Source organism: Liolophura sinensis, chromosome 9, assembly GCF_032854445.1.
Source record: "Liolophura sinensis isolate JHLJ2023 chromosome 9, CUHK_Ljap_v2, whole genome shotgun sequence".
In the NCBI taxonomy this organism is placed as follows: domain Eukaryota; kingdom Metazoa; phylum Mollusca; class Polyplacophora; order Chitonida; family Chitonidae; genus Liolophura; species Liolophura sinensis.
In genome coordinates this window covers 19,689,429-19,805,671 of record NC_088303.1, presented here as the reverse complement: position 1 = coordinate 19,805,671, position 116,243 = coordinate 19,689,429, and the positions used below count along the sequence as shown (strand labels likewise).

Here is a 116,243-nt window from a genome sequence, read left to right as displayed (position 1 = left end):
ATAACTTGAATCAACCAACAAACCAGAATGCTCTGACAAGAATCCAACTTCATCAAAATAGCATGGATATTTTTTGGTATGTTCTGTAATATATCATATGAACTGTCTGACATGAATCTTGATTGTCTTTGAGATGTTCAATTGATATGACTAGATGTAATTGAATGCACATCCTTCCTAAATGTGGAGGCTGCTCAGAGTTAAGGTCTGAAGTCATTAAAATGTAAGTGTAGAAAGCTTTGAGTAAAACGGTCAGGCCAAATAAAGTAGAAGCTGTGTTAGAAGTTCTCTTGTGCCCAGCAACTACATATGTATGTACAACTTTAGTATAAATAATAATGAGTTAAATGGCAGATACTGGATCATGCAGGCAGTTATCGTTCAGTATCTGATATGACAGTTTCTTGTAGTCTTCTACTTGTACTTGTTGAAAGACCTGAAATGAGGCTTTAATTTTGATGTACATGTACACATGTAGGTGTAAGCATATAGTGCATTGCCATTTTGCGTGTATGAACGTGAGACTATAGAGTAGCATGGTTGCACGAGCTGAAAACACAACTTCTTATGAATTGGTATTGAATAATTGCCCCATCTTCATTATCAAAGTCCATTATCATCATTGGACTATTTTTGCTATGTGTACTGCTTGCAGTTTTCAATGAACTCCTTCTTTTACATACAACTGTACATGTTTTTATCAGATCTGCCCTATAGAGTAATGAAAAGCACTTTCCAGTACATATTTTTTAAGCTGAAGCAGGAAGTGAGTTTGACCCCTCACTTTTGAGGGGATGATGAGTAGGGTTTCGGCAGCTGTACACATACCGAGTCGGTGATGCCGTAGCATTCCTTATCATGATCCACTTTTTTGTACAACTGTTAAGAACCTGAAGTGTGGGTGGAAGCATGCATCCCTGGGGGGGAGGGGGTGTTGGTAAGGTGTACTACCAAGTCTTAGCTCTCTTTTTCATCCCGTGCCATACTTCTGCAGATTTGTTTGGGGAAACGTGGTGACATTTTGCTGGCTTGTCTTTGATGCGCTGTGAGGAAGCATGAAGGGCAATGCACTTCCTGTGGATGTTAATCTAACCTGTGTGATATGAAGACAGTCTGTCTGTCCAGCACAACTGATCTCTGCCATCCAAAACTCAATATGTGATATGAAGACAGTCTGTCTGTCCAGCACAACTGATCTCTGCCATCCAAAACTCAGTATGTGATATGAAGACAGTGTGTCTGTCCAGCACAGCTCATCTCTACCATCCAAAACCCAACATGGTGTGATATGAAGACAGTCTGTCTGTCCAGCACAACTCATCTCTACCATCCAAAACTCAATATGTGATTATATGAAGACATCCTGCCTGTCCAGAACAGCTCATCTCTGCCATCCAACACTCAATATGTGATATGAAGACATCCTGCCTGTCCAGCACAGCTCATCTCTACCATCCAAAACCCAACATGGTGTGATATGAAGACAGTCTGTCTGTCCAGAACAGCTCATCTCTACCATCCAAAACCCAACATGGTGTGATATGAAGACAGCCTGTCTGTCCAGCACAACTAATCTCTGCCATCCAAAACCCAACATGGTGTGATATGAAGACAGTCTGTCTGTCCAGCTCAACTCATCTCTACCATCCAAAACTCAATATGTGATTATATGAAGACATCCTGCCTGTCCAGAACAGCTCATCTCTGCCATCCAACACTCAATATGTGATATGAAGACATCCTGCCTGTCCAGCACAGCTCATCTCTACCATCCAAAACCCAACATGGTGTGATATGAAGACAGTCTGTCTGTCCAGAACAGCTCATCTCTACCATCCAACACTCAATAATGTGATATGAAGACAGCCTGTCTGTCCAGCACAGCTCATCTCTACCATCCAAAACCCAACATGGTGTGATATGAAGACAGTCTGTCTGTCCAGAACAGCTCATCTCTACCATCCAACACTCAATAATGTGATATGAAGACAGTCTGTCTGTCCAGAACAGCTCATCTCCACCATCCAACACTCAATAATGTGATATGAAGATATCCTGTCTGTCCAGAACAGCTCATCTCTACCATCCAAAACCCAACATGGTGTGATATGAAGACAGTCTGTCTGTCCAGCACAGCTCATCTCTACCATCCAAAACCCAACATGGTGTGATATGAAGACAGTCTGTCTGTCCAGCACAGCTCATCTCCACCATCCAACACTCAATATGTGATATGAAGACAACCTGCCTGTCCAGAACAGCTCATCTCTACCATCCAAAACCCAACATGGTGTGATATGAAGACAGTCTGTCTGTCCAGCACAGCTCATCTCCACCATCCAACACTGAATATGTGATATGAAGACATCCTGCCTGTCCAGAACAGCTCATCTCTACCATCCAAAACCCAACATGGTGTGATATGAAGACAGTCTGTCTGTCCAGCACAGCTCATCTCTACCATCCAACACTCAATATGTGATATGAAGACAACCTGCCTGTCCAGCACAACTCATCTCCACCATCCAACACTCAATATGTGATATGAAGACAACCTGTCTGTCCAGCACAGCTCATCTCCACCATCCAACACTCAATATGTGATATGAAGACATCCTGCCTGTCCAGAACAGCTCATCTCTACCATCCAAAACCCAACATGGTGTGATATGAAGACAGTCTGTCTGTCCAGAACAGTTCATCTCTACCATCCAACACTCAATAATGTGATATGAAGACAGCCTGTCTGTCCAGCACAGCTCATCTCCACCATCCAACACTCAATATGTGATATGAAGACAACCTGCCTGTCCAGAACAGCTCATCTCTACCATCCAAAACCCAACATGGTGCGATATGAAGACAGTCTGTCTGTCCAGCACAGCTCATCTCTACCATCCAACACTCAATATGTGATATGAAGACAACCTGCCTGTCCAGCACAGCTCATCTCCACCATCCAACACTCAATATGTGATATGAAGACAACCTGCCTGTCCAGCACAGCTCATCTCCACCATCCAACACTCAATAATGTGATATGAAGACAGTCTGTCTGTCCAGCACAACTCATCTCTACCATCCAACACTCAATAATGTGATATGAAGACAGTCTGTCTGTCCAGCACAGCTCATCTCCACCATCCAACACTCAATAATGTGATATGAAGACAACCTGTCTGTCCAGCACAGCTCATCTCCACCATCCAACACTCAATAATGTGATATGAAGACAGCCTGTCTGTCCAGCACAGCTCATCTCCACCATCCAACACTCAATATGTGATATGAAGACAACCTGCCTGTCCAGAACAGCTCATCTCTACCATCCAAAACCCAACATGGTGTGATATGAAGACATCCTGTCTGTCCAGCACAGCTCATCTCCACCATCCAACACTCAATATGTGATATGAAGACAGTCTGTCTGTCCAGCACAGCTCATCTCCACCATCCAAAACTTAATATGTGATATGAAGACAGTTTGCCTGTCCAGAACAGCTCATCTCCACCATCCAAAACCCAACATGGTGTGATATGAAGACAGTCTGTCTGTCCAGCACAACTCATCTCTACCATCCAAAACTCAATATGTGATTATATGAAGACATCCTGCCTGTCCAGAACAGCTCATCTCTGCCATCCAACACTCAATATGTGATATGAAGACATCCTGCCTGTCCAGCACAGCTCATCTCTACCATCCAAAACCCAACATGGTGTGATATGAAGACAGTCTGTCTGTCCAGAACAGCTCATCTCTACCATCCAAAACCCAACATGGTGTGATATGAAGACAGCCTGTCTGTCCAGCACAACTAATCTCTGCCATCCAAAACCCAACATGGTGTGATATGAAGACAGTCTGTCTGTCCAGCTCAACTCATCTCTACCATCCAAAACTCAATATGTGATTATATGAAGACATCCTGCCTGTCCAGAACAGCTCATCTCTGCCATCCAACACTCAATATGTGATATGAAGACATCCTGCCTGTCCAGCACAGCTCATCTCTACCATCCAAAACCCAACATGGTGTGATATGAAGACAGTCTGTCTGTCCAGAACAGCTCATCTCTACCATCCAAAACCCAACATGGTGTGATATGAAGACAGCCTGTCTGTCCAGCACAACTAATCTCTGCCATCCAAAACCCAACATGGTGTGATATGAAGACAGTCTGTCTGTCCAGCTCAACTCATCTCTACCATCCAAAACTCAATATGTGATTATATGAAGACATCCTGCCTGTCCAGAACAGCTCATCTCTGCCATCCAACACTCAATATGTGATATGAAGACATCCTGCCTGTCCAGCACAGCTCATCTCTACCATCCAAAACCCAACATGGTGTGATATGAAGACAGTCTGTCTGTCCAGAACAGCTCATCTCTACCATCCAACACTCAATAATGTGATATGAAGACAGCCTGTCTGTCCAGCACAGCTCATCTCTACCATCCAAAACCCAACATGGTGTGATATGAAGACAGTCTGTCTGTCCAGAACAGCTCATCTCTACCATCCAACACTCAATAATGTGATATGAAGACAGTCTGTCTGTCCAGAACAGCTCATCTCCACCATCCAACACTCAATAATGTGATATGAAGATATCCTGTCTGTCCAGAACAGCTCATCTCTACCATCCAAAACCCAACATGGTGTGATATGAAGACAGTCTGTCTGTCCAGCACAGCTCATCTCTACCATCCAAAACCCAACATGGTGTGATATGAAGACAGTCTGTCTGTCCAGCACAGCTCATCTCCACCATCCAACACTCAATATGTGATATGAAGACAACCTGCCTGTCCAGAACAGCTCATCTCTACCATCCAAAACCCAACATGGTGTGATATGAAGACAGTCTGTCTGTCCAGCACAGCTCATCTCCACCATCCAACACTGAATATGTGATATGAAGACATCCTGCCTGTCCAGAACAGCTCATCTCTACCATCCAAAACCCAACATGGTGTGATATGAAGACAGTCTGTCTGTCCAGCACAGCTCATCTCTACCATCCAACACTCAATATGTGATATGAAGACAACCTGCCTGTCCAGCACAACTCATCTCCACCATCCAACACTCAATATGTGATATGAAGACAACCTGTCTGTCCAGCACAGCTCATCTCCACCATCCAACACTCAATATGTGATATGAAGACATCCTGCCTGTCCAGAACAGCTCATCTCTACCATCCAAAACCCAACATGGTGTGATATGAAGACAGTCTGTCTGTCCAGAACAGTTCATCTCTACCATCCAACACTCAATAATGTGATATGAAGACAGCCTGTCTGACCAGCACAGCTCATCTCCACCATCCAACACTCAATATGTGATATGAAGACAACCTGCCTGTCCAGAACAGCTCATCTCTACCATCCAAAACCCAACATGGTGTGATATGAAGACAGTCTGTCTGTCCAGCACAGCTCATCTCTACCATCCAACACTCAATATGTGATATGAAGACAACCTGCCTGTCCAGCACAGCTCATCTCCACCATCCAACACTCAATATGTGATATGAAGACAACCTGCCTGTCCAGCACAGCTCATCTCCACCATCCAACACTCAATAATGTGATATGAAGACAGTCTGTCTGTCCAGCACAACTCATCTCTACCATCCAACACTCAATAATGTGATATGAAGACAGTCTGTCTGTCCAGCACAGCTCATCTCCACCATCCAACACTCAATAATGTGATATGAAGACAACCTGTCTGTCCAGCACAGCTCATCTCCACCATCCAACACTCAATAATGTGATATGAAGACAGCCTGTCTGTCCAGCACAGCTCATCTCCACCATCCAACACTCAATATGTGATATGAAGACAACCTGCCTGTCCAGAACAGCTCATCTCTACCATCCAAAACCCAACATGGTGTGATATGAAGACATCCTGTCTGTCCAGCACAGCTCATCTCCACCATCCAACACTCAATATGTGATATGAAGACAGTCTGTCTGTCCAGCACAGCTCATCTCCACCATCCAAAACTTAATATGTGATATGAAGACAATTTGCCTGTCCAGAACAGCTCATCTCCACCATCCAAAACCCAACATGGTGTGATATGAAGACATCCTGCCTGTCCAGAGCAGCTCATCTCTACCATCCAAAACCCAACATGGTGTGATATGAAGACAGTCTGTCTGTCCAGAACAACTCATCTCTACCATCCAACACTCAATATGTGATATGAAGACATCCTGCCTGTCCAGAACAGCTCATCTGTACCATCCAACACTCAATATGTGATATGAAGACATCCTGCCTGTCCAGAACAGCTCATCTCTACCATCCAAAACCCAACATGGTGTGATATGAAGACAGTCTGTCTGTCCAGAACAGCTCATCTCTACCATGCAACACGCAATAATGTGACATGAAGACAGTCTGTCTGTCCAGCACAACTCATCTCTACCATCCAACATGCAATAATGTGACATGAAGACAGTCTGTCTGTCCAGAACAACTCATCTCTACCATCCAACACTCAATAATGTGACATAAAGACAGTCTGTCTGTCCAGCTCAACTCATCTCTACCATCCAACACTCAATAATGTGACATAAAGACAGTCTGTCTGTCCAGCTCAACTCATCTCCACCATCCAACACTCAATAATGTGACATAAAGACAGTCTGTCTGTCCAGCTCAACTCATCTCTACCATCCAACACTCAATAATGTGACATAAAGACAGTCTGTCTGTCCAGCTCAACTCATCTCTACCATCCAACACTCGATAATGTGACATGAAGACAGTCTGCCTGTCCAGAACAACTCATCTCTACCATCCAACACTCAATAATGTGACATAAAGACAGTCTGTCTGTCCAGCTCAACTCATCTCTACCATCCAACACCCAATATGTGATATGAAGACAGTCTGTCTGTCCAGCACAGCTCATCTCTGCCAGCCCACACCCAGTAATATGATATGAAGACAGTCTGTCTGTCCAGCGCAGCTAATCTCTACCCGCCCACACCCAATAATGTGATATAAGGACAATCTGTCAGTCCAGCACAACTTTTCTCTACCATCTCTACCCGTAGATGGACTGGCCAAATATTTTGGTGCTCTAGTTTACCTTATTGGTAAACATGATATGACAATGTTTTAAAAGAACTGAGACATAAGCAGATCAAAGTCATACATTTTCATTCATAGACCATTGATTATGTGTGCTGCATTTTTATGCAGTTTCAGGCACCGTACTTGTCCAGTTAACAGACAGAAGTGATGATCTAGCCAATAGCAGTAATTCAGATTTAGCTATAGAAATCTTCACTGTTGCTGAATTCCGAGACATGAAGAGTCAGTAACCAAGCGCCTCCGTCCCTAGACAAGTCTCTCATGATGGTATCAAACGCGTGACAAGCCTCTGATTTCATCACTGACACCTCTATTGTGTAACCTTTGCGTTTGTCCACAAACAAATTAGCCAGGGAGGAATGCGGAAGACTGGGGAGTCTGGCTTCACTGTCTAAACGCATGGAAGGGCAAAGGGTTGGGAGGAGGTAGTGGGGGGTATCAACAGAAGGCTTTAGGCATGTTTTTGATGGGGAATAAAAAAGATGTATGCCCCAGAGGCAACTTAACAAAGACCTTCAAAATACATGCCTCTTATATCCAGAAAAAGCTTGATGTCCTGTGGGAAAGCAAGTGTGTGCTTTGATTAGTAGTATTTAGCATTTTACACTTGCCTTTCCATTCTTCGTGGTTTCTTGCATTGATTTTTTGCATTTCTTGCAACATCTAAGATAAAAAGGCTGTGAAAGCATAGCCTATTTTTTTCATTAATTTCCTGAGGGTATATTGCCATTTTCAGTTTTGTACATGCAGTTTGAAAAAAAAAATAACAAGATTTACTGCTCAGTTTGATATTTCAGCAGCCAGCAGGAAAGATATAATGACATCTGGCTTAATATCTGGATTTGCATGATGTTAAAAATAGTACTTAATTGCCATTTTTGAAAAGAGGCAAGAAATGATAGTTTCATTATAATTCTTTGCATGTTTATAACTTCATTGCTATTCTCATTTTCCCAATATTTATATTGTTACAGTTATGTGTACCATACAAGTAAGGGGTTATATCAAACATGACGTAGAGCAGTGGCTTATTTCCTACCCCGGAAATGCCCCTATGTGTATCATGATGTATCAGGTTGAGGACAAATATGGCACTTTTGCAGATCTGGTGGAGAAAACCACTAAAACAAGTCACCTGCAGTAATATATAACATACAGGCTCATGCGTTAGTGGATGCAAGGTTATCTGGGTCTGGCCATGGGCATTCATCCAGGTATAAATCCATTTGAAGTACTTTGATGTTTAGTGATCCTGATCACAGTGATCATCACCTGAGCACTTGAGGTGATAGAGGAGGGTGTAGGCCTTAACCCTTGTAATCTTGTGGTGGATACAATTAGCTGGGCTATAATCAGCTTACCTGTGCTCTTAGCCATACAGGTGTTCTGCACATCAAAGCCATACTCACCTGTGACAGGTATAACAGCTTGTGGAATTTCCTCAGGAAGTCCAATGATTTAGGCTCTGGAATTTCCTGAGATATAAAAACTCTTGGCGTTTTATTTGCCACTTTAATATTGATGGATGACTTATGTATTTATGGTTCAAATGACTTACTAAGGTTTAATTGTGTGGGCTGCAGCTTAAATTTCAGTGTTTCTATCTCAGGATCTTAGTGTATGGTTTGAGATGCTGTTGACGGGTTATGCGGTTACGAATGGAGTGATCTGCATTGTTGTATTTCAGATAAAGTTTGGCCACAAAAATGCACTTTCTGAAACACAAAAAGGCCTCAAAGTAATTGTTTTGATGCCAACACTTTGTTTTTGTGATAAGAAATGAATCAAATTTCACAACATAAACTCTTAAGTGGCACATAAGGTGCATGAATCAATCAGAATCAAGAAAAATGTGTCACTTAAAAAAAGTTATGAAAACTTCAGGTGAAATTTATTTTTACTATTGCACTGAAATCAAACCATCATTCATGTACCTGTAGTTACCTGTTATCTATGGTAGGGTTTCTCGGGGTTTTGATCTTAATTTAGTCAATTAGATGAAGCTTTCAATTTGATCTAACAATCTAACAACTCATAAAGTGGTGTACAGTGCTGATTATTGGATTATGCGCAGTGAACACAAATATTCTTTGCACTAAAAAAATCCTATGAATATGCCAGTTTCTGATACTTTGTGGATACATAGGCCCAGCTTCACAGTTTTAATTGTGAATACAAACCTAGCAAGCCCACCACCAATATCCTGTGAATACATGCTGCGCCTGTATTCACAACCAGTACCAAAGCTTTGTGAATACAGGCCCAACACCAAACCTGTGTGAATACAGGCCCAGCCCCAAGACTTTATGAATACAGAACCAGCACCACAGCTTTGTGAATACAGGCCCAACACCAAACCTGTGTGAATACAGGCCCAGTCCCAAGACTTTTTGAATACAGAACCAGCACCAAGCCTGTGTGAACACAGGCCCAGCCCCAATGCTTTATGAATACAGAACCAACACCAAAGCTTTGCGAATACAGGCCCAGCACCAAAGCTTTGTGAACACAGGCCCAGCACCAAAGCTGTGTGAATACTGGCCCAACCCCAAGGCTTTATCAGTACAGGCCCAACACCAAGCTGTGTGAATACAGGCCCAGCTTTTATGTTCTGTGAATACAGGCCGATCACAAGAAGCTTTGTGAATACAGGCCTAGCACCAAAGTTTTGGGAATACAGGCCCAGCACCAAAGTTTTGTGAACACAGGCCCAGCTCTGAAGCTGTGTGAAAACAGGCCTAGCTCTGAAGCTCTCTGATTCTAAGGCCCTGTGAATACAGGCTCTGAGTTCTGGGCCTATGAATAGAGACCATTTTCCAAAGTTTTGTGCATGTATACTGCGCGTTCTAAAGTTTCGTGAATACTGGCCTATTTCCAAAGTTTCGTGAATACACGCTCTTAGTTCCAAAGTTTCTTTTACAGCCCCTTTTTAAAATTTTTGTGAATATAGGCCCTGCTCTGACATTTTCTGAATACAGGTCTAGCTTTGGTTCTGTGAATACAAGCCCTGCTGCAAACCCCCGACCCAGGTCTAGGGCCCATTGAATGCAGACCCAGTATGAGCTCAGTACTTTTAAAATGCCTGTATTTCTTCCCTGACTCTTGTAAGAAAATACAAATTACCTTTCCCTCTGCCAAACCAGTGTGTATTGTTAATTCTGTATCAGGGTTTGGAGGAGGGTTTGGAGAAGGGGGTGGCGCAGCATGTTGTATAGTCTGGGCTGTCTCGTTTCTCATCCCTTCATGACCTAGACAGACTGCCACAGGTGGGGGTCGGGATTTACTACCTCAGGTGTGATGATGGTTAGGCAATTGCTGCAGTCATAGGTGATTAGGGTAGTCACAGATCTGAGAAAGGGTAAACTCTGACTATAATGAAGTTGTAAACGCAGGCTGATGAGTGTATTACTGGCAGCTACAAGTGGCCTTGTGTTCCGGTGTCCCTGCTGCAGGTTGGTAGGTGGCTGGTCATAAACAAACGCAATGAAAATTCCCACCCGTCTGTAGCGCTGCAGTGCAACCAACCTATGTTTATGCAGCGCTTCTGAACATCAGCGTTTCACACAGTCCACAGGTATACCTTTGCTCTTTACAGAAGCGTTTCTTATCAGCCTAAACCTGACCTCAGTTATATAAATGAAAATTTCTTGAGGTGTGCTTTAAACATCAATCAAGTAACTCAGTGAAATCTTACAGGTGCTTATTAAACCTTCTATGGAGATTTGAGCCAGTGTGTAATTGTCAGCACATCTCAGGCAATTTTGTACTGCATAGGTTTAAAACCATTCTTTAAGTACACAGTATGTATAGTGTATGCGTATGTTCATGCATGTGGTAAAACTATACCTTAAAACTGTTCAAAATTAAGTATTTAGTACTATAATTTGATTTTATGCAAGGCTTGCAGGATTGATCACAGTGCGGTTTACTTTCTCCTGCTTAGTCTTTCAGTTTATTACTCCGGCAGCTTCATACTTTTTGTGTGTTTTTTGGAAGAATTGGCAAAGTGATATACATGTGGTGTGTTGTATTATACAGTAGAAGGTGTTGACACATGCTCTAATTGGCCTGTCATGTCTCTATGTCAGGAATGATGTGTAGCGAAGAATTCTTGAATGTTACCGGGCCACAGGATCTGTGTTCTTACAGACCTAACACAAACATTTGTCTGCAGAATGCCAGCTACCTTGGGGGCCATCTTGGATTCCAAGATCGTAAAGTGTTAACTCTGATACAGACAGGCAGTTGTGAGCGATGCTCGTGGGCGCATCATTCCGGGAGCAACTGCGGCAGACTTCGCATACCAAAAAACCATCTTCACGAAACTTTATCTGGCTAATGCAGTCATGATGTTCGGAATGGCCGAAGGCTACAAGTTTCTTCCAGATCTCCTTGTCTAAAATTGTGCAACCCATTTCCTGAGGGACAGCGACCTGGTCCTGATAGTTTGTTTTCTGTGTACCCAAATAATCATCTTGTGTCTGAAGTTTTTGGGGAAGAGTTAAGAGTAGAAGTTAGGCCTTAAGATCAACAACACCAGACAGTAAGAGGCACACATGGGTATACCGCTTGCCCCCATGGAGACCCATTCTCTGTCATATACCAAAGGTTAGGGAGAGTTAATATAATGTGGCTGTTATGCAACCTTGTATGAACAGATAGGTCATGCTGGAGGGTAAGCCTGAATCCCAGAGCTCTGTGGGAATGGTCTGGCCCAGCCTCACTCATGACATAACCCTCATATCAGGTGGTATTCATATCCCTAAATTAACAAGCTGACTCAATGTTCCCCCACCTTTGTGGGAAGTTTCGTAGACTAATAAAATATAACGTGTTAGCTGGCCAATAACAACCATTGTTTTGGTGTAACTTTTTTTTTTTTTGTTCTCTTGACATTTTGTTCTGTGTTATTAAACAGTCTCTGTACTTTAAATATTTTTGTGCATAATTATCTTTTTTTCTCACATTTTTTTTATATTGTTTAAGAGTTAATTTATATTAACAATAATCCTCTACAGGAAAACCTATACATACATGTGTATTTGCAACATGCTGTCACCATAATAACTGGCTAAATGTATTGGCCAGAATGAATTAAACTGGCCAATGTGCATTCTTTTATCAAGTCTGTTGCCTTTTTTGTGTGTGGGGGGTGGGGGTTGGGGGAATATTATTAGTATCCAGTTTTTCATGAAAAGGACTACTAACAAAAGATGCTGTGTGTATTATGATCTGGGAAAGGTCCAGAAATCCATGTCTTCACAAGTGGTGATTGATTCAGGACACCTTACCAACTGCTATAGCCTTCACTTGCTCATTTTGGCCTAAAGTCGGCCCTTGAGACTGGCAACAACTGGGTATTTGGCAACTGGAAGCAACTGGGAGCATACAATTGGACACTAATTTTAGCTGACCTGTGCATGCTTGAGATCACCGACAACTGCTGACTCTGCTGACTTGCTCAGAGTTGAACATGTTATATTTTCTGCGACTTAAAGTGTCCAGTTGTACCGTTGATCTATGTGTACTTACATCCAGTTGATCACAGTTGCAAGCAGAGACGCATCACGCATGAGTTACACAATCAAAATGGCGACCACCGAGTGGACCAATGACGTAGAAAATAAGCTCATCGTTTTGTGGAGGCTTAGCCTGTTCTTGTATGATACCTCTTGCAAGGAACAGACAAAACATATGATGCACATGGGGAGTGTAATGGGGGAGTGGGCTGTGATCAGAACAGGTTATTAAATTTATCAATCCTTTCACTGAATGTTAGTGAAATTTAGTCCGAATAAAAGAACAAGAAAATTTTCCAAGAAACCAGCTTAAATTTTTAAATAAAAACCTAAAATTATATTAGACATGATATCATTTATGTCCACTCATCATGTACAATACCTGGCAATCATGAGCAGGCCCCATTGTCATCATGAAAGGCCACCATAGAATAAAATATTCAAATGCATTTTACTAGGTTAAACAAATTGTAAATAATATAAATCAGAATTCTTTCCTGAACAGTTTTTAATGTTCTTTCATCTGGTACATACTTCATTTTAGAGTGGTCGTTACCTTTAAGTCTGGATATTTGCCAGGTTACCTGGCTAAGTATGGTGGTTTATTCCAGGTGCTCCTGTTTCGTTGACCCATCATAACCTAACATGCGTCATAACAGAAAAAACATTTTGTGTACAATGTTAAAGACCAATCAGATTACTGAATGTAAAAATTTATCAATTTCCAAAAGTCTGATGATCTCTCTTCTCAAAGCAACTTGTATACTACAACTGTGTGTAACTTATATGTGTTGGTTGACTTCATGGTGTTCTCAGCTTGTGTCAGATGTAGGTATCAAGGTCTTCTGACCTCTAAATCACCAGAATTTTATGACTGAGGAAACCCAGCTCATTTAAATGTCTTGTCATGACTCCCTGTGTACTTTGTATGATTGTTCTCAGACAGGTGTCATTTTGAAGATTACAAGGGTACAGCCACAGAGGCTACTATGTAAATTATAGGTGTTAAAACCAAGACATTTATTTTGCCAGGATGTTGTAAATGATGGGTGAAATATGGTGAAGATGACGTCCATAAATTTGGAGGCTGTGTCCTGCATTTGACCTGGTAGTTATACGCAGATGACAAGAGTGAGGGGTGACATGTAGGTGACAGAACTCACAGTGACACTTAACCGATAATCTTTTGTCAGAGTTGGTGGATGTCTGTGTGACCACCAAAGTGGTTTTAAAACACTTTTTTCTTCCGATTTTGAATTTGAATTATTTTTGTTATAACTACAAAAAACACAGGAAACCTCCATGTTTGATTTGTTTAGGTCATTGCTTTTTAGCGCCGAACTCATGAATTTTTTAATTATTTGATGTACTGTAAATCATCATATTTTGATACCACTGAAGAACTTTTTTCAGTAAAATTTATATGTACAATTATTATGAAAATGACCCTAAAAATGATACATTTGCATCACTGAATATGCAAGCTGCTTAAAACTGTGCAATTTATTTCTCTACACTCCATAGTTCTCTCAGAATGTTTCAAAATATTGGTCACAGATGTGGTTGAAAAGAATTAAGGTAGGTTATTTTTATGAGAGGGGGTAATCCGAGACTGAACCACTGACATTTGGGGAATTAATCGGCCAATTCTCCCACAGGTCAGATGTCATATTGGTGGAAAGCAAGTAGTATCAAGAGAACTTCATGCAAGAACACACAAGGGAGCACTAGCTCTTAACTACATAATTTGCCACCAAGGCCCTTAATTGGCGTGCTTAGTGAATGGGAGAATCCAGAAAAATGCCTGTCTGAGACTGAAACCAAAACTTGGTACCTCTCATGTCCTATGAATTGTCAATTTTCTGTTAGATTATTGGATCTTATGTAAAATGGTTATAGTATCAGTTACTTCATTATTATTATACCCTAAAAGTGCAATCCCATAGATTGACAATGTCCATTGTCCCTACATCAACTGTGATTCTTTATTGCCATTAACTGATTATTTGATTACAAAATATCGACATAAACTTGTCGAAGATGTAGGTCACGCCCACACAGGGTACATACCCAGTCACATTTATAGTGTGTGCATCTGAAATTTCCATATATCCTTTTCGCTTTGTGTCATTGGTTAAATTAGGCAATCTTGAAAAGTTAGGGACTGTGTGTTAATGAAGGGTAGACCATACAGCTGGGTGGTCCTTGGCCACACCTATAGGTTAAGGATGCATGCATGCTAGAGTTGGGTTGGGGGAGGATTGCAGACTAATTCGCTTATACTTGTTAACATATTTCGTATGCATATCTGGTTGATAGCGTGAGATACAGGAAATTACCTGTACAGGCAGCTGGTATGTCTGAATTGACAAGCACCGGGTGATGTTGAAGGTGGTAACATTTTTCAAAAGAACAATGTGCAAGAAGGCTGAAGGTAGAAGGTTTGGAGGTAGAGAAAACTAGAAAGTAGTGTAAATTTAGCCTTAAATTGCTGGATTAAACCACAGTGCTTTCAGAACTGGCTGTCATATTGTATAGTCATCATACGTGTATGTACTGTGAACTTGCTAGATCCATGATCAATCCTGGGTCAAGTCACACATTAGACTTTTAAAGAGGAAGTTGTGACTTTCTCGCTTGGTGTTCAGCATGAAGGGGATAGTGCAATGACTGGTTGACTGGTAGAATATAATGTATAATGGCTCGGGCGATGTGGCTTACTTGCCTTCGGTAAGTCGTCTCATTGAAGCATCACTAGATAAAAGAGGGGTGGAAATCCGTCCTGCAACAAGGAGGCACATTAGGTACACCCCAAGGATTCCTTGGTCGTCATATGACTGTAAAATTGTTGAGTACGACATTAAACCCCAAGCACTCACTCACTGACTCACTCTGAATTCCCCATGAGGTGGTTAAAAAGGGAGAAGAAAACACCACTTGATTTATTTATGTATGTGATTGGTGTTTTACACCATACTCAGGAGTATTTCACTTATACAAGATGGCATAAAGGTGGGGAGAAATGGAGCAGAGCACAGGGAAAACAGGTTGCCAGCAGACCTGTCCACGACCAGATGGAGTGCACCAATAGATTTATGGGCTTTAGATTGGTTTGCATAGTTTTGATGTCTTCTATGCATTCTATGTAGCTTTAAATCCATTATCTCTAGCACTTTATTTCTTCGGAATACAAGATGTGGGCAAATAAGGTTAAATGAGCAAACCTTTCATGGTAGCCATCCAGTTCTGTGTATATATATATATATATATATATATATATATATATATATATATAGATTGGTTTGCATAGTTTTGATGTTTACTATGTATATATATATATATATATATATATATATATATATATATATATATACATTTATTTATACAATTCTTTCTCTCCGGTCATACATGGAAAGGTCTTGCGCAACCTGCTCATGGTCGTGAGATTCCCCCGGGCTCAGCGCAGTTTCCTCCCACTATAATGCTGGCTGCAGTCGTATAAGTGAAATATTCTTGAGCATGGCATAAAACACCAATCAGATAAATAAATAAATTTTTATAATTGATTAATGTAATGCAGTGGTAGTTAGTTTTATGGCAGGGTATAGGAAACCAAAATGACAGTTTTAATACTGATAAACTTTGTTGTGTATAAACAATGAAGACATTTGAAATGGCGCCCACAACCACTGTTGACCATTTATGGTCACCAAGTTTCCATGAGCAGGGAGAGCCAGGAATCTACAAATTTTCTGTCTGTGGCTGGGAGTAACGCATCGCGACTTTGATTGAAAGATTCATCCTGGCGATTCAAAGGACAAATACTGTATGCTCCCCACAGATAGGTCAATGTTGCCTTTATTTTATTGACAGATAAATACTGTATGCTCCCCACAGATAGGTCAATTTTGCCATGATTTTATTGACAGACAAATATTGTATGCTCCCAACGGATAGGTCAGTGTTGCCATGATTTTATTGAAAGACAAATACTGTATGCTCCCCACGGATAGATCAATGTTGCCATGATTTTATTGACAGACAGATACTGTATGCTCCCCACGGATAAGTCAATGTTGCCATAATTTTATTGACAGACAAATACTGTATGCCCCCCATGGACAGGTCAATGTTGCCATGGTTTTATTGATGACAAATGTTCCTTTCCCAACTCATCATGATGATGTCACACTAAAGACGCTACAACAGTACAAATAGAAGTGTAGCAGACGTACTACAATCCATTTTTGAAGCAACAATTACTAAAGGTCCTGCTTTACACTAGCATCCTATCACAGGATTTTTAAAAAATGCGACCTCTCAAATTATATGTACTTGTAATTGAATAATACTTTATTTATTATTTATTTATTTGATTGGTGTTTTACGCCGTACTCAAGCATATTACTTGAATAATACACTGAAATGGGACTAAAATCAGTTTGACAGTGTTGAGAAGGGAGTTGTGGTATGCAAATAAAACCATCTTTGTTTGCTGGTTGATAATAAAACTCCTCGTTTTGTGATACAGTCTTGCCTCATGGTTTATACAGCAGTGATTTAGCACCTTAAATCATTAAAACTGATTGTATTTGGAATGAAAATATTGTTATAACGGATTGTTGCGATCATTCTTGTACAACAGTGTATCTATCATATGCCAGCTAACACCACACGCTTAAGAACTTATGGTAAGCCGAAAATGACTGTAAGCTAAACTCGACTGTTCAGCCTCCCTACCTGCATATCTGATGTTGACATTGGAGCAGCATTTCTTTCTTTGATGAAAGAAGAAATCAAGGTAAACTGCTGCCAATTGCACCCCTGAAGTAGGTAACATCTGGAACAGGAAAACAGCATATCCTGTAAAGCTGAATTCATCACGTACTTGTTCAGCCAGCCCTAAAATTGGTCTGGACATGTGCTGCCTACTTTCGCTCAGTTTTCACTGCTATAAATTGTAATGTTCCATTCACTAACGGGTACAAATGTTGTGCAAGTGTGTCTTTCTCCGGATAAGGTCATGCTTGTGAAGGGAATTTTTTCATAGACACTGTGTAAGTGGATATGTCAGAGACATTTGTATTAATTGTGATAATATGTTCATTATGGATGGTCCCACTACCATTTTTCGGGACAATGTCACTTTTCATACCATTTCCAGTATGAGACATCTGGTTGAACTACTTGCATCAACATTGCAATGATTGGTCAAATGCTTGTTGTCGACTGACAGTTTTGGAAGGTCTATTATTCATGCTTGATAAGGTGAAATGAAGTCAAAATTACTGCAAGGACAACAGGAGTTCCAGGTTATAATGAAGATAGAGTACAATTCTGTAATTCTAAAAGTCAAGGTTTTACCTTTTATACTGACCATGACAAACAGTTGTATTCCCTTCTGGAGAAAGAAGCTTACAAGCTTCTGATAGAAGGAGTGAATTCCATAAAGTAATTTCTAACTTAAATCAAGATTTAAAACATGAACTGCCTCATTCGTTACATTTACATTTAGGTAGTGGAAGTTGAAATTTTTACAGATTTGTTGTAAGATAGCGTTTTTCACTTGCCATTACAAAGTCAGGGAACGTATTGTGTGAGAGAGGAAAAGTGTTGAATTTTTTAAAGAAATTATCAGGTTTTTGACTTGGCCAATTTAATATCAGATGTTGTAGGCTGTAGATAAATAAAGTCATCATGAAGTGAGGTTTTATGTTTGGGTCAACTAGTCTCTCAGTTTTTACAACTGGAAAACTTAATGGATAGAGGAATATGCTTTAAAGATGTAATTCTGAGATCTTCTATGATTTTTTCCAAAAAATTGCCAGGTTTTTGACAATTTCTGATCAGACTCTAGCTATAGGTAAAGCATTGCCAGCTAGACTAAGGTATAATGTTTGAGTGAACTAGTCTCTCACGTCATCTTAAGGTTAAATATAAACCTTCTTTGAACATGGGCACATTGTAAATCTAAAATAATATATGAATTTGGGTGAAAAATTTCAGGTTTTGGTGTTTCTGCCATCATCTGTTTGAATCAGGTGTCTCATCAACTTATGCTGCCGTTTAAACTAAAGCATTAATGGAAAAGCTGCCAGATTTCTTATATCCCTTGTTTGAAGAGATTAAAACTCCAGTGGCCCAAAAATAAGTTATGAAATCATGTTTCAAGGATTGTAAGGGTTTTGTGGAATCAACCTGAGAGAATGGGTAGCCCAGACAGCTATAAAATGGTCTCTGTTTAGTAAATACCTGAGTAAGGACACAAGTTAAGACTAAGTTCATTCCACATTTACAAAGGCTTTGTGATCCCCTTGACCTGATGCATTAACCTGTCTCAAACAATGGCTTAATTATCTTACCTGATCAGGTGAAGCTTTGATGAGCCTCTTCTCTTGCAGGTTAATTGCTGTTCTATCTTGTTTGATGTGTGTTTGAAGTGCAAATTGATCAGCCTTGGATGAGACCCTAATAATGCAGTAGACATCAGTTTGCGAGGTATCGGGTAAACATGGGTTGTTTATCGAATATCAGGTGGTGTCCATACAAGGGTTTCAGTTTTGACTTACCTGTGGGTAACTGTGATACCATATCGTTAATCTCAGGTGTGAGGCAGGAGCAGCTTACCTGTAGAGCTGTGTCAGGAAATTATAAGGCTGTGTACCTATGCTGGTGTGGTCTTGTCTATCAACAAGTTGTTTGTAGTCTGATACCAGTGACTTCCCCTGTCATTATGCCCCTCTTCAGTGACAATGCCCTCTCCCTTTTTTTAAACGTACCTTTCACCGCTTGGTTTATTGGGCACAGTTTAACATCAAAGAAAAGGTAGTAAGCTGCCACTTGCACCTTCTCAAATAACTATTAGCTCCTCAACACAGGACATGTCAAATGTCCTCGTTTATTGAATGGGCTAGACTGTGAAAGGTGAGAATGTGTTTCTTTGATTATGAGTGCACAGTTGTAAGACATCCCTGCTGTTGTTGTCAGGTGGTTAGGTTTCATGCAATCATTATATTTGGCTTGTTTGGAAAAACGCATTGGTCTCAACACAATAGATCGGCCCCTGACCAATGAGGTGGCTGGCTTGAACGATATATACCTTCACTGCTCTGGCTCTGGCAGTAGCTTTGTGAAGTATCAGTCGAGGGGCAATGGTTTACTCCTGTTTAATTCCTATATTCCGAAACCTGAGCTCCTAATTCCTATAGATCAGTGAAACAATTCTTAAGAAGCATGTTAAAAAAACAGTCAAATGTATATATAAACAAATCAGTAAATTTATTTTGGCATGCCTTGCGTAGAAATTAACATTCTACATAAATAATCTTAACCTGATTGTGGGAAAAATGTCTTCTTCAAGCTTATTGTGAACATTTGAATTATGCTCAGGCATGTCCAAGTGTATGCTTTTGTAAATATTTGCACAGGAAATGACTCCATTGCATGATTATGACCTTAATTACCACTCGGTAATTTTAGATCTGTTTGAAAATACTCTTTATTGGGCATTGATGGAGTAGTCAGGTGTTACAAGCAAACTGGCTAGACCAAGTGTATTTTGGCAGGAAGTTTGAACCTCACAGAATCAGAGCCCATTTTATGAGAAATCAACCGCAGTTATGTGTGGGGTGTTTTCTTGGAAACATATGGTTTGATGATATCACTTGTCTTGTTCAATATTTACAATGAATTCTGGCTGTTGGCTTGAAATATTAAATCGGAAGAGAAGCTGCCATATTTTATTAGTTGTAACAAGCATGAAAATTTCTGTTCAGATTGTCACAGTGAGACCTTTGTGTTGTCACTGTATGCTTTAGTTTTACTCTCTATGCTCTAAGTCTTTCATTCTTTTGTGATATATATGTTCATGCTGACTCTACCTTGCAAGACAGTGGCATCCTAATGTGGCATTTCTTTCCAAATAATTTTGTGCAATATGCCTGAAGTGGATTCCATTGGTCACAAACGGAGGATTTGAGCCCTCTGTTTTGAGTATCCTCATTTCTCCTTAATTAATATCACCCTGTTTTGTTATTACCTTGTTATATGGAATGTAATTTTGAAAAAAAAAAAACAAAGAAAAACATTCATTTTTTTTTGAGAGTGTGAAGTTTTGCACTATTGAGATTGTGAACTTTTGAAGGTTTATGATAGCAGCTCCTGGTATTATATACTCATGTTAGAGGCACCACTTTTCAAAGGTGTTTGCAGGGTCTATGAAGAGTTCAACTGATAATGATGGAAATTTAAGAAGATGTTTCCCCACAGGAGAGCTGTGAAATCCCTTAACCTCAGATTGATGGGCCTGATTCTGGCCAAGTGTTTATGATCCCTCCAAGTGGACTGTTAAAACTTATCTGTCCAATCTGACAGAGGGTTTATTGACATCACATAGGGTCATCAGGTCACTCCCGGTCAGTTTGCTGGCTTGACCCCTAGAGTTAAGCCAAAGTCAGTCAACTTGAGGATAATTGGCCATTCTGGGTAAAGTGTCTTACCAGCACAAAGAACCATTTTCAAACAGGTCAGAACATTCTAAAGTGGTTCTTAAGATGCACTTTATGAAAACTGAATCCCAGCAACAGACAGTCTTATCAGCTCTTCCATAAACATGCTATTAACACCCTGAAGATCACAGAGCAGTAGGGAAATGGCAAACCATTCACTTCATGGGAAGATATTTTTTGCTTTTTGGGGTTAAAAAATGTAAACTTAAATTTGCATCAAGATGAAGATAACAAAGCCTGTATGGGTATTTATACCTTCGGACTCTACTTTTACCATGCGAATTTGGAAGTCAAAAAAAAAATGAAGTTTTTGGTTAGAAAGATTGAACCATATCCGTCCTGTGCAAGAAATAAAAGGAGAAAAGCAATGTATATCAAAAGTTAATAAAACGTTTAATTTTGCATGTGTAATAATGCAATCCATAGTGACATCTTATTCAAACTTATTCAAAGATATAACCATATCCAGGTATTAAGGTTTTCAGATGTGTTTCTTGTTTATCTGTTGTATCATTACAAACATCAGACAAGTGCATATCCCTTCCCCACTCTCTGTCCTTCTCTCCATGACTAGTTTGCTTAAGGTGCAGCCTACCAGCTGTTCACCTGTCTTCCCTACCTAGAGTTACCCTTATGATACTATCTGACCAGAGCCTAATTACACCAGGGGTGATAGAAGTCACAGAGGCTACTATAGCTGTCCTTAGGGACCAAACTTTTCCCTCTGCTGTTCTGATAGGTAACAGATGATAGCTAAGAAGCTGTTAACTATCTTGCGGTTAGATTGACTGCTTTCTAACCAGTGAGTGCATGTGGTAGACAGGGGACAGAATTAAGGGTGAGGCTCATCTGTAAATACTTACCCAAAGTCCTCAACAAATTAAAGCACATAGTGCATGTTTAAGGCATATTTGTGGAAGCTAGGTCACCTGATCTGGTCAGGTTGTTTTACAATTTTATGGACTTTCCATAAGTTCATATATGTTCCTACCTGAAGCATGCATGTTATTGTGTTCCTATCTCACGTTATAGTCTTCCTGTCTCATGTTTTAGCCTTCCTATGTCATGTTATTGCCTTCCTATCTCATGTTACATTCTTCCTATCTCATGTTATAGTCTTCCCTTCTCATGTTATTTTCTTCCTATCTCATGTTATAGTCCTCTTGTCTCATGTTATAGTCTTCCTATCTCATGTTATAGTCTTCCTATCTCATGTTACAGTTTTCCTATTTCATGTTATTGTCTTCCTATCTCATGTTATAGTCTTCCTATCTCATATTATTGTCTTCCTATCTCATATTATAGTCATCCTATCTCACATTATAGTCTTCCTATCTCATGTTACAGTCTTCCTATCTCATGTTATTGTCTTCCTATCTCATGTTACAGTCTTCCTATCTCATATTATTGTCTTCCTATCTCACATTATAGTCTTCCTATCTCACATTATAGTCTTCCTATCTCATGTTACAGTCTTCCTATCTCATGTTATTGTCTTCCTGTCTCATGTTATAGTCATCCTATCTCATATTATTGTCTTCCTATCGCACGGATAATGTTTCTGACTTGCATCTGAGGTCATACTGTACTGGTTGAATTTGTTGAGGATTTAGGGAAAGTGTTAGCTAAGGTGAATTTCAGCAATTGCAGATAGTTATAATATGCCATACCTTAGAGCAATAATTATTATGATGTAATGTAATGATGTTCATATAGGGCTCAGACAAATCCAGGTCTGTGAGACTGAAGAGTATTGTGACAGTGATGTAATCTGTAACAGAAAAATCTGGAAAATTCATTTATTTACATTAGTAAAATTTAGGGGAAGTTATCTTGTAAGTATAGGAATAGTGGCAGAGTATTGTTTCCTTCAACCAGAAACATGACCAGTGTCGTATACATGTGCATTTGGAATTCTTGAGTATGGTGCTCAAAAGCCAGCACGTCAGAAGAATTTTGAAAGAGGTTTGGCCATCGGTCGACCCTCGCAGCAAGAAAGGTGAGGGTCCACGGGCCTCTTAGGTGCAGGAATCATTGGGTTTCTAGATGGCTGGAGATGTATTCTTCACATAGGTCCATTGAAGTCCATTTTTGTGCTTAACAGTTTACAGTGCACATTCAGTTTGTTTATCACCATTAAATTTTTCTTTTCCATTAAACTTCGCTTTTGAAAATATTTCATTTATTTATTTTCTTTAGGGTTTTTTTTTTTTTTTTGATGAAAAGTGGTGCGGACATTGCTGTACTGCTTCTGACACCACTGAAAAGCCTATATGATACTAAAAATTGCTGAACAATATATGACCAAAACCTTGCCATTTTGAAAGAATATTTCACCTCATTTTCTAATATTTCCTTTGCATAAGCATTGGAAGGTATTTTATGTAGAATACCATGTGCAGTCAAAAGTACCATGCATGAACAGATGGATATGACAATGAAAATTCTTGACTTGATCACCGATTGAACAAAGTACAGGCCTAAATGGCCATGGCTGTCGGACAATTCACCATTGCTGTAAATCAGCTTTTAGTGTGGGATTCTTACAGAAATAAGTTGTACCTGGCTCGCTAAATATGATAACATGGCAGATTTTCTGAATGTGCACTGTTTTGCATACTGATACTTTAAACTGCAACATCTCAGTGATATGTAACATCACAAAAATTTTAAAAAAAAGTTGTGCTTTTTAAACATTATATTGGATACATTATGTATCGATATATATATATATATATATATATATATATATATATATATATGTACATTTGGTCTAGTGTAGTCCTTTTTTCTTTTCTCAAAGTAAAGGATGAAAGTGTTATCTGAAAAAGTACAGCATTTAGTGCATGTATGAGGCCTAAGTTTTTGCTTATATGGTATGCACAGTAATGACACGAGTGATGAGTTGAGTAATATTATGTATTTTGCTCAGTCATTTAATTGCCAGTATGTGGTCCTCGTCTGCTGACTTGGTTAAGTATCTTTCGCATCGCACCTGATTGACCTTTGACCAAAGAGGTTACAGGTTCAAATCCAGTTCAGGCTGTGCTTATCCACAACATTACATTACACTGTATATCAGTTGGTTTGTGAGGTGCCTGATGAAGGGTATTAATCCCACCCTTGCAACCTCCAGCAACCCACCCTCCCAAGTTCTGCTAGTCTCACTCCCTCTTCCATTATACTTAATCGGTCTCACATACATACAGGTGAAATATTCTGAAAATCCTAGTGAATTAAATAAGCAAATTGCCCGTGTGTTGTTGTCATTCAGCTGAAGAGTCATGGTGAGTGAGAATCCAGTGTTAATGACATAAAACAGAGGCTCAGACTTTCTTCTATACTGCGTCCAGCTTAACTTCAAAGAAGAGTAAACAATTAAACCCATGGTAATTAGTGTCTTGAGTACCCTTTGATGTAGAAATTATGGTGAGAGACAATTAGAAATGAAGCGACATCAAAGTCTGGTGAGGTAAGTCAAACTGGGTGTTCTCTCCCTTGGGCATAATAACTTTGGGTAAATTTTGAAGCGATGTCATACAATGTCTGGACAATGCCGATGTGTTTTTTTCAGATTATAATTATACTGACATATTGGTATGCTGTGTAATATATCAGTACACCCCATTTGTTCCCAACCATCATAACCATAAACTAGTGTACATCAAATATTGGTATGATACGAAATGTCATCGTGTGATTACCCACGTTCATATCTGTGTATAATATCTAATCATAATAGGTTAATTAAAAGGTGATTATTTGTTTGTATTTGCAGGGTTCTCACTCGCGATCTTTGAAAATATTTGAATTCCAGGGTAAAAAAATTTTCAAGATCTTGAAAATGAAAACATTTTGAAAGGTATTTATTTGAGATGTGTCGTACAAAATATTTTATTTCTCAGTTTTAAATATCACATTTTATTACTTTTTTAAAAGGGAATTGTCAAGATTTCCTTCATTGATAAAACTGATATCTCACACAGTTGTGTGCATCAAAAAAGACTCGAATACCAGCCGTCAGCCAATATGGACTTTTCAGGCCATTAAACTCAAAACCATTTCCCAAAATAACATCTAACATAAACCAAAAAAGACCTAGAAAAGTATACAAAGTACGAAATTAGGAGGGAATCATTTTTCTCTTTTCGGATGTCAGTTTTGTTATTACTTTCGTTATTACATTTTTATATTTCATATTCCGATGCTATGCCATTGAAAAAGAAACATTTTGTTTCATGACATTCCTGTTTGAGCTCAGTGGGAGGATGTCTCAATACAGCTTCAGTCAATTTTTTACATTCCTTAGTTACGTGAAGCAATAATGAGACATGAGGTCACACAAAACATCAGGTCCATCATGCTGTATATGTATAATAAACCATATTGTTTAACCATAAAACAAACATAAATGAATAGAATATGAAAGGTGGAAAAAATGTTATGGTGCTTCAAATAGGCAGCAGTAAGAATTTGTCACCATAGCACTGGCCTGCCCTACATCTATATGCCTTTGACTGAGGTTAGTCCTTCAAGTCCAAGGCACAGAGGAGCCAGCTGCATAGTGCTTCAATCAGGCAGAGAGGAGCTGGCTGCACAGTGCTTCAATCAGGTAGAGAGGAGCCGGCTGTATAGTGCTTCAATCAGGTAGAGAGGAGCCGGCTGTATAGTGCTTCAATGAGGTAGAGAGGAGCTGGCTGCACAGTGCTTCAATCAGGCAGTGAGGAGCTGGCTGTACAGTGCTTCAATCAGGCAGTGAGGAGCTGGCTGCACAGTGCTTCAGTCAGGCAGAGAGGAGCTGGCTGCATAGTGCTTCAATCAGGCAGAGAGGAGCTGGCTGCATAGTGCTTCAAACAGGCAGCACTTTACATACATAGAGGATTTGTAATGAGTGACCCAAACATATCAAATTTATAAAATAAGTTTATCAAATTTATTAAAACAATCTTTATTGTAAATTTATAGAGGAAAAAATCATTACGATGTAAACTTTTCGGAAACTGCGCAGATGTCTAACCACGTAGCGATATTACATATGTAGGTCAAGTGAAGGGTATCAGTAAGGGACAAGTACGTGCCGGAGTATGATATAGTAAAGACAAATTTTATTTACATAACGACTATTTTATACCGTAGACATGTCAAAAGTTTGCTTTATACAATATATCATGCAGTGCGATATAATTTATAACAAGAATGATGTTAAGAAAAATAATGTCAAAATTAGTGAAGCACAAAGTTTTCGGCCTATAGAATAATGTTAAGCAAAATAATGGCCTACCCGATGTGTCCGTTCTGGTGATTTTACGTAGCCTTAGTGGCAATATCTCTAGGTCATGGCAAATGCCGAGGATTTCCACATTGATTTAATTATCTTGTCACATTTATAACTCTGGCACGTCCTTTTTTGTCAATTTTTGTGATATCTCAATGTCGAATGTTGGCCATGTTGACATTTGCAGACGACAAGAAAAAGTTGTAAAAAGTAGTGCCTGTACAGCCGAGTTGTAACTTTTGATTGGTCTATTTGATGAATGAAAAGATACACGGATACTTCATTACGTGGAAAAATGAACATTTATGGGATAAATCACTGTAGCACTGGTCAGCCTTTCCTCTGTATATGGTGTCTAAGGCTGGGGCTGGCTGCATAGTGCTTCAATCATGCAGTGAGGAGCTGGCTGCATAGTGCTTCAATCTGACAGTGAGGAGCTGGCTGCATAGTGCTTCAATCTGGCAGAGAGTATTTGGTTACATAGTACTTCAGTCAGACAGAGAGTACTCGGCTGCACAGTGCTTCAATCAGGCAGAGAGTATGCAGCTGCACAGTGCTTCAGTCAGGCAGAGAGGAGCTGGCTACATAGTGCTTCAGTCAGGCAGAGAGGAGCCAGCTGCTTAGTGCTTCAGTCAGGCAGAGAGGAGCTCGCTGCATAGTGCTGCAGTCAGGCAGAGAGGAGCCAGCTGCACAGTACTTCAGTCAGGCAGAGATGAGCCAGAAGCAGAGCGTTTCAGTAAAGTCAAGATGTTGTTGCTTTTGTATTTAAGTTTTGAGTAAAACTGAAACCTTCATAGTTTGACATTTAGTAACTTATTAACTTAGTCACAATATGATCTGTATTTTTAATCTATTTTAAGCAAGTTTCCTATGTTTCTTCTGCATATTTGGAAAAATTATCATATTTTGCCGTGATTTTGCCCATAAACACATTTGCGTGTATGTATATGTGTTTGATTGTAGGTCACGATGTTCCAATGTTTTGTCATAACAGGCACCAGCCATCAGCAAGGTTCAGTTACTGTATATACATATATCCTAATTGTTTTAATTTTTCGTACACCTGATCTTCTCTTTTTAGCCAATATACACATAATTGTAACAAGAATATTTAGTTTCTTTGTTTTCTTATTGTTAGTCGATCTAATGAACAACATGTTTATTTCATTAATTTTCAAAAAAAAAAAAAAAACAGGGAGAGAAATGTAATTGTTTGCTTTCACCACTATTAATACCTGTCCTAAAATTTAGAAGAATTAGGGTATGTAAATGTTTGATATTACGCAAGCGTTATTGATGATTTATGAGTAAAACAGACTACGTATAGGCGCCTTTAGTAAGATATGATGTCTCTGATATAGACAGGAGTAAGCTGGATTATCTTGTTGGGTAATCTTATGACATGAGTTCATACCAATGCACCACTAGCTTTAATAATGAGATTGTTATTGTTAGCTGTTTATCTAACATTGATCTGATATCACTTATTTCCATTATTACCACATATATGTTTATCTGGATTTATTATTTCATTTTATTTAATGGATCAGATTATATCTGCTTGAGGTTTCTATTTTTTTTTATTTGGTACAGGTATTTGCAAATGACTGCTTTATTGTAAAAGTATTTAGTTATGAGGATTCAGGGACCAGGCAGAAGTTTCTTTGTGACATTTATATTAATGAGGCACAGGTCCCATTATTTTGAGAAAAAAAACCCCCAAAAACATGAAAGGAAGCCGGGGAAAGTATGTTGTGGTCATCTTAGAAGTAAAGAACCTGTCACATCTTCAGGTGTTGTGCCAGAGTGATTAAAGTAGGTGAAAATAGTCCAAGTGAGACTGATGACGAACTTGTCATTAAGTACATTCACTGTGGTCTTACTACAATGGAAGTCAAATGATTTGGAGAGATGGTGGGAGAGGGAATGTATCAAGCCTTATAAACATCCACTGCCAAAGCACTTACAAGACATGCATAAATCAAAAGATTACAAGAGGAACTTGATTTGCCTGGAGCGAGAACAGGACAGAGCTGCCAGTGTGGAATCGTAGAGTGGTAGAAAACTGTTTATCACAGCCCCATAACAAGTAAAAACTTCTTTACTATACAGTTGATTCAGTTACACAGTGAGAGACTTAGGGCTGACACTTTACAGCCTAAGGCTGTTGCTGACACCAAAGGGTGGTAGGCAAGGACACTCACTTTATCCACTGTTATTTCTCCAAAAATTTATCATTTTTCAATGTCTTTGTCAGCTGGGAATGCAATATGAAGATACACATACATGTACATTTAACACAAACTTGTACATTCTCTTCTCCTTTGTCATTGGGTTCCTGACAGGTTGATGGGACTTTTGATCTCTGATAAACTGTGTCGTTAGCAGAGTTTAGTGGAAACTTTCATTTTTTATAATTTTTTAAAAAAATTTTTCCTTAGCCACAAAAACAGTTCTTTGTTAACATTTGCTGAGCTGGACACCAGCCTCTTAGGGAAACAATGACCCTTTACGAAGACAATAATCCTGACAGTTTTATGCCCGTTTGATTTAATATATAGATTCGAAATTAGATTCTGAATCTCAATGTTGAATTTCTCAATGAGAAAGCTTGGTGTTCTACAAGTTTGTTTTGAAATGTCAAAGCCTGTATTCTTCTTACTTAAAGACATGGAAGCAGACTGACAGTCCTTTTCTCTAGAGCTATGAGTTTGTATCTATGTTGATCTGGTTAGAGTACCTGTTCATTGATAAAAAGAGAGATGAGTTGAGTCACTGCTCCATTCAAAGGTTGTATCCCTTGACCTGTGTTTGTTGTTGAGGGCTCATTCACCCAGAGTAAACACTGTTCTGCCTCTTCAATAGATAGTTATGGCTTTCATGCATCCTTGGAAAGACAAGTTCTTCACACTAGCTCAAGCTGGTTTCACACACAGTCTTTACCTTCTTCCTGAAGCTGACAGTGACAAGCTGAGTGACGAGGGAAGGGGGTGGGTGTGTAGAGGTGAGGGTGGGGATGAGGGCCGAGAATCAGTTTCAGGGATCAAGCTAGTAATCCCTGTGTGACACCTGTAGTGACCTTACCTGAACCCTCACCCACAGGGGTAGCCTTGTGCCCATAGGCTCTGACTACACACCTGACATAAGCCGTGTCTACCTGAGTAGCAGGTGATAAGGGTTGTGTTCTCAGTATACCATAGCCTCTGTCTGTGGCTTGTCACAAGGGATTTACCTGTCTGACAACAATAGATAATGACCCTTTGATATCTACCAACCTTGTACTCCTTTTGGAGATCTAATCTGTGTTAGTAAGGAGAGATTCAAACCCAGGGACAAGATAGTCTTGTCTTTTTGTCCAGGTTTAGTTACTATAGTTTCTTTAATACATCAAGATAAGAATTTAGTTTGTATGTCTAGATAAGTTAGTACCAAAGATCATACCTTTTGACGCAGAGCTGTTATTGTAGAGGATAGAGCTTTTTGGAAAGACTGACTGGGATTATTTGCCTGTATTTTTGTCAGAAACCGTGACTATTTCTTCAGTCATGTTTCTTAAAAAAAAAACAAAAATTTAATTCCAGAGAGTATCATACTTTTAGTAAGTTGTTGGCAGTTGAACCACTGAGCCACCAAAGGTGTTAATGTATAGTTCAGTAAAGAGTAATTTAGATAATTTAATTCTGTGAGAAAAAACACCATAGCTATCACTTAACAATTTCATGGGAGCTTCTGTGGCGGAGTGGTTAGTGTGCCAGCATGGCGCAGTAACTCGGAAGCCTCTCACCAATATGGTTGCTGTGAGTTCATGTCCAGCTCATGCTGGCTTCCTCTCCGGTTGTTTGTGGGAAGGCCTTCCAGCAGCTTACGAATGGCCGTGGCTTTCCCCCAGCATCCTTGGGTTTCCTCCCATAATAATGATATATGAACTCTTATTTGATTAGTGTCTTATGCCATTCTCAAGAATATTTTACGTGTATGACAGCAGTAGACAAGTAGATTGTTTATGTAAAGTAAAAAGCTTTACAAAAAAAGCAAAAGAAAGTTCTCCTTTGGAAGGCTTTCATAATGCCTTATTTTACACTCTTATATCATAATTCTGCAGCCCAGAGTGAGGATGGTAATTTAACCTCTCATATTACTAACTGTTGTGTTTAAGAGATTGTTGATTAACACTGAGATTTAAAGATAAACATGTCTTGATAAACTGCATTTTTGTCTTTGCCCTAGGGTCAACCATAAAGCAAATAATATTTTAATATTTACCTGTAATAAAGAGATGAAAGAAGTTTAGAGTGCTGTTGTCAGAATGCAGTGATGGAGTATCAGGGATGAATCAGTGCATGCTCTAGTGGAGGCATTAAGACTGCCCTGTGCTGCTTGTCTTAATTGCTCAGGCGTGTCACCATAACCAGAAAATTAACATGCATTGCAGCTTTTGACGGGTCTTTTACATTGTTGCGAACCTAATGAGTCAAATCAACCTTATGCAATCTTTTGTGGTATGATTGTAGGAAGTCTTTATTGCCTGGGTAGATTATATGCGCCATATTGACTGGAAAGGCCGGTATCAATGTTCTCTATAGACATCTGGAAAAGCTTTTAAAAATCATGAAATCTAAGTAGAAATGGGAACAATGTGAAGAAAGGTACTCAGTGTACTGGACTACTGCTTGAAGGTGAGAGTGTATGAATGAGTGAGTGGCAGTTTGTCGTCACTCATTGTCATTCCTGTACCAGCTCTTTACTTCTGTCTGACTGATCCCATTTTACCTGGTGGAAAATTCTGACACCTGCCTGTGAGAAACGTTACCTGCTCTGTGCAGGTGCGAAGCAGGTAGCGCTGACAGATTATTGCTTGCGAATTCCAGGTCTTTACTTAGGATACCTGGTACCAAGTATAAATGCTGCCCAGTGTTTGCATGCAGTTCGGGACATGCATTGTACAAATATCTCTAACATTATGAATTTCATCTGCCTTAAATCTGAGGCAAGCTAATTATTTTTTGTTGCGTATGTAAATTGCCTACAAAGTGTCACATAAAAGCGTATAATTTGGAAATATGTACGACAGGTACCAACTCATAAACTTAGAGAGCAGAGTCCTTACGCACACTGATTTCAATGTTCTCTTCATTTTTATCCCCCCCTCCCCCCCACTGTTCAAGAAAAGTAGTTGAAATTTGCTTTAGAAGGAATTGTCAGTTTTGTTATGTTAACACTCACTACAGCAAACAGGGCCACACATTGAGGATTCATAGCACAAGAATACACAGTTAGGGGCCACACAGCAGCAACCAAACCTCTCTCAATGAAACTGTAAATGAAGTGGTTAAGGCCAGATGAATGGGTTACAGCCTTTTGTGGGTTGGCCCATATAAGAGGTTTGTGCTGGTAGGGCTGTATATGAATGGCTGCAGGTCTACAGGGTTGTAACATTGTCTGCTACTTTAAGTCCCTATACATATCCCTTTATCAGTTTCTCTGTGAGGAACTCACAGAAAGGATATTTGCCAAGAGTGTTACATAGACGGGTGGGTTGTTGACATCTTTGTGTACTTGTATCCAGTGTCAAATTTTTTTTCTTGACTTCTCAGCAATATTTTTTGTATTTGAATTCCCATTAGCATTCAGATGGTGTGGTGGTTGCCATTAGCATCCTCATAGTGTGGTGGTTGCCATTGGCATCCTCATAGTGTGGTGTTGCCATTAGCATTCAGATAGTGTGGAGGTTGCCATTAGCATCCTCATAGTGTGGTGGTTGCCATTAGCATCCTCATAGTGTGGTGGTTGCCATTAGCATCCTCATAGTGTGGTGCTGCCATTAGCATCCTCATAGTGTGGTGGTTGTCATTAGCATCCTCATAGTGTGGTGGTTCAGTTATCACCCTCATAGTGTGGTGGTTGCCATTATCATCCTCATAGTATGGTGGTTGCCATTAGCATCCTCATAGTGTGGTGTTGCCATTAGCATCCTCATAGTGTGGTGGTTGCCATTAGCATCCTCATAGTGTGGTGTTGCCATTAGCATCCTCATACTGTGGTGGTTGCCATTAGCATCCTCATAGTGTGGTGGTTGCCATTATCACCCTCATAGTGTGGTGGTTCAGTTATCACCCTCATAGTGTGGTGGTTGCCATTATCATCCTCATAGTATGGTGTTGCCATTAGCATCCTCATAGTGTGGTGTTGCCATTAGCATCCTCATAGTGTGGTGGTTGCCATTAGCATCCTCATAGTGTGGTGTTGCCATTAGCATCCTCATAGTGTGGTGGTTGCCATTAGCATCCTCATAGTGTGGTGTTGACATTAACATCCTCATAGTGTTGTGTTGACATTAACATCCTCATAGTGTGGTGTTGCCATTAGCATCCTCATAGTGTGGTGTTGCCATTAGCATCCTCATAGTGTGGTGGTTGCCATTAGCATCCTCATAGTGTGGTGGTTGCCATTAGCATCCTCATAGTGTGGTGTTGGCATTAGCATCCTCATAGTGTGGTGTGGCCATTAGCATTGTCATAGTGTGGTGGTTGCCATTAGCATCCTCATAGTGTGGTGGTTGCCATTAGCATCCTCATAGTGTGGTGTTGCCATTATCATCCTCATAGTGTGGTGGTTGCCATTAGCATCCTCATAGTGTGGTGGTTGCCATTAGCATCTTCATAGTGTGGTGTTGACATTAACATCCTCATAGTGTGGTGTTGCCATTAGCATCCTCATAGTGTGGTGGTTGCCATTATCATCCTCATAGTGTGGTGGTTGCCATTAGCATCCTCATAGTGTGATGGTTCCCATTTGCCACTATTAGCATTGATGTTTTGATGGGCATCCCCATACTGTGATGGTTCTCATTACCATCCTCATAGTGTGATGGTTCCCATTTGCAACTGTTAGCATTGATATCCTGATGGTGCGGTGGTATCTGTTGGCATTCCCATACTGTGGTGGTACCTATTAGCACCTTTATAGCGTGGTGGTTCCCATTAGTATCCTCATAGTGTGGTGGTTGCCATTAGCATCCTCATAGTGTGGTGTTGGCATTAGCATCCTCATAGTGTGGTGTTGCCATTAGCATTGTCATAGTGTGGTGTTGCCATTAGCATTGTCATAGTGTGGTGGTTGCCATTAGCATCCTCATAGTGTGGTGGTTGCCATTAGCATCCTCATAGTGTGGTGTTGCCATTAGCATCCTCATAGTGTGGTGTTGCCATTAGCATCCTCATAGTGTGGTGTTGCCATTAGCATCCTCATAGTGTGGTGTTGCCATTAGCATCGTCATAGTGTGGTGTTGCCATTAGCATCCTCATAGTGTGATGGTTCACATTTGCCACTGTTAGCATTGATATCCTGATGGTGCGGTGGTATCTGTTGGCATTCCCATACTGTGGTGGTACCTATTAGCACCTTCATAGCGTGGTGGTTCCCATTTGCCACTGTTAGCATTGATGTTTTGATGGGCATCCCCATACTGTGATGGTTCTCATTACCATCCTCATAGTGTGATGGTTCCCATTTGCAACTGTTAGCAGTGATATCCTGATGGTGCGGTGGTATCTGTTGGCATTCCCATACTGTGGTGGTACCTGTTAGCACCTTTATAGCGTGGTGGTTCCCATTAGTATCCTCATAGTGTGGTGGTTGCCATTAGCATCCTCATAGTGTGGTGTTGGCATTAGCATTGTCATAGTGTGGTGGTTGCCATTAGCATCCTCATAGTATGGTGGTTGCCATTAGCATCCTCATAGTGTGGTGGTTGCCATTATCACCCTCATACTGTGGTGGTTCAGTTATCACCCTCATAGTGTGGTGGTTGCCATTATCATCCTCATAGTATGGTGGTTGCCATTAGCATCCTCATAATGTGGTGTTGCCATTAGCATCCTCATAGTGTGGTGGTTGCCATTAGCATCCTCATAGTGTGGTGTTGCCATTAGCATCCTCATAGTGTGGTGTTGCCATTAGCATCCTCATAGTGTGGTGGTTGCCATTAGCATCCTCATAGTGTGGTGGTTGCCATTAGCATCCTCATAGTGTGGTGTTGCCATTAGCATCCTCATAGTGTGGTGTTGCCATTAGCATCCTCATAGTGTGGTGTTGCCATTAGCATCCTCATAGTGTGGTGTTGCCATTAGCATCCTCATAGTGTGGTGGTTCCCATTAGCATTCCCATAGTGTGATGGTTCACATTTGCCACTGTTAGCATTGATATCCTGATGGTGCGGTGGTATCTGTTGGCATTCCCATACTGTGGTGGTACCTATTAGCACCTTCATAGCGTGGTGGTTCCCATTAGCATCCTCATAGTGTTGTGGTTGCCATTAGCATCCTCACAGTGTGGTGGTTGCCATTATCATCCTCATAGTGTGGTGGTTGCCATTATCACCCTCATAGTGTGGTGGTTCAGTTATCACCCTCATAGTGTGGTGGTTGCCATTATCATCCTCATAGTGTGGTGGTTCTTTTAACATCCTCATACTGTGGTGTTGCCATTAGCATCCTCATAGTGTGGTGGTTGCCATTATCATCCTCATAGTATGGTGGTTCTTTTAACATCCTCATAATGTGGTGTTGCCATTAGCATCCTCATAGTGTGGTGGTTGCCATTAGCATCCTCATAGTGTGGTGGTTCCCATTAGCATCCTCATAGTGTGGTGTTGACATTAACATCCTCATAGTGTGGTGTTGCCATTAGCATCCTCATAGTGTGGTGGTTGCCATTATCATCCTCATAGTGTTGTGGTTGCCATTAGCATCCTCATAGTGTGATGGTTCCCATTTGCCACTGTTAGCATTGATGTTTTGATGGGCATCCCCATACTGTGATGGTTCTCATTACCTTCCTCATAGTGTGATGGTTCCCATTAGCATCCTCATAGTGTGATGGTTTCCATTTGCAACTGTTAGCATTGATATCCTGATGGTGCGGTGGTATCTGTTGGCATTCCCATACTGTGGTGGTACCTATTAGCACCTTCATAGCGTGGTGGTTCCCATTAGCATCCTCATAGTGTGGTGGTTCCCATTAGCATTCCCATAGTGTGATGGTTAACATTTGCCACTGTTAGCATTGATATCCTGATGGTGCGGTGGTATCTATTGGCATCCCCATACTGTGGTGGTTCCTATTAGCATCTCCATAGCATGGTGGTTCCCATTAGCATCCTCATAGTGTGGTGGTTCCCATTAGCATTCTCATAGTTGATGGTTCACATTTGCCACTGTTAGCATTGATATCCTGATGGTGCGGTGGTATCTATTGGCATCCCCATACTGTGGTGGTTCCTATTAGCATTTCCATAGCATGGTGGTTCCCATTAGCATCGTCATAGTGTGGAGGTTCCCATTAGCATTCCCATAGTGTGATGGTTCACATTTGCCACTGTTAGCATTGATATCCTGATGGTGTGGTGGTTCGCATTACCATCCCCATAGTGTGATGGTTCCCATTATCCATTGGCATCCCCATACTGTGGTGGTTCCTAATAGCATCTCTATAGTGTGGTGGTCCCTATTAGCATCTCCATACTGTGGTGGTTCCTAATAGCATCCCCATACTGTGGTGGTTCCTAATAGCATCTGCATACTGTGGTGGTCCCTATTAGCACCTCCATAGTCTGTTGGTTCCCATAAGTATCTCCATAATGTGGTGGTTTCCATTAGCATCTCCATAGTCTGTTGGTTCCCATAAGTAACCCCATAATGTGGTGGTTTCCATTAGCATCTCCATAGCCTGGTTGTTCCCATTAGCATCCTCATGGTGTGGTGGTTCCCATTAGAATCCCCATAGTGTGGTGGCTCCCATTAGAATCCCCAGTGTGGTGGTTCCCATAAGCATCCCCACAGTGTGGTGAGTTCCATTATCATCCTCATATTGTGGTGGTTCCCATTAGTGTTCCCATAGTGTGGTGGTTCCCATAAGCATCCCCACAGTGGGGGCATTCCCATTAGCATTCTCATAGTGTGGTGGTTCTCATTATTATTCCCATAGTGTGGTGGTTCCCATTAGCATTCCCATGAAGTGGTGGTTCCCATTATCATCCTCATAGTGTGGTGGTTGGCATAAGCATCCCCATAGTGCGGGCATTCCCATTAGCATTCTCAGTGTGTGGTGGTTCCCATTAGCATCCCCATAGTGTGGTGGTTTCCATTATCAACCTCATATTAGTATCCCCATAGTGAGGTGGTTCCCATTATCATCCTCAGTGTGTGGTGGTTCCCATTAGAATCCCCACAGTGTGGTGGTTCCCATTAGCATTCCCATGAAGTGGTGGTTCCCATTATCATCCTCATAGTGTGGTGGTTAGCATTATCAACCTCATATCAGTATCCCCATAGTGAGGTGGTTGCCATTATCATCCTCAGTGTGTGGTGGTTCCCATTAGCATTCCCACAGTGTGGTGGTTCAGCATTGATATCCTGATGGTGTGGTGGTATACATGTAAGGGAATATTCTTAAGTAAGGCCTACAGTACCAATAAATGAAAATGGTAACTATTAGATATTACATATGCAACTATCAAATTCATTTTAATGTAGGATCATTAAATGATTGAAGAGGATATTATTATTGTTCACTTTATGCTCAGGTTCATGTAAAAGTCAGTTCTTCATTATTTGGGAAATGAGTATTGCAGATTCAGTAGTGTATTAAAGTGAAATAAAGTGAGAAATTCAAGGCTTTGACTGTGCTTAAAGTGTTTTCTATTCTCTTGCTGCTTTTGATTATTCTGTCACAAATTTCATTAGCAAATCAAATAAGTGAAGCGTAACATCTTCATTAAAGACAGCCATATTCAACAAGGTAATCACAAGTTATTATGTCTGTGTAGATGGCGTGAGGCCGGTAAATTATGGACCTTGTTAACTCTTATCCACGCTCTGCATACAACGGAGCAATGAATGAAACAGAAGCCGTCTGATTTTTTTATGCACTCCCATAGTTTTCAGCTTAATGTAATAACATCAACTAAATAATGAAAACTGAAGGAAGCAAGAAAAAGAAGTGTGTATATGTATGGCTCTATTTGTTGTAAGCCGGCTTGTTCCCTCTTAAAAGAGTCATAATCATTATAACGATAAAAAAAGAAAAGAAAAGGCTGCAGACAGATTATTTGTGTATAATGATGTAGTAATTTGAGGTAGCTTTCTCGCTCGTAATGATCACCGTGTGTTTTTGTACTTTCTCATGTATGTACTGTAAAATAACAGTGTGATACCTGGCACTGCTGTAATGTTAATCCAGCCTTGAGCCATTTGGCCTGTGCTGTCTGTTTTCATCACAAGTGGTACAGATTACCTTGGTAGATCTAGCCCTGCTTGTGGCTTTAGCCTTCTGTCAGACCCTTATCAGATTGAACTAGCTGAGCATTGTGCTCTCTTTCATACACCTGGCCCAGGCTAGGCTGTAGACGACCCCTTTAATAGCAGACAGTAGTCCCTAAACTGTCCTCTGATTGGTCAATGGAGCCACTAAGGTAAACCGGCCAGTTAGATTGAGTGGAGGGCTGTTCTTTAGACTGCACTCTGCCAGCCCATGAGCAGACATCTCTCTTAATCTTTGAGGGCATTACAATCTCTATTTATCAACTCAGCTCCATTTTGAATTCAAGAAAAAAAAAGTTAAAAAAAAAAAAAAAAATCCTGGGCTGTATATATATGTTAGATATACAGTGGAGCAGAGGACTTGTGTCAATGTGCAGCCTAGGCTGTGGCTGTAGGAGGCTAGGGTGCAGTGTAGAGTCTAGCTGGGTCTGATCGCGTGCACTCTTGTGGGGCTTTACCATGAACAGTCACTCCCAGCCAGAGACTGGAGGGTGGGGCTTCGGGACAGCCCTGTGAGCCATGGTGCACGCTAGAGGGGGGACCGGCCCTGGAAATGAGGCAAGTTACTGGAACATGGAGGGAGCTGCTCCAACCCTGTTATCTGCTAGTCAATTGCATTTTGTGGACAGGGATGTCTTCTTTCAAAAGTGGCATGGTATGTTAATTCTTTTTCCTACCCCCTCCCCAATTCTTTTTCCTACCCCCCTCTCCTTCTTTTTTATATTCTCTTTGTCCTATGGATACTTTGTGTTGGATATTTATTATTTCAATTTTACATTGTAATCAGGTGTAGCCATTTGGGTGCAAACTGTCATTGCATCTGGTATTAACTACAGGCTGTAACATTTGTAGCTATTTTTTATTTATTTTGTTTTTCGGCATTGTAAATGATGATTAATTGGCTTTACAAAGTTGCTTCACTGGGCATTTTGGGCCGTGCCCAACATGGGGTTAATTGAGTGCCACTTTCATCAAGCTTGTATTTGATAATGTATCACTTTCAGTTGGCCCATAAATGTTGACCTTTTCTGATACATGCATGAGTACCTGAATGATTTAAGGCGTCATCATTTGTTACCTTAACAGCTTTGACACTTTTGATCTTAAAAATTCAGTCAAAGAAAGGGAAAAAAAGTTGATTGGGCTTACAGTTTGAGTGGTTTGATTACATTGAGACAAGACGTAAAGGAAGGATACATAATGTATGTCTGGGAATTTGATAGTTTGACAGCCCATGCTTACTCTGGCGTTATACATACATTGTAACCAAGTTCCTACGTAAACTGTTACATTTAAACTTCAATCAATCAGTGATTAATTTCTCTTTATTGCTTAAGAGACCTGCATAAACCACAATGATTGGACCGTCTCTACAAACACTGCTGTCCATATTTCACTCATTTGTCACCAGCCATTACAACATGTTGTATGAGAGCAGGCCAGATGGTGTCTGCTTCAATGATCGGCCAGGCTGATGGACTGGTGAGATTGAACATGGAAGTGCCCAGCGTGGAGGGAGTTGTTATATATAGTGGGATTAGCCAGTGACATTGACGTGTAGGTAAAGTCAGCTCTGGCTGACCTGCAGTCAGATTTAACCTCACCTGTCCAACCCCTCAGTAATCTCTTTTCACAGAGCATTGATGTTGATTGAATTCAAGGTAAGTTTACTTTGTTGAGCAGACGTTTTTTCTGTGGTCTTTTTTTTTTTTTGCCTCAAACTTGGCAACATGGCATGTTTGTATTTGTGTTGAGTGTAACATCCTCTCTCTCTTTCTCCTCTCGCAGGCATCCCCGAGCAAGCTCTCTCCAATACGATTGGACGGACGATTCGTTATTAAAGGTAAGTCTCAAGAGTAGAAATATTGGAGGAGAAAATGCCAAAATTAATTGTGTTGTAGATTATTACCTTTGATTAGAAAATTGAAGAGGATTACCTAAGCTGACAGATTTTTGGAAATTATTACGAAAAGTGATGCTTGATGGACACAAGCTGGAGGAAATCATGTGCCTAAAATGGTGCCACTGATATCTGAGTAATAGGTAGGTGATGTCAGTGGTGGATTTATTTATTTATTTGATTGTTTTTTTTACGCCGTACTCAAGAATATTTCACTTATACGACGATGACCAGCATTATGGTGGCAGGAAACTGGACAGAGCCCGGTGAAAACCCACGACCCTCAGTGGTTGATGATGGTGGCTTATTAGTATTGTTGTGAATTATTAATCATTTGATGAAGGATTCTTTGATTATGGACAAATTTTGTTAGTTCACCTACGGCAATGATGAGTTATTACAGGTAAGAAACATAGATATCATTTACACATGGTAAATCTGGGTTAAAATGTGGAAAGCAACATTTGAGTGTGTATTGTAAATATAAACTGTACCAGTAACTGTATTGTAAGGTATTGGAATAAAGAGCTCTGTGTGGCATGTAATTTAACAGTACACACAAGCTGTGTAATAATTCATTAAAGGTCCAGATGGCGCTGATATTTCACTGACAGTAGCACACACACAGCACGTTATCTGTGATCATGTACACAAACCACAGCACAAGTGAAGTGTTGCATGGAGGTTTGTAGCTGAATGATTGTGAACCATGGGTTTGTAATGCGTCTGGTGAACACTGTGTCACTAGGCTTCTGATTTAAATAGGTCAATTGTAAATCTCCCCTGAATGGACAGGTATTACTGTGGGAGGCCTGTGAAAAGTAAGACCTTTATGAGCAGTGAGCATGGCAAAACTGAAGGAGTCCAAAGTTGAGTTAGCAGTTTACCTGTTAAGTGTTTGCTGCTGTTTGTAATGAGACTACAGGAGTGTTAAGTTCCCCATGAGTGCATGCAGAATCCCAATGTATTAAAGACAAACCACTACTAAAAAAAGACCTTAATCTTTTAAATTTATTGTCTTTTTTTTTTTTTTTTTTTTGCATTGTTGTTTCGTTCTATATAGGAGTTCAAAGCAAGGTGTATTCAATTTGTATTGTTCAAAATGTGGAAGATAATATCCACTTTATAGTAATAAATATGTTTGGTCATTGGCACACCTAATTAATCATGTCCAGTCTGATGGACGAATCTTGGTTTTGAGCTGTTGTTCTGCACAAAAAGATGAAGAAAACTAAATGGATATGATATATAATTCTGCAAATGTGCAGTCAGTAATAAAAGGAGTTGATTTTTAGTTGAGCCCTTCAAGTGGATAATTCTAAGTCTTCCATGTACGTTAACGGTGTATGTATGATTTACCTGTCCAGTATCAGTCTGGTAACGAACACTGGTTGTAAAAACCCAGGTGTCATTTAGCCTGAGGATCAGCAGGAATCTGATATTTTGATTGCTTCATCTTATTTCTGTGATGTGGGTCAGTATGTCTTTATGAACTAATTAAGTTAATTATTTATCAGTTGTACCGATTGTTTTCTGGCTGCTGTTTGGTTTCAGCTGATTTGTCCCCAGGGATTTAAGAGCTGAGGTGAATCCATCATCCCCTCAAGCATTATTTACCCAAATCCTCTCCACCCCCTCCGCAGAAGATATTATTAACCATCCTGTGATGTTTTTCATGGGGACATCAAACGTGACTGGCTGGGCCACCCAGAGATATCTGTAACTTAGAGCCCAGACTTCTGGAAAATGACAGCCTCACTGATGTGTTGTACACAAACCTGTATAAGCATGATGTGTGTGGTGACACCTAGCTGTTGTAGAGATGGACAGGGACAGCCCAGGGTTACATGTACTGCATTGGTGCTTATTGTTCTAGAGTTGCTGATAGAAGTAAGGTGTATAGAGGATTAGATTGTCAGCCATGTTGGGTCAGTATTAAACATGGATTGATAGTATGTAGGAGTATAGCTCCAGTATGGCTGCCAAAAGTGGCAGCTGGGCCCTCTGTATCATCACCTGCTGGGAGGGACAGAAAGCAGTTAGGTGTTCAGATGGTCAGTCTCTCTGAATTCCAGTCTGAAGATCTAGAAAAATGAAGGTGTTTTCAGAATCAAATGACATCTAATCCGTGCCAGTTAAAACTTGATCTGTACCTGGTTAGTATTTGGGTTTGACACACATTTACATACATGTAGCCAATCCAGACAAATACTCTTAGTTTCTCCAGTGCTTTGCTTGCAGCTTTAGAGATAAACAAATAAAATAAACATTTGAATGTTTTTCTTGAATGGTTGTTACAAGTGAGGCATAGATGGATGATAAATGATCATATCTTGTACTGGAAAAGCAGGCGTATTGAAAACGATGATTCTGATTGAAGTTGATTAGTCGAAAAACCTGTATCTGGCACATGCATGCCATATAGCAGCTTTAATGCCACAGGAATAAATGGGTTCGTTGTTTAAATGTGGAGATTTATAAGGATGGTGAAATCTTACAGAAGGAGAGTTCATCTTGAGGAGAGTCCCGAAGGCTGAGCATAACTCTGGATTGCACCATGGAGCCACATCTGGTCTGTGATAATATCTACGCCATGACACCAGAGTGATAACGATTGGCATCTCACGTAATTATTTCACGCTTTAAGGTTGAAGTTGAGTGAGACCAATTAAGCAAGACATAAAAAAACATTTGTGGGGAAAAAGGAAAAAAAATGGTAAGGAACACGCATAACAAACAATGAATGTGTTAGGCTCAGTGAAGGTTCACAATCTATTGCGTCACTATACTGGGTATGTCTATCTCCACACTTGTGCTAAACGTTGTCTGGTGGTTATTTTCTGTTTTGGGAACACAGCCTGTTTTCATTTTTTGCCTGTCATATATGAGTTAGACTGTACCCTGGGTTGTCTGACCCATATCACACTGTTCTCTATAAACCTGCTTTATGTTCTGGTTGCTTACCTGCCTTGTATTCTGGTTGCTTTCCTGCCCTGTATTCTGGATGTCTACTTGCCTTGTATTCTGGGTGCCTACCTACCTTGTATTCTGGGTGCCTACCTGCCTTGTATTCTGGGTGCCTACCTACCTTGTATACTGGGTACCTACCTGCCTTGTATTCTGGTGTCTTACCTGCCTTGTATTCTAGGCGCCTACCTGCCTTGTATTCTGGGTGCCTACCTGCCTTGTATACTGGGTACCTACCTGCCTTGTATTCTGGTGTCTTACCTGCCTTGTATTCTAGGCGCCTACCTACCTTGTATTCTGGGTGCCTACCTGCCTTGTATACTGGGTACCTACCTGCCTTGTATTCTGGGTGCCTACCTGCCTTGTATTCTGGGTGCCTACCTACCTTGTATACTGGGTACCTACCTGCCTTGTATTCTGGTGTCTTACCTGCCTTGTATTCTAGGCGCCTACCTGCCTTGTATTCTGGGTGCCTACCTGCCTTGTATTCTGGGTGGCTACCTACCTTGTATACTGGGTACCTACCTGCCTTGTATTCTGGTGTCTTACCTGCCTTGTATTCTAGGCGCCTACCTGCCTTGTATTCTGGGTGCCTACCTGCCTTGTATTCTGGGTGCCTACCTACCTTGTATACTGGGTACCTACCTGCCTTGTATTCTGGTGTCTTACCTGCCTTGTATTCTTGGCGCCTACCTGCCTTGTATTCTGGGTGCCTACCTGCCTTGTATTCTGGGTGGCTACCTACCTTGTATACTGGGTACCTACCTGCCTTGTATTCTGGTGTCTTACCTGCCTTGTATTCTAGGCGCCTACCTGCCTTGTATTCTGGGTGGCTACCTACCTTGTATACTGGGTACCTACCTGCCTTGTATTCTGGTGTCTTACCTGCCTTGTATTCTAGGTGCCTACCTGCCTTGTATTCTGGGTGCCTATCTGCCTTGTATTCCAGTTGCTTACCTGCCTTGTATTCTGGTTGCCTACGTGCTTTGTATTCTGGGTACATACCTGCCTTGTATTCTGGATGCTTACCTGCCTTGTATTCTGGGGTGCCTACCTGCCTTGTATTCTGGTTGCCTACCTGCCTTGTATTCTGGTTGCTTACCTGCCTTTTATTCTGGTTGCTTACCTGCCTTGTATTCTGGGCGCCTACCTGCCTTATATTCTGGTTGCTTACTTGCCTTATACTCTGGTTGCTTACTTGCCTTGTATTCTGCTTGCTTGCCTGCCTTATATTCTGCTTGCTTACCTGCCTTGTATTCTGGTTGCCTACCTGCCTTGTATTCTGGGTGCCTACCTAAATTGTATTCTGGTTGCTTACCTGCCTTGTATTCCAGTTGCCTACCTACCTTGTATTCTGGTTGCCTACCTACCTTGTATTCTGGGTGCCTACCTACCTTGTATTCTGGGTACCTACCTGCCTTGTATTCTGGGTGCCTACCTGCCTTGTATTCTGGGTGCCTACCTACCTTGTATACTGGGTACTTACCTGCCTTGTATTCTGGTTGCCTACCTACCTTGTATTCTGGTTGCCTACCTACCTTGTATTCTGGTTGCCTACCTACCTTGTATTCTGGGTACCTACCTGCCTTGTATTCTGGTGTCTTACCTGCCTTGTATTCTGGGTGCCTACCTACCTTGTATTCTGGGTGCCTACCTGCCTTGTATTCTGGTTGCCTACCTACCTTGTATTCTGGTTGCCTACCTACCTTGTATACTGGGTACCTACCTGCCTTGTATTCTGGTGTCTTACCTGCCTTGTATTCTGGGTGCCTACCTACCTTGTATTCTGGGTGCCTACCTGCCTTGTATTCTGGTTGCCTACCTACCTTGTATTCTGGTTGCCTACCTACCTTGTATTCTGGGTACCTACCTGCCTTGTATTCTGGGTACCTACCTGCCTTGTATTCTGGTTGCCTTCCTGTTTGTATGCTGGCTGCCTACCTGCCTTATATTCTGCTTGCTTACCTGCCTTGTATTCTGGGTACCTGCCTGCCTTGTATTCTGGTTGCTTACCTGCCTTGTATTCTGGGTGCCTACCTGCCTTGTATACTGGGTACCTACCTGCCTTGTATTCTGGGTGCCTACCTGCCTTGTATTCTGGGTGCCTACCTACCTTGTATTCTGGGTGCCTACCTACCTTGTATACTGGGTACCTACCTGCCTTGTATTCTGGGTGCCTACCTGCCTTGTATTCTGGGTGCCTACCTGCCTTGTATTCTGGGTACCTACCTGCCTTGTATTCTGGTTGCTTACCTGCCTTGTATTCTGGGTGCCTATCTGCCTTGTATTCTGGTTGCCTACCTGCCTTATATTCTGCTTGCTTACCTGCCTTGTATTCGTCTTGCGTAGCTACCTTGTATTCTTGCTGCTTTAACCTGCCTTGTATTCTGGTTGCTTACCTGCCTTGTAGGCTGGTTGCTTACCTGCCTTGCATTCTAATTGTTTACCTGCCTTGTATTCTGCTTGCTTACCTGCCTTGTAGTCTGCTTGCTTGCCTGCCTTGCATTCTGGTTGTTTACCTGCCTTGTATTCTGGTTGCTTACCTGCCTGGTATTATGGTTGTTTATCTGCCTTGTGTTCTGGTTGTTTACCTGCCTTGTGTTCTGGTTGTTTACCTGCCTTATATTCTGGTTGCTTAACTGCCTTGTATTCTGGGTGCCTACCTGCCTTGTATTCTGGCTGCTTGCCTGTCTTGTATTCTGGTTGCCTATTTGCTCCTGTACCAGTACATAAAGTCTTTGTTTACTGTGTTAGGTTATTGTTGCTTGGATCCACCTTATTTTTAGTGTACATGTCGAAAAACGGAATGTCTTTTGATATGAATTGTGGATGGCCATTTTTGCTGTTCCTGAACAGTTCTTATTTGTGTCACATATCCTCTCCTGCATCACATATCCTCCCCTGTGTCACATGGCCTTTCCTGCGTCACATAGCGTTTCCTGCATGACATATCCTCTCTTGTGTCACATAGCTTTTCCTGCATCACATATCCTCTCCTGTGTCACATGGCCTTTCTTGAGTCACATATCCTCTCCTGTGTCGCATAGCCTTTCCTGCGTCACATATCCTCTCCTGTGTCACATAGCCTTTTCTGTATCACATATCCTCTCCTGTGTCACAGGATGTCTGCAGAAATCATAGCTTCATCTGTTGACTTTAAACTTTTCATCTGTAGAATTCATTTTCTAATTGGCAGACTTCAAACTGTTCATATGCCGACGTCATTTTGTCATCTGACTTCATAATTTTCATCTGCTGACTTCACTTTCTCATTTGCTGGCTTCATAGTTCTCCTGTGCTGAATTCATTTTCTCATCTTCTGACTTCATTGTTTTCATCTGTCAACTTTACGTTATAATCTGCTCGCTTCATAATTTTTCCTCTGTTGAAGTCACTTTGTCCTCCTCTTTTTACCAGTTTTTTGTTTACCCACAGTACTTTCCAATGTGAGTACCATATTGTGTCATAGTGGCTTCCCTTATATTTCACTCACATAGTCAGCAAAGTGTGATATTGAACAGCTTAGTGTATGTGCACTGGCCCAGAATAGAGTTCTAGTCTGCTCTCAATCGTACACTTTATACCTGTCTCTCCGAGACAAGATCGTTGCACCCAATAATGAGGTAATGTGGACTGTCGAGTGACTTAAGTACAGGTAAATGGAGTGGCCTGTTCCACAAACCTACATTTCCAACTCAGCACATTTTGTCCTCGATGGTAATTACCTGTGACCATTGACTTGCGTCATCGCCCCGCACTCCGCTCTCTTCATGGCTTTCTGCACGCTTCACACAGGAAGGTTTGTCCTGACTGTAGGAATGACGTAATGCTGTGGCGTTTAACCATAGAGGGAGCAATTCGATACTCAAAAGGACAACTGCTCAGGTAAATGAGCATTTGTTCAGCAAATCGACTGAGGTCTTCAGTCGAGTATTGCTGATATTTTAGCTGAGTAGCACAGAGAACCATAGTGACACACTTTTTTATTCTCATATTGTCATACCTGGCATAATACACCTGAACTCTGAAATCAACACACCAATTGAAAATGCCCTGAGTGACCAATTTTGTTCACCAACACTGTGTTATTGTGCTTGGGTGACTATACAATGGAAGATATTATTCACTTGAGGGGGCAGACTGCATAAAAATAGGAGCTATAATGTTTGCAAGTGTGGTGTTGGTGAAAAGCTGATGTTCGGATAAGGTGATATTACATCTTTCAGAGTAAGTCTTGTTTAGGGCCTATATTGCTGTCACCATTGGGCAACAATGTGATTGGTTTGACAGTGTGTATGTCCAGTTGATTTGTCATGTAATTGCCTTATAATCTGTCAATCATCGCGTGATGTTACAGACAATTTCTGTGGTAGGTTATTTAATCATCTGGGTAGATGTTAAATTTTTCTGGTTGAATCAGAGATTCTGCTATATCTGAGCACAAGTTTATCTTTCTTACCTTACTTGACTAAGTGTTTAAAGGAATTTTCATTTAATTGCCAAATTATTTATTTTACTTCATTTGCTAATTCATGCCTTATGAAATGATATAAAGCGTTTGCTGCACTCTTCATATACATGTATCTTTATGGTCTTAGATCAATTCATTGGCCTAATGGTTAGAACGTCCGCCTTGAAGTCTGGAGACATGGGATTAGACCCGGGTCGGGTCGTACCATGTGTGCGGCATGACCCTTAAGTGGCAGCAGCACATTGGCAGCATGGACTCAACCTGCCACAAGAATATCACAGTATATGTACACACCCCTAATGAATCCCCCTCGTCATAGGAGTGAAAAATTGTTAAGTACTACATAAAACCCTAAGCATTGATTCATTGATTTTTTAAGGTATCTTTGGATTATTTTGGAAATAAAATGCTGTAAACTTAATTTCATATTGATGAACTTTATTGTCCATGTAAAATCTTCATTTTATAAAGATACCTAGAGTACTATCTGTTTTCAGCTTGTCTGGAAAGTTCAAATGCCACTTGTGGCTGTCCCCGAGCAGGTGTGTGATTTCTAACCTACCATTAACATGCTTCCTGCCCATATTAATGTGCTGACCTCCTGCCCCTACTGTTTAGACAGTCTGTATCTACTTAGTCAGCCCAGCCCCAGTTAAAAAAGTAGGTCTGGTAGGTCGAGAGGGAAATGCCTGTCTGATCCCTCCTATACAGATTAGACAGGTACTATAACCATGTTTGGGAAGCGTATAGGGGCATGGAGAAGGGGATTACCTGTGGGCAGAGGGCTTAACACACTAATCCCTATGTATACACCGCAGATGATCCGTCTCTATAAACCATCATTAGATTAACATAAAACCCAACATCAAAGACTGTTGTGGTCATTCTGGGAGTAAAGATGCCTGATCAGTTTCACTCGTGTACCTCGATGTATATTGACACATCTTGGCGGTAACCTGGACCACGTGAATCATTTCTGAACATAAGGGATGTCCCTGAAGAATGACAAATTCAGAAGATATGTTGGTATTTCCATGTACAATGGAGAAATGTATATGAGTTGTGTATATAAGAACTTATATTGTACCATGGTTACAGTATTTATGAGGTTTCATGTATATAACAGAAGCACATGTACAGAAGGAGATATGTGTTAGAGATCGGTTGAGATTGGAAGCCGGTATTCTCAGCATACACAATATCTATGGTGCCACAAGCTAAGCAGTTGGTCCTGAAAGCAAACAGGTTTAAACCAATCTTTTTCCTCAAATAAACGTAATACTCTGTATTCTTGTAATATAATTAAAAATGCACTCTTTAATGATACTTTTGGTCTGAAAGCTTCCTTTGACTATTCTCTAAAGTAATCTGTAAAGGTACCCAAAAAAGTGAGGAAACCATTAGAACTTACTGTATGTTGTAACAGCAATAATCCCAGAAAAGGGACATCAAGCTATGATACAGCAATGGTGGGCCTGTGCATGGAAGCCGAACAAATGGCAGGGCCCTGGGCTGCATGTGTATGCGAGAGTTCTGTAGGTGTAATGGGAAGCTAACAAGAGATGTAATCTTGGATCTACAGTTGGTAGACAAAATAACCAAAGTGTGAGACATGAGGCTCCTCTGGCAAATGCGAATTCACCTAGCCATGTGTGATGGTATTGTTTAGGGATATCATCGCCTTGTAAATCTCTGATGATTTGAATATGTGCCTCTGTATCTGTGTGTCGCTTATAGACTTGAATACAGTGCTGTGTAAGACAGGTTGACTATTAAAGCTGCATGTATTACTGGTGCTATTTTGGTGGGTTTGATTCTGTCTCAGCATTGGGCTCTTGATACATGCAGATTCACTGAATCTGAAGGTACACTTGTGTGGAGGGTGCTTACTGTCAAGGTATTTAATCTCTTGCACCTTCCCTGAGGATATTTCTTTTTGAGAATACCCGTTCTCTAGGTACCAGCTGTCAAGGTAGCTGTTCCCTTGGGACAAAGTAAATTCCCTGAGGATACCTCTTGCTGAAAATACCTGTTCTCTAGGTACCAGCTGTCAAGGTAGCTGTTCCCTTGGGACAACGTACCTTCTCCGAGGATACCTCTTGCTAGGGTTACCTGTTCTCTAGGTACCAGCTGTCAAGGTAGCTGTTCCCTTGGGACAACGTACCTTCTCCGAGGATACCTCTTGCTAGGGTTACCTGTTCTCTAGGTACCAGCTGTCAAGGTAGCTGTTCCCTTGGGACAACGTACCTTCTCCGAGGATACCTCTTGCTAGGGTTACCTGTTCTCTAGGTACCAGCTGTCAAGGTAGCTGTTCCCTTGGGACAAAGTACCTTCTCCAAGGATACCTCTTGCTAGGGATGTCTGTCCTCTAGGTACCTACTTTCAAGGTAGCTGTTCCCTTGAGGCAAAGTACCTTCTCTAAGGATACCTCTTGATGACAATACCTGTTCTCTAGGTACCTACTTTCAAGGTAACTGTTCCCTTGAGACAAAGTACCTCTTGCTGAGAATACCTGCTCTGAGGATTCCTCTTGCTAGGGGTACCTGTTCTCTAGGTACCTACTGTTAAGATAGCCCTTCCCTTGGGACAAAGTAACTTCTCTGAGGATACCTCCTGCTAGGGGTACCTGTTCTCTAGGTACCTACTGTCAAGATAACTCTTCCCTTGGGACAAAGTAACTTCTCTGAGGATACTTGCTATTAAGGGATAGCTGTTTTCTATGTGCCTGCTGACAAGGTAGCTCTTCTCGTAGGATACGTCTTGCTATTAAAGGATACCTGATCTCTTAAATGTACCTGTGGTCAAGGTACATGTGGCTCTTCTGTTGAGACATAGTACTTTTTCTGAGGATACCTTGGCCTAGGGATACCTGTTTTTCTAGGTACCAACTTTGAAGGTAGCTGATCTCTTAGGATCATATGCCATCTCTGAGTATTTCTGTTGCCAAGAATACTTGTTCACCTGGCCTCAGTTGTCAAGGTAGCCGTTATCTTTTCAGACAATGTATCCTTCAGGATACCTGTTTATGAGGAGCTAGGGTGCAGGTACCTATATAAGGCTCATGTACATGTTCTAATAGCCTTAGAGTACCTGGTTGGAGTATGCCATCAGAAGAGTAATATATGTCTCACCTGGGTAATTGCTCAGAAGTACGCTGGGACAACAGGCTGTTAACCTGGTGGCCAGGGGAAGTAAGGAATACTAATGGCCGTGTGTTTGTCCTGGTGCAGGCCGCAATACAGGAGCTCTGTTTGTACTTAGCATGTTCATGAATGTGTGAGTGGCTCCACAGGTTGGTGTGAGACAGGTACTTAGCTGGCTCCCTGTAATACTCAGGTTAAGGGGACAGGCATTATCTGTTGACTAACAGTAAATAAGCCTGGCCCGCCAAGTCTTCCTAGTCAGAGGCCTGCAGTACCACAAGGGTCAGCACTTTACCGGTCTCAGCCCAGGGGGCTTTTATCAGCACACACCTTTGTACAATGGGCAGCAGTTAGCTCTTACCTCTGCTCACCTAACTGTGTGGAGAATCCACAGTGCACAGTCCCTCACAGATAACATTTGATGACCTTAACTGACTTTCTGGTGTGTGTGGGTAACCACTGCAGTTCCATTGGGAAAATTTTTGTTTCTTTAGTGGTTTTGTGGTTAGCACAGTGCTTTATGACCAGAAGAACAAAGAGTAAAGCAGCATGTGTGTATATGTACATTGAGTTGCGGTGATTTAGCCACACTACTGAATTCCATTTAATTACAAAATCTGAATTACTTTGTGGTTGCAGTGCATGGACTAGCTCAGTGTGGCTTAAAGGTTATCAGTGATCAAACACAATGTAATGCAACACAACTATGGATATGCTTCTGTTGAAACAAGTACATACTAAGTTACTTTGCCCCTTGAAATGATATTACATACAGCTGTAAGTGAAGAAGTTGTAGACGTTCACAGTGGCTCACCTGTGATCACTATTACGCATGATATAAAGTTTATAGGGATGAAGTTAGGTTTTTCTTATTTTCAATATAACTTTTACTTCTCCATCTTCCTGAAAAATTGAAAGAATTATGGAGTTCCAAAGATGTATTGCTAGCAGCAAGTTCACCTTTCTGAAATCATAAGTTCTGATCGATGTAATTAAAGTTAAAAGTTTTGAAGTGTAGGGAATCTGAAACAGTTCAGATTGATGCATTGGTCAGTAAGATTGGCTATAAACTCCTGAGGGCTATAAACTCCTGAGGGCTATAAACTCCTGAGGGCTACACTCTCTGCATCAGTGATAGGTGGATTTGCTTCCAAGGCATGTAACACAAAAGTAGTTCACTGAGAGCTCAACTACAATGTATATGGTGTGCTTTACAGAGTGTTGACTAGTGTCAGTTAAATAGCCCTGGACCTGGAGACACCTTTAAGAGCTAGTGCATTACTGTACAAGTTTAAGATCTAAGCACACAGCTCCCCATTATACGTGAGCTTTTCAATGACATTATGATATTAAAAAATTACTTAAATCATCTTAAAATTGGTTGATTATGTGGATTAATTTTAGCTTTTACAAAAAGATATGTGGAATGTTTTGAAATGTCACATTTTCACTGTAGCGTATGCTTTTGAAGCTGTGATGATATAAGTATAAGGGCAATGTAGAAGGAGCTGGTCAGCGCTGGGTGATACCTGCTGTCCAGATGAAGTGACATTCCGCAGCACTTTGTCTGATGCCCAGTCCTTCAAAGTACACGGGTAATGTCTGGCGAGACATCGGTGTCGGGCCAGCTGTTTGCTGAACTATCTCGACTGTAGATATTGCTCTCTGTGTCTTGTTTGACAGTGGCCATCAGTGGACAGTGTGTCCAAATACTGGAGCCTAGTAGCAGACAGGGAGTGGGGCCAACCACATCTTACCTGACTGATGGACAGATTGACTGACATGGTAATTACCTAACTGATGAACTGACTGAACTGATAATTACTTGACTGACTGTCTGATGAACTGAACTGGTAAAAACCTGACTAACATATCTTATAATTACTTGATTGACTGACCTGGTTATTATTTGATTGACTGACCTGGTAATTACTTGATTGATTTACCTGGTAATTGCTTGATTGACTGATCTGGTAATTACTTAAGTGACTGACCTGGTAATTACTTGATTGACTTTCCAACTGTCTGGCGAACTGAACTGGTGAGATGAAATATCTGACTGACTATCTGACCAATCTGATAATTACTTGACTCACTAACTTGCTAGGTACTTGATTGACTGAAACTTGCTAGGTACTTGATTGACTGACGGACTTGGTATTGATATATTTATTTATTTGATTGGTGTTTAGCGTCATACTCGAGAATATTTCCCTTATGCCCCGGGGGCCAGCATTATGGTAGAAGGAAACCGGGCAGAGCCTGGCGGAAACCCATGGCCATTCGCAGGTTGTAGACAGACCATCTCAGGTACACCCAGTGAAGAATTAGCCAGCAAGAGTTCGACTTGAACTCACATCGACCGCATTGATGAGGGGCTTGTGGGTCATTGTGCCATGCTGGCATGCTAACCACATCAACAATGGAGGCCCCCATTTGATATTGAACTTTTCATTGTAAATGGGGATGAAATTGATAGGATATTTATGAAGAAAGTAAGGTATTTTGTTTTTATTCTCATGAAAGGGTGTGTTCAAAATTTTATTTGTCAGCTTGCAATGTTTCCTTTGTTGTTCTTTAACGGGTGCAGGGGCAAATTCATCGATGGATTAAACAAAGACAAGACAGTGATATGTCAGATAATGAAAGATAATTCATGTAATTGCTGATTTTGGGCCTATGTAGGTTTGAAATCTTTCACATTTTGTTGATTTCTTTGCAGACATAATTAAATGAAATCTGAGACATGAAATGGTATCTTTTTGCAAGAATGTAGACTGATATCTTTGCCTGTGGTCATCATATATGATACATTTAATATCTGTACTGGCAAGCATCTTTACTGACTGTAGATGTGTGTGGGGGGAGGCCTCCATGGTTTAGTGGTCAGCACACTGACAGAAGAACTTGTCACCAATGCATCTTACTCTCCGGCCATACATGGGAATGTCCTCTTGCGGGTTTTCCCCAAGCTATGCCTGGTTTTTACCCACTTTAATGCTGGCCACTGTTCTAGGAGTGAAATATTCTTGAGTCTGCTGTAAGACTCCAATGGAAGAAATAAATAGATAAATAATTCACTGCAGATTTGTGTCTATAGAGCCAGGTATACCTTACCTGACTATTGCTCCCTTTGATCCTTGACCACATACCTGAAAGTGCTAATGGTGTGGCTCCTGTGTCACTGGTCACTTCAAAGCCTCACATAGTGATTTATGATCGCACTAGAACTTTACCTGTCTCTGTAAAGTTTAAGTCCTAAGAAAAGAAGAAATGTCCTCTTAAAGACTTACAGAGTGTACTGAGTTTTTCTAAAAGTATATGTAATTTGCATGATATAAACTGGTGATGCCAGGGAAATTTGTTTTGTTTTATGTGTTTTTTCACCATAAAAGTAATCAACAAAAAACTGTAATGCGTACATTGTCCAGTAGTAATAAATGTCAAGCTTGCTGAATTAAACCATGCGATCCATCAGATTGTAGCATTTTCCTATGACAGGCTTTGCATGCTTAGTAAAGCCTTTATGTGTACTAAAATCACTCGCTCAAGAGTTTCATTAAGTTTCTTCCATGTCGAGGTTAAAACTCACCTGCCAGCAAAAGTCATCAACCGATTTTAAAAATGATGTCTTTATGCCCAGGCAAACAATTGTTCCTTTGAAGAATTTGGCCCATTTCAAGGATGGCACGTCCATGGTTAACTGTGCCAGGCGCACTTGTCAGCCCAGTCTAGGCTGGTACTTGTACCGATGTGGACAGATAATTAGTTACACAAACACCTGAATTATTCACAAGGTAGCAAAGATCTTTCCTCAGGTAAAATCTGGTGTAATAAATAATGACACTGTGACACACGACAACAATGTGGATCATAGAATGAATGCCCTTAGACCATACCAGAAATACAAAAGATTTTTGTGCAGGGGATTTCAATAGACTAAGATTCTATTTATTTCATACACATCTGAGAATTGTTGTTGGTGGACTGAGGTTGAGGACGTGACGGGAACATCCACAAATGGCCTGTTCACACCCAGCGTGGCCTGTGGGTGGTAGTTTACCATCACCCTCACACAGGTGTGGTGCCCAACTTACCTGGGCATGTTTACATAATGTTGTAGACATCAGGTTTTTCTGATGGAAATTGAATAATAATTTGAAAGTGCGTACAGGTTTAATTTGATGTGGAATTACCTGTAGAAAATAGCACCAGAGACATGTTCAGGACATGTTAACAGTAAAGTTAATCCACTGACTGTAAATTGTGGACAGTTGCGTTGAACAAATCTCCAAATCTTTCATATATAGACAGAACATATATAGCACTCACATGATGTTGCCAATGTGTTGCCTGAGGTCAGTGGATTTAGTACCCCAGGCACACTGGTTTCCTCCATCTGTAAATATCAATGTAAGTGCAAACATCGTGAGCATGGTTTTAAAATAACAATGAATGTGAACTGAAGAGTGTAGCAGTGTATTTATTTATTTGAGTAATTTGATGTTTTACGCTGTACTCAAGAATATTTCACTTACATGTATGCGAAGAGGGCCAGCATTATGGTGGGAGGAAACTGGACAGAGCCCAGGGGGATCTAGTAATGGTAAAACACCTTGGCAGATTTATGAGTATTATTATAAAGCCTTTTGAAAAAAGTAGGATTATTGATGCGTTGTAATGCCTGGGGTAGATCGATGCAAAAAATGTTGACAAAATGTTTTGAAGAAGTAAAATAAGATAACACAATGCATGGGATAATGGGAAAACTAAATGGGAGCGTTAACCTAGATGATAATAGTGTAACTAGGGTAAAATTTATGCTCTAGCCTGGATGTGCTAAGTTACCTTATATTAAACAGTGATCATACAGTGATGTAGGTGTACAGCCATGAAGTAGTGGGGGTTTGTGTTTTGTGGCTTCTAGAGGGATAGTGCGTGGTTGTAGTAAACAGGTGGTCCATGTCTGGCTAAATCTGGGTCCTGTCAGAATAAGGGACAAAAAAAAAGTAATTAGTCAATCTTTAATGAGATTATAGTCATTGTTGGATTGTATTAGCAAAAGTTGTTGTTTTTAATATTATGGAAAGTAATTAAGTCACCAATGAAACCAGTCTGGTGTGGAGTTTTGAATTACAGAGTCTAATGGGAATGTAATCTATAAAAATTGCTAAACTGCATGCGCTTTAAGCAGAGATAGAAGAGTTAAATGTCAGAGGTCAGATCAACAATGGTGAGGTACTTTTGCCAGCTGTGGATCATGGCAGGCATTGTTAACCCTTGTCGTTCAGGCCACTGGCCCACTTTTTCCTAGAGCAGTGATATTGAAATACATTGTACCCTAATAAGGACAAGAGTTAATTCAATCCATGTCAGCAGTGGGTAGGTGCCTCCAGACCCTGCCAGTGTGGGCATTAATTAAGTTGGATGACTCATCGTTCAGTAGTTTCAAAAACTGAAATTTCTGATCACAAATGAGATGTTGTTTTCGCAAACATTTTAATCACCTGAAGTTCAGAGGAATGTTGTGGTGGTGTTTTTTTTTTGTTTTTTTTTTTTTGGATTGAAACAACCTGCTCTAATTATCTCATTGTGTAACTAGTTTAATTGAATTTTTATTTTAAAGAACTTATACTATATCTGATCCTTTTGTCATTAAACTGTTGATGAGAACAAAATCATCAGGAAAAAATACAAATGAAATGAAGGTTAAATCCATTGACCTTCAGCAGTCCTCAACTTGGGTGGTTAATAGGCATGTACAAATGTTTAATTTTAACCCAAATCTACTTTTAACTTTAATAAGGCTTTTAATAATTTCCGTGATGTTTTTTTAAGCAAGGTAAAGTTTATAGGTTATTTGTTTCTGTTGTATTTGGTGGTTTGAACATTTGGATATAGATTGGTGCGTTTGTCATCGCCTCACGACCTGGTGTAAAATTGTACATGTGTTTATAATATATACATGTACTCATCTGTATTTCCTCTCCATGTATTTTCTGAGATCAGAAATAGAAAAGTTTTATTTGCTGTGATGAATCAGTTGGCCAGGTAAACACAGCTCAGATTTGCTGAACTTATTTGGTTTGGAAGCCTATAAAAGCCACACATTCCCCCTAAAATGGCAGCCAGTTCGATTGTAACAATGTGGTACATGTGTGTTATGTTTGAATGGCGGAAGTGGGAGATGTGTGTGGCTTGACTGCCGGCCATGTGCTCAATGTGTGGAGAGAGTGAAGAAACAAGGGAGGATATATCCACACTGTTCCTAACCTGACCCCGGTTGACAATGCCAGTTGTCATGGCCATAAAGCCACCGGGATAGGAACACTTTCCAGTCCGGCAGGTATTTTTGCTCTTGAAGTTGTGTTTGTTCCTCTTCTTTATTTTTTTATTTTATATTTTTTTGTTCTACTCCTGCATTTTTCTCCCATCACTGCCAGAGCAGCAGCAGCAGCAGTAAAAAGTACACAAAAATTAAATTCCTTGCCAATACATGTACAAAGCAGAGAATACAGTAAGGGGAGATACAGTTCACAGCCAAGTTCATGTGCACTCACTGACACATCCTCTCCTAGGGCTCTGATGTATCCCACTGCCTGAACTCTGATCTCACTGTCTGGCTCAGTGTGGGATGGTGGGGTTACTGGTGCTGTGGTGAAACCACTGTGGTTGCTTGGGGATGGCAGGGCAAATGGTGCTATGGTTAAACCAAAGTGGTGGGGCTAGTGGTGCTGGCATTAAACCACAGTGGTGGGGATTATCATGGTGATTGGGTTGTTTAACCACATTGGTGGGTGAGTGATTCTGGGCTTTAACCCCTATGGTAGGTTCAGTGGTGCTGGCATTAAAGAACCGTGGTTAGGGATGGTGAGGCAAATGGTGCTAGTGTTAAACCACAGTGGTGGGGCTAGTGATGCTGGCATTAAACCACAGTGGTGGGGCTAGTGATGCTGGCATTAAACCACAGTGGTGGGGCTAGTGGTGCTGGCATTAAACCACAGTGGTGGGGCTAGTGGTGCTGGCATTAAACCACAGTGGTGGGGCTAGTGGTGCTGGCATTAAATCAGCATGGTTAGGGATGGTGAGGCAAATGGTGCTGGGTTTAAATCACAGTGGTGGGGCTAGTGGTGTTGGCATTAAACCAACATGGTTAGAGATGGTGAGGCAAATGGTGCTAGTGTTAAACTACAGTGGTGGGGCTAGTGATGCTGGCATTAAACCACAGTGGTGGGGCTAGTGGTGCTGGCATTAAACCACAGTGGTGGGGCTAGTGGTGCTGGCATTAAACCAACATGGTTAGAGATGGTGAGGCAAATGGTGCTGGGTTTAAATCACAGTGGTGGGGCTAGTGGTGCTGGCATTAAATCAACATGGTTAGAGATGGTGAGGCAAATGGTGCTAGGGTTAAAGCTAGTGGTACTGGCATTAAGCCACAGTGGCCCGTTGGAAGGGTTGGGGTTATAATGGTATGGTGGGGCTTATAGTGGTAATAAGTCGCCTGTAGGGCTATGTATGGCATCATGAGTACAGTGAATGCAATAGGTCACTTGTAGTGCTCTGTGGGTCATCAAGAGTATAATCCGGCTAATAGGTCAGTGTAATAGGTCACTTCTAGTGCTTTGTGGGTCATCAAGAGTATAATCCGTCTAATAGGTCAGTGTAATAGGTCACTTGTAATGCTTTGTGGGTCATCAAGAGTATAATCCGTCTAATAGGTCAGTGTAATAGGTCACTTGTAGTGCTCTGTGGGTCATCAAGAGTATAATCCGTCTAATAGGTCAGTGTAATAGGTCACTTGTAGTGCTCTGTGGGTCATCAAGAGTATAATCCGTCTAATTGGTCAGTGTAATAGGTCACTTGTAGTGCTCTGTGGGTCATCAAGAGTATAATCCGTCTAATAGGTCAGTGTAATAGGTCACTTGTAGTGCTCTGTGGGTCATCAAGAGTATAATCCGTCTAATTGGTCAGTGTAATAGGTCACTTGTAGTGCTTTGTGGGTCATCAAGAGTATAATTAGTCTAATAGGTCAGTGTAATAGGTCATTTGCAGTCCTCTGGGGTATTATGAGAACAGTCAGTGTAATAGGTCACTTGTAGTGCTCTGTGGGGCATCATGAGCTCAATCAGTGTAATAGGTCACTTGTAGAGCTCTGTGGGGTATCATGAGCTCAATCAGTGTAATAGGTCACTTGTAGTGCTCTGTGGGGCGTCATAAGCTCAATCAGTGTACTAGGTTACTTGTAGTGCTATGTTGGACATTATAAACACAATCATTGCACTTAGATATCTAACGGGTCAGTTTTCATCTTTTGTGATACTTTTATGAACTTTTTGTTCTTTTATGAATTATGGGCATAAATTAACAGGTGTTACAACTCACTTACGTTTCTCTGGTCTTTCTTAGTGAAACAAGTTAGGTTGTTATGCCGTGTGATACCCATGCTGTGTAAAGTCAGCTGAACAGCTATAGCTTGCTTCTAATGTCAGATATTTTAACTATTTGAAATAGGTAATTCACTTCCTTTGTTTTCACGTTAAGAAGCCATTACTGTGTTAAAATGTTGACTTTAGCATTCCGAGGAGAGAGTTGCATAGCTCCCTCTCTGGAATGTTGCTTGCTGAATGAAATGTTCAGATCAGGTCAGATTTGTTGTATCAATAGAAAAGGTCAAATATTTGTATTGGTATTCTATACTGTTTGTTTTCTGATGCAAGGCAGCTACCCAGCAATTGTACCCAGGAGAAAACTGTGTGCCTTCTAGCTATTTATAGTTAAGAGACGATCATCAAGGGGATATGTTGACATCTGTACACAGATCAGGCATAGGAAACAGTTGCTACCTTGCAATGGCACCTCCATAATTTTTTGTTAGGTGTAAAGCTGGAAAATTTACTCCAGTTCTAAGACATATGTAAACTAGATTTCAGTTTATTGATTTAATTATTTATGTGATTGATGTTTTATCCTGTACTCGAGAATGTTTCAGTTATATGATGGTGGCCAGCATTTTGGTGAGAACGAACCGGGCAGTACCTAGGGAAACCTGTGATCACCTGCAGGTTGCCTACAGACCTTCCCACATAAGACTGGAGAGGAAGCATGAGCTTGTCAGCCTCAGTGGGAGATAACTCTAGTTTTATCATCATATGAAGGAACAAATATCAGAGAATTGAAACCATACATGTAGCTCATGATATTCCCATATTGTTAATAGTACTAAGCATTTAATGGATGATTGGGCTTTGAGTCACAGAAGTGGAACATGCAAGTTTATGTGCTAGAATCAACCACCTGCATACAACCATTGTGATTTGATGGGAAAAATATTAACTTTTACTGTCAAACCATCGCAGCTATATAAGCATACAGTGACCTAGTTAGTAGTTAGATACATGTTTTTGCTAATTACATGAAACATTGATTAGTAATTTGGGTACAACCAATGCTCTGACTCCATCATGTGTTTTCCTTTGGTAGTGGCCTGATGCCAGTGATCATGTATAGTTCCTAGCATATGAAGAAGCTTACAATTACCATTCTTACCATTCTATATTTGTATATTGAAGGAGAATAATGGATAGGTTTATGAGCTTCCGGTTGAACTGTTATCAATTGACACCATCAGGCTGTAATACAGATAAATAACTTCTAAATAGTTTAATTTGGTTGAATTTAAGAGAACTTTATTGTTCCTGATCAACTAATTTTCAAAGTTATCAGATTTAATTTTAGATTTTTTTTCCCAGCTGTGGTTAGCCGTATAACAAAACATGTTACAAACTTAATAATTCCAAACTTTACATTTTGATGAACCTCAAATTTTCAGTTATTTACTTTTTATAGTGTACATGGAAAACCACACGGTAGTACAGTTTAAGATGCTTTTGCATAAAGATAGATTAGTTGAACTCATAAGTTTAAGAATGTCTTATCTGTTCATTTTCAGACTATGACATAGTCTATCCTGTTTTTGTTGGGGGTGGAGAGACGACCTTGACAGGACATCCTGATGAAGGTCATCTGAAACGTCACAGACGAAGTACAGACACGCGGACCTCAGAACAATTCCGGCCACAACCTACCTCACACCTGAATATCTCCGGACTCGGACAAACATTCCTGGTGAAACTGGAGCCAAATTCTGGCCTCTTAGCACCAGGTTTCCAAGTGTACTATAGGTCAAATGGCTCGGTACTCTCCAGGACTTGGCCTCAGGGCTCAGCCTTCCACACTGACCATACTGATGGCAGCAGACCAGCGGGGCATGTGCCCAGGGGTGGAGACTGTTTATATAGAGGGGACATAATAAGCCACAGGTCTTCCAGGGCAGCTTTCTCCATGTGTGGCGGGCATGTGGTGAGTATAGGCTAAATAAGCTACATTTACCAAAAGCATTCATGTCTGTTTTTCTATCTCCATGGCCATTGTTTACTTATCAGAATTCCCTCTCCCCCCCAGGATGTGGTCATGAGTTTTAATGATAGCAGTTGTCCATGATCAAAGAACAGCATGCACATGTCCTGCGTGTGAACATGGAGAGGGATCAAATAATAGTTCACAATCTTCTTGTGATCAGTTGGATTTCTGAAAGAACATAACAAAGGTCTACATGATTACCCAAATTCTGCAACCTTTTCGCATATGAAAGAGCAACTTTCAATGCAATTTATACATATTTTTGATCAGATTTTGGAAGCAAAACTACATTTGTCAGATTGGCAAGTTTCTGAACTTCACATAAAGTATAATATTATCAGTCTACATGAAAATATGCTTGAACTAACACCTTGCAGACATGTGAAAAGGTTGAAGAATTACATGTACAGTAGTACATGTATTAAACCAGTTCACTTGACATATATGTACTAGTTTCTTGTCCATTGCATTGAAGATTATGTAGAATTAATAATGTTGTGGGGCAATAATTGTGAATGCATGTTTTCATTTACTGGAACATCATTGCACAAGAACATTGTACAAGGAAGAAATAATATCCAGTAGTAAATTTCCATATACAGTCAGACTGATCTGCTTAATCTCAATTTTTGAGTTTTGGATTATTGTATACTATTGTGGCCGATTAAAAACATTGGCATATGTGAATTAAGCTGTGTTTGTGGACAAATAATAGAAATTTGGTGAACAATTTGTATTTAATTTAATTGATCGAAAAATGTCCAGCTTAGCACCGAATTTGGGCTCTATCTCCCCGAACAAAGCCCCAACATTTGTTTTTCACACCTATCTCAGTTGACATCACCACAGCAGACTACTTAATTTCTTGACTGTCCACTGAGGCCTTTAATAGGAAATCTATAGTTTAAAACCATTTTTACATAATAGGCCACATCCTAAACTCTGTATTAAGAAATTTAAAAAAAGTGTTTTATGTATCCTTTAAGAAGTTTCTTAAGGATAGCAGTGTCCTTTGTGTAGCTGGAACATTTTTGACCACTCATGCACATGTTACAGAAGGATTATTTTTTACCTTTAGCAACAAAAGAGTTCGAACTGAAAATAATCGTATTTAAAAACCATGCTAATAAAATAAAATGAACAAATCAATTACATGAATAATATAGCACTTGCGCAGCTTCATTTTATTTAAGCATAAGTTTCATATGATTCATGCTGTGGTGTACAACCACCACAAGATTTAATGTGGTTTGGATTTATGGTTGCATGGACGTAAGGTATAGTATAGGGTTGCGGTTTTATTACTGGTACACTAAGATTATTAAGGATGAACAAATTTCTGTGGTTAAAGGTGAAGAGTTGTTGTGTTTTTGATGTGACACAGTACAGCAGACGCCTTCTGTCTAAGGTTATCTTGAGGAATCAGTGTCAAGGAGGTTTGCCTGCTGATGAAGGCATCCCCGAGTTACACAATACCTTCAGGGCTTTCTCTCTAATTGATAGGCTATAAACTTAAATAGGCATAAAAACTGGGTGGCAAGACCTTACCCCAGATCTGACATCAAAGGCAGTGAAACTGGGTGGAAACATTTGGGTATATATTAGGTGCTGTGAAGAGTGGATTGTATGTGCCTAGGCAATGAAGATGTCAGACCACCTGATTGTAAAAGAGTCTCCGCAGATTACTGGGTGCCATGGTCATGATGAGAGGTGTTCAATCTGCCAGACTATTGTAGAGCTGTCGGCCCTCACACAGGACCTCATATACCTAGACAGACTTCAGTGTTCGTTTAATTTTCACCTTAGCAAATGACAAAGTGCACTTTGCACTGCCCGTTTGATGGGCGGGGGGAAGCTTGTTGAGAATGAGTCATGGTAAACATTTATCCAAGACTGTTTTGTAAGAATAACAAGACTCTTTGATGTATCTTTGGTGTAATGGGTGCTATAATGTTCAAGGTCATGACAAGGTCATACATGTATCACAACTGGTATAAAATATCGATGTGTCAGAGCTGGGTTTTTTTCCAAGCACTGAATGGTTCCTTTAATGCATTTGAAAAAGTTCAAAAACGTTTAGTAAATCATTTGTTATTGTAGTGCAGTTTATGACGCTGTGCACATTATTTTATAATGATCTGAACATGCAGATTGAATTGATGGATGTGGTCTGGATACCCGCTTGCATCCAGCCTGTGCATAGTGACTTTTCCCACTCATGGGATTGACATTTATGAACACAGTATTGTTGTTCATCTACATTATGAGTATATTCATTGACATAGTTCATTCTGCATTATTAGCACTTTGGTGTAGTTCACGGTATGTTATCCACTGATACCTGGTTTACTTTACATTATCAGTTTGCTCACTTTACATGATCAGCACGTTGGTATAGTTCATCCTGCATTGTCAGCACATTGGTATAGTTCACAGTATGTTAATTATCATTTAATAGTGTAGTTCACTTTACATTATCAGTGCATGTAATAATGTACCTAACTCTACATCATCAGTGCATGTAATAATGTACCTTACTCTACATTATCACCATGTTCATTCTACATAATCAGCACTTTATCATAATTCTGTATACCCTAAATGACCTAAAAATTCAACCATAAAAGGGCGTTTTTGGAGGCAAATAAATGTCATGAGATATTACTTCTGGTGCTAAAATTGACATTTTCCCAGTAGGATATCATCCTGCCTTCCAAATAACCCTCAAACACCTTTCTGAAATCAGTAGAACTCCCACGAAATTTTAGGCCATTTTAGGATAATGTTTGAAGTTCTAAAATTGCATTAACTTTTTTGGTTAAATTGATTAAATATTTTGTTATCCTAAGCTTGTATATGAACAGATATATGGACTTTTTATGTGGACTGGATCTGTTGTCCAGAAGTCTATTAACATTAAATTGGACCACTTCATCTTGGTTCACAATGTGACCACACTAAATTTAACTTCAGGTTTAAATCATGCATCACTTTTGAACAAAAAGTTTTGGTGACTGTTATAATGCAGCTTAAACTCATCATGAGATGTTTTGTGGTGAAGCAAGTAGCACTTGTGTGTGTTTATTTGATCCACCCCCAGAGGGCTGGTCTTAGTTGTCTTAGTGTGGTGTTAGTTTAGATGATCAAGCCTCCCTTAAAGTACGACTCGCAGACATGCAAAGATTCCAGGCACTTGTTGCTAAGGACAGCTTGATATATGGCTTCATGGAAGCTATGGGGAATGGTTAACTCCAGTTCTTATGGAAAAACAATAAAAATGGTGTTGGCTACAAAGGGAAGCGAGAAGCAGCTGTGTAGAGAGGTATGCTGTGTATTTGAGGCCCATGTTAGTGTGGATGGGGTCTGGTGGTGTTAAGGACCTCACTAATCATGGCGTCTAGACACCGGGTTACGATGGCGCTTCTAACTCTCGGGTTTCATTTGCTCCCAGGCAGACAAAACTTGATCCTCCCAATGTAACTGTGTATGCTGGTAGATCAAAGAGAGGTAAATTGTCCAGAAAATATCCATTAGCCAGGTAGTCTTTGATGATCACACAGGTGAGACTTAGATTAAAGGCACTGATCAGTTAATTGCACTGCTTAAGCTATGTCATCTACCTGCGTCCTGGACACATACCTGGCAATTTCTGCATAGCCTGTCCTGATACTGACCCGTATCATTGATACAATCCCACTTACAATTGGTGTTACACTCAGGGGCCTCTTAGGAGAAAAGGGCAGTAGTCAGGTGTATTTCATAATGGAACACTTAAACTGCATGCACATCCCAAAGGCCCAGAACTTTTGATGTCATAGCACAGCTGGCTTCAACTACCACAAAAAGGTGATATTGTGTTTATTGTGTCCTGTCACCAAATAACATAGTATAAAGATTATTTTTGTGTGTTACATTCCATAGTTAATGGCAAAGAACACATTAGCATGAAGTAGATGATAGATCATCATATGTTGTAAATACATATACATTGATTTATTTTTTTAGAATATTTTTTGACCTATTAAAATGCATTTAAAACTTCGGATTCTACTGATGCCTTTTCTTACCATATTGGGACCAGTGGTGTCACTTCAGCTTTTTTCCACTTGACACACATAGATTGCTATATCTCATCATTCAGTATGCATCTTCATTTAAGGCTATGATTGCACTCAACAAATGTTCCTTGCAACGAACTATTTCAAGCCAAAATATTTCTGTGACATCACTCATAGTGATGAAAGCAGTGGAAGCAACCGGGCAGAGCCCGCAAGAAAAAACTCATCTCAGAGCAGAGCCTGCAAGAAAAAACTCATCTCAGCAAGTACCCAAGAAATTTAAGGCCACTCTTGAACCTCAGAGAGCAAACTTGAGGCCTCGTTGGTCATGGATCTTTTGCTAGCTGGTGTCACTTAGGGAATCTTCTAAATATCACAGATATCACAGTTCAAAATAAGCAAGATTACACACATTGAGAAAATTAGAAGGGCTGCCATATGTTGTCAGTTTTAACCAAAAATGTGCTAGTTATTTCTCTAACTCAAGAATGTGCCTGTTTCTGATGGTGTCACCTGCCTGATTCTACTCGCCTGTTTTTGCTGTCGTTACCTGCCTGTTTCTGATGTGGTTACTCTCCTGTTTCTGCTGTGGTTACCCGCCTGTTTCTGCTGTCATTACTCACCTGTGTCTTCTGTCATTACTCACCTGTTTCTGCTGTCATTACTGGCCTGTTTCTGCTGTTGATACTCGCCTGTTTCTGCTGTGGTTACCCGCCTGTTTCTGCTGTTGTTACTCCCCTGTTTTGCTGTCATTACTCGCCTGTTTCTGCTGTTGTTACCCGCCTGTTTCTGCTGTGGTTACTCGCCTGTTTCTGCTGTCGTTACCCGCCTGTTTCTACTGTCGTTACCTGCCTGTTTCTGCTGTCGTTACCCGCCTGTTTCTGCTGTCGCTACTCGCCTGTTTCTGTTGTTGTTACTCACCTGTTTCTGTTGTTTTTACCCGCCTGTTTCTGTGGTTTTACCCACCTGTTTCTGCTGTCATTACTGGCCTGTTTTTGCTGTTGTTACCCACCTGTTTTTGCTGTCATTACTGGCCTGTTTTTGCTGTCATTACTGGCCTGTTTCTGCTGTTGTTACCCGCCTGTTTCTGCTGTTGTTACCCGCCTGTTTCTGCTGTCATTACTGGCCTGTTTCTGCTGTTGTTACTCACCTGTTTCTGCAGTTGTTACCCACCTGTTTCTGCTGTCGTTACTCATCTGTTTCTGCTGTCGTCATCTGCCTGTTTCTGCTGTCATTACTCGCCTGTTTTTACTGTCGTTACACAGACACAGTTTTGCCTTCAGCCATACAACCATGGGGTACCAGTGATGCAACATGGTGTTTACGATATCCATAACATGGTGTTTACGATATCCATAACATGGTGTCCATAACATGGTGTTTACGATATCCATAACATGGTGTTTACGATATCCATAACATGGTGTTTCCTATGGCCTAGTAATTAAGAATTCCAGATTAAATGATGATTTGTAGAATTAACAGGTATGTCAGAACATAAAGACTGTACTGTTCAGGCCAGTTTCCTTCCCTCTTCCCAAACAACTAAGGCTATATTATGTGTTGTCTTTTTTCTTAGAAATTAAGGCTTTATGGCATGTACATGTAGCTTGCCTCATGTGGTCCTAAGGATTGTAATGTATATATAGAGAGTGAATGATTCTCTGGGAATAGACCTGAACTTTAATTCTCTTCATTTTTATCACCATTTATAGCTCCAAACCCTTGTGATTGCCACTTCATTACTAGTTATTGCTGTAGGTACATGTAATGGCTGTTTAAGTGGGTTATTTGTCACTTATGAAAGAACTCATCTGCCTGGAAGATAATCGGCTGGTAATCACTCATGTTGACCAAATCATTCTGCCTTACCCTGTTGATGTGTAAATGTAGTGTACCATATGCTTCTGATGCTTTCGGCATCTGGGCGATTTCTACTTGGAAGGCACTTGACTTAATAGGCAGTCTCTCTTAATCACTTCTGTTGAGAAGATACATTTTCATTTGCATTTAGGCATTCAGCTGTAGATGTATTTTAGGTACAAATTTTGCCCTGGGTGGACTGCTAAAAAATTCAGTGGCTTGGGAGTTCCCATTGTAATTAACTACTACCTTTCAGCAAGTACCTGAGAAAATGACTTTGTTTATTTCCCCTAAAGATAATTTTTCAAGTGATAATTTTACGTCATTCTGACTGATTCGTCCACCAAATAGGGCCACTTTTAAGAGTTTTTTTTGTGAAATTTGATTTATTTCCTAGCAGAAAAACTTAAATGTTGGCGTCAAAAGTATCATTTTATGGCCTTGATGTCCTGAAAAAAGTGCATTTTTACAAACCTAACTTTAGGTGAAATAAAGCAAATCCAAAGCCGCATGAACAAGAAAATGCAGGATTGGAAACTTAGATCTATATTGGTCAGGTGCCAGTTAGCTTCTGAGATAGAACAGTGCCTAAGGACAAATTAGTCTCTAAATTAAAGATAGTGTAATGATAAAGTCTAGTACAAATGTACATCCACCATTTGTTTGCAATTGTTTGCTTTTCACAGATTTTATAATCTCATAATGAGATCATTTCAAAAAAAAAAAAATGCAAAACTTCTGCCGGGAATTTCACTTTTGAAAAAGGATTAACTAATTTGCACTTTCCAGGTTACCTGGTCATTTAGAGTGCCATAGAATAGAATATATGAATGCTTCAGCTGGGCTCTTTGCTGTGTGTATTACCGAAGGATTTAGTTAGGATATGAGATCCCCTTCAAATTTGAGTGAGATGAACCAGTTTATCACAGATGGCAGCTTAATACTTTACAGGTGGCTCAGGTGTTTTCCATCCTTGTTATTGGGTTTGGATGATAAACACCTCACCTCCACCCCAGATACTTCTTCATCTGTTTACAGGGAGGCATTTTTCCACACGACATCAACAGTACTTGTATTCTGCAAGCACGTAATTTGTTTGTAATCGGTGTTTTTTTTTTGTGAGAAAATGTCAGATTTGTTGTAAATTAATAAGATCGACTTTAGGCCTTGCTAACCTGAGTTACTTTGATCTCCCTGTTTCACACATACTGCGCAAGTCAGCAGACTTGTGTTCTTGTCTGATGTTTGTCAGCATCTCTGAATGCCGACATCCAAATGAAACCAGTAACACAGGCTCCTGACAACCAGGCATGTACCCATGACACGATTAAGCAGACCTGTGGGATTTGTAAGGTTGAACACAAGAATAAAAAATGAGCAGACCAGATGATGGAATCTTCAGCAGGTTTCATTATCCAGCTGGTCACTGATCTATGCTGGTTTTCCTTAACTTCATTTTGCACAATTTGATACTACAGGTTATGCACATATGTTCATTTTGACTCCCTTATGACTCCCATCAGCTGTATTCTCAGATACCCATACAATTGTGCATGCATTTGGGGTGTGAGTCTCCTAGGGTCATCATGGCTGTATGTTGATTCTTGTATACATTTAGTCTTCGCAGTGTGTATATACAAGTATGCGTGTATGTTTACAACAGGTGTACATTTACACGTATAACTACATGTACATGTATGCAGAGTAGGTTCTGGCTCCCAAATGCTACAGTGTTTCTACTGACTCTTTTATGCCTTCTGACTCTGGTATGCCTTTAGCCTTATGTTTATTTCAATTAGCTCTTTATCAGACTGTATTTTCACAGACTTCCGTATGCCTCTTGTTGTATTTTCTGCTCACTCCCATATAAACCTCTGGCAGTATCTAGCTGTAGCTGTACATTTGCCTCTAGCTGTACATTTGTAATTACTCCCATATATGCCTCTAGCTGTACGTTTGTAATTACTCCCATATATGCCTCTAGCTGTATGTTTGAAATTACTCCCATATATGCCTATGACTGTATGTATGTTATTACTCCCAAATATGCCTCTGGATGTATGTTTCTTATTACTCCCTGATGTGCCTCTGTGTGTTTGTTATTACTCCCATATAAACCTCTGACTGTATGTTTGTTGTTGCTCCTATATATGCCTCTGGCTGTATGTTTATTATTACTCCCATATATGCCCCTGGCTGTGTGCTTCTTATTACTCCCTTATGTGCCTCTGGCTGTGTGTTTGTTATTACTCCCTTATGTGCCTCTGGCTGTGTGTTTGTTATTACTCCCTTATGTGCCTCTGACTGTTTGTTTGTTATTACTCCCTTATGTGCCTCTGACTGTGTGTTTGTTATTACTCCCTTATGTGCCTCTGACTGTGTGTTTGTTATTACTCCCTTATGTGCCTCTGACTGTGTGTTTGTTATTACTCCCTTATGTGCCTCTGACTGTTTGTTATTACTTCCTTATGTGCCTCTGGCTGTGTGCTTGTTATTACTCCCTTATGTGCCTCTGGCTGTGTGTTTGTTATTACTCCCTTATGTGCCTCTGGCTGTGTGTTTGTTATTACTCCCATATAAACCTCTGACTGTTTGTTTGTTATTACTCCCTTATGTGCCTCTGACTGTGTGTTTGTTATTACTCCCTTATGTGCCTCTGGCTGTATATTTATTATTACTCCCATATATGCCTGTGGCTGTGTGCTTGTTATTGCTCCCTTATGTGCCTCTGACTATGTGTTTGTTATTACTCCCTTATGTGCCTCTGGCTGTGTGTTTGTTATTACTCCCTTATGTGCCTCTGACTGTGTGTTTGTTATTACTCCCTTATGTGCCTCTGGTTGTATGTTTGTTATTACTCTTTTATGTGCCTCTGGCTGTGTGTTTTTTATTACTCCCACATAAACCTCTGACTGTGTGTTTGTAATTACTCCCATACATGACTCCAGTTGAATGCTTCTACTAACTCGAGCGTATGCGTCTGGCTGTATTTGTTATTTATTCGCATATATATGCCTGTGGCTGTAAATTTGTTTTGAATCTAATGGACATATACATACGAATTAGATGTGTGCTGCAGCCAAGTGGTTATTAATAAAGGTTATTGTCTTTCAATCAATAGGACTCAAAAAGGTGAGAATTCAAATTGAGCACTGGACAAGGAATTGGTAGATTCCACAAGGCACTGTTTGTTTGGGCCTTGATGGCAATAAGTGATGAATTAGTAACTTTACAATGAGCAGAGGGCTCATTACTCCACAGACACTCCATCTGTAAAACTGACTACCATGGTATTAGTGAAAAATTCTTGAATATGTTGTTACAAAACAATCAAATAATTACAATGTTTTTAAAAAGACCATCTCCATTTATTAGAAATGAATACTTGTATTTGTTATTTGTTTCTTACTATTTATTTGCTATGTCATTTCTGATGTTAAATTTAGCCAGATTTACATAATGCTGTGTACAGATCTCACCCATTATTACCACGAAATAGTAATCATTTGTTAAAAAAAATATAAATTGTTGGAACTTTTCTTTGAAAAAAGTTCTTAAACAAAGGCTATTGTGGTAATAGTGATTGTATTAAGTTATAAAAATATTTCTGTGAATAGATGATTTGAATGAAGTTGTCTAATAATAATAAGAATTACATTCACTGACGATGGTGGGTATTTTTATCAGTAAACTGATAAAAAATAAAGTGAAAGCTGAATGAATGGAAAAGTTCCGAATGATGATTTGAATATTTAAGAAAAAACTGAAGCTCTTTAGCCGTAATAAATTGCTTGTCTTACTTAGGAATATATATACAGTCTTCAGCAGTTGTTAAGATTGTTGCCAATCTCACCTGTTTTGCTAAAAGCTGAAAAAACTTGCAGGTTCCTAAGGACACTTGTCAGTTACAGTAAATTCTTGAGTGTTTGTGAAAGATTTTTACAATACTGTATTATGAAGTTGTTTGTTCGTTCATGGAGGCTTTGGTGCGAAGAGTATAAGTTTACCTGTGTGAGTCACTTTGCAGGTGATAGAACTCCAAAAAAACTCTTTACCCAAGTTGTTTGTTTCTCATTTGATCCAAACAAAATGTGACACCTGAGTCAGCCAAATTATAAGAACACACACAACTATTTTAGTCATCGTGCTGAAATTCTCTGGAGTCTTTTTATGGAAAAAAACATCGATTTTAAAGTAAACAAACCATAAATTTAGAGACATGACCACCATAACTTTTTCCCCAAAGTTTCATTTTTGCATGTTTTCAAAGCCTTCTGCATAAACAAACCGTTCTTATGAAACATTCCAAAATATGGCATACATTTTAACAAGGTACAAATTGATGCATTCCTCATTGAGAGTAGTGTTAAATATGAAATAAGAGTGTTTTCTCCGGAGCATTTTAATGATTATAAATGTACAAAAAGTATTATGCCAAGGTATTTTGGCAATCTGCTTCATGTTTCTGTAGAGGTGTCAAAGCTTTATGACAGGGTATAGTTTTACGAGGTGACTTAGGAAGTGTACACCCCTCAGACTGCTGTAGTATACCTACTATTAGGTGGGTGGACAGCTTTATCCAGCGTCATATCAGCCGTGTTCTGAATACCAGACGGGTGAAAACTTCACTTCACCAGTAGTGGTAGGCTTTAATGTACCATTGTAGTAAAGCATTAAGTAAGTGCATTTCAATTAAGTTATTTACTTTAGACTATTTATAAACGTGTTTGGCAGACACGTTTCAACCTTGTGGTAGGTGTTAAGTATCTGTCTCCTGTGCTGGTACGCTCACAAACGGACAGGGGCTAGCTGTTTTTATAGAGTCGTGAACTTCATAAGCAATGTACTTAGAGCTCCTCCTCTGCTTTCATATTCCAGTTTTCCATTCCAAGGAAAACACATTACTATCTGAAAAAGTGTATGAAATCTTCAGTGTCCCCATTGTAAATCACACCTGCAAGTACTAGAAGAGAATGGTACAACTTTAATTGTCTGTATAACTCATTTTTGTTCAGTCAATAATAACTTTAACAAATACATGTATTTGTACGGATAGACCCACATGAAGTAACATTCAAGAACTTTCTGTTATTGATTTCAAATTTTTAAGTAAATCTTCAGTCGAAAGAGATTTTTTTATGTAAATTTGATTATTCCCTCATTGGTTTTATACTTTATAATAGCATTTGTATTAATGAATGGTAAAGAGTTTTCTCCTGTACATTTCAGATTTATAATCTTTTAATCTTTAAAATTTACTCTTCCATACAAGGAAGTGATGATGTTCATGAAATAATTTTAATGACTTGAGAAAGGTGCAGCTGTTTCTAGTCGCTGTAGATTTTGTATATGCTTGTTTATTGCCAGTTTATTATGTAAAAATGGCAGGTTACATAAATATGCATGAATTTTAGTTAGAATATTTGATTATCTTACGTTAAATATCCTGTCTGGAGAGATTTTTATCAATGTTATTGTCTTGGCACTGATTTTCTGTTTCATTAAAAACCTTTTTTGAATATGACACCTGTCATCAGTGACACAGTTCTGCTACTTCACACTCAGCCACAAGTGCAGGATGTAGGTGAATTACTCTAATTTTAGTCATCTGAAAATGGGTTTTTGAGGTTAAGCGTGTTGTAAACCTATATTTAGCTAGATTCTCATGGCTATTGAAGGTTGGTGGTCATGTCATTGAAACACATTTAAAAATTACAGGTAGGTAAATCACCTGTATCTTACCTGTCAAAGTACCTGACATGTCCCACTCATAACATCACAATTTAGGTTTATATGAATGTGGAAACAGTTATCTTCAGCTTGATTTCCGGTATTTGACGACAACAAATCAATTATAGCTTCAGATGTCCAACACTCAAACGTAAATAAAGGAGATCGTTTAATCTGGATTATCAGGTCTAAGGGTTGGCCTTAAATGTTAAAAAAATATAATCTTTATTAAACTGAGGTGGACAGATAAACCTCCATCTTTTGACAGTTTAAAATGTTTTTCATCTGTCTGAAATATGAATTTATCATTCAGTGAAAGTCAGATAAACAGGTGGGAATTACATATATGAACTGTAAGGGGTATTACTGTACACATAATTAAGTCACTAGTTTATGAAAAGAGTAGACATTTTTCTACATCTGTATTTCTTGTGCACATATACAGTTATCTTGGGCATTTCAAATCTCTAACACATATATTGTCATAGCATTTTATGCTGTTAATATCAAGTCAGATTGTCAGAGTTGAAGGTGTATTAAAACAGGGGGACTTGGTAGTAGACCTTCACAAATAAACTAAACATACACATAATAATAATGAAAACATTCCAAGGCACCAAAATGTACTTCAATCAAGTTCGACCGTTGTGGTAATGGAGTAATTATCCTGTGTTTCTAACACTAATAAATATGGCTATTGACAGGTGTGAGAACATAAACATTGTAAAACAGGTAGTTTAAAATGAGAACAATGTTTCATGAGATTTTGAGGCACATTGAAGTTTTGGCTGATATCTGCTGTGTTTCACCCAGATTTTAGCATTCTTCCATTAAGTGACACATTTTGCATGATTCTGACTGATATATCCCCCTTATCGAGCTATTTAAGAATTTTTTGTAAGTTTAACCAAATTCTTATCAGAAAAACTTCAAGTGTTGGCATCAATAGTATCATTTTAAGGTCTTTTTGTGCTCCTGAAAGTGTATTTTTACATACTTTGTACCAAACTTAAAGTGAACTACTTCTGATTTAATTATCCATTTTCTTATGAAGACGGTATCGCATGAACACATATCAAATTGTATTATACAAATGTTCAACAAACGTGGACCAGTAGAAGATTTCACTGTCAGTTATCTTGAGCTAGTTCATTTTTACAGTGCATATACACTATCTTAACATATAAAATCAGTAAAAAGAAAACCGGAGAACATCTGCTAAAATAATTGTTTTCAAAATAAGTTTTAATATCAACTTCTTGCCAGCTAGCAGATATATGTACTTAATCCTACAATACACTTAAGTTTCACCCATGAACCTGGTTACAGTCATACAGGTGATAGATAACCTTCTAATATTACTGTCATTCTTCAACCTGTTCGCAGTTTGCAAGCTGTTTATTCAAGCATATTCTGAAAGCATTATTCTGTGCAGGCTGATAAATTTGTGAAATCCCTGAAATTAGCCATTCTAGCCTTTGTAGGTTTGCCTCTAAGATCTAATGATAAATATACATAAATTGCGCTGAAAGTTGCTCTTTCATGTGTGAAAACGTTGAGGAATTAGGGTTTATCTTATAATGTCCTATTGAGACATAATGCACCGATGAAAATAATAAATCATTCAATCCTTATTTGAAACAATTTGAGGTATAAATTGGTTTTCAAGTATGCATAGAAATATTAATTTTTCTGTGGCTGAAAGTATTAAGCATTATCATGAGATTTGGAAATATTGGTTGGAACAGAGTTATGGTGGGTGTTTCAGTGGATCACCAGGTCTGAACCCTATGCCATGGGAACTACAGAGTGTTGAAGGAAGGTTAAAGGATACTGTTGTTGGAAGGCAGTGGAAATGTCAGAGGTGCTGGCAAGTGAAATTGAATTGTACTACAAACAGGAAACGTTAGCAGGTTGTTTATTTTCACTCACCATTATTGAGGTGTTTTGACAACTCTCCAATATAATGACATCTGTGAAGTTGTTACAGTGGACATGTGGTATTAAGCACGCAGTTGACATTATTGTTGTGTGCAGTAAACATCGTATTTATAGGCCACAAAAAGAGACTCACACAGTGGCTTTTATGGTAAAAAGTGGCTCCTGTACAAATACACCAAAGGAAACACTAGATGCTTCAGCTTGTTCTGATGGTCAACCTTAATAAATTTTGTAATGTAGTATTATAAACATAAACGAACTGCAACCAAAAATTATCTACAATGGTTTTATATCACCTTCAAAGAAGACTATAATTTGACAGACATGGTTTTCTAAAGTCTCATAAGAGGTCATTTTGAGGGTGTACAGTGGGTTCAGTGTTTGAGAAGGCCATATATGTGCATGTATTTGTGGGACTTAGGAGAAAGCAAACAGTGCCATGGTACTGTATCAGATAACTAATGAAATCACTCAGGTATGCGTTTTCACACAGTTCTTCTTACCAGTTAGATTTATCATAAGAAGGAGGGATTTGGAGACATATGGACTATTAACCAGTCTTTGGAAAACTCTAGAAACTCCTAGACACTGAACTCTCTGGTTCTCAAGTACTAACAGTGATTATATCTATGTGAAATAAAATGAGGTAGTAACCGTTAAGCTAAGAACATTGGTCTACAAGCCTGGTTTGATGAGATCGTGTGGTTGTTTATATAGGATGTTCCACAGCATACATTTAGCTATCGTATTCTGTTATAATGTCTCAAGCCTTGAATATCTCAGGTAGAAAACAGCAAGGAACGTATTTATACTTTATAAAGTGGAATCTGGGATTGCCATGTGAATTTCCCGCCAATCAGAAAACAATTGCGTGTCATCATATTTCACTGGATTTATGCATGGGTGTCTTTTTTTATATTATAGCTAGTATCAATTTTCTCTCAATTACTCAATTACATTGAGTGCTTCAGAAGTTATCTTGATGAAGCTACCTGTTCTATATTGCAACTACATAGTGAGAGTCAGGGTCATTAAGAGCTGCAGGAATTGAGAGGGTTTGATCCTCTGACTCCATTGACCTTACAATGCCAGGTGGGTGTGGTGAGAACAATAAGGACAACGGTGAATGTGAAGTTGAAATGTGTTAAACTTTCCAGAAAACTTGAGTTGTCGGTCTTAATTGCTGGATCTGACTGTCCACCACCGGTGGTCATCCATCTGGTGTATGAGATCCAGGCTTAATTACCATTTAGCCGAATTCAGCGAGGCCCCTTATATGGAATAGTGCATTGCTCTGTTTGGATGTGCAGTTAGAATCTCATAAACCCACGAAGCAATATCTTATAATGTGATACATTTTGGGATAAATCCAAGTTTTCATAGGATTATTCCAGGATGGGATGATTGAGGTTTAATTGGGTTACATTCTCCGATTATCTCCAGCTGCTGGTTTCACCTGACACGTTTGCCACTGAATTAACTCGATAAATTTCTCAGAGGATTGCTTGATACCCTTTCATGCCGTAGAGAATTTAATTTAGACCAGTGATGAAAGAAACGTGAATGGGCTTAACTGTCCATCATAGCAACTTATGGGATCAGTGTTATTCGGATTGGTTTTAAATTAGTGGAAATCGAAAACGTGTGCTGACATAGGAGCTGGGCTGTAACATCTTTGTTACTAGAAATACAACATTCACAAATGGGTGATACATTCTCTGGAATATTTTTTTTTGCTTTGCTTGATTAGATTTCATTATCGTTTTGGTTTTGAAGCCTAAATTTGACATTTCCGTCATTTACATAAGTGAAATTATGACATTCCTCTGACTTTTCTGGCTCTAGCTGCCTATTATGATTATATTATAATATATCCAGCTTGCAAACATTAATGACTGTCACAGATATACATAATTACATTTTGTACATTTACACATCTTAATTTACTTGCATTACTGTATTTCTTCAAGTTTTTGCAATTTGACCTGATGTTGTTTGAAGCATATATTTTAAGGGCATTTCTGTGCCTGTAGACTGAAAATATTGTCTTTTCTGTGAATTCTTGATGTACCACAGGTTAAATTATTGTCATAGTCAAAAGCTGGATAAATTGCGATCAGATTTGCCCCTTAAGCATACAAAAAGGTTGAAGAAAGAGGATAGGGCCATTGATTAAGCAGGGCCATTGATTATAAGTAGATGACACCATTTGATCTTCAACAGGTATGTTGTCATTATATACCTGCAGACAATCTATGTCTGATGTTTCATGTATGCAGATGGTATTTTCTCTGTGTATTGTTATCAGTCAGTTCTTGTCATATCTGACTTTTCGGGACTTTTTCCGTTCAGGGAATGTTTACCCTAATCCAGCAGTCTTTCCAAATTCTGAGACTGTTTCTATTACGTCTGGAACACTTGAATCAACAAGGCTGTGATAGATGATCTCAGCAGAATGGCAGAGTTTCCAGCAATGGCATCTGGTATGACTGTTACATTGCTGTAATGTTATCACTGATCTCAGCTGAAAACCCATATGGTCCAATACTAGCAGTGTTTACCCGGGGAATTGACACTATCCCATGCTAATGTGTGTGAATGGTAGCCAGGTGAATGCCAGGTGAGACTGATGGCCTGGTGACCCCAGTGTATAAGACCCCAGACAACATGACCCCAAACAACATGACCCCAATATTTTACTGCTCATTTGCTGTAACTCAGCACACAATTGTTGTCTAATTTTAACTTGGGAGTGGCTGTGGGTATACTAATACCATGTGTTGAATACTCATAGCTGCACAGCAGTGAGCAGTGAAGTAAGCCTGGAGAAGGTTGGGTTTATGACCTATAAACTGAGTTTATGTCTAGAGGACAAGAAGGATTTCCTCGCTGTCTCTGTTCTTGGTGACTGTAAGTGGTCGGGGATGCTCATGTAGCAATTTAAGTGGTCTAATGTTCATTGAAGACCTCTTGCATTCCATCATTATGACATAGGTGTAAATGGTAAAGTTTGTCAAAAACTTGCCACAGTACAGTGGTTCACTCCAGGCTGTCCGATGTATGTCCGACTTGTATGATGGTAACTGGTTACCATCATACAAGTGTATAATTTTTGAGCATGGTCAAGTCCAGCTCATTCTGGCTTCCTCTCAGGCTGTAAGTGTGAAGGTCTGCCAACAACCAGTGGATGGTGCTCTTCTCGGTTTCCTCTCACCATAATGCTGGCTGCCATCATTTTAATGAAATGTTCATGAGTGCGGCGTAAAAAACATCAATCAAATAAATAAATAAATTCTTGGGCAGGATATTAAACGACAATCAGAAAGATAAATAAATAAATACGTGGAGGTGCAAACGTTGAGGAAAAAGTCACTTTAACTGAAAAAGTAAAAATCATGTTTCTTTTCTGATATTGTATATCTGACACCATATGATGATCTCTCTGCAGTTAGGGATGTTGATGACGGAGGAAGAGGACTATGTGATAGAGCCTGTGCCCACACGACAGAGGATCCCCACCCCCCTCTCCCAGCAGACCATCCCTCATGTCATGTACAGAGCCTCTAGCCTCAGGCAAAGGCCACGCCACTATGAGAGCAGAGGATGTGAGTCGGACACTTTTTTATCTTACCAGTGTATTTGTCAGTGAAAAAGTTAACAGGAAATTGTAACAGGTGTGCAAGAGATTTTGGGTATCACATGCACCAGTTATATGCCATCTGCTTAGCGGTAGTTTTCCAATATATGGCAAAGCAATTAAGACATTTAAATAAATGACAGAGACACTTCGAATAATTTCTGTTTTGGTGTATTTTTATCTCAAAGTAAGAAATATTGCTATTCTCAAATTGTATATAAAGCTATACTGTGATGAATATTTGTATATTAAAAGTGTAATAATAGATTAATAGACTGATTGCCAATTTGGAACTATTTTGGCTGTCACCATAACATATTGTGGAAAAACATGTAGTCCTGTAACTGCAATTTCACCAGTGCATGACAAGTTTAATAGCTGGTTCAAGTAAAACCCTCTCACAGCTGTAGAACATCCCGAATATGTCCTTCAGAGCCAAGAGGCCACTTAATGGACAAAACCTAAGGCACGTGTACTGAGGTACGTCCCACAGGGCATAGCCGCCCCAGGGTGTGAGGAAATAAGGGAGTCTGTGTTAAAGGCAGAGCATCAATGGTGTGTCGATAAAAACCAGGTTAGCGGGTTACCAGTGCTGGTGTGCTAGTACAATGGCCTCCCCTGCTGCTAGACACTCTCTCATGAAGGACATTTCTTTCCTCCATCCAGCCATTAAACCTGTGAGGGTCATGACTTTCTTTCAAGGTCACTGAACCGCAGGACCTCCTCAAAGTATGCTGCTGAACACTTTTGTTCGCTTTCGTGATGATTCCCAGTAATTGCTCATTGTTCTGCTGGTGGATGCTGACTGAAACTGTCCGCTTCATCCCTGTTCTTAGCCATAATTTATACCAGCACTTTACACTGGCTACTTTTTTGACACCTCTAGGGCCATCTGCTAGAGTTTTCCACAATGGCAGCTAGAACAACTTCTGAATGTAACTGCATACCTGACAGGGAATTAAATGGTACTGGCAATTAAACTTCCCAAGTGGACAGTACTGGTTCAGTCATTACGGGCTATTCCTGTTAATATAGAAAGAGAAAAGTGATCTTGTTTTCACGGATTTTCATTTATACCATGTGCTGTTTAAAAATCCAAAATATTGCATAACAAAGTTCTGACTGAAGAACAATTTATGGTAAGTTGAAACCAGATACGGGAGATAAATGGTAGATTAAGTATGGAGGATATGAAGACACCTGACAGCTCAAGCTTGTGCATGATGATATCATCATGATGGTACTTTATCAAGGACTTCTTCTGCTGTACCTTTCTCTCAAAACCCTATTTTTCCCGCCATATTTCAACAACACACGCTAGTTAGGTTATATAAGTGTGAAACTGATCCAGTGTTAGTTGAACTATAATGAAAAAAAATATATATACATGTATGATCTTCCAAAAAAAAAAAGAGTCAAGAAGAACTTGCACATAAGGTTATGCAAATTTGTTGACATTCTTGAAGCTGATTGGTCACACCAAGATTGTGTCTCTTTCCAGACAGTCAGTATCAGTCAGGGAGACCTCATCGGGCAGCGGCGTTAGAATGGCCATTTGATCGACGCAGACGGAAACGTGCTGCGTTCAAGCTGAGCCGGGGGCTAACTGCAGAGCTCTTGGTCGTGGCTGACAAGTCTATGTACCATGCTCACAAGTCAGATGACGTCATTATGTACATACTCAGCATTATGAATATAGTAAGTATACATGCTCACCGTCATGAATATAGTAAGTATACATACTCTGCATCATGAATATAGTAAGTATACATACTCTGCATCATAAATACAGTAAGTATACATACTCTGCATCATGAATATAGTAAGTATACATACTCTGCATCATAAATACAGTAAGTATACATACTCTGCATCATGAATATAGTAAGTATACATACTCTGCATCATAAATACAGTAAGTATACATACTCTGCATAATGAATATAGTAAGTATACATGCTCAGCATCATGAATATAGTAAGAATATACACTCAACATTATGAATATAGTAAGTATACATGCTCAGCATCATGAATATAGTAAGTATACACTCTCAACATTATGAATATAGTAAGTATACATACTCTGCATCATGAATATAGTAAGTATACATGCTCAGCATCATGAGTATAGTAAGTATACACACTCAACATTATGAATATAGTAAGTATACACACTCAACATTATGAATATAGTAAGTATACATACTCTGCATCATGAATATACTAAGTATACATGCTCAGCATCATGAATATAGTAAGTATACATACTCAGCATTATGAATATAGTAATTATACACACCCAACATTACAAGTATGGTATTATATATTATATTCATAATCCTCAAACAGCATTATGAATGTAGGAAGTATACTCATGCAACATTATGAGTATAGTAAGTAGGAAGTATGTTCATGCAGCATTATGAGCATATCCACACCCAGCATTATGAATGTAATAAGTATACATACTCAGTATCTTGAATATAATAAGTGTTACACTATTAAGCGTTGTGAATATAGTAAGTATACACACTTAGCATTCTTAATATACTTTAAATCTTCAACCTTTTCAACCACTTTTTTTCAGCAGAATTTATGCATATAATTATTGTGAAAATTATGCTAAAATGATTGGTGTGTGTCATTAAAGATAAAAGCTGTTCAAATTATTTCTCTATACTCCATAGTTCTCTCAGAATATTTGAAAATATTGGTTGCATAGTTGGTTGAAAAGATTGAAGAATTAGGGTAGTAAATATACATACTCAGCATTATGAATATAATAAGTATTCACACTCAACCTTATGAATACAGGAAGTATTTACTCATAATTATGAATATAGTAAGTACACACTTACAGTAATGTACACACTCAGCATTAGGAATATACATGTAGTTATTGTACACATAAACTCAGCATCTTGAATTTGGTAAGTGTACAAACTCAGCATTATGAATGTTGTACACACACACACATACATACTCGAAACTATGAATATTGTAATTTAAAAAAAAATAGTACAGGAAACTGTTACTAAAGATTAATACACCTGAAAATTCTAGTAATAATGTTTTCACCTGTCAGTATATATAGTGGTTTTGTAATCTCCAGTATCCATTACAGACATTGTAAAGTCCATGCGAGTTAGGATGAAAGTTTACCTGTAATCAGTAGGTCTGGGTGGGAAATTAAATGACAGGTAACATGTGAGGTGTTTAGGGAGACTGTGTTTATAGTTCCTTAAAAGTAAGTGGCACCAGTTGCTGTCAGTCTGCACTTCCTGCCTTTCTCCACCTACCTGTGCTGATCAATCAGCAGGTGAAAACAGCTCTTTGATATGACACCCCATTGTCTACAGGTGACAGTGATGATGAATTGCCCATGGTAACATTCCCCACTTCCTCTCACTAAAGTGTCAATTTTCATAATTCATGGGTGTCCTTTGTCCCTTGTTTTTGTAACAAGGAAATCATATTTTATTTCACTTTTTATACATCGGTGTTTGTGGAATTTTCTTGAATTAGTGATGTATAGTTATGGACTCTTTTAAAACTTTTCTCTCGTCTTTCGGCAGTCGTACACAATGCTTCCTGAGAAGAAAAAAATAATCTGTAAATAAGTCGTAATGTGGTCGGATTTAATGGGATTAAGTATCCCATTTGTCATCTGCCATTCCGACTGTAGTGGCTTCTGTGGTATACAATTCTCCTGTTGTCTGTTACCTGTCATGTTCCATGTTGAAGCATTGGCCTGATTAGTACCTGTCATACATCGTTAGCCTTAGTCAGCATATATAACACATATAACACATATAGATTTTAATAATAATATATCATTCAGTACATGAAGTAAGTGTACACATTTGTGGTCAAATGTTTCTCATAATTTACAATACTTTTCAGCCTTAGTTTAGTGTATGTTTTTGGTATCGCATTTGACAATTTACAGTCAATTTTCTGAGCAATAACTGAAGGTCTATGTGAAACCTACCTTTTCAGTTTTTCAGATGAAAAATTATAAAATTAATATTCCTCACAGGAGAATAATTATCCTGAATTGTTTATTTTTTTTTGAAGTGTTGCTACAGAGGTACTTGTAGTTCAAAGTCACGTGTAAGGAAAACCCACATGGCTGAAGACACTGTTAATATATGAACATCAGTATGGTTCAGTGGGAATGCTATTATTTCTGCTTCTGCTGAGTATATTGTCATATGTTTGTTACATTATAGAGATGAGTTGTTATCCATCATAATACTAATAGGCTGTGACAATGCAGTGACTGTATTTCACTTTAAGTGAGGCAGGTTATGATGCACTTTCAGAAGCCTAGAAAGCCTTAAAGTGCTACTGTTTATGACAAACACTTTTTATGATGAGAAATGTTAATCAAGCTCCACAAAAAATGCCCTACAAGTTGGATGAATTTTTCACAATCAGGCATTTGAAAGCCGCTAAATTTGGGTGAAAAACAGTATTTTTCTTTAATAATCAAGAGGTATATACACGTAGCAGCTTTAATGTGTAACTTGGACTTGCTTTTTCCTACTGATGATTTGATGTTTTGTTTTCGCTTGTTTCAGGTATCTCAGTTGTATAAAGACAGTAGCCTAGGCACAACTATCAAAATTACTCTTGTGGGATTGGTTATCATGCAAACAGATGAGGTAGGACTTTAATTAAGGGTGTAGCTTATTCAGCTGTCATGACAAGAAAGGTCATGCAAAGTTAAAAATAATACCAACGTCAATGGGGTACAATGTTGTATCTGAATTATTTCAGAACTTCCAAAGCTGCTGAGGTGTACCTAAGGTACAGGGCCACTTAATTATTAAAAAGCCCTCAAAGTTTCAAATTGAGGACTCTCTGGCCTAGGTTGTTAGCATGTCAGTAAGGTGCAATGACCCCACAGCCAGTCACCAATGTAGTCGCTGTGAGCCCAGCCCATGCTGGCTCCCTCTCTGGAACGGTCAGGCAGCAACCTACAGATGGTTGAAGATTTTAGACTTTCTGAGAAACATCTACTTAGTGTTGATTTTTTTCAAAGTTCTCAAGGTGTATCTGAGGCATAGAAATATGGTTGAGGTGTACTCGAGGTACAGTAAACCTCAGACAGTGTAGAGGTGGTGTACACCTCATGTATACCTCACTCTGAAGTGCACGAGATGTACACCCTATATAAACCCCATATAAACCCCATCTACCCCTTTTGTGTAACGTAAAATTCTTTTTGATCTTGGTTGCACTAAGCTAGAACCAAGAAGAAGTGAAATTATGCCGAATTTTGTAGCATATGATTTATTTGTTTGTTTGTTTGATTAGTGTTTCACATCACACTCAAGAATATTTCACAATGGCATCCACATCGTGGTGGGATGACACCAGTCAGATCCTGTGTAATTGAGCTGAGCAATTACATATATGTGCTACAAATGAATGACTTATGTGTTTTGTTTTGATTTCAGCCTAAGTTGAGCATAAATTACCATGCTGGCCAGACGTTGCAGAATTTCTGCCAGTGGCAGTCCGGGGTGACCGGAACATATGGAAAGCATGACCACGCCGTGCTGCTTACCTCACTAGATATTTGTTCTCATAAAAACCAACCCTGTGATACTCTAGGTAAGAGCTTAGTACACTTTTGCGTGTTGTCATTTACTATACAGAATCTTATTACACTGAGAATGATTTCACACATCATCTCGACAATGTTTTCATCCTCAAATATGGTACTCGTTGCACAATGCTGACTCACTTGGCACTCAGCACTGAGAAGTTAGAGCAAACGACAAGGAAACAGGACTGAGTGGGCTACGGTGTCATAGCAGTGTGAATGGGCAGGATGTCCTGTCTGGTGTGTTCAGCATAATACTTCAGTGCCAGCAGCATTTCGAAGACAAGGACTTATCCCGGCGCGAGATGAAAAAGTACCTTCCTGATGATTCCTCCTACATGCATACTTCTCATCCTGAATACCTGATAATGATAATGAAATGAGTAGAAAGAATGGCGGTGGTATAAATGCAGTGGTTAACCTTGGAGATTGATGAAGCAGGCTATGTGAAATGTTTTTGTATTTTCATCAGATAAAATGATATCACTGCGTTCACCTTCAGAGATATTAATCTAATTATTACCATTGTTTATTAACCTATTTCATTGTTTAAATTTTTGCTGCTACCTGTAATTTTACTGTCTCTTAAAGTTTGAATTTAAACTGTTTTTAAAATCAAGTAAATATGATAACAATATTGATGATACTTTACATGTTTTATGATTTAAATGGCTAACTGAAAGACTGGACTCAACTATTGTGTCCAGAAAAAGGCAGATGGGTGGTTGGCAGAATGTGTATGTCACATGACTGGTTGATGTCACTCAGGTGTGGCCGTATCTCCACTGTTAGCCAGCTTTCCATGGCCACTGGCCTCCCGCGCTTCACTGAACACAGACACGCTTATAACACACATCCAGTTTGTCTTCTCATTCGCACTCCTTTGTGAGGATGTGTTGACAAAGATTAAAGCAAAGTGAACATTAACTTTGTTCCCACTGTCCCACTGACAGTGACACCGTTCCAAAAGAAGCTCTGTAGTATATGAGACAGAACTCGGGGTGTAGCCATGGCAACCTTGGAGGCATGTGATCAGGGGGTATATGCTGATATGGTGTAAAGATATCCCCAGATAAAGATCAGCCCATAGATACAAGGTTTATATCACATGACCTCAGATTGAAAAGGTTTTCATCACTTCTACAGCGCCATAGTTATACAGCCTACAAGGCTGTTCCGGAAACACCTATTTTTTTTTCAAATCTAAAGATACCTGTATTGAATTACAATTTATAACAGACACCTGAATATAAGAGAAATTGCAGTTTTAAGGTTGTTTTCAAAGCTAGCTGTTATTCAAGACTGTAAGGTTGATACAAGTTTATATGTGCCTTTGATCAGATAATGTCATACCTTGTAATTGTGAGATGTTGAGCACAAAGGCCTGAGGCCTGGGGACTTACCTTCTGCTTTGTTGATCAAGGTAATTCATTATCAGTAGATTTTGATTAAGATTAATTTTTAGGGGCATTAGAGATGTGGTCTCTTTATCAGAGCTGGAAATACCTTCTTGTGAGTCACTTAACTACAGGTACTTTATTAATTACTTAATCATGTTAAAGCACTAAATAAATTTTCTTTTAATTCTTTTGTACTCTAAAAGGCCACAGATAGTAAGAAATTTAGTAAATTTAAGGCTAGTGGGTGCTGTGCAAGTAAAAAATAAACTGGTTAGGGAATTCCTTCAAGCAAAAATAATGTAGGCCTACCATTTAAAAAAATTCAGATGTTGGTTAGGATATTAGGATGATGTGAAGGGATGGGCAAGCATTGTACGACTGGGGTAAGGGAAACTCCATCCTTATCACTGTACTGCGTGATGTAATTGTTTTCTCTGTTACTGAATTCATCCCTACCAAATATAGGGCTTTTTTCTGTCACAGGTGTTACCCCTATCAAAGGGTACCATGTGATTGTTTTCTCTGTCACAGGTGGTACCCGTATCAAAGGGAATTATGTGATTGTTTTCTGTCACGTGTTCCAACCCTGTGGAGAGGACGATGTGATTGTTTTCTCTGTCACGGGTCCCAACCCTGTGGAGAGGACGATGTGATTGTTTTCTCTGTCACGGGTTCCACCCCAGTGGAGAGGACGATGTGATTGTTTTTTCTGTCACGGGTTCCACCCCTGTGGAGAGGACGATGTGATTGTTTTCTCTGTCACGGGTTCCACCCCTGTGGAGAGGACGATGTGATTGTTTTCTCTGTCACGGGTTCCACCCCTGTGGAGAGGACGATGTGATTGTTTTCTCTGTCACAGGTTCCACCCCTGTGGAGAGGACAGTGTGATTGTTTTCTCTGTCAATGGGTTCCACCCCTGTGGAGAGGACGATGTGATTGTTTTCTCTGTCACGGGTTCCACCACTGTGGAGAGGGCGATGCAATTGTTTTCTCTGTCACGGGTTCCACCCCTGTGAAGAGGACGATGTGATTGTTTTCTCTGTCACGGGTTCCACCCCTGTGGAGAGGACGATGTGATTGTTTTCTCTGTCACGGGTTCCACCCCTGTGGAGAGGACGATGTGATTGTTTTCTCTGTCACGGGTTCCACCCCTGTGGAGAGGACGATGTGATTGTTTTCTCTGTCACGGGTTCCACCCCTGTGGAGAGGACGATGTGATTGTTTTCTCTGTCACGGGTTCCACCCCTGTGGAGAGGACGATGTGATTGTTTTCTCTGTCACGGGTTCCACCCCTGTGGAGAGGACGATGTGATTGTTTTCTCTGTCACGGGTTCCACCCCTGTGGAGAGGACGATGTGATTGTTTTCTCTGTCACGAGTTCCACCCCAGTGGAGAGGACGATGTGATTGTTTTCTCTGTCACGGGTTCCACCCCTGTGGAGAGGACGATGTGATTGTTTTCTCTGTCACGGGTTCCACCCCTGTGGAGAGGACGATGTGATTGTTTTCTCTGCCACGGGTTCCACCCCTGTGGAGAGGACGATGTGATTGTTTTCTCTGTCACGGGTTCCACCCCTGTGGAGAGGACGATGTGATTGTTTTCTCTGTCACGGGTTCCACCCCTGTGGAGAGGACGATATGATTGTTTTCTCTGTCACAGGTGGTACCCGTATCAAAGGGAAGGATGTGATTGTTTTCTCTGTCACGGGTTCCACCCCTGTGGAGAGGACGATGTGATTGTTTTCTCTGTCACGGGTTCCACCCCTGTGGAGAGGACGATGTGATTGTTTTCTCTGTCACGGGTTCCACCCCTGTGGAGAGGACGATGTGATTGTTTTCTCTGTCACGGGTTCCACCCCTGTGGAGAGGACGATATGATTGTTTTCTCTGTCACAGGTTCCACCCCTGTGGAGAGGACGATGTGATTGTTTTCTCTGTCACGGGTTCCACCCCTGTGGAGAGGATGATGTGATTGTTTTTGCTGTCACGGTCACAGTTTTCCCCCCTGTCCCCCTGTTGGATGTGATTGTTTTTTATTTCACAGGTTATGCTGTTATCCAGGGGATATGTGATGTCTCTACTCTATGATGTGATTATTTTCTCTGACACAGGTTATGCCCCTATCCAGGGGATGTGTGATTCGTCCAGGAGCTGTTCTATCAATGAGGATACAGGACTGGCCACAGGATATACAGTGGCTCATGAAATGGGGCATAAGTGAGTGAGAATTAAGCACCTTGTATTCTTAGTAGCGGTAAATCTAATACCTCAGGCTTAGGTAATGATAGAGTACATACTTGTGCATGCACTACATTTCCTCAGCCATTAAAGCTTTCCTTGAAAGAGCAATTTTCGTTTTGACTTTTACACCCTTCAGTTTGATTTTACACCCGTCAATTTGATTTTCCACCCTTCAGTTTGATTTTCCACCCTTCAATTTGATTTTGCACACAAAACATATAGGGCTTGGGCTGCTGAAATTTCAGGACTTCACAAAAAGTGTGTGTCAGTCTACATAGAATAATGCCCTCAAATTACATCTGAATAAACATCTTGTAAACATGTGAGAATATTGAAGAATTACAGTAGCAAGTAGCTATGATTATATTAATGGTTATGGGCACGTTTTAGCCTGGATTAGGAAACATTAGAGACTTTCAGTGAAAAGTTCAACTTGTAACTTTAGTAGGTAAAGTAATTCTATGTTGAAGTTACAAAGATGAACTTGTGACTTCTAACTAAAGATCTCTATTTTTGAATTCATCACTTAATTGCTAATTCAGCTACTGCTGAAATTGTTTTCTTCCAAAATCGTATGCTAGGTTTCTTCTGACCATAGACCATCATGATGACCTATCATGCCTATTAGATAAATTCCCGTATCACCCAACCTATCTACCGACTGTATGTGGTCCAGTGTAGTGTAGTAATAGGTGTGGATATGAAACTGACCTAGTGACTCAGATTTTAACATTCCAGCCCTTAATTCTCTCTTTATGTTTTGAATCTGGAATTATTTTACCACCCAGATTTAAGGCAGTAGCAGTACTAGACAGTCTGCAAGGCCTTTGATCAACAAAACAGACCGTATACTATATGCTATTCTGTGTCTCGATGCTACCGTATGAAATTGTCATATTTGACTAAATTGTCCGTGTAGAGGGACCAACATCCTGTGTCCCACCCACAGCTATGGTAGTACTATATACTCATCTGTGGGGATGTCTGGCTATAAGCCCTAGCTTCAGCACCCTGGGGGTTCCAGCCGGAGACCCATAAACCCAGGGGTTATACATTGTAATACTTACTGCAGATAATCATACTGTGCTCTGAGTAGCCTGTTTTAACACTCCATCGCCATTCAACAATATCATGCACAGGGACATCTTTGTTCTCTTTGATATTTAGTGCTAATGCGTCTGTATTGATAAGTTTAATGTGCACCTCTGCTGCTCTTTGGATGACAGGAATTTAGATATACTATATAGTGTGGTAAATATAAAGAGCAAAAGCTAAGATTAAGTTTGCGAAAATTGATAAAGTGTGAGGCCTTTGAAGTGTTAGTGTATTAAAATGAGTTCATCTTTTCACTAGGGTTTCTCACCGTCGAGCAAGCATTAAGGCAGCTTTTGTGCGAGGTGCTAATAACTGTGTAAATGCGTGAAGAGAAATGCAATCTTCATGGTGGTCACATATAGACACTGGCAGCAACTCTGACCACCCAAGTTGGCATTTACAGTGAATATGAGGAAGATTAAGTAACATAAATATCAGGGTATTACTTTCTGTAGGAAAGATGAAAGTCATTATTTTCTAAAAGCCTGAAGAAAAAATGAAAATGTATTTTTTGCATTTCCATAGTCCGAGAAATAATCTCAAAAGTGTTTCAGAGAAGGGATATTTCTTTTTTTATTGTGTAAAAATAAGACACTGAAGATGTATTGCTTTGTCACATCAACATATACACTGGAGATGTTTGTCTTTTGTCTTTTAACAGAAATCATTTTATACAAAATGGTTGATGTACATCTGCCAACAGAAAATGTAGGCTATCTTATCAATCAGTTTTTAGAGATAATGTATTTGTGTTGGGGTAACTTTTAATTTGTTCTTAATGTGCGATGGTTTCTGTCACCTGTAATTTAGGAACATTGCTGTCAAGAAAAGGAATTACCCTAACTCTTTTGTGTCACCTGGTGTGCTGTTTTTAGCCATCATACATGTAATTGTAGTGGGCATATTTAGTTTCTTTTTTTTCACACGGTTAGTCTGTCTAATGAACAATCATATCTTTACTTTTTAAAAAAAGTGGGAGAGAAATGTAATTCTTTGCTTGCAGCACTACTAAAATCTGTCCTAAAACTTGAAAAAATTAGGATAGTCATGAGTTCAAGTGAAATAAATACATATACAAATATACACGTGTGCATAGCTTGCATATTCTTGGTATGTTAAAAAAACAGTGCTACTGTTGTTGTGCAAAGCAGTATATTGATATAAGTGTATTATTTTCTGTTGTCACCCATGCGGTCCCTGTGAGTTCAAGTCCAGCTAATGCTGGCTTCCTCTCCTGCCATACGTGGGAAGATCTGTCAGTGACCTACGGATGCTTGTGGCTTTCCCCCGGGCTCTGCCCCGTTTTCTCCTACCATAATGCTGGCCGCCAGTGTATAAGAAATATTCTTGAGTACAACGTAAAACATCAGTGAAAGAAACAAATAAAATAAATAATATTTTCTGTTGTTTTATTCCTGAAACCTAAGCTTGTGCTTTGATGAAGTATACTCATGTTCATGTTCTTACAGGGTAGTTGTCTTAAGGGAAAAGCTTCCACAAATGAAATCCTTAAACAATTAAGTTTTACAGGTGAACTTTATAGGGTTAACTGTTGGTTGAGCATGTTGGTTATTCCAAGTACCAAAGTATCTCTGTTGTTATTTTGGTTAACTGTTATTTGAGCATGTTGGTTATTCAGAGTACCGGAGTATGTCTGTTGTTATATGGGTTAACTGTTGGTTGAGCATGTTGGTTATTCAGAGTACCAGAGTATGTCCATTGTTATATGGGTTAACTGTTGGTTGAGCATGTTGGTTATTCAGAGTGCCAGAGTATGTCCATTGTTATATGGGTTAACTGTTGGTTGAGCATGTTGGTTATTCAGAGTACCGGAGTATGTCTGTTGTTATATGGGTTAACTGTTGGTTGAGCATGTTGGTTATTCAGAGTGCCAGAGTATGTCTGTTGTTATATGGGTTAACTGTTGGTTGAGCATGTTGGTTATTCAGAGTACCAGAGTATGTCCGTTGTTATATGGGTTAACTGTTGGTTGAGCATGTTGGTTATGCAGAGTAAGTCCGTTGTTATATGGGTTAACTGTTGGTTGAGCATGTTGGTTATTCAGAGTACCAGAGTATGTCCGTTGTTATATGGGTTAACTGTTGGTTGAGCATGTTGGTTATTCAGAGTGCCAGAGTATGTCCGTTGTTATATGGGTTAACTGTTGGTTGAGCATCTTGGTTATTCAGAGTACCAGAGTGTCTCTGTTGTTATTTTGGTTAACTGTTATTTGAGCATGTTGGTTATTCAGAGTACCAGAGAATGTCTGTTGTTATTTTGGTTAACTGTTATTTGAGCATGTTGGTTATTCAGAGCACCAGGGTATCTCTGTTGTTATTTTGGTTAACTGTTATTTGAGCATCTTGGTTATTCAGAGTACCAGAGAATGTCTGTTGTTATATGGGTTAACTGTTGGTTGAGCATCTTGGTTATTCAGAGTACCAGAGTATGTCTGTTGTTATATTGGAGGTAGCCTTGGTATGTTTCATGATGGAGGGAAGGATATGTGCCCACACGCCACAGGCACCATCATGTCCCCCAAACTGACCACCGGGGGCAAGGGAGGCATCTTCAAATGGTCCAGCTGTAGCCGTGACTACCTCATTAAATTTTTACAGTAAGTTTCCAATTTTATGGTTTATGGCTATATAATCCAGCTATAAATGTACCACTGCCGGCCCCAGGATCACAAAGCTGTCTTAGACTTAAGTCAGACTTAATCTTAACTTGTGGTATTATTCATGAGCTCATATTTGAAGTAGAGTGCTGATTTTTAATTCCTAAGGGTAAAAATAAACTTTCTTACCATAGTCAAAATGTTAGCACAATAAATGGTCTTGAAGAGAAGACACAATTACTTCAAAAAATGTAAAAAAGGATATAGGACATAGTTATAACAGAAAAATATGTAAAAATTCTATAAAGTTTTGAAAGCTGAGAAAATGAAGTTCAGTATTGGGGATATTGCACTGACGGACAATTCACTCCGAGTAGCCATGTTGTAGAAGCCCTTATGAACTAGGCCAGTCACTAGCGCTGAAAGGATGATGTGATAACTGTCTGTCACGGCAAAAAAAAAAACTATTAGCTCTTGATTGTCAGTGTAGTTTCTTATAGTGAATAGACAGATATCGATGCAATAAATCAGATTTTGCAGTTTAATTGTTAAACTGATGCATTTTGGATCATACATTTATGAAACAGGGAACAGCGAATGTCTGCCCTTATGGCAGGAAAACTGCCTCGAAAGAGTCATTGCTTGAAGAAAACTGTTAGGCATTATTTTTCCATAGCGTAGTCAAATTTATTACGAAAATATTTTCTCGAAATCTGCATGAAAGAGTATGTTATAAATCAGAAGTTACTGCTGTGATTGGTAAATTCCCTAATGTCGGTACAGCCAGCTAGGCATAATTCAGGTCAAAGACAAGGACTAGCAGGACCTCTGAAAGACGGTGGCTGTGTCGACGAAGAGTGGCTAGGTACTGACCATCATTTGCTATTTATTTTTTTATTGATATAAGAGGTGTAGAATTTCTTTAATATTTTTAGAACATTTCTGAAATACTACTTCATTAATTAATAAAGTAGTAGCTGACTTATCTTTAAGACTGCTTCGTGATTCTGCTAAATGTCTTAACGTTTGCTTGGGGAAGGCTTAATTAGGAATAAGTCTTTGTCCTTGACTGAGTAGAGTGCTCTGTCTGCCTGAACCCTATTAACATCATGATTTAATGAGGCAGCGTCGTATTAAAGTACAATAACATGATTGGGACAGTCCTTGTACACATATTTTCAGAGGAATATGTTGGAAAATGGTACATACTTATTATAGCAAAATTGATGTAGACTGTAAAGAAACTTGCACCAGTTTATTCAACATTGGGTTATTATATGCTGTGTTGGTAGTTCATGTGTGAATTTCTCAGATTTCTCAAATTGTGTCTTATATTTCAGTGAAAAAAAATAATGCAGTTTTCCTACATTGTATTGCCTGATCATTGCATGTCATGTTTGCAGTTTCCAGGAGAATTTCTGATCTTGTTTGTTTATATTTCAGTACACAGCAAGCAAAATGTTTGTGGAAAAGCTCTCTTCAGGTGTCCAGATTACGTTTTCCTCAGAAGTTACCTGGCGAGATCTATGATGCTGATCAGCAGTGTGCTTGGCTGTTTGGGAAAGGTTCTAAACACTGCATGTACAATGTGGGAAAGGTGAGTGCACACAATGTACCTGTTAAACTAAAAGTCACAGGATGTACCTGAAAGTCAAGGATAGGTGAGTGCGAGATGTACCTATAAAGCTGAAAGTCACTGGATGTACTGACTGGGATGTACTTGAATGTTCTAAACACTGTATCTACAATGTGGGCAAGGTGAGTGCAAGATTTACAATGTACCTGTAAGCTGAAAGTCACTGGATATACCTGACTGGGAAATGTTCTAAACACTGTATCTACAATGTGGGCAAGGTGAGTGCAACATGTACAATGTACCTGTAAAGCTGAAAGTCACTGGATGTACCTGACTGTTTGGGAAATGATCTAAACACTGTATCTACAATGTGGGCAAGGTGAGTGCAACATGTACAATGTACCTGTAAAGCTGAAAGTCACTGGATGTACCTGACTGTTTGGGAAATGATCTAAACACTGTATCTACAATGTGGGCAAGGTGAGTGCAACATATACATTGTGCCTGTAAAAGCTGAAAGTCACTGGATGTACCTGACTGTTTGGGAAATGATCTAAACACTGTATCTACAATGTGGGCAAGGTGAGTGCAACATGTACAATGTACCTGTAAAGCTGAAAGTCACTGGATGTACCTGACTGTTTGGGAAATGATCTAAACACTGTATCTACAATGTGGGCAAGGTGAGTGCAACATGTACAATGTACCTGTAAAGCTGAAAGTCACTGGATGTACCTGACTGTTTGGGAAATGATCTAAACACTGTATCTACAATGTGGGCAAGGTGAGTGCAACATGTACAATGTACCTGTAAAGCTGAAAGTCACTGGATGTACCTGACTGTTTGGGAAATGATCTAAACACTGTATCTACAATGTGGGCAAGGTGAGTGCAACATGTACAATGTACTTGTAAAGCTGAAAGTCACTGGGATGTACCTGACTGGGAAATGATCTAAACACTGCATCCACAATGTGGGCAAGGTGAGTGCAAGATTTACAATGTACCTGTAAGCTGAAAGTCACTGGATGTACATGACTGGGAAATCTTCTAAACACTGTATCCACAATGTGGGCAAGGTGAGTGCAAGATTTACAATGTACCTGTAAGCTGAAAGTCACTGGATGTACCTGACTGTTTGGGAAATGATCTAAACACTGTATCTGCGATGTGTGAAAGGTGAGTGTGAGATGTACAATGTACCTGTAAAAGCTTAAAGCTAAAAAATTTGGCAAAGATGATCCAGTAATTTATCAATAAAGGTGAAGTCCACCTGATGCTGACCATCTTGTACATGGAAAAGTGAGTCTGTTTTTCACACGTCAAATTCTAAACAAAATTACTAATGCATGAGTGTGGCACCTTCTACTATCACATGCCTTTTTGCTAGATTTGATGGATTTTTTCACATATGATTGAATGATTTCTGTTTGATCATCCAGACATGCAGTTATTAATTTTTAAGTACAAAAATGTCATGACAGTTTCAGAAACCTGCACTGATGAAATTTACAAAATAAATGTATTACACTTTGTATGTGTTACATTTTTTTTGTTTTTATGTCAATGGAAAAGCTTCAACAGTCGCAGGTGCTGGGAACATGATATTCTCAGGTGGGGAGGGATGGGGGGAATTTGTCATTTTTCTGTGCTGTGCATGCTAGCAGTTCAGATGGGTTAATTTATGGTTCTGTAAATACAATCAAAAGGTGTTAAAAGGCAGAGCAGATACAGACATTTAGAGTATTATCAGCATGATAAGGAGTGGAGTGTTAAAGATGCATATGTTTAAAACAATGGCAGTATGAGCTGGTTAAACATAATAGGTGTTGAGAACAATGGCAGCTCAGGTTGGTTTAATCCTGACATTTTATATAACAAACCCTCGTGTGACACACCCTTAGGTCACACCCTCAGGTAACCAATGTATGGAATGTCAAATGAACTCATTTGAAATTTTAATTAAATTCTTTCACTATTATGCAAATCAAAACAACAGGGCATAACCTCACCTAAGCATTCAATTTTTTTCTCTTTGTCTTTGCAACAGCATAAATTATACCTCACATGACAAACTATATAGGCCTTTACAAACTGAACTAAATTACTTTAAATGTTTTTGTTTCAAACTTATCAATAATGATATTTATTATCTGCTGAATTTAGCACACATTAGTTTTGTGCTTAATCACACTGAGTGAAACTGTTCAAAAAATACAGAAAACATGAACATATGACACTGGGACTGTATGTGATCAAACTGTCCTCACTTCAGTATGAGGGCCTGCAAACAATGAATCCACCAAAGTCCTCCTCAGGTAGATCATTGAGTAAAAGATAATTTATAGCATTTTTAATGCTAATGAAACATATCTTGCCATTTTATTTACAGATATGTATTTATTTGATTTTGGTTTTAAGCCATTTACTCATGAATGTTCCAATTATACGATGAAGACCAGCATTATGCTGAAAAGAGATTGGCCAGAGCCCAAAGGAAACCGATGACCATTTGCAGGCTGCTGGGTGACCTTTTCGAGGAAGGTCATGAGTTGAACTTGGGCTCTGGGCAATTGCATTAGTGCAGAGCTCCAGGGTCATCGTGCTGCACTAGGACACCATATCTTGATATGTCTAATTACTGTTCCTTGTATGTGTTAAATTTTAAAAAGCAAACCAGGTGATAGCCATCTTACCAATGAGGTGACTGATCAGGGTCACAGTTTATTTCTTTCAGACATCCTCCAAGACTTTTAAGTTTTATATTACTTTCCACTGTTTCAGAACCTTTGTCAGCATCTCTGGTGTCAGAGTGAAGGACACCTGTGCCAAACCAAGTATTTACCTGCTGCTGATGGTACTTCCTGTGGTGCCGGAAAGGTATATTAACTTCATGGACTTTATCTGTGAAAAGAATTTTGTTGATGAAGACAGAATTTACCTGTGTCTAAAACATTACGGTAACAAGACCAAAAAAATAAATACAAAACAGAATGTATGTTTTGTGTTTTTACATATATATATAATGGAAACTCTTTCATAAAAGTGACTAATGAACTCTTCTTTCCTTTGCCCAGTGGTGTGTCCAGGGTCAGTGTGTGCTGAATGGGCGAGGGGTTGAGAAGGACAGCCTGGAGGCTGTGAACGGAGGCTGGTCAGACTGGGGGGTGTGGTCAGAGTGTTCCCGTACCTGTGGGGGTGGAGTCAGGCAGCGGGACCGTAGGTGTGATAACCCTCGGTAAGTCATTAGGTCACAATTATTACAACATAAAAATAGCTTTTCGCAAAAAGGTACGTCTGCATGGGATTTTGTATGTTGATCTCGGTTATTTGTTTTTTTGATTCATATTTTACGTCGTGATCAAGAATATTTCACTTATTAAACGGTGGCCAACATTATAGTGAGAGGGAACCTGAGAGGCCTGGGGGGTGGGGGCAGGGGGGAGGGGTGGTGGGGAGATCATCCGCTGACAGACCTTTCCACATGCCACCAGAGATTAAGCCAACATGAACCTCATTTACTGATTGAGGTCAAGGGCTCATTTCTTTTTAGCTAGAGGCTTCTGTCAGTCCACAGTATGTGATAATAGAAGTACAATGATTGTAGGCTCATTCAGGGGGTATTACCTGAAAATTATTAGGAACAAACTGCCTTCCACCATAATGCATACAAATTCATGAGGTTGCTCCGCAGGTGTCGGTAAGTTGCCAGAGGCTAGTGGTTTTTATCACCACAGTTTCCTGCACCCCTGACGTTAATGACTATCATCCTTTGAGTGACATACTCTTTCGATCCAGAATAGGTTATGAACTCTGTGTATGTTACATAATCACAATGTACAGTATAGAGAGTAAAACCTGAGCAGTGACAACAGTGTGATAAGTGGTAAATGGTCGTAGGTAACCGGTGAAGTACGGCCACTTGTCAACTTACCTCAGTTGGTGCTTTATTCTAACTGCTCATACAAATGCTTAAATATTAGCGTATTGCATGCCCTTAGCAAGTCCTTTTTTCAAACATCAGGGCCTACAGTGTGCATGTGTAAGTATGTGTGGTAGTAATTATGCAGTGCTAGGTGAACTATCCTTGAGTAAGGCTTAAAACTCCAACCAAATAAATAAGTAAATTACTAATTTTATATGTATCTCTTACTCTTTCTTTTTTTACTCTTGGGTCAGACTACTGTAAATTTCAAACTTTTTGACCTCTAAAGCACTTTTTCCTGTGGAATATATGCATAGTTATTATGACATTGATGCCAAAAATAATATGTTTGTGTCACTAAGGATACAAACTTAATAAAACTGAGCATATTATTTCACTATACCCCATGGTTTTCTCAGAATGTTTCAAAATATTGGTTCCAAATGATGGTTGAAAATGTTGAAGAATATTCTGCCAAAGAAACTAATATCTGTTCATTTATTTCTACCAGTGATCTCCATAAATGACTACAGGTGATATTGTAGGTGTGTTTTTTCTAATTGTACACAGGCCTCTGTATGGAGGGGAACCATGTAATGGCATCAGCAGGTCCTACCGCCTCTGTAATACACAGGTAAGTTCAATTCAGAGCTTGAGCATATTCCTAATACCTACAGTGTAGTGTTCAGATGAAAAAAAACGCCACTTATTAAATTTAGTGGTGCTCAGATTTTGATACTCTTGACGTGGACTAAAAGCTGTATTATACCAAAAAACACCTGTAATTAACACCAAGATAAAGCACACGTGTATTTGACCACTCCCTGTGTGTTTACCTGTGTATTATCCCCACCTACCTATTAACTAGCCTAATTCCATCAGCTTGTGCACGCTCACCTGATTTTGGCTCCCACATGACCCAGTGTTTACCTTAGCTTTGACTTCAACTGACCATTTTGTCAGCTTATTATCACATTTCTATGCTCTTGCCAGTGTTTCTGGGTCGTTTTGAGGCCACCTAATTCCGTGTTTATCAGAAGTGACCAGTACTTATCCCCCACGTGCATGTAATTGTCTTTGTGGTCAAGAATGTTTGTTAATCGTGACCTGACTCTTAAGTACCCTTTATCAACAAACTTGACCTGTGTCGGAAACTCTATATAGTATCGTACCAGACCAGAGCCCTAATCCTCAAAACAGTTGTAAAGACTAAATTGATTGTAACTATACTGTGGTGACATGCATTTATGTCTGTAACCATGGCACTACTGTACTCTAAAACCTCAACACATAGTGCATGTTTTGGTGTATCAGATGAGGTGGTTCTCTAAACTGGATGTGTTATTTTAGAATGTTTTGTGGAGTTCATATGTGCCCTTACTTGAACAATACATTTTATTCTTCAAAGTCGTTTGGGTTATGTTTTTAAAAGTAAATCTGAAGTTATACTTTAATTGTCGAATTTATTGAGAATTTAAGGTTGTTAAGGTAACTTTACTGTATAGTGGCTGGGTGGACGAGGTTCCAAAACTTGTGTTGACTGCCACGTGCAGTTTGTATGGTCAGGAATACACCATGCTTGCAGTTAATTGACACTCATATATTTAGTGATAATTAAATATAGGGTTAGCCTAATTATAAATGTGTGGTGTCTGTAACATACCTCATGCATTACCTCAACTATATGCATTTTTCTAAAAGAAGCAAATACCGTACTCAAATAGTATGAAAATTAATGTAGTTAATGTTTGATCTGCAGTTAACAGTTTCGTATATGTTGTATTACTCATGAAGCTGTGATACAGTTATAGAGACTTCATTGGACATAAAAGTCTTTCCTTCATTATTATGCGCTTGTTGGGGGACAAATCCACTGATGTTTATTGTAATCTACAAGGCCACTGTCCCTTGCCTTTAGGTACTGGTAAGCCTATAGGCCCTATGAGCAGTTCCAATGGGAGAAAAAGACAGATTTTTGTCTTGAATAACATAAATGGAATGGTTTAAACTAAATGAATTTCTCTGAAGTCTGTATTGTTTTTGCTTTATTTCTTCATTTGCAGTTCTGTTAAATAAATGTTCTGCCACGTACAAAAGCCTGCCAATCAGTGACCTCACCACTTTTCACATGGTCTGTCCTCATTTTGTCTGCTCCAGTTATAGGATAACCAAACTGTAATTTTCAGTTTAGACCATTTGTTATGATGTTTGTCAATGAGTTTTTTCAAAATAAAAACCCACAAATTACTCTGCTTACACATGAAAATTGAAATTAGGCTGAGGCTTTGCCAAACTTACAAATGTCAAGATGGCGGACAACTCACATGTTTATAGCATGACTGGAACAAAGCCCCAAACGTTGTTAATAATTTGAAAATATCACTGCTGATTATAACACAAACTGAAATATTTCTTAATACAATTACGATGAACAAAAGGGAAAACAAAATCTCCAGTTCACTCTTCGTATGAATGTCTATAGTTTTTTCTGATTTGCTACCTGTGCCTGTGATACCTGTGGCGGGCGGGCGATCTATCGGAGAGGCCCTGCCGCCACGTGCCTCGTCAACCCAGGGTCGTTAGATATTCATCGTATAGTAAAATTAACATATGATACAAAAGTATGAATAAACACACAACACAACCCATAACTACTAATAAGATACAAAGTAAGAGGATTTTCTTCATTGAAAGAGTACTTTAGACGCACTCAACAACAGCAACATCATAAAAACGGGGACAGATTACTGCCCACCTTGTAGTGAATCTCACATTGTATTGACTTGTATTGAGTTGTATTGAGCTGCGTAACAATGAGGGAGATGTCTGGGTCGACTTTAAACATGTAGGTGTTAGCTTATTTAAAGTTTGTTAGGAACCACTTGCTTTTCAGCTGGCTCTGCAGACGATAAACTGTTCATCACATACAGCATGTGGCAAAGTTCATCAGTTACTTGCCAACAATCTGTGGTTTACTCTGGATTCTCTCACCCATTAAACTGACGGTGGTGGTATGATTCAAACATTCCACAGTAGGCTGTCAACTCTCAGTCAGATAGATAAATTAGGTAATAAAGGAATTGCCTCTCACACAATTTAATTATGTAGACTCTAAATTTGCAAAATAAATATACATTTGCCCAGCATTTTTTTTTTAAGAATTCTGTTTTGAACAAGGAGAATTTTCAGTGCCAGTTAATTTGTGTAAATATTTCATGGGGTTTTGGACTCCCAGTATATGATAGATGTATTTCCCATCCCGTGTAGATGCTGATGTTAAGTGCAGACAGCTCTAGCTCCCAGGCTTGGCCTCCTGTAGTCTGGTAGAGAGAGGCATGTACATGTTGTAAGTCATGTCTGATCTGGACTTGGTCAGGAACCAGATGTGACAACCAGTTAACCTGACTGCCTCTATAAAGACCTGATCATGCAGGGGTAGGGCCAGACAGACCCACCCCAGGCTTAATTGACCAGGGAGACAGGTTCCTCTACCCTGGGAATCAACTGGAAAACTGGGTCTGAAACATAATGGTGCTTGTAGTATGCGTGAAATATATTCCATGGATATGAAATACACCTAGTTAACAGCATTGACAGGAGTCTGTAACCCTCTGATCTTCATGTACATGGTGTACTGAATAGATAGAAGTTCAATCCGAATAAAGGTGCTCAGTTTGAAGTTCTGCAGTATTTTTGATTTAATTATATGCAAGCCATTTATTTTAACTATTCTCCACTTAGATGCACACTGTAATTAATTTTAAATGGTTAGAATGTCAAGATGTGTTAAGTATAGGTACTAAAGTATCTTTTGTCCAAATAAGCGAAATGTGTATATATCTGTTTTTGTGAACGTGAATAATTGAAATTCAAAGCTATAACCTTAGCTCTTGAAAATCAAGCCAGGAAAGTACATGTACATGTGACAAAAGTTCTTGAATGAGCTGTCAGTAAACGAAGTGCCATATAATTAAAATGAACAGTATTCTGTGAAACTTGCAGAACTATAAGTGTGGAGGTACAATCAGTTTAAGCCAACATCATTCTGTGCATTGATCTGTGAACTATTTGTGAATGTTGAATCAGGTCTGATTACTAGTAATTCAGCCGTGACAGATGGAGAAAATCATACGATTTGTATAGAGATACATGTCAGGAGGCTTCTTCAGCAAATTTGCTTTTACACCCGTAAATATTTACAAGTTTACTTAAATATTGATGTACTGGTAAATGTAGATTATAGTAAAATAATACTTTGAAAGTAGCCTGCTGGACTTCACAAAGACTACTTATTGTATTGCTAGCAGAGGAAGCAAACCTCAAGCTCTTCCTCCATTTTGTTTTGACAAGTCGGTTCTCATCAAGTTGAAATGTTTTGAAATTGCACCATACAGATACCCTGGTTATATATTGCTGAAGACATAAAGTTCTTTGTCTGCCATTTGTAGATTTCTCTGGGAGAAAAACTAAGGAAAGTTTCCCATGTGAAATGTCTGGCCAGCTCGTCGGTCTGCCTGTCAAGCTTATTACTGTGAAAGTAGACATAGCCAAAGTAATCAATTCTACTAGATCAAATTTTGCCCTAAAAATCAAAGTTAAATGCATGGACAGAAGCTTTAATAGAGTGTTGAATGGCAGATGGGAATAAATTTGAACAGGAAGTTGTTGTTGGCAGACTAATTTGGTCCAGACTGTCACACTCATTATTGGGTGTTTGAAATATATGTAGACTTATCAGTCATGTGAGCAGTAAATGATTTGGACAAATGTGACAGTTGTGCTGGACGTGATTGACATAGTTACTACCAGAATAGACCTGGGGCCATTTGTTAGACTAAAGTGCCATTTAGTTTGTATTAGAATGCGACTGGTATTATGATACAAGTGGGTGTTTCGTTTCATTCATTTTTGAAGAACTGGTCCTGGATTTTATTAAAAAGCACTACCAGTATATGGAAATATGACTGTGATGATTTTTTATATGAATGTAAGTGTATGTGATCTCAGATATATTGTCAGTTGTCAGAGTGGTGATGGGGCGTGGGTTGGGGGTTGGGTGTGTAGTATTTATGATAAAAAACATTACGGTGATGATTTTTTATATGAATGTAAGTGTATGTGATCTCAGATATATTGTCAGTTGTCAGAGTGGTGATGGGGGGTGGGTTGGGGGTTGGGTGTGTAGTATTTATGATAAAAAACATTACGGTGATGATTTTTTATATGAATGTAAGTGTATGTGATCTCAGATATATTGTCAGTTGTCAGAGTGGTGATGGGGGGTGGGTTGGGGGTTGGGTGTGTAGTATTTATGATAAAAAACATTACGGTGATGATTTTTTATATGAATGTAAGTGTATGTGATCTCAGATATATTGTCAGTTGTCAGAGTGGTGATGGGGGGTGGGTTGGGGGTCGGGTGTGTAGTATTTATGATAAAAAACATTATGGTGATGATTTTTTATATGAATGTAAGTGTATGTGATCTCAGATATATTGTCAGTTGTCAGAGTGGTGATGGGGCGTGGGTTGGGGGTCGGGTGTGTAGTATTTATGATAAAAAACATTACGGTGATGATTTTTTATATGAATGTAAGTGTATGTGATCTCAGATATATTGTCAGTTGTCAGAGTGGTGATGGGGGGTGGGTTGGGGGTCGGGTGTGTAGTATTTATGATAAAAAACATTATGGTGATGATTTTTTATCAAGCAAATGATATAGGCTTATTTGTTTTTTACAACTTAATGTTTATTACCTGCAGTGGAATGCTTTTTTGCCTACAGACATGGGTTATTTTTTGAAACATTAATTTGTACTGATATATTGTTTTGATTGTGGCAAGAATTGGCCGCCTGTTGTGACATATTCATGAAGCTTGTATTAGTTTCCACTCTTTGATTTATTTATCATCAACTTTGCGTTTGTTGACAGGATTGTGATACTAGCAAAGAAGACTTTAGAACACTACAATGTCGCCGTTATGATAGGCGACCATTCCATGGCAGCTACTACAAGTGGCGACCATACACAAAAATTAATCAAGGTGAGTATTTTGATTTCATCAATCTGTGTTTTGTACTTACATTTACCTGCACTGGACTCAAAATGGTTTACTTCAGGCACTGTATTTAAAGTTTCATACACAATAATTTATAATTATTGATAGTTGATTGTTGTTTTGTGCTGTACTCATGAATATTTCTGAAAGTAGCTAACTGTACATGTGAGCTAAATGTTTATTAAATTTTCCATGAAATGTTTTCCTTTTGTTGAATATCGTGGACACTCATTAAAGGCACATTCGTTAGTTGCCAGCTTATGGGCATCCATCATTAACTTTCTTGTGTACAGTTGTGGTTGCTAAATGCCGGCGCTGTGTTTTGTTACAGTGAGTGACCAGTGTAAGCTGTACTGCCAGGCCCTAGGCTATGACTTCATCACAGCACTGTCCAATCAGGTACAGGATGGTACCCCCTGTAATCAGTACAGCCCAGATGTCTGTGTTGAGGGCTCCTGTAAGGTAAGATGGCTGATCGATAATTGCATGGAAGATAACTTTAGAGTCTTCACATCATGAACTTGAAGGCACTCCAAAAGTGCAAGCCTTTACCCCCATGCAGCCAGTAAAATGTACAAACGGCTGTGGAAACTTCAAACAAAGAAACAATGCTAAAGTTGCATTTCTGTACTAATTCTCTTGATAGTGAAGAATTGTTCGAAAAATTCCTGTATCCCCTCCCAAGCTAGGCCAACCTGTGCAGAAATTTTCATCCAAATCGTTGCATAACTTTTTCAATAAAGTTGTAGATAGACAGACAAAAAAATGGCATCAAAAATATAACCTTCTCTGACGTAGATAATAATTGTAATGTAGAGCAATTAAAAACAGGACAGACGCAGATAGTTTGGTGAAGATGAGAAAGACATTTGTGTACTTGAATGAGCAAAGGAAAACAGTGAGGCAGTGTGGTATGTCAGCATTGGGACCAGCCTGTTACAAGGATGAGACACCATTTTAGAAAATAACATTCATGGCCTTGTTTAAATCCAAACAATTAAACCAACAGTATAAGCCATACGTACTGTTTTATTTTTAGATTAAAAACAGATAATTGTAATAATGTACAAACAAGACTTCTCCATACACCAAAGATTATTGTAGCTGTTGTACCTATACAGAGTGCACATAAATACCTGTAACATGTGGCTTGATGAACAGTTAGACGGGTATATAGGTATGAAATATTCACATTGGCTATGTCAGATGTCACACCTGTGGATATGTAGCCAAATTTACATGGGTAGGGGGAGGGGGACCTGTTACCTGAAGATGGCCTTGGAGCAATTTACCATACACGGCTTACTCAATCCCCACTTGAGATAGCCACCTCTCTATTTGCATAGCCAGCTCTTGGGATCTAGTCATTCTCAAGTAGCGTGAAGTATGCGACACCTACTTTGGTGTGTAAACACAGTGTATTTGGCCCAGGGCTCTGGTCATATTAAGACATTTATAAGTGTTATGCCTCTCATTTTATAACATCTCCCCTCCCCCCACCCCCTGCCCCCCTTCACAACCAGGCCATCAATTCCTCCGGTAGATCAGAAGAGATTTGTCATACTCTAATGGAGTATGTGTCAGATCTCAACAACCAGGTGTGATTTTATATTTGATTACTCCCTGGAAAAAGTTTTGAGTAAATATCTTTAATCTTACACACACACTCAGTCATAGTGGTTACCTTGGTGATGGTGCCTGATGTCAGTGCTCATCTTGCATGTGTTAGGTTATGATTTCAGTGTGGCATTTAAACAAATGTAATTTGCACCAAAAACGGTATTCTGATAAATCTTACATTTATTAAGGGGTAGACGGTTCAAAAATAGCTATGGTATTTGTTAATGAAATGAAAGCTGAGTTGAAATTAATGAAGAAGACAGTAGTTTTATTGAGAACCGTGTATCATGTTTAGAAACCTGTGAGTACTTTGGTAATAATGGAAATGTAGTAGAAAATTTACATCTAAGGATTTGTCGTTTTAATCCCTTCTATGTTTAGATGTATTTATGGTAATTTTTGTAGTTAACATTCATTCAGAAAACGCACTTAAACTTGAAAACACACTCACACTATGTATAACTTGGGCGCCCGAAAAGCTGCCTTGACTTTCCTGCTTTCATTATTTGTGGGAATTTGGTGAGAATAAGCTAGCAGTCTGTGGTACTTTTTGTTCTATAAATGTTTCCTTGAAGACCACTTGCATGGTGTGCTTATCTGTATGTCAGTTTGCCATTACCTGTATCAAAGTATTTCCTTCTGTTGCAGTCCTACGGTTGTGATATGATCATAGATTCTGATGCCAAAGAGGACAGCTGTGGTGTATGTAGGGGAGACAACTCTACCTGCCGAGTTGTCAAGGGAGAGTTCCGATCACAACCTCGCCTTCGCAGTAAGTGAATGGATACTTATAGAACACTGGTTTGAAAGCCTCATGTACTGACAGTGTTCTCAAATATCACTTAAAACAGTCAACTGAAATGATGTTTGAAATTAATGCATGTGTGTTTGTACCATTACTCAATTGCCACCCAGAATAGGGAATAACCAAATAGTAGTCACTAAAGTACATGTATTTTTAAACTGTGACTGACTGGGGTGTCATCTGTGGTCAGCATAGTATCTGTAATATGTAACTGAGTGGGGTGTCATGTCTGATATATGCTCAGCCTAGTGTGTATAAATGTGACTGAGTGGGGTGACAATTCTGGTGTTTGGTCAGCCTAGTTTCTATAAGCTGTGACTGAGTGGGGTGTCATGTCTGGTGTGTGGTCAGCCTAGTGTCAACAAACTGTGGTTGGATGGATGTCATGTTTGGTGTCTTTGACATGGCACTATAGACAGGCATTGAAACCTCCCTGACATACTGCACGTGAAGGTTGTGTCCTGTAATGAGAAAAATAATGTCCAAAATTATGTTCAGCTTAAAACAAACAAACAAGTTAAACCTGCTTTCTTTTGATTAAAATTACAATGAATCTTGTCAGGTATTCGTAATTGCTTTGAGTCAAGGCTTTCATCTGTGACAGTAAAATCTTGTACATCATGTGATACAAATTTGTATTCTGCTGTTGTCCATGTCTTCCAGTGCACATCCTATACCACATCACTCATCTGCCACTTGCCTTTTTATTTTCAGCTTATTTTCCCATCACTGTTATACCAAAGCATTCACGCCACATTCATATCAAAGAGGAAACTTACTCTCACAATTACGTCGCAATTCGGGACATCTACGGAAATTATTACCTGAATGGTAACATGAACATGGACCCCCCAGGGGTGTACACTCTGGGTGGGGTGCGGTTCGAGTACAGACGCACCCAGAACATGCAGGAGTCCCTGGTTGCTAAAGGGCCCCTCAAACAGGATATAGTTCTTGAGGTGAGATATATTATGCATGCCTGTGAACATCTAACATTGTTGGCTGCAGTACAGGTAGACATGTGGTGAGACTGATCAGCATTTCAGGCTTGGAGCAAGGAGTTATTTATTTCCTTCATTGTTGTTCATAAACAGCATACTTGTGAATGTTTCACTGATACAGTGGTGGTCGGTTTTAGTGATAGGATTGAGGAGTACTCGGAATAAACCACCAATCTTTGGCAAGTTACTGACACACTGTCCCACATACGTGTGGTACATGGATATGTGCTCATGCACAACATCTTGGTGGAAGGCAGGTGTTTTCAAGGAAATATGAAAATACATCTCTTCCACCAATGTCGTGTACATGCATATTTGTACATCAAATGTGAAAAAGTTTGTTGGTAACTTGCCAAAGGTTAGTGGTTTACTCCACCTAGAAAACTGACCACCATCTTGGCTATGATGTGAAATACCAGTCAAATATGGAAAATAGACTATCTGTAGTGTTATCATGCTGTGAGCAGTTTTAACAGCGAAAATGTCATTCATGGAAGAGTACTCTTGCTAATTTCTGTACATTACGTCTTCATTATGTTATTCAACTGATCAGCTGCAGACTGCCTCATGCTGTTAGATGTACTTAATGTTATGATGTGACTGATCCAAACTGGAAATTAGTAAGTATCTCAAAGTGAACAAGGTCTTGAATTATTGCTAGATATATTATGAAATACATATTTCATTCCGTATAATAGCATATAACTGCTTGAAATGCAAAAAAAAAAAAAATCAAAGCACCAGTTTTTTTCCCAATCTCCTCAGGTATTGGTGATGGGGCGTAACCCAGGTATCCTGTATGACTACACCCTGCCTACACGGAGAACACCTCTGCCTGATGACGGATCCACCAATCATTACCCTCCTCACAACGACTACCAGCCACCTCCAAGCGTTCATCATCCCAACCAGTATGACCACCCCGCCCCACGCAAGACCACCCCCCGCCCCACGCCACGCCCCACCCCACCCAGACATTATTACAGCTGGAGAACCATAAAGTTCAACTGTAGCGAAACCTGTGGAGGAGGTATGATAACCTTTCAGTTTTCTCACAGAACAGGGGTTCTGATGGAAGTTGACTAGCACTTGACTTCACCAATGAGGCTATGTGCGTGAATAGATTTTTATCTTCTTGTAACACATTCTTCTGTCAAAATTCATGCAAGAAAAGTATTTTAACAAGAAGATTGGTTGCTTACAACTTACTTCAGATGTTGTTTTCTTGGAAAGGCTTCTAGTTTTCTAAACATGCAAATCCAAGAGTTAGAATATTCTGTTGTTGTTGCTGTTTCCCAGGTGAGCAGACCCAGAGAGCACAATGCTGGCTGGACCAGCGTTACCATGTCAACCCTGGACTGTGTGACCCCAAACGACGACCTTTTGAGGGCTCTGTGGCCTGTAACACACAACCTTGTGAACCAAGGTATGGTGGAGTCAAACAGAGATTATATATGAAAGAACATTTATTTATTTATTTATTGTTTTATTTGTTTGGTGTTTTATGTTGTAACCACGAATATTTCACTTAAATTTCTTTCATTTTTTTTTTTTTTTGGATGTAAATAGTACCGGTATATCATTTTGTATGGAAAAGGAAACAGTGTATTGGTAGTAATTGAATATTTGTACGCATTAGAGTGTTTAGTATGTAAAAGAGCAAATGTGTATGTAAAACTGCATTTTGTATGTAAAAGTACGTATTTTCTTGTGTCAAGGAGTGTTTTATTTCTAAAAGTGTGTTAAGCTATTTCATATTAGAAAGAGTATCAGAGTATTATCTTAATGTTTGACCTGTTCCATGTGCAACTTCAGATTTTTAGTATAGAAAAAGTTCATTTTAAATCTTTAAATAAGAGTAACACAATCTAAAACTCGAGATTGATCTAAAGAAAGTTAAACAGAAGTATTGAATTAATTACTCTAACCAGGCCAGATTGATTGCTGAGTTTGATTATGTGGATGCTATATTTGAAACGAGAACTGAGATGGACTTAAAATGGGAATCCGTGTCATCCTTTGTTAGGTGGGCTAAATATTGCGAACTTAATGGGTAGCTATTGTAATACTGCTGCTTGCATGTTTATGGATTAAGACCGAGTGTGCAAGACCGAGTGTGCCAGCGTTTACATCCCACAAAACAAAAATCACCTTGAAATGACCTCTATTCTTTGTGTTATCACCAGGTGGGTGACGTACGAGTGGCGGACCTGCAGCCGTACCTGTGGGGGAGGCAAACAGGTGAGGAAGGTGCGCTGTCGACAGAAACTCTCATCCAAAGTCGACCGTCGTGTGGACAAGAGGATGTGTTCTCGTCAGCCTAGGCCCACCAGGAGGCGCTGGTGCAATACACAAGATTGTCCCGGAGTTTGGGTTGTTGGAGAATGGTCAGAGGTGAGCCTTTTTTTTTTACTTATTTCTGTCCACTGTTTTAAACCAAGGCAGGTTATAAGTATTATAGAATGCACAGTAAAGAGACATTCAGATCTCATGTGTTTCTCACCTGTCATCAATCATTTTGTCACTGTTAAATATCATTTGTTATTCTTGTACATAAAAGTGATTATCTGGTTGTTTCAAAAACATTCTCCATTGCACAAACTTATGGTTTATAAATGGTATTAACGAATTTATGCAGGCTGGATGGTTGCTTGGTGTTTGGCATATTGGCATGTGCTAATCCGCCGATGTTAATCATTTACACCAAAGCGGTTAAAGACATAGGCTGTAGAGATTTTTGGCAAAAAATTCATCCCTCAGACTAAATCCAGTCAGATTTTTGCTGTTACTTTAGAATAACTCAAATAATTACCTTTTACAAAATATCAGCCTCTTTTTGTTTGCTTATTACTGTTCAGGTGTAGACCTCAGTGTGAGGTATAGATGAGGTGTATATGGGATGTACATGCTGGCGGTACATGGGAAGGTCTGCCAGCAACCTGCGGATGGCCATGGGTTTCCCCCAGGCTCTGCCTGGTTTCCTCCTACCATAATGCTGGGCACCATCGTATAAGTAAAATAAATAAATAAACAATTAAATTCTTGTCATTGTTGTTGTAGTGCTCAGTAAGCTGTGGTAGCGGAGTTCACAGCCGGGAGCTAAGCTGCCAAAGTCTTACATCATACGGTTTCAAATCCTTGTCGGACTCGGCCTGTAATCATCTACCTCGTCACGTCAGTGAGAAACCCTGCCGATTGGCCGAGTGTCAGAAGGATCCTTACCAGTGGGTTGTCTCCTCCTGGAGCAAGGTACCAGTCTAGGTTCTCAGTGATCAAGTCTATAATTCACTGTACACTAAACTAATTCAGTAGTTTATAATGTGGCCTTATATGGTCAAGTGGATTCCTCTTAGGGACATGACAAATTCTCAGCATGCCAAAAAAAATTAGCTGGAATTGGCTAAGCCAATGTCCACTCAAAAAAAGCCCACTTATTGAATTCATGACTTCTCTGGTGCATTCAGATGAATTACTGCACATATTGAGCTCAGGTTTTGCGTGAATGTAAAGCACAATTCCATCACGGATGCATACCTTGCCTGTGTGTTATAATTACTCTACGTATATCTGCTACAAGGACGCTCTTTGTTAGCCGTGCTATGAAATCTAAGTTTAATCATTGTCAGGTCCCTTTGTCAGGTATGCATATAGTCAACCAATTTACAATGAAAACTAAATGGAAAAAAGTAAAACATTTACATTTAATATTGTTATTGCACAAAGAGTGGTTAAATCATAACCAACAATTTTGTGAAAAAAGAAAAAAAAACAAGACATGGTTTAACCATATGACACGTTTCAAACTTTCATGTGTCTCTTTTATACATAAAGAAAAAAGACACAGTTTAAATGCCTTTGTTTTTGTATCATCAGTGTGTAATCAGTTTGTTTCACCTGAAGAAGGAAACTGAATGATCCTATTTTTTGCTCTCATGTTGTAACTTCTCAGCATAATAATGATACAGGGAAAATATATTTACTTTTTTTTCCTGGCTTTTGGCTTTTGAGATTATATAATTACCTGCAGTATAAGGTATAGAAGATCAGGGTATCATGAACAGACAATGTAAGGGAGCTAAGGTAGATGGGATGAATGGGGTAAGATTCCTGGCCAGTAAAGCTATACCTGACCCCAGCCTAGCAGAGCCATTTTCCCCCGCCCCTCGGGCTAAACATGAGCTGGTTTTGTTACCAAACAGTTTTGTTCCTTAACCTGCCAGGGATCACTGGTTCACCTGGCTGCCTTACCGATTGTAATCTACCTACCTGTTCAGGTAATTATCCCTGCCCTCTACCCACTGACAGGCTAACAAAATACCTATAAACCCCAGAAGTCAGCCAAGCTATACCCCTGGTGCCTAGGTCTATTACACACGGGGCCTTCACTTTATGTGAAATTCAAAATATAAACTTACCTGTTTAAGAGATTGCTGTATTAAATGTTGGAATTAAGTTTTAATTTATATCTCACCTGGCTGGCATGTGTCAAGGGAGTATTCATTCATTTGAGAATAAGACATGTTCATAAGACATGGAACATGTTAATTTAGCTGATGTCACCATAAGCAAAATCAGCCAGATTTATGAAGTATTATATTTTGTGACATAAAAGTTAAGTGATGACTATAGCGAGAGTGAGCCCATGCACTTGTGGTAGAGCACATACATCTGTCAGCCACCTGCGAAGGGTCGTGGGTTTCTGGCAGGCTCTGCTCAGTTGCTTCCCACCATAATGCGGGCTGCCATTGTGTAAGTGAAATGTGTCCGAAAACACCAAAAATAAATAAATAAATATGGTAACCTCAGGCCTCGCCATCAGCAAATTAAGAACAAACTGAGTTCCCCTTATCCTAAAGGTGGGAAGGACTGCCAGAAGGTCGTGGGTTCCCCAGGATTCCAAAGGTTTCCTCCCACCATAATGCTGGCTGCCGTCGTATAAGTGAAATAATCTTGAGTATGTCCTAAAACACCAATCAAATAAACAAATAAATAAATTGAAAGTTCTATGAACTTTTTTTATTGAGAAGCCTGATTTTCCATACTCCACTGTTTTACAACTAGTGGAAAAACCCATGTGATATTAAAGTAATGTGGTCATGGTGTTAAATTCCTAACATTCATCAGACACGCTATGGTTGTGTTAAGAGTATTTATGCCGGTTGACTGATTCAAGAGCACAGACTGTGTTGAACACTGCCGGGTCATACAACCATGGGCATGTCAATAGCTGTCTGTCACGTCATTCCTCGCAGCCGTAGCATGAAATGTCGGCACGATCACAAAACTTGAGCCTGAGAAAATTAAAGTTTTACATGGTTTTTTGTGTTATGCATCAGTGTATGTACCAGTAATGTGATAATTTAAGATTTGTTTCCTTGCAAACTGAACATGACACTTTGTTTCATTTTTGATTTTTACACTTCTAATACATTTTGATATATTTTTTTTTTTTTTGGTAATATCAACAGGAATACACAACTTTGAAATTAGCAACAGTTTTCCCTAAAATTTGTTTTTGAGGTCATGGTTGGAACACTGGAGGCAGTTTTTTGTGTTTATTAAATTATTTAATTATTTTGGTTAATGTCATTCTCAAACATTTTCTTTTTTCTGTATAGACATCAAGTCCAACTTTTTAAACTAGTTTTAGTGATGAATACTGTTCATACTTTTGTGCCACATGAAGTTAACAAGTATTTATTTCATGTACCTGTATTTGATAGTGTTCAGCCAGCTGTGGGATGGGCGTGAAAACCAGAGCTTTGCGCTGTAGCTTTAATGGGAAGACGGATACTGCCTTACGGAGTGTGGACAGTCATTACTGTACCCACATCTCCAAGCCATCCCACGTACCTCTACAAGAAGTCTGTACCAACCAAGCTTGCTCACCTGGTGACTGGTATATCTCAGCATGGTCTAAGGTGAGTGTACAGTCACATCTGTCACTAGATAGTGATGCGTATCACACAAGCCTGCTCACCTGGTGACTGGTACATCTCAGCATGATCTAAGGTGAGTGTACAGTCACATCTATCACTAGACAGTGATGCGTACTACACAAGCCTGCTCACCTCGTGACAGGTACATCTCAGCATGGTCTAAGGTGAGTGTACAGTCACATCTGTCACTAGATAGTGATGCATACCTACCAAGCTTGCTCACCTGGTGACTGGTACATCTCAGCATGGTCTAAGGTGAGCGTACAGTCACATCTGTCACCAGATAGTGATGCGTACCTACCAAGCTTGCTCACCTGGTGACTGGTACATCTGAGCATGGTCTAAGGTGAGTGTACAATCACATCTGTCACCAGATAGTGATGCGTACCAACCAAGCCTGCTCACCTGGTGACTGGTACATCTCAGCATGATCTAAGGTGAGTGTACAGTCACATCTGTCAGTAGATAGTGATGTGTACCACACAAGCCTGCTCACCTGGTGACTGGTACATCTCAGCATGGTCTAAGGTGAGTGTACAGTCACATCTGTCACAAGATAGTGATGCGTATCACACAAGCCTGCTCACCTGGTGACTGGTACATCTCAGCATGGTCTAAGGTGAGTGTACAGTCACATCTGTCACAAGATAGTGATGCGTATCACACAAGCCTGCTCACCTGGTGACTGGTACATCTCAGCATGATCTAAGGTGAGTGTACAGTCACATCTGTGACAAGATAGTGATGCGTATCACACAAGCCTGCTCACCTGGTGACTGGTACATCTCAGCATGATCTAAGGTGAGTGTACAGTCACATCTGTCAGTAGATAGTGATGCGTACCACACAAGCCTGCTCACCTGGTAACTGACACACCTCGGCTGGGCTTAAGTCCGTTGTCTTAAATATTATACATGGGCACATATATTAGAACCATACAGTTTGTGAAAGGAAGCTTTTCTGCTTATCTCTCCTTAGTGCTCAGCCACCTGTGGGAATGGTGTCCAGACACGACTAGTTTACTGCCGGGACATGCGTAATCATCGCAGGACCACAGGCTGTGATTGGCTGGGCAAACCAATAGAGTCACAGCACTGCAACTCGGGCCACTGTCCCGTAGCAGGTGAGTGTTGTCACCCAGTTATAATATAAGACATATTATTTTATTTGTTTCTTCTTGCTGAGATGGCCTACTGTAGATGGTTAGCGTGCCAGAATGGCACAATAACCCAGAGCCTCTCAGTAAGAAAAGACAGAAGAAACCAATAAAAAGTTAACCCCACCTACGACATATAGATTAACCTGGTTCAAGTTTAAAGAGATTGCCGCAGTGAAAGTGAGAATCGGCCTCGTGACTGCAAGCACCCTAATTTTCTCCAATCATAAAAATGGCTGCTTTCGTATAAGCGATAGATTCTTGAGTAAAACATGAAGTCCCAATAATGTAGATAAATAAATAAATAAACCAAATTCTAGATGTACAGGTAACAGCTGCTAATCCCTTTGTTTGAAGGATACATGTTATGACTTACCTTAATTGTGTCCTGGACCGTGCCGGACCCTGTCGTTGGTCATTTCTGTTTCATCCTGTATTATATAACATGCTGTCATTGGTTGTTGTTGTAGCCCCTTACAGATGTGTTGACCAATTCAGTTGGTGTGATCTGGTGCCCAAACACAACGTCTGCAGACACAATTTCTATGGGACACGATGTTGTCATTCCTGTCGGAACCAAAGATCATAGGTCACAGGATGTCGACGGCGAATTCAACACCAGCAGTAGGGCAGTGATAGTTGTTTGATAGATGGTAACTGACCATTTATCTATCTCAAATATAAATTGTGTGTTTGTGTGAAACGATTGATTGATCTAAGAAGTGTCAAATAAACAGTTTCTGTGTTCAAAGGTATTGTACACTGGATGGCATGGAGAATAATCCATTTGACCAATTGTCAGTGACGTTTTGTTCCATCTTACCAAATACGGTAAAATTTGGTTAGAATTTCAAGCATTTCCATATTCATAAGGTCATTTTTATGTCACGATGTTTTACATGTGTTGTCGTAATGTCATCGTTTCTGACCTGTGAGTGTGGTGTAAATGTTTCAGGTTGTTTTAATAGTATGTATTTTTCGTCCATTCACTCACAGAAAAGCATCAGTTTATCTTCTGAAATCATGAATATTTAACACACCAGGTTTAGAGTATTGTAATTGATCATAAACATGATAAAGTTGAATAGTAATCTGAAGTAGAACATACTGTAACTCTTTAATGGTTGTGAAATAAAAAATTGGCTTGATGTAAGCATAAAATATGTAAAAATTTTATGTTCTGTAATTAGAAAGTATGTTCTGTAATTAGAAAGTATGTTTCGGAATCCACTGATCTAAAGCTAGTTGGCCTTCGTGTGCATCAAAAGGCTTTTTTGTAGAATCTTGAAGGAAGACGAGACATTTGAAGATGATATTCATGCAAGCAGACCATGCATGTGTTATATTTTTTATAGGTACTGATATTACGATCAAGATGTGTCGATCTTTAAGTCTTTATAATGAGATACATAATGGTATGGAATATTGTACATGTGCCTTTGTTTGTAGCTCCACACGTCAGTCACACGACAAAACATTCAACGAAAACAATATCCAGGTAAAAAGTATGATATATATATTACACATCATATACTGTATACCATTGGCATTTTTTTGTTCCAACGTAAGTACATTTATATCTTCTTTATAGTCCATCCACATATACGTGTACCACATTATAGCACACCAGAAGTACATAAATAGATAGAAGTGTTCATACATCGCTTTTCATATGATTTCCCTGAGTCACCTACCTGCTTCAGTGCGCAGTGATTGGTGCAGTGAATAATGGTAACACCCAGTCTTATATTCTGTAAAGTATATCTATTTATAATGCATTAATATCATTGCATTCTGGAAAATAGCAAGAATAGAGCAAAAAGCTGCGCACCAAATCTCAGTTCCTAATTAATTGCTCAAAATGCTGGCGAAAGCACTCAACTTTTCCTTGAGCCCACATAACTGTTAAACTTTTAACAGTTGTTGATGCCAGTGATATACTTTTCTCTATGAACTTACGGCCACATGCAGTATCATCAGCTATACTAGTACACTTGATATTATGATAATGTGTTACAATTTAAAATATTTGGACAACAACATACATTTACGTATATCTTTGGTTTGTAGCTTGATCCCTATGGTTGTTTGCTTTTGGAAGCTGAAGGAAGGGAGATAACTTTGAGAGTTGCTGATGCCCTACAGGTTTAACACATAAGTTTTTGCCCAGGGATATAATTTTTCTTCTACTTCTTTCTTGTAATCAGGTGACTTCAAACATAATTCTGTCTAGCAGTGTGTATATTCATCATTTATTACCCAAGCTGGTAAAAATTTAAATATTTTTGTGTTCACCATTTTTTGTGTTCTCGGTACTGTTTTCAAAGTACCATAGTGTTGTGTGCACCAATTTGATTTCTTTCTTTATGACAGTAGAAACCAAAACGTAACATCTGTTTCAATTTTGTTTTCAAATTCATTGGCCAAATTATCAATTGTTTATATAACAAAATCAAAAAAAATTCCAAAATTGTTCATTTCTTAAATAGTAGAGCCAATGAAATGTATGAAACTACTGAACTTAAAGAAAAAGACCTCTAAAAATCGTAGTAGGCATCACCAGATAGAGCATTTGAAACTATGCATAAATATACTTTCATTTATTTTTTTATATTTTTGCGAAAAGAGTTAAATGCCCTGAAACACTTGAATTCTAAGGTGGGCTTCATGGGCCATACTATCAGGGGGTTAGGAAATCTAAGGTCACAGAACTCTAATCACGACACTGAATGTTGGAATAACTCTTTTTGCTTATCAGTGAAATATTGTTCCCAGAAATAAAATTTCCTTCCATCTGGAGACCATCGGGACAAAAAGGTGATGTGATGTCAGAGTCCTAGATACTGTCAGTATGGCTCATAAAGCTCACCATAGTATTCAAATATTTGAATGCCTTTCAAGACTCCTAAAAAAGGCAGAAAAAATAATTGAAAGTATTTTTACACATATTTTTCAGTTGTCTGTATGATGAACCTTACTACATATTTTAGCTTTCTTTTACTTTAAAGATCCTAGTATAATGTTGAGAAATGTTTTGAAGTTCAGTCTACTTTTCTCATTACTGGTACCTATTAATTTCTTAGTGCTGCATTTATTTCTTTTGTAAGGAAATTTTCATAAGCAATGAGAGGCATTATTGTGAAAGACATGAAACAGCGCATTATTTTCTTTCATAAGTAACAAAGGAAATGAGCTTTGAAATTGTCTTTTAGTACAGCAGTTTGAACCTCAAACGATTTTGTATTACCTCAAATGTGACAGTTGTCATGTCAGTTACTGCCCTTGTATAACTCTTCAGTCACGCACAAAATATACT

The 116,243-nt window shown here is 39.5% G+C and overlaps 2 protein-coding genes across 2 annotated transcripts; both read left to right on the top strand.

The window, feature by feature from the left end:
• Positions 1-38,219: 38,219 nt before the first annotated feature.
• LOC135475677 (A disintegrin and metalloproteinase with thrombospondin motifs 16-like) lies at positions 38,220-85,546 on the top strand. Its single transcript, XM_064755606.1, has 8 exons — positions 38,220-38,403; positions 39,537-39,591; positions 60,179-60,588; positions 77,689-77,881; positions 79,379-79,575; positions 82,463-82,546; positions 83,345-83,501; positions 85,377-85,546. The coding sequence occupies exons 1-8, from the start codon at positions 38,302-38,304 to the stop codon at positions 85,544-85,546; spliced, it is 1,368 nt and encodes a 455-aa protein (XP_064611676.1). The 5' UTR covers positions 38,220-38,301.
• On the top strand, positions 83,390-115,688 carry LOC135475676 (A disintegrin and metalloproteinase with thrombospondin motifs 18-like). Its single transcript, XM_064755605.1, has 18 exons — positions 83,390-83,501; positions 87,004-87,109; positions 90,698-90,845; positions 92,289-92,442; positions 95,206-95,301; positions 95,499-95,659; positions 96,917-96,980; positions 102,280-102,391; positions 102,738-102,868; positions 104,675-104,798; positions 105,546-105,790; positions 106,598-106,862; positions 107,132-107,258; positions 108,019-108,226; positions 108,893-109,081; positions 111,556-111,753; positions 112,750-112,894; positions 113,398-115,688. Exons 2-18 carry the CDS (start codon positions 87,007-87,009, stop codon positions 113,514-113,516), a joined length of 2,589 nt encoding a protein of 862 aa, XP_064611675.1. The 5' UTR covers positions 83,390-83,501; positions 87,004-87,006; the 3' UTR covers positions 113,517-115,688.
• The last annotated feature ends 555 nt before the right edge of the window (positions 115,689-116,243 follow it).

Bases quoted from the DNA above. Each gene is read 5' to 3' on its own strand.
- LOC135475677 (XM_064755606.1), top strand. From the start codon at position 38,302: ATGAGGCAAGTTACTGGAACATGGAGGGAGCTGCTCCAACCCTGTTAT. The intron at 60,589-77,688 runs GTGAGTATAGGC...ATCTCTCTGCAG, and splicing joins CCATGTGTGGCGGGCATGTG to TTAGGGATGTTGATGACGGA. The intron at 77,882-79,378 runs GTCAGTGAAAAA...GTCTCTTTCCAG, and splicing joins TTTATCTTACCAGTGTATTT to ACAGTCAGTATCAGTCAGGG.
- LOC135475676 (XM_064755605.1), top strand. From the start codon at position 87,007: ATGCCCCTATCCAGGGGATGTGTGATTCGTCCAGGAGCTGTTCTATCA. The intron at 96,981-102,279 runs GTAAGTTCAATT...GTTTGTTGACAG, and splicing joins ACCGCCTCTGTAATACACAG to GATTGTGATACTAGCAAAGA. The intron at 112,895-113,397 runs GTGAGTGTTGTC...TTGTTGTTGTAG, and splicing joins GGGCCACTGTCCCGTAGCAG to CCCCTTACAGATGTGTTGAC.